The following is a 144,179-nucleotide window of genomic DNA, read 5'->3' as shown; positions in this document are numbered from 1 at the left end:
GAGAAAAAAAAATATATAGGAAACACATGTGTTTTCTGAGGTGGGGGGTGTCAAACAGAAGACGAACTGTAATGGCACAAAGAAAGGCAAAAATGTAAATAAATTTTGATAGCAAAATTGAAGCTGAAAAACAAATCCCAAGGTTAGAGAATGGAATTAAAAGTGATGTATTAATCCCTTGATATTCTGGACACTAGTCTGTCTAGGCAGACAACTACCCAGAATGCCTAAACAGCAAATGGCCAAAACTCAAAAGGAAATTTCGGTTTTACCTTTAAAATTAACTTCTTTTTTTTAAAATCTTGAGTTGTTGATATACTCTTATTTGCCATTTATTGAATAAGATAAAATTTGTCTAATAACACTCTCACTTCTGAGAGGCAAAAAACTTGCCTCTTATCTTCTTCTTCCTTCAAGACACAGAGGAATCAGGTTGTGAATACCCGCACTTCGGAAACAGAACAGGCCGGATATTCGGGGTTGAATAACCTTTGTTAACTAAACAATCACATCAAGAAACCAGGAAGTCATATTATACGCACATCCATAGAGAATTTCACTGTTCTACCCTAGTTAGGTTAGATATGTGGTAAAGGCCAGCATTATTACAAAAATCAATAGATTATAATACTTAATAATAATTTTAATAATATTTAATATTATTAATAATATTAATACTTAACGGCATTCAAGATCTATAATTTTCTAAATGTGTTACGTAGTTTAAAAGTATATAAGTTGTAGCTATCCAGAAGACAAAGTTTGATTGAGCAGTTACAGTAACGGCGTAGTATGATGTAACATCAGAATCCAATCAGCGTGCGTTATTTTAAGCACGCCCCAAATAGATTTTTACCTTAGCGCCCTCTGATACACAAATGGTGCAGCATTACAAATTAATTTAAAAAATGAATTTTTGATATTTTAATAAGATACGATTATCCGAAATGACACATTATTTTTGTTTTTAGATAAATAAGCAGTTTAATGAAATAACCCGTGGTTTATTTACTGGAAAATCCACACGTAACACATAAATTGCATGCACCATATTGCAGTGGCGCACGCAGGATTTAATCTTGGGGGGATGGGGGGCGAGCACTCATGATTTAATCTTGGGGGGAAAAGTTGAGTAGACGATTCGAGAATACACACTACGCATTGCATACGACCTATGACTGAGCATCTGCAGTGATCGCCAATACTTGATACCCGTGATCTCCTCTGGTTCGGCTCGGGCAAACGAAGTAGAGCTCGGTCCGCCCGAGCACTACTTCGTTCGCCTTGCGTTCACAGCGGCCATGATTCCTGAGAGCTATAGGATATTCCTGCCTTATGTGATCACTAATTCATAAGTAGTATAGAAATAGAAGACACGACACAACATAAATAAAAAAAAGGAATTTAATTAGAAAAGATTTCGAAATTTTTTTTTCGTTTTCTTTTGAGCGGGCCAGGGCCCCATGGATCCCCCCCCCTGGGTGGGCCCTATATTGTCACAAATCGTCACAAAACTTTTATTTTCTTCGTGTTGTAGTTGGTAGTCTTTAGTTAGTTCACTGTCTAACTCGTCTTTTATTGCAATTCCTTGGTAAAACTTCTTCATGTCTTAGATGGTATTCGAACCTAGGTCTTTCCGATCAAAAGACTTCATCGAAACTGACAGAGGTGCCATATTTGCTCAATATAGTAAAGTTAATATTCTGTTAGGTGTGCGTGTATTTCGTCAGTGTTAAACTTTCACATGAGTAAATAAATCAATTAATATTTACCCAGTAATTAAACTGCTGTACAAAAAAAAAGTATTGCTGTATGCTAGTGCTTCCCAAACTGTGGGCCGCGGCCCCCTTGGGAGGCGTAGGTTTTGTTGAGGGTGGGCTGTGAAATAATGAAAACAAATTTAAAATCTTTTAAGACTAAGTAGTTTTTTTTTATCTTAAAAGAAACGTACTTAATTTTTATTATTTATTTTTTTTCCTTTTTTTTTTATTTTAATGAAAAAAAAATCACACATTGGTGCTGGTTCACAAATTTTACTTCATGCGTATTTCGGCGCTTAATGAATATTAGTAAATATCTGCTTATTCGTATAAGTTTCATTTCAAAGCAGAAATCTAAGAATTGCAGTTTCAAATATTTCCCCTGATATTGACTTTTTGTGTAGCAGTGTTTAAACGCATCCATCACGTTAAATTGTTATTAAACGTATTTTATGTTTTTAATTCTTTCTTTATTACTAATCGTTTTACGTTTCATGCGCTTGTACTGCAAATGTACAATAACAATATATCTATCTATATAAAAATATAATGTGGCATGTCAAATGTGTATGTAAGATGCTAAAAATGAAATATTTGCATTTGATTTTTGCAATATTCGCTGTGTATGTTTTGTATTGAATATAAAAACAATAAATATTATAATAATATATGTCTATATTACGATTTTTTTTCGAGGGGGGCCCGTGAAGTATTTTAATTTTTCCAAAGGGGGCCCTGACATCCAGAAGTTTGGGATGCACTGCTGTATGCAATGTTCTGGATAGTAACGTCATTAATGATTTATTATGGTGGACAGGAAAGAATGTGTTAATTAGGTCACTTATTTGCAAACAGGAAAAAAGCCTTTTTTCCATATGCCGTGCTCATACTCCTAAGAAACTTCGGGGAGCATCTCTTACAGACAGGCCAGTTCTGTTTTTGATGCTGGTGGGTGTGAGCGTACCAGCCGAACATTATGGACTTTAAGTAGATCCCAAGAGAAGCCGACTGACCTACATCTGCAGGGGTTTTCATGATAGATAATCAGCTTCTTCCCGAGTATCCCACTGAGCCATCTTCTTCGAGCACATTCACCCAGGACAAGCCTTTCTTGACAGATTCCTTTACGATGTAATAAGAAGGTGACCTCTGGTAGCACATGTTTCCTGCGGGCACTCAAAGAATAAGGAAAACCGTAGTGTCTGTAGGATTTTAAATACAGTGCGATGTCCTTTACTACCGCCATTGGCAACGGACAAAATAAAATAAATAAATAAAAGAATTCAGGGTCAGTGGTGTAAGCAAACTTCGAAGGAAACCTTAACCCTATTTATTACATGCAAATGTTTTTTTTTTTTTTTTTTGTTATGCACAAAAGAACGGACTGTAGACCAATGAGATGAATGATTCAGGACATAAACACTAAAGAAAGAAATACGAACGAGTTATGCTTTACTAACACCCCCTGTCAGCGAAAGATGATATGTATTCACTTAACCAGAGTTTGTACGCAGAATAAATAATATTTCGTTTATCTCAGTTGCCTTGATAATGAATTTTAGATACTGGAAGAATAACAACCTGTAATTCAGTGTCAGTGTACGACTTTTTCTTTGTTTTAAGTATCTTGTTTCAATTTCAACACACAATACAAAGTTTGCACGCTTTTTTATAGTAAAATTAAGTTCATAACTTCTTCTTTTTACAACTGTTGGAACACTGAAGGTAACAACACATATAATCAATAGATGTTGAATTTACTGTCGTTGTAATAAAAAAAAAAAAAAACGTTGAAAGGATGTTCGTGGGTAAGACGAACAAATACGTAGCCAAGTTAGAAATTAAATACATTTATTCAGTTATGTAGAATACATAATTAGCATTACGAGTTGGGGGGGGGGCTTTTTTTTTTTTTTTTTTTTTTTTTTTTTTTTTTTTTGAGTGATGAAACCTCTTCGTATTAGAAATCATGCTTAGGAACTTCTATAACTCCGTTTTCAGCAAAATATGAGTTGTTGTTTTTTAATATGAATGCTATCAAGGAAGGCTATATATTAAGTACCTTTAAATTAAAAGTACGCGCAGACTACTAAACCCATGACGTCAGTGTACTATGCTTTTTAATTTGGGTGAGTTCGTCTGACCAGTGTGGCTGTTTTGAAGGATGAAAAATCCGAATTGACTGCAGAAAAATACCTCATAAAAGTTCTTTGCGTCTTAGACAGGATTCGAACCCAAGTATTTCTAGATAAAGGGCATTGTCCCTACTGACTAAGCTACGAGGGCACCACTGTAGTTGCACATAAGCAGGGAAAAAAAAATTCTCTTGGCTTATAGATTGGAATGTTTGCAATACGTAATTTCGACACATCCCCTTTATGACTCAAAGATGTACACCAGTTCTCTACCAATGTTAGTGTAGTCCCATTTGCTCCCAGCTGGATAATATTCCACCTTTTCATTGTGTAATAATATTAAAGACATAATCCACGCTATCCACATCTTCTTTATGCTAGCGTTTCAGAATAACTCCACAAGACTTAACAAAAGCTGAATTTTTGAAGGAAAAAAAAAAGTCATTTGGAACAGCGCAGCTTTTTTTTTTTTTTAAAGAACATGCGTAAACTATTCTATATTAAACCCGCTTTTACTTTGAAATCCCTAATAAATCTTGCAGTTATAACCAAAAGTGATTTCACAGTTATATATGTGTAAACAAATTTATTATTATTTTTTTTGACATATACACACTTCAAAAACTAAGAAGTAAAAAAAAAAAAACAACTTCTAATATTTAAAGATACGAGGGTGGTCTGAAAAGTTCTCGGCTTAACAATGTAAAAAAGCTAATTTATAATTTCAAAATTATTTTTTTATTTTTCGACGTAATCTCCCTTAAGACTAATACATTTATTCCGGCGATGCTCCAGCGCCATTATCCCGTTCCTGTAGTGGTTCTCAGTAAGATCTGCAAGATACCCCTGTACAGCTGCAATCACTGACTCTTGATTCGAAGAAAAACGCTGACCAGCGAGGAAGAGTTTTTGTTTTGGGAAGAGATAGAAGTCAGAGGGAGTCAAACCTGGGCAATAGGTGGATGTTCCAACAATTCATAGTGCAGATCCCTTAATTTTCCCATTGCCAAAACACCTTTGTGGGCAGGTGCATTGTCCTGATGAAAGATGTTTTTTTTTCTTCTGCAAACCGGGTCTTTTGTCACGAATTTTTTCGTCTAGTCCGGTTAAATGATCGGAATAATGTTCCCCGGTTATTGTTTTACCCTTTTCAACATAATTAATAAATAAAATGCCTTTAGCATCCCAAAACACCGATGCCATGACCTTTTCTTGCTGATGGAACCAACTTTGTCTTCTTTGGCGCTGAACAACCAGCTTCTGTCCACTGTTTTGATTTCTGCTGTTTTGTTGTTTGGATTCTGATGTGTGATGGTGAATCCAAGTCTCATCTCATCCATAGTAATAAATCAACGCACAAAATTAGTTTTATTGTTGTTAAAATGCTCCAAGCACTGTTCAGAGATTTTCATGCGAGTGCGTTTTTGATCTGCTGTGAGCAAGCACGGCACCCATCTTGCGCAAAGCTTTTTCATTTGCAATTTTTCATGCAAAATATATCCAACATGTTCTTTTGAAATGCCTATAGTCAGCAGTTTCACACACTTTGACTCGCCAGTCATCCAGTACCATATCGTGCATTGATCAATGATTTCTAGTGTTGTTACACTTTTTGGACGTCCTTCACGTTGATCATCTTCAAGGCTGGTACGGCCACGTTTGAACTCTGCAGCCCATTTCTTAATTGTCGAAAACGAAGGAGAAGAGTGCCCATAAACTTTTATGAACTTCGAATGAATTTCGTTTGGCGTAAAACCTTTTTTTACAAAGAATTTCATAACCGCACGATACTCAATTTTATCCATTTCAAGGAATACAGACAACACTTTTGCTTCAGACATCTGTATAAAACAAGCTACTTGATAGAATGATTTGCAATTTCACATGAATGCTTATGACAGATGTACCAACTTAGAAAAATAAATCTTGCCTAATAATGTCGCCATCTATGGTCTAGGCCGAGAACTTTTCAGATCACCCCCGTATGTTAGTGCTGCAATTTCAATGACAATCACTTGCTAGGTAGGGAAGAAATATACAACTATATTTATTTATTCACGAAATTCAACCCACGAAACGTTATAGTGGATGGGATGATGATTTTTTTTCCATTTTTTTATTTATTTTAACGTTCATAATTTTTATTCATTTTTACCTGTTCCGAAAACCGTGCTCTAAAAACCAAACATGAAACTTTTTCAAGCCACTTTCGGACTCCAATAAGCTGTATAGTGGTCTCACATCCGGAGACCAATCACATGTATCCATGCCCACGCAGCGGGATTCGAACTCGCAGTCTGTTTAAAATAAAAAAAATTAACATGCCAACCAGGTATGTTAAAATTTTTCTTATTTACCTTGAAATATCTACTCAACAATGAACTGTTGATAAATTTAAGACAGAAACTATTTAATAAAAATGCCATTTATATTAAATATTTAATTAAAGATGAACTGAAACTGGATTGTTCTAGATGAATAGATCGTTAGTGTTATTTGATCTGAAAACGGGAAATTAAAATAACTCTGTGTGTGTGTGTGTGTGTGTGCGTGTCAGATTTTTCTCTTATAAAGCGGTGTGTACCTGACTCCCTGGAGATCACTTGGATGATAATAATAATAATAATAATAATAATAATAATAACTGAACCGGTATCTTACTTACGACGAAATGGTCGTAATAATCCTACGTATAAATTAACACTAAATACGAGATGATTAAACAAAATGCACTTTTATAAGGACCTTTGCAATTAAAGATGAGTTGACCAATCTGTTACACAGTTGAGTCGTTCTATCCAGTATTCCAAACATAGATAGCCAACAGACGAACGAATGTCTGTGCTAAATAACCGAGGTTTCAGATAGTTTTCACTTGACACCAAATTATAATAGAATTAAAATGCCTTTTACTTCATTATTTAAAACTTTCAAGTTCTAGTGCGGGTTAGAAATCTTAAAAATAAGTACTGTATTTAAAAAATTCGGATAGCAGAATATCGTAGTTTTGATCAGAATTGTAAAGCCGTTCCATCTGAAGTGTTAAAAAAAAAATCGAAATATATCTCATATAAACGTAGCACACTTAGTATGTAAGTGTGCTGCTGTTTATCATATTTATCAGTAAATTTTGTGTGTAGGATAAAAAATCGGTTTTTCCGGAAGAAAAATTCTGCTACCGAAGGCTTTTTGTCAACTTAAAAAAAAATAATAATAAATAAATGAGAAAATCCACTAAAATCTAAAATGAAACTTTGAAATAATATTTATTATTAAGACTGGAGAAGTAATACAAAGTGCTAATATAAATATAATACACCGGTAATGCAATACAAGTATGACACTGGCCAACAAAAAAAAATTTTTTTTTTCTGCTGATTATGATCTGACACTTGTTTTTTTACTCATTTGGGTGCGCTGATTTCAAATATCAAACCCATTTTTCTCTATCACGTCAGGTTTTTCCTCTATGGCATTTTCATTTTGCTAATTTGTAAGTTTTTGATAGTTTTTAGAGGAAGCAGTACTATTTAGAGGATCAAAAAAATCGATTTTTTAATATTATTTTCTGAAAGTATGTACTTTAAAAATCTGTTCCTAACTTTTTATCAAGACAATCGAAGAATTCCCGAAGATATAGCCTATTATTCAAAGCGGTGCGCACATCTGAATCGGAGCGCTCACCGCTCTCGCTTGTGAGTAAACGAATAAATGCGTAAGAACCTGCAACGGCACGTACTGGCGCTTTGAATGCGAGAGAGGCCGATAACCGACCTAATACATTTAGGTGATGAAAAGTAGGCGATGACAACTGCCTAAAACAAATGAATGCTATATGCGTCATAGTGGAAAAAGAACGATCGAAATCAGTCAATCTTAATCGATCGTGAAAGTATGATGAGCGCTTATAACGTTTCAATAAAGTCTCTGGTTTTTTTTTGTCTTGTTAATTGCATGGTACGCATTTATTCGTTTACTAACAAGCGAGAGCGGTGAGCGCTCCGATTCTGATGTGCGCACCGCTTTGAATAATAGGCTATATCTTCGGGAATTCTTCGAATGTCTTGATAAAAAGTTAGGAACAGATTTTTAAAAGTACATACTTTCAGAAAATAATATTAAAAAATCGATTTTTTTGATGCTCTAAATAGTACTGCCTCCTTAAAAATATCAAAACTTACAAATTAGCAAAAAAGAAAATGCCATAGAGGAAAAACCTGACGTGATAGAGAAAAATGGGTTTGATATTTGAAATCAGCGCACCCAAATTAGTAAAAAACATGTCGCATATAAAAGTCAGCAAAAAGTGTGTTGGACTGTGTAATCTTCGTTATCATTATCAGTGGTTCTAGAACACGCTTAAGCGCCTGCGACCTTCGAAGTAACCTTGGATTTCATAACCGTAAGTCGAGGATGAAGTGATTCAGGGGCGAATGCTGGTCTTGAAATTCACGCTTGCTCTTGTTATCATTCAGGGAGTGAGAGGTCTGATTAGCGGAATAATGAATTACTGACCATTTAAAACTATATATTTAGAAATGTATGTACATTTAATCATACAAATACAACATTTATTTTACAAATGATATTCTATCTTTTTCAGTTTAGCTACTTGAATACAAATTCTACCCTACGGTTCTTCTTTATGAACTGGTCAATAACATCGTCATAAAAAGTTGGTTGTAACTTAATTTTCCCAAATAACACGCACACTTGTAAAGGCTGGCTGAAGCTCACTGGCTAGAGCTACGTTGACTGCGTATGGCCTTGTGTTTAAGACGACGTGAAGGGAGCGGAAATGGTTATGCGCGCGCATGAAATCACAGTGCTGAAGCGTGGACCTGGAAGTGCCTACAAAGCAAGCCAAGATAACTTTGACGAGACGAGCAAGCATCGGTCTTCGATACACAACGCAAAGCTCAATTATTGCCGCGCAAGCTTAAGACGTCTTCTGTCTACAAAAATAAAAGCCTAAATGGAATGCTTATAAATGCATGCTAATATTTATTAACAAATAAATATTACTTCTTTCTCAATTAATGAGCTTGCGCAGCAAGCATGAAGAATTCGCCACTGAAGTGGTTATCCCTATACCTATAAGTATTATTTTGTCTGTGAATTGCTTGTGTTATACAGGCCAGTTTGCGGATGGATAAACCTTGTCACTTACGTTTGCGACCAACTAACTGATCTTCACTCGAAAAGCCTTGATGAAGGTTATTGGCGTGCTGAGGATTTGAGTGCAAGTCTTTCCAAACAGAGGGCTTCTTCTATACCGACTGAGCTACGGAGGCTCCACAAATATTATAATAATTAGTAAGAATACAAGTGATGATAATAATAAGACACTGCAACAACTAATAACATAAAGAAAAGTGAGTATATAAACAAAATCAAATGACTGTATTTAGGATAATTTTTATATGACAGCATGTTATGTTGATGCATGCGCATGATGATGATTTATCCTTTCAGTCGTTTCCGACCGTAAGTGACTTTGTAGGCTTTGCCCACAAAACTTTCCTGGTGAGATTTTTACAGGGTAGTTCGCCATTGCTTTCCCTAACCCCTCCCCCCTAATTTTATCCGGTCTGGGACGTATTCATGACTGTAGTTCACGGGAACGGTTTGTCTGTTCTGAGGAACGAAAAAACCCCTACTCCGCATGAGACCGGCTAACTCACCTTTAGTCGAAAGAGACTACATAGAGGTTCCTCACGTCACTGACGGGAATCGAACCCAGGTCTTTCTAATCAAAGGGTTTGACTGAGCTACGGAGGCTCTGGTACCTGCATAGAATATAACATACAATGTTATACAATCGTTATACAATGTATAACGATTCTAGTAAAGTTTCGTGATGTATTTCAAGTAGAAATTAACATTAGTGTAGTTGATGAGTTTCTAAATGCAGATTACATTATTTCCTAATTATCGTTTTCCTCCATCAGTGTATTATCCAAATGATTATCTGAAACATTTTTTCATCACTCTTATCCATTTGAATTATTTGACTTCATCAAAAACAATTCTCGTGCAATGCATTTAAAAAATCCAAAAAATCTTCGTTTTTGTGGCGTCATTTCTAATTCGCTTGTCATCTTCTCAAATCCTATTATTGTTTGCTCAGTTGTACAATTTCAGATGGATGCTTATGAGAGATGTACCAACTTAGAAAAAAAAAATCTTGCCGATAGTGTTGCCAGATATTGTCGAGGCCGAGAACTTTTCAGATCACCTACGTATCAATCTTGGCATCTCAGGGTCTGGCTCCCACTGACGAGACTTCAATAAAGGTCAATATCGGTCTGAGTAGTGGCCCTTCCCTTAATGCATAGCATCATACACTTCCGCAAGGAGGTGTGTTTTGCATTATGGGAGATACTAAGGAAAGTGATCAGAGCTTAATCCACCTTTACCACGAGTTGCCTCAGACCTGAAAATACTTCAGGCGCAAACTTGACTTACTTGATTGTTTGCTTACTTGGGAAAAAAGGATTAAAACCAATTTTAAAAAATTGCTTGATATCTTTAACATATAGTATACCAATGGTAGAAAATTTTCTCTCTCTCTCTCTCTCTCTCTCTCTCTATATATATATATATATATATATATATATAAGATATTTTAAAAACTTTCAAATTTTAAATATATAATATAATATACAACTTTAATATTTGTTCTTCATTTTGCTTTACAATTAGATCTATTAGCCTGTTTCTTTAGGCCATTTTTTTTTCTTCATTTTTTTTTTTTTTAATATCTTATCCACACACGAAAGGCTTGAAGATTTATAACACATTAGTGGCAGGTGTGAGCAAGAGGAATAGAAGAAAGGAGAAGTCTATTCAGAATTTACTTGAACAGCTGAGGATTGTAATCTTTGGGGAAGGCACAGTTGGGAGAAACTGTTGCAAAGGACAGAAGTAGATGGAACGAAAGAGGAGGCAATGAAGTTATTTCGGTGAGTTTCTAGATCAGTGGTTCTTAACCGGTGTTCCCCGGAACACTTGTGTTTCGCGAACTGGTTACAAGTGTTCCCCCGGTGAAAGATGTCACATGACACTGTTCTGAGTGTAATTGGCTACTCTGAATAAAACTGTCGAGGGAATTATTCCGCTATAACAGAACATTAAACAATATTGGAAGAAAAGATTTCAAGTTACTTTCCTTCCTTAAATGCAAACAATTATTGCTGGATATGAAATCCATTTGGCAGAGTTAATACATCGAGTTGTGAATTTTCGTTACAAGAAGAACAGTTTGTTACGTTGTCAACGGATCGTACTCTAAAAATTCTCTGAAATAACTCTCGAGGAATTTTGGATTTTAGTCCAAGCCGAATGTCCAGCTCTCTCCAAAAGGGCACTGAAATTTTTGTTACGGTTTTCAACATCATATTTGTGTGAGCTCGGTTTCTCAATATTAGCCCATATAAAAACTACAAAGCCTTACTAATATAGACAAAGAGATGAAGGGTAGCTATATCGCATGTTAGACCTGATATTGCCGAAATCTGCAAACGCCGACAAGCTCAAGTATCGTATTAAAATAAGTTCCATTTTTATAAAAGGCAAATTCATGCATATTTTTATTGTTAGTTTTATGACCTTAATGCTTTTGGTGTTCCCCAAATTTTTCTTATAATCAAAAGTGTTCCGTGCCTTCGAAAAGCTTAAGAACTACTGTTCTAGATGGTTTGTAAAAGGGTGTTAGTTAGCAGTGGTTCTTGTTTTAGTGATTTTGGAGGAGAGTGGAAGAATAATAGTGGCCACAGCACTGGACTGCCTCCTCTTCTGAATAGAGTCCAGCAATCTTAGATAGGATTTTGCTACAACATTCCAAATATGGGAGGAACATCGCGTGACAGGGCAGATTTGGGCTTTGCATAGAGTTAGCGGCTGTGAAGATGTGGAGTAGTGTCTTGTGCGAAAAAGTTTTTTGGAAGCTGCAGAGGCTATGGCTGAAATGTGATGGTGCCAGGAAAGATCGAAGGTGCAGGTCAGTACAAGAAGAGAAATCTGATCATGTTTGGATATCACAGTATTACTGAAAGTAGGGAGGGAAATGAGCTCTTTCTTGCGAGAGATCAGACAGAACTGAGTTTGAGTGGCATGGCATTGAAGTTAACAAGAGTCCTTTCCCCATTGGGATATAGCTAGGAGGTTTGAATTCGGGTCCCTGTAGTGGTAGATATTGAGGATTCTAATACTTGAGCACGAGCCTGTGTAGCTCAGTGGATGTGGCGTTTGCACACAACTGCGCTTGACTGCACCAAGAAAGACTTGGCTTCGAGCCAACTATCTCTGATTGGCCACCAGTGGAGATTGAATTGCCCACTCAGTCTCCAAACGTTAGATAAGGCTGAAACGGCCTCGCTTACTCCCTATACGGAAATAAAAGGCATTAACTGATTTTTTTTTATACTTGAGCACTAACAGGTTTGTTGAAAGAAAACGAGGAATGGAGTGCAATGTCATTGGCAAAGCTGTGGATAGGACGGGAAGTCTGAGACAGCAGGTCATTTATATACAAGATGAAGAGAGTGGGTGAAAAAACAGAACACTGGGGTAGTCCTGCATTGGTGGGGGAAATCTGAGGCGAGTAAACCGTCCACAATGACACGTAATGAGAAAGTTGGCGATCCAGTTGCAGAGCAAGAAAGCAGACCAGAACATGGGAGTTTGTTAAGTAGACCCCCTGTGCCAAACCGGATCGAATGTCTTTGAAATGTCGAGGGCAATCATGTGAATTTCTCCATGGCTTGAGTCGTAGAGATGGGTGGTGAAAGCAACAAGATCGCGAGTGGCGGAATCCATACTGATTAGTTGGTCACTGATTAGTTAGTATGTCTGTAGGTGGTTCAAGAGTTGGTTGTTGATGATCTTATCCATACTTTTAGAGAAAACAGAAGGGAGAGCAATTGGACGGTAGTTCGTTGGTTGACTTTTATTCCTTAATTTGGGATGGGCTGGATGTGGAGCTGTTTCCATATTGTGGGGGTAGATGCCAGTTGAATAGGATAGACTGAAGAAGCGATACAGGATAGATATAAGTTCTGGGGCACAATTTTTAGCCCAATAGGTGGGATACCATCAGGATCAGATGCCTTGTTTGTATCCACGTTATTTAGCATTCCTCGGATTTCTTTTGTTGGAAGACTACGGGACACATGAAGGAAGCCATTCTTGTGGAGTGGAAGAAACTTTGCCCAGGTCATCAATGTGGGAATTGGAAGAAAAGAGTGATGCCAGTAAGTTGCCCTTGTCTTTAGGTGAGATAACTACAGTAACATCGGGATATGAGAGTGGTGGAAGCCTGCGTGGGCAGAAGTTGCGCCCAGTAGCTTGACAAGGGACCAGAAGGAGTGACTAACATTTGGGCAGGAGGCGAGTTTGCGACCATTTGGCCCTTCCAAAGAATATTGGCAAGCCGCTTTAAAGTTCATATTTCATTAGTGATTTATTAAAGCACATGCAATCATTCAAGTTATTCTGCAAAAATAATCTGAAAAAATTGCAACTTAAATGTAAAACCAAGGATATGTATTTATTCAGAAGGGGTTCCGTTAGACATCGCATCAAACCCATAAAATTATATAGTGTACTCTAGAAATTTTGAGACATAAAACTTGGTGACTACATCTTATTATACCATCGCGTTTGCGAAATTTTCTAAACGTCTATGATTCAGCGCCATTTTAGCTCTTCATGTAAATCTCACTGTAAATAAATAAAATAAATGATTTAATAAATAAATTTAAAAAAGATATCTAAACAAACCTGTAGGAGCAAAAATTCTTTTTCCTTGATCTTAGACTATGATGAAAAGTTTAAACTTGTTTTGTTGTGTGTGTGTGTGTGTGTGTGTGTGTATATCCTTAATAAAATCATTCTTAAAAGAGGCTTGTGTTATTCCGACTACTCCACAGTTGCAACAACAGCGGATGTGTTATATCTTTTTTTTTTTAATTGCTGTTATAAGAAAAATGAGAAATTTAAAACAAAAATTACTGCATAATTTATTAAATAATTTATCACTTTATTTAATTTATTATTTTTGTACTTTTCCTGAGTTTGAATATATTCTGTTCATGTCTTCTATTGGAATGTAGACGGAACAGGCTATTATTTTAACGAATTTTAATCTCGCTCTAATCTTCGAGGTTCTTTGAAGGTTACTCGATTCAATGACTTTGGTGTTTATAACGATCGCCTCGATCAAAGATGTAATGGGATTCGTTTGTTTCGAAAATTAATGCGAACATTACTATTCCAGCGACACCTGATTCTAATCCATTTTAAGGTTACTCTCCGTGACATGTGAACGAATTATGCGTTGAATATCCTGGGTCAATGATTTCAAGGTCGTAGTCGTGAAAGGAGCGACCTCTAACAGGTAATGATCACAAACCATACGATGAAAAAGCACCAAATATTGACAATGCAGACGAATCGTTTTTTAAGAGTATTATAGAAGGACATTAACTCTGTTTAGAATTATATTTTGGACAATTTATTGTGCTTATTTTTTATTTGTTCTCTATCCTCTCTTTGTATCTTGATTTCTGTAATTCCCAAGCAAAATAAATAAAATGTGTCATATGCGTTACTGTTCTATTTTCACTTATGGCTCTCTGATTGGCTGTTATATTGATTACGTCATCTAAATCTAGTTGGTTGCGTTTTGCCTTTGCTTTATAGGATATTTACATTTATTGAGAATCTCAAACATAAAACGTTGTTCATCTTATACTACAGAGACATATTCCTTTTATTATTATTATTATTAAAAAATATTATTATTATTATTAGCGGGGAGGAAATGATGCAATATATTTGCAAGACTTTTCCTCCAGAAGAACAATGAAGAAACAATAATATGGATTTGAATATTTTTACATGGACATTTTCGTTTATTATAAAAGTCATCAACTGATTTTTCCCCCACCTTAACAGCTGCTAATTTTTTCATATATCTGGTTTGCTAAATGTATATAATTAATAAATATAAAATTACGTTGATTGTGAAAAAATCCATGCAGATTTTTAAAATTATCAGATACACTCCTATATAAAAAAGGAAAAAAAATGAATAACTTCTTTACATCTCTTTAAAACATTTTAATTATTTTATAGAAGGTAGATCATGAGAAGGCCCCGTGTGGTGACCAGGGTTGTCGTAAAAGGCGACTAAAATGGGTACCCAGTACCCGGGGGTATAGCCGGGTTCCTTCTTGTAAGATTGGGCGCAGGGCTAACAACCCTGTCCTGTAAAAACTCATTTGTTAAGAAAGTCAAAAGGAAAATTAGCCAAACGGACTTCGAGGAACAACTTGGACAACAGAAAAAGGATTATGAATATTGGTTTGGAAGCCGGAATGTCTTGAGCCTGAACATACCAGGAACATTGAAGAGAGTGTGTGAGGAACTACAGAGATATAGAGTACAGATAACAGTACTGCAGAAGGTGAGATGGAAAGGAAGTGGCATATTTGATACCAGAACACATACTATTTTTTACAGTGGAGGAGATCAAAAGCCTTTGGCACCGCATTTTTGGTTAATAAAAAATGGAAACATTTGGTTCTTGATTTTAGACCAGTTAATGAACAACTTTGTGTACTGAGAATAAAGTTTAAGATTTTCAATATTTCACTTATATGTGCACACGCACCAACCGAGGACTCTTGCGAAGATGACAAGATGAATTTCTATGAATTATTGGAGAAGATATATGATCAGGCACCGAAACATGATATAAAAATGGCTCTAGGAGACATGAATGCCAAAATAGGAAAGGAAGAGACCTTCCGACCAACAATTGGAAGAGATAGGGCACACGAAGAAAGTAATCAAAATGGCATGAGACTAATTGATTTTGCAAGTAAAAATATGATCATATGTATAACCCGTTTTCCACATGAAAAAGTATATAAAGTTACCTGGAGATTGGCAGATGGAATAACGGAAAATCAGGTAGATCATGTGATGATTGATAGACGAAATGCGACAGATACCAATGATGTAAGAAGTTTTAGAGGAGCGGATTGTGATACGGATCATTACTTGTTAAGAATTAAATATAAATAAAGGATAAAAATTAATAAAGTAGGTAGAGGAAAGAGAACACCAAAATATGACATCCAAAAATTTAAAGATGGAAAAATCAGACAAAAATATATTGAAAGATTGAGAGAAGAAATAAATGAAGAAAATGAGGATGAACATACAAATAATTTGACTATAGATAAAAAATGGGAGGGGATCAAGAATAAAATTACTAAAGTGACTGAAGAAGTCCTGGGATTCAGAAACAATGTTAAAAGAAATGAATGGTATGATTTGGAATGCAGAAAATGTGTTGAAGACAGAAATACAGCTCGTCTAAAGATGCTTGAACGAAAAACTTGAGCAAATGAGAATGAATATAGAGAAAAACGAAAACAAGCCAAAAAGATGTGTAGAAGAAAGAAACGTGAATGGGAAAAGGCAAGGCTAAATGAAATTGAGATTTTGAAGAATACAGGACAAATTAAGAAAATGTATAATAAGATAAAGGAAATTAAAGGCGGATTTCAACCCAGAACAACTTTCTGCAGAGACCATGAAGGAAACTTGCTCAGTGGAAAGGAGGACATTTTGAGAAGGTGGGCAGAATATTTTGAAGATCTCCTTCAGGATAAAACAAACTTGGAAAATAACGTTCCAGAAGAAGACGAGTTGAACGAACCCCTGGTAAGTATGGGAAAAGCTGAGACAGAGGAAGCACCAGAATTAAACGAGGTGGAATTAGCTCTAAAGAGAATGAAAAATAATAAAGCACGTGGTGAAGATGGAATACCAGTTGAGCTATTAAAATATGGTGGGCAATCATTATTAATCAAAATACATAAGTGCTTGTCAGAGGTATGGGAAACTGAATCTATGCCTACTAAATGGGACACTGCTATTATCGTTCCTATAGATAAGAAAAATGACAAGTCTCTGTGCCAAAATTATAGAGGAATATCACTGTTAGCAGTAATTTACAAAATATTTGCAAGGGTACTGGCAACTAGATTGGAACCCCTTATAGAAAAAACGCTGGGCGACTACCAATGTGGCTTTAGGTATGATAGATCAACAACAGACCAGATTTTTACAGTACGAACTATAATGGAGAAATGCTACCAGTTCAATATCAATCTGCACCATTTGTTTGTGGACTTTAAACAAGACTATGATAACATCGATAGAGATAAGCTATTTAAAGTCATGAAGGAATTCCAAATTCAACCTAAACTGATATGATTAGTTAAAATGACACTCAGAAATACCATGGGTAGAGTGCAAATAGAGGGCGAACTCACACCTGAGTTCAGGAGTATCAAAGGATTACAACAAGGAGATCAACTATCAACAATGCTTTTCAACCTATGCCTTGAAAGGGTAATACGAAATGTAATTATAAACAGAGGTGGAACTATTATGAATAGAAGTCTACAGCGTTTAGCTTTTGCGGATGATGTGGACTGTATTGCAAGGACTGAGAGAAGTCTCAGAGAAGATTAAAGACAAATGAGAGAGGAGGCAAGGAAAATGGGACTACAAACAAACGAAACTAAAACAAAATACTTAATTGTTGCCAGATAAACAAAAATTGGGAAACAGCCAAAGTTTCACAGTAGATGAAGAAACCTTTGAACGAGTCCAGTTCAAATATTTGGGTTCAATAATAACAGAAAGTAATGATATGTCAGTTGAAATTACCTATAGAATAGCTGCTGCAAATAGAACTTATTGTAGTTCAGCCACCATTAAAATCGAATTTCATTTCGATAAAAATTAAAATCCACCTATATAAAGTAATCCTCAAACCTGTGATTTTGTACGGCTGCGAAACATGGACAATGATCCAGAGAGATCAAAACCAATTACAAATATGGGAACGAAAGGTATTAAGAAACATCTTTGGCCCAATCAATGAGATTCCTCACTTTGGAGAGTGAGGAATAACAAAGAAATAATGGAGAAATTCAATGAAGTGGATATTATTACTGAAATAAAGGTGAGAAGACTGAGATGGCTAGGACATGTTCAGCGAATGGGAGATGATAGAGCCGTAAAAAAGGTCTTCATATCTGGACCTGGTGGATCTAGGTCCAGAGGACCACCAAAAAGGAGATGGCTTGACGATGTGGAGGATGATTTAAAGAAAATGAGAGTAAAGAACTGGAGGAACAAGGCACAGAATCGTGAAGAATGGAAGGCTATCCTGAGACAGGCCCAGGTCCTAAATGGACTGTAATGCCAAGGAGTAGTAGTAGTAGATCATGAGAAGGATTCGAAGGAATGTGTAGAATATGTTTCGTAAAGGATTTTTTTTTTGAAAAATTTAATGATGGGTGGGATTTACTAAAGTTTTGGAGCATATTAGCGAGAGAATCTGTAATGACTGAAGTCTGATTTGGATGTGATTGTGATTGGTATCGATTCTGGTGCATTACCTTCATCTGGCGAGCCACATCGGCATAGGTCCTGTTCTGACAGTAGTTATTCACCCTCTTAAAAACCTTTGTCTGCGGTTGCAGAGGTTCTGCTTTCTTGTGTTGACCTTTGAGATTGGGGAACCGAATCCTCCGATACTTGAATGTGAGAAAGAGAGGTGGACTGATTATTTGCAACTATCTTCTTATTTTTGGACAGTAAATACATCCTCTATAATGGCTGGGTGAGGGCCACTGTAGTTGGCACCTTTGGCCGGGGGTGCTTTTGGATATGGTGCAGGTGTTAGTGGGATGGCCTTCATCACATTTTAGGTACCTTTAATCGGCTCTACAGAGCTTTTGCGCATGACCGTAATTCTGACATCTGTGGCACTGGCCTGGAGAAGCTTTTTTTCCTTAAAGGTTCGGAAGTTATCTTGAGCCCATAGATTGATGTTAGACTGTAAATATTTTTGAAAAAGTTTTGAATCTCCAAAAGGACTAGTGGCATCAGGCTCTTGTCAGCTCGTAATATTCTGCTGGTAGTCCGTGGTAGCAGAGATCTGCTGCTATCTCCTCAGTGTTGATATCTTCTGTTACTCCTCGGAGCACCACCTTCAAATTTCTCTCCGAGCTGAGGAAGAATGTATGATATTGGATATTCAGTCTGCCATAGTGGACAAAAATCCACTATGGCAGACTGATTTTAATGTCCTCATCAACATTCTTCGACGATGAGTATGTTATCTTTTCCTATCTCATGATTGCTACCAGAGTCGTCCACTTGTTCTTCTCTCGTATGACTATCGTTCCATCCTAACAGAACTCTCAAATGATCAGAAATAGACTTATCCCGGATTCAACACAGATTATAGCTTGTTCTTGAAAGAGTGTGGAGTTAGGCCGTTGGGATAACTAGTAAGATCTTAGAACTTCAAGAATTCTCAGAGAAATATCACCCAGATATTATTGTAATAAACGAAACCTATCTAAGGTTTGCAGATGTTCCTAAACTGGAAGGATACCAGTTGCATAGAAATAGACTAGACTAGAGGCAGTGGGGCTGCCATCTTTATCAAAAATTACATCAAACACCATTCATTAACCAATCATCCAGACATTAACCTAGAGATTACAGGCATTAAAGGCCTCCAACCACTAACCTAGAGATTATAGCACAGACCAACACAGCACATAAACTAAAAATCTATGCTGTGTACAACTCACAGGCTATTTTCTGATTTGGATAGCATCCTTAGCGTTAGGGAGTCCATTATCATCTTCATCGCTGGAGATCTGAATTCCAAACATCCATCTTAGAATAGCAAATCCACCAATAAGAACGGTCGCATCCTTTTCAATTACACAGGATTTAACTACGCTGTTTTGACAGGATCTACCGATCCAACTCATCATAGGCCTACTGACACAGCTGATAGCCTAGATATTGCCATTCTACAGAATATTAAATATCAGTACAGCCTCGGAACATTAAATGAATTATTGTGAGATCATTACCCCATTCTACTTCATCTAAGAAATCAAGAACAACTGTCAAAACACTCTTTCATAGCTTGGAAAAATTTGTCTAAAGTACTTCCTGAATATATTGGCCCTGTTCCCTGTATAAGCTCAAAGGAAGAAGTTGATATAGCAACAAAAAATCTCACAAATCAAATAAATAAAGCTATATCAGCAGTCACCAAAACTACAGCTGCCCCCAAGTCCAATCCTTTTCCAGAAGATATTATGAATTTAATGAGAGAAAAACAAAACAAGGAAAAGATACCATAACACATATCTTGAAGACAAAAAAAATCCATGTGTACTACGAATAAACTGAATATCTCAGTCGGAGATGCTCTCAAAAATCACAGAAATGAACAATGGGAAAATAAGTACCATCTATCACCCCTACTGATCTCTCCATCTAGAATCTCTAAAAAAATCTCAGAAACAAGAGGAAATCTTTTCCTCCTCTTTCCAATCAGATCTGGGCCTTGTACACATGGATGCTAAAAAAGCAGAAGCTACAGTATGGAATTTAGAAAAGGAGTGTAAACCAGATATGAAAACTTAAACATCAACCATATATACAGAATTTATCGCCATGTCAGATGCACACTAAAACAATCTGACAATAATTCCAGCCTGATCAAGCCTAATACTAATAAACAAATCATATCTCATCAAAAGAAAGACGCAGATCAAGATAAGTGGAACAGTCTCATCCGAACGTCGAATTTTGGAAGGGATTCCACAAGGATCCTTACTGGCCCCGATTCTATTTTCAATCTACGTGGTAGATATCCCACATAACCCCATGTCATCCATTATGGCCGCTTATGCAGATGACACGGCTGTATTAGCTAGATCACTTCATCCACATCTTGTAACCAAAAAACTTCAAGAAAATATTCTAAAACTAGAACAATTTCTCTAACCGGAGATTGCAAGTTAACCCTCAGAAATGTGTAGCTATACTTTTCACTGGAAGATTAGCATCTCCCAAAGGGGACGACTTTCTGTTTAATACCAAAATCCCATGGCAAATAGAAGCCAAATATTTCGGAATTCTTCTGGAGAAAAAGATTAAGCTTCAACAACCATATTAGGAACATATGTGCAAAGGTATCTAAAGCCATCCCCCAACTCTACCCTTTGATTAACAAACAGCAAATTAAACACAAGAAACAAACTGCTACTCTACCAGATGGTGAAAGTCCTATAATTACATACGCCTCTCCAGCTTGGAGCCACACCTCCAATGTTAATCTTCTTAAATTGCAACGAGTGCAAAACAAATGTTTATGAATGATACTAAATGCTCATGGTTCGTCAGAAACGTTAAGATTCATCCGGACACAAATATCCCATGTATTTACTCATTTTTACACTCTCTAACAACAAAGTTCTTCTTGAAAACGACTAAACACCCTAATCAACTGGTACAACAGGCTGCAAACTACAAGGAAAAAAGACCTCTACAAGCATAAAAGGCCTAAAAACCATTTATAATATCAAGTGAACATACGTGACGCTCATGCTCTCACAGGCGAGCTAAACTTTTTAGTTATATTAACAATTATAATCATTGTTGACACGGAAGTTGCCAGTCCACGCTTGCTTATTGATTTAGGCATACTTCACAGCTACTCATTTTCTGCAAATGTGTTTTGAAATGTTGAAAAACACTCAATTTATTCACCTCGAATTTCTTGTGATCCTTTTCTTCCCAGAATGAAATCTCATAGGTGTAACGATTTTTATGAACTGTTCAAAGAGAAAAATCATCTTAAAAATAAACTCAATAATACAAACTTTTATGGTAGATTTCTTTAAATGCGTGTCACTTTGGTAAGATAAGGATCATTATGTTGTTCACATCAAAAAAAAAAAAAGTAAACTGAACTTTTTAATAGTTTTTTTTAAAGAGTCGTTCCGGTATTGCACTATATATTTGTACTATTTAAATTCAAGAATATATATATATATATATATATTTCATTTATTTTACGTTTTTGTATTTTTATTTTGTATTTATTTTTACGTGTTTAAAAAAAGCTCCAAACATGAGCTTTTTTCAAGCCACTTCCAGGCCTCCAATAAGCGGGCCTTTGGGCTCACACCGTTAAGCATTAATAATTTTAGAAAAATAAAATTAAAATTAAAAAGAAAACAGGGCAGGGACATAAAAATTCGTCGAATACTGGAACTAATCCTGCTTTGATGTTGGGTTGTGAACACGTGGTTGCCAAAGGCTCGGAATAAATCAAAATGCCCAATCTTACCCATCTTGTATCCCCCCCCCTTCATTTCGATCTGATTTCACTTCAGTTTCAATGATTGTTGGATAAATTTCGTATCATGTTAAACCCTCACGGTTACAGAAAAATGCTCAAGGTGCTTTATTTATTTATATTAACGATTAGCATTTCTGGCTCTAAGGGTGAAGCAAAGCGCTTTTCATGTTCCCTGATATCTGGCATGGAAACCTTGAGTTGAGAAATTTGTGAGCTAATTGCTCGCCCTCGGCGGGCTTGGAGGTTAAATATCAGAGGGGGGGGATTTAGTATGGCTTTGGGTCTTTTGTATTTGAAGCAGTCTGTGGCGTCGTAATTCGTAGCTAGTTGAACCAGTTCGTTGGGGTGTGCCGATGCTTTTTTGAAGAACTTTGTTGCTGTAGTTTGCAGAAAAGTGTATATGTAGGGGACATCTGTGTTTCGATGGAGCTGCACAGTTCTAACGAACCATGGGGAGTTTAGGATCATACGAAGGCATTTATTCTGTACTCGTTGCAATTTGAGAATGTTAGTGTCAGCGGTATGACTCCAGGCTGGAGAAGCATAGGTGAGTATAGGACGGATCATCAGCTTGTAGATAAGTAGTTTGATTCTGGGGTTTAGTTTACTGGTCCTGTTGATCAGGGGATAGAGTTGAGCAATGGCTTTTGATGCCTTTGCACAGAGAGCCTTGATGTGAGAATTGAAAGTTAACCTTTTGTCTAGTATTACGCCAAGGTATTTGACTTCTGTTTTCCAGGGGATTTTTGTGTTGAAAAGGAGGATGTCCTCTTTGGGAAGCATCGGTCTTCTAGTGAATAGTATGGCTATGCTCTTCTGGGGGTTTACTTGTAGTCTCCATTTAGAGAACCACTTCTCAATCTGTAGTATGTTTTCTTGTAGTTTTTTGATGGCTGCGTGTGGTTTTAAAGATCTGGTTAATACCGCTGTATCATCCGCATACAGGGCCAGGATGGATGACAATGGATTGTGTGGGATATCAGCCATGTATATGGAAAACAGAATCGGAGCTAGTAATGATCCTTGTGGGACTCCAGCCATGAGACGTTTCTGGGCTGAGACTGTGCCGTTGATCTTGATTTGCATATGCCTGTCGGAAAGGTATGATTTTATTAGTTGTACCATTTCCTGTGGTATCCCAGCTGAGATCATTTTATGTAGCAGTCCATAATGCCAGATTTTATCGAATGCACTGGCTATGTCAAGGAAGACAGCACCTGTGCATTGGTGCCAGTTATATCCTGTGGAGATGTATTCTACTAATCTGTGTATCCGTTGGGTGGTGCTGTGGTACTGGCGGAATCCAAACTGTTCTTTAGGGAGAATGTTTAGGTTGTGTACAGAGGTTTGGAGTCTGGTGAGTATAACTTTTTCTGCGATCTTACCCAAGTTTGAGATGAGGCTGATGGGCCGATAATTTTGAGGTAAGCATGGATCTTTTCCTGGCTTATGGATTGGGATTATATCTGCCACTTTCCAGCTGGAAGGGAAATGTTTGAAACGGAGGATGGAGTTGATTATATTAGTAAGGTGCACAATGGCTATTCGAGGTAGCAACTTGATTATTTTGTTGGTGATGCCATCTGGACCAGGAGCCTTCTTGTTCTTTAATTTCTTGATTATGTCATATATTTCTGCTGGGGAAGTGGGTGTAATCTGTTTAGAGCAGCTTTCGGAGGGTTTTAATGAACACCGGATGTGTCGATGGATCTTGTAGATGTGATTGATGTCTAGATGTTCGTATGAGGGTTTACACTGCTTGTCTAAGTTTTTGGCAATTGCTTCTGCTTTATCTGCATCAGAGTGGATAAGACCCATGTCTGTCGAGAGTGGGGGGAGGGTTTTGCTTTTGTTTGTGATGTTTCTTATCAGTTTCCATATGGAGTGATTGTCAGGAGTGATAGAAGTCAATCTTTTTTCCCAGAGTTGACTCCTATGTGCTTTAAGGGCATCTCTCACCTCAGAGTTTAATCTGTTCAGGATTCGTTTGTCTTGTGGTGCACGGGTATTATGAAACATTTTTCTTGCTTTATTTTTCTCCTTGATTAGGTTCATGATGTCGTCTGGTAAGTGGTTGGGCCTGAGGATAGTTGCGGCTGCAGTGACTGTTATGAGGGCTGTATTAATTTGTTGGGTAAGATCCTTAACAGCTGTTTCAATATCTTCTTTAGATTGTACAAGTGGTACAGGACCTATGAATTTTGGAAGTATTTTGGATAATTTATCCCATGATATGAATGCGTGTGGGGGATGGGACAGGTTTTCTTGGTTTCCCAGCTGTAGCAGTATAGGATTATGGTCAGATGAAAGGTCATTTAGTGTCATCAAACTGTGCTGGAGTCTCACATTCTGTAATATGACTATGTCTAAGACATCAGCAGTGCCATGTGTGTTGTGATGAGTAGGTTCAGTGGGACCTTCCACGACTGCGTAGCTTGATCCAGTATAGTTGGCGAGTGTATGACCATTTTTGTTGGTGGTTCGACTGTTCCAGACAGGGTGTTTGGCATTCAAGTCGCCAGCAATGATGACAGGCTCTCCAATGCCAAGGATAGCATCCAAATCCGAAGGTAGTAAAGATTTTAATGGAGGATTGTATGCTGCGTAGATTTTTAGTCTACCAGCCGAGCTTGTGAGAACCTCCACGCCTGTAACCTCAAGATTGGTAGTAGTTGGGATGTTTACAGTGTGGTGACTAATGTAGTTCTTTATTAAGATTGCAGTGCCTCCACCTCTGTAGCCTAACCTGTCAGTTCTATAAATATCATATCCTCTGATTCTGGGGCAGTCAGCCGGTCTCAGATGTGTCTCACTTATCAAGATGATGTCTGGGTGATGTCTTTCGGTGAATTCTTGAATTTCTAATATTTTGTTTCTCAGGCCATTTGCATTCCATGCGACTATCTTTAGGGAATATGGGGTGATTTTGTGTCTATTCATTAGATAGTGCAGCTAAGATGGACTGAGATTCATGCAGAAATCTTTTTGTGGAGTCTAATGATGGGTTTGCCTTTACAAAATCCTGTAGCATAATTGTAAGAGATGCATTGATGGTAGCTGCCAGATTTGGAGTTGATGTCCGAAGGTTCTGGCCTTGCCTAGTTTTTGATGAGCGAGCCACATCAGCGTAGGATCTTGTCTGTTGTTGATGACAGGTTGTTTTAAGGGCCTCAGGCTGCGGAGTTGTAGTGGATGCTTGCGAACTGGTAGAGGAGTTATTCTGATTGCTAATTTCTGTCTGTCTGTTTTTTGGATGTTTAATACATCCTCTATAGTTGGCTGGGTGGGGTCCACCACAGTTGGCACACTTAGCCGGGGTGGATTTTGGCTTGGTGCAGGTGTTTGTGGGGTGGCTCTGCCCACATTTTAGACATTTGAAGTCTGCTCTGCACAGTTTCTGAGCATGGCCGAACTTCTGACAGCGGTGGCATTGTCCTGATGATGCCCTTTTTCTTAAGGGCTCTGGGCTAATCTTGAGGCCACAGACTGTTGTCAGGTTGTAAATATTTTTGTAGGCCTGGTGAATTTCTACCAATACCAATGGCATTGGAGTTTTATCAGCTCTGACCATTCTGCTAACTTTAACGGGTGGCAAGTCTTGGGAGCTGAGATCTTCGGCTATTTCGTCAGTGGATGTGTTTTCGGAAATACCTCTAAGTACCACCTTCAGGTTTTTCTCCGAGCTCAGGGAGAAAGTATGGTATTTTACACCTTTTGAGTTCATTTCATTCGTTAGCCTTCTGTAGTCCATTACCGTGGTGGGGTGGATTTTAATGCCATCGTCTGTGTTTTTGGCCATTTTGTAGGATATCTGTTGTTCCGCCATGGTTGCCCTAATAGTTGCCCACCTGTGCTTTTCACGAAGGATAATGGGGGGTACTTTTTCCTTGGTGGAGGCAGTCGAGTCTGAATCGGGACCGTCTTCTTCCATTTCGTTTTGTTTGGGTGGGTCTGTGGTTGTTCTGCGCTTCTTTCGCGTGCGGACCTCCTCGAATTCCGAGGAATTTAAGTTCGTCGGGCGCAACTGCTCCTCCATATTAGCAGTGTTATCATCTGTAACGACTGTGGGGGGAAACGTATCATAAAGTTTTATTTTCCCTGGCCAGTTGGTGCTGAGTACTTCACCTAGTCTGAGGAATTCGCGATACACTTGCTCGAATATCGTCTCATCTATTTGATTTTCCATGTCGATAAGTATATGTTAATTACAGTGAAGGGAAGAAAAAAAAAAAAATATCGCTTACCGTGCAGTTGTAATTCGGCTGGTATCTTCGCGATGCTCTGAATTTTCCGGGAATAATCACTAGCATAAATATCAGGATCACTGAAGTTCATCAGCGACAAGTGTCTTGTAAAATCCAGTTCAAGATCGCCTCCTTTTCGCAATCACAAAAACTAATCCCTGAGTGCAGCCTAAAAATCCAATCGATCACAATCATCAAGATAATCCTGAGTCCATCACAATCCCTCCAGATCTAAATGCCTCCACACTCAAGATCAAGATCAATCATCATCACTCGGACACACTAACCCAGATCAGAATGTCTTGTTTATATTATATTTATTATTTATTTATTATACGCTAGTCACTTGGTCTGGTTGGTGGAATGACTAGTGCATCGACTCCTCCATCCAACCAACCAATCAGTGGGTTCGAATTCCACCGTGCACGTCGATACTTGTGCATCTGTTTAGGTGCGAAAAAATTTTCATTGCCAGCCGCTAGACCATCGCCCTATTTATTGGATGCCTAAAGAGAAATAAACTCGGGATTGATTTTCGTCGAATAGCTTGTCATGTTTGCGCATGTTCGTTGGTAGAAGATTATTATTTACTAAAAACTACATCTAAGTGTGATGACAACGGTTGTGTTAGGGCGTGAGGATACCAAATGTTTTATTCATATTCTATACATTTTCGTATTGTCTATGACAGCTTTGCGTAAACAACTCTATTAACTATCAACTTAAAAATCGCGGCCGAAGGTGGGTCAGACTGTTTATTTCAGGTTTAGTTAAAAAGTTTGTGAAACTGACTCTGATAGGAACTAGTCGAGAAATTTATTTTTCTGTGTCAATCGAGCTAGTTGCTTACTTAACCAGTTTAATAACATCATACAATCTAAATTTCATCAAAATCCATTGAATGGTTTAACATCCTCATACCATATTGCAGATGAACACTAACCGATCTCAGAATAATGCGTGCTTTTCTTTTTTCTTAAAACTTCGTATTACTGTGCTATGTAGAGCAGCTAAAAATATCCTTAATGTAGCAGTCTAAAGAGATTCGTTAGATAAACATAAATATTCAAAATATAAAAACATTAAAAAACACATCGGAGACAAAAGGATGTTCTGAAGAGTTATTATTATAACAGAATCTGCATGGAGTCAGAAAACATTGCTGAAGGCTTGCACAAATCATTATTGTTATGAAGCTTCCACTTAAACTCATTCAGCGACAAAGCTCTCGCGACTGCTTCTGGCAACCCATTCACATTCTCAAATTTACTCCTCATGCCCTTGCTAGCCACTATTGAACACAAAAGTTGTCATTGTTGGAAATGAATTACATCACGCTTAGTCCTTATAAGGACTGACTTAAAGGGGCGAAGCAAGAATGCTTTTCATCTTCCCCGTTATCTGTAGAGGATAGTGTAAGGATAAGGTGTTATTGAGCTATTAAAGCTCTGATCATGGCAGGAGGGTAACAGCAATAGCCGAGCCTCAGTTAAAACTTCATTGGCTACAGCATTGCCATATTTAAAGGTAAAGCCGTCTCTAAAAATTCGGACGATCCCTAGGCCACTCAATCGTGGGCGAAAGACCGTCCATCTCAGCGTTGGCTCCACTCAGTGATGGCCTTCCACCCACACGCCACCACCGAGCAGAACCGCTCAAATTCCGAAGAAAAGCATTCACCGACAAAGCCCCTCAGCGGGCCGTGCCGGAGACCACTTTCCCCGGAGACTTAAATTGCTCCCTTAAGGCAAAAACCTCAAGATAGCGAACTCAAACTCCGCAATCTCTGCACCCCAGGGGGTAACAGCAACAGCCGAACATCAGTTAAACTTCATTGGCTACAGCATTGCCATCCATTGCTCTCCAAGGGTATTAATCACCGCATCCCTACATCACGCTTCTTATAGTCCTTATAAGGACTGGCTTAAAGGGGCGAAGCGAGAATGCTTTTCATATTCCCCGTTATCTGTAGCGGACAGTGTAGGGATAAGGTTATTGAGCTATTATTAAAGCTCTGATCATGGCAGGAGGGTAACAGCAATAGCCGAGCCTCAGTTAGAGCTTCATTAGCTACAGCATTGGATACAGCATTGGATACATTCATTAGATACAGCATCCCCTACATCACGCTGCAATCTTTCACATTATTATACACATACCTTGATGATAATCTTTTTGGTGTGCGAACAAAGAATACTTTTTAAATTTAATTATTTAAAAACTTAAATAATTACATTTAAAATTTAAATTTAAATAATAATTTAAATGAAATTATAAGCAAAGTTATCTTTAATAATGTATAAAACAGAATACAAAAGAAAATCTAAATGGAACAATTTACCTCAGGAAGTCTAAATTCAACATAATTTGCTGATTGGTTTCTGTATATATCGTAAACAACTTAAACCATTTATTTGGAAATATCTTGGCTTAAGATATATCTCTTTTTTTTTTGTAATTTTGTAATTTTGGTCTTTAATTTAATTCTGAATTAAATTCTATTCTTATCGGTAAGCAAATCCACGGCACACCAGCAATTCCAAAACTGAGAAGGAAACATCCAAGAAAGTATTTGAGTAAAATGCTTGTGGTGTGTTTTGATAGCAAAGCATTTCGTATGGATCGAACTATGCAAACGATATCGGAACACTTTAATATATAGGAAAACGAGACGCTACCCTCCTTGTGTGAGTCTAAGATGGAAAATCTTCCGCGATTTGTTTTTCCTAAGGCTTCCAAAAACTTAAATCGCATTTCTAGTTTTGTTAATGGACCTCTCAACGGCACCCAAATAGTCAGATATAAATTTTCTAAAGGTTTTTATTTTTTGATAATAAGACTGAACGATGCCTGAACTATTGCATTATGCAATAGAAAATATGTCAGAATATGACGGACCCAACAAGACGGAACACCAACAGCTCACATATCACACACTGGAGTCATAGTAACATTTCAACTTTCAACTTTAATGAGGAGTGAAGCAAAAGCTTTTCATATTCCTATCTTAAGAGAAACCATGAGTGGAGAAAGTTTATGAGCTAATTGCTCGCCCTAGTGTTGACGTTTAGGATGGCTTTAGGTCTTTTATGTTCGAAATAATCCATTTCGTCATAATCTGCAGTCAGTTGGATCAGTTTGTTAGGGTGCACAGATGCTTTTCAGAATTTGATTGCTATAGTCTGCATGAAAGTGTAAATATAGGGGACATTTGTGTCCCGATGTAGCTGGACAGTTCGGATGAACCACGGGGCGCCCAGGATCAATCTGAGACATTTAATCTGGATACGTTGTAATTTGAGAATATTAGTATTTGCAGTATGACTCCAGGCCAGTGAAGCTAGGTGAGTATTGGACGAACCATCAGTTTGTATATGAGAAGTTTGATTCTGGTGCTCAGCTTACTGTTTTTATTAATTAGCGGCTAAATCTGGGCTATTTTTTGATGTGTTTGCACACAGAATCTTGATATGGGAGCAGAAAGTCAGTTTTCTGTCTAATATTACTCGAAGATATTTGATCTCAGTTTTCCACGGGATTTTTGTGTTAAAAAGGAGGATATCTTCTTTAGGAAGCATAGATCTTCTAGAGAATAGGACGTCAACACTCTTCAGAGGATTCACTTGGAGTCGCCATTTGGCGAAGTATTGTTCAATTTGTGATAGGTTTTCTTGCAGTTTCTTGATGGCTAAGTACGGCTTTAAAGATTGCTGTATCGCCAATATCGCTGTATCATCAGCGTATAGGGCTTTGGTTGAAGACAATGGGTTGTGCGGGATATCACACAAGTATGAGGAAAATAAAATCGGTGCTAGTAAGGATCCTTGTGAAACTCCAGCCAAGATGCGTTTTTGTGTTGAAATTACCCCACTCATCCTGACTTTCATGCGCTTATCGTAGAGGTATGCCTTCATTAGATAAATGATTCCCACTGGTATACTGGCTGATATCAGTTTATTTAGCAAACAATAATGCCAAACCTTGTCAAATGCACTGGCTAAGTCTAGGAAAACAGCCCCAGTGCACTGACGCCAGTTAAAGCCCGTGGTGATGTGTTCCACTAATCTGTGTATTTGTTGCGTGGTGCTATGAGATTGTCGGAAGCGAATCTGCTCCTCAAGCAGAATGTTTAGTCGGAATACTGAATCTTGGAGTCTGGTAAGAATTACCTTCTCCGTAATTTTGCCGAGATTTGAGATGAGGCTGAGTGGTCTGTAATTTTGAGGCAGTCTGGGATCTTTTCCAGGTGTATGGATTGGCATTATGTCCGCCAGTTTCCAGTAGGAAGGGAAGTGTTTGTAGTGAAGGATGGAGTTAATTATATTTGTCAGATGCACAATAGCTCTGCGTGGTAGAAGCTTTATCACCTTGTTAGAGATCCCATCAGGGCCGGGAGCCTTTTTATTCTTAAACTTCTTAATTATATCATATATTTCAGCAGGTGAGGTGGGAGCAATTTGAATGGAATATGTGACAGAAGATTTGAATGACCATCTGACTTGTCGGTGGATCTTATAAATATGATTAAAATCGAGGTGATCGTATGCAGGTTTACATTGTTTTTCTAGATGATTTGCTATTGCTTCGGCTTTTATCAGCATCAGTGTGGATGAAACTTGAATCTCTTTGGAGGGGGGGGGGAAGAAGTTTATTTCTATTTTTAATCTTTCCGATGAGATTCCATATCGGATGAGATTCTTTGAACCTATTCATTGAATAGTTTCAAAGAGTTGAACTATTCAAGATCCGTTTGTCTTGCGGCGCCCTGGTGTTGTAGTCTTTTTCTTGCTGTATATATTTTTCTTTCTTTTTCTGTGATATCTTTTTCTTACTTTTTCTTGTTTTTTTCTCTGATCAGATTCATAATATCTTCTGGCAAGTGGTTGGATTTGCGTGGATAATAACTGCATGCCCAGGCTGCTTTAATCTGTTCTGTTAGATTTTTAAAGGCTGTTTCAGTTTCCTCTTTTGATTTTATGATGGGGAGGACCAATATATTTCGGAAGCACCTTGTAGAGCCTTTCCCAAGGTTTTCCTCAAGGTTTCCCAATTTTAACCATATTGGATTGTGATCTGATGATAGATCGTTAATCATCATTATACTATATTGGAGTCTGATGTGCTGCAGTATGGCTGTGTCCAAGACATCAGTCCGACCATAAGTGTTGTGATAGGTAGGATCGGCAGGACCTATCCCAAGCAAGTTGTTGAATCCAACATAGTTTTGTGGTATGCGTCCATTTTTGTTGGTGGAACGGCTATTCCAGACTGAATGCTTGGCGTTTAAGTCACCTGCCACAATGATGGGCTCTTCGGTATCGAATAAGGGGTTCAAATCAGAGGACAGTAATATATTTTTTTTTTGTGGAGGATTGCATGCTGCGAAGATTTTTAGTTTGCCAGCAGAACACGTGAGAATCTGAATGCCGGTGACCTCGAGGTTAGTGGTGGATGGAATATTTATAGAGTGATGTAAACAGCAGTGCTACCACCTCTGCAGGATAATCTCTCTGTTCTGTACAGCTGGTATCCACTAATTTTGGGATTATCTGATGGTCGCAGATGGGTTTCACTTAGCAAGAGTAGATCCGGCTGATGTCTTTGAGCAAATTTCTGGAGCTCCAAGACAATTAGGCCATTCGCATTCCATGCTATGATCTACAAAGAATCTGGTTTTAATTTGTTTTTATTCATTAGTGAGCGCTGAGATAATGGCTTGTGTATCCTTTAGAAATCTATTAGTAGAACTAGGTGAAGGGTTGGATCTGCTACAATCCAGCAGGATATTCGCGAGAGAGGAGGTAATGATAGCCGTCAGATTTGTATGTGGTGTTGGCTGTTCCTGGGATGACTGTTTGGGACGAGTTACATCCGCATATGACCTAGACTGTTGTTGCGGAGTTATTCGTTTGGGAACCTCTGGCTTCGGGAGATGGGCGTCTGACCTTTTGTGTTGTTCTTCAGAAGACTGTAAAGTAATCGCTGACGTAGGTATGCTGAGTGAGGAAGAGAATGTTTCTGCTTCCGTTTTTCTATTTCTTGGATTGTGAGCACATCCTTTGTAATTGGCAGTATGAGGACCGCCACAATTGGCACATTTAGCCGTGGTGTGTTTTGGCTTAGTGCATGTATTTGTTGGGTGGCTGTCCCCACATTTTAAACATTTAAATTCAGTCTTGCACATTTTTGGGCGTGGCCAAACTCCTGACATCTATGGTACTGGCTGTTGAAGCCCTTTTTCTTAATGGTTCTATAGTAATTTTCAGTCCACAGATGGATGACAGGTCATATATGTGCTTATAAGCTTGACTGATCTCTACTAGAACCGGTGGCATTAGATTCTCGTCTTTTTTGGTCATTCTGCTGACCTTAACGGGTGGTAGGTCTTGCTGGCGTAGATCCGCAGCTACTTCTTCTGTGGATCCGTCTTCCGAAACACCTCTAATCACTACCTTGAGGTTTTTCTCTGATCCTAGTAAAAAGGTGTGGTACTGTATACTTTTGGCGTCTAATTCACCAGCTAACCTTCGATAATCTATCACTGATCTAGGTTGGATTTTAATACCATCTGTGACATTCTTCACTTGAGTATATGAAATCTGTAACTTAGACATCATAGTCCTTAGGGACATCCATTTTTTCTTTTCTCGCAGAACAATCGGAGGTATCTTTTCCCTTGAGGAGGTAGGAGAGTCCAGGACAGGGCCGTCTTCTTCCATTCGATCCGCTTTGGGTGATTCAGAGGCTGCAGTTTTGCTTTTTTTTGCGAGCGCGAACCTCTTGATAATCACTGTGATCTGCGAGGGAATTATCATCAGCTGTTGTTTCTATCTCGCTGGTGCTGTCTTGAGGAATGCTAGGAAGAAGTTCCGAGAGTTGAGGGGCATCTGTATCAATCTATTTTATTTGATGAATCACGACTTTTCTTGGCCATTTTGTGTGCAGTAGATTGCTTACACGCTTGAAGATAGCCAGAAGTTCTTTAAAATTTAGTTCTTCATATGGTGCCTCCATGGTTTGCCCCAAACTTTGTTCTATGGGGCAGGACATGCCTTTCCCTTATCACAATAATAGATAGACAGTTGCTTACCAAGTACAGTATATGAAACAATGGCGATACTAGCGGCAGTAGGCCTAGAGTATCTCCCTTGCTGTAATATCAGTTGACTTACCTGGGTAACCCTCTGCGTAGCTGTGATGTTAATTTGCTGTTCTTGTATATAATTTAACACCAGAATCGTTTCACTGCTAGTTAATCTAGCAGCTACACTACAAGCCCAGAGTTTCATATATTTTATTAACAAGTACAATCCTTGCACAATAGTGGCAACATTGACGAGCTCTTCAATCTTCCATAGTAACACACAAGACGCAAGACGTTGCTGACTATAAGGGTGAAGCAAAATGCTGTTATAATCCCTGCTATCTGATAAGGTTGCTGTGTAAGGAAAAGTTTATGAGCTAAGGGCTCTGCCTGAGTGGGTGCGATTTAAAGATCTTCATTTAGAAGTAGGATAACCTTGGGTCTCCTATATTTGGAGAAGTCTGTTTCATCATAATTTGCTGCTTGTTGCACTAAATCATTTGGATGTGAAGAGGATGCTGAGAAGAACTTTACTGCTGAAGAACTGCAGGAAAGAGTAGATGTAGGGGATATTTGTATCCCGGTGGAGTTGGACATTTCTGATATACCATGGTGCGTTGAAGATCATGAGGAGACATTTGTTTTGCACTCTCTGTAGTTTGAGGATATTTGTACTTGAGGTGTGGCTTCAGGCTGGAGACGAATCATCAACTGATAAAGGAGCAGTTTTATTTTGGTATCCAGCTTTTTATTCCTATTGATAAGAGGGTAAAGCTGTGCAATTATTTTTGATGCTTTTGTACATGAAGCTTTTGTATGTGGACTGAAGGTTAGTTTTCTGTCCAGCAGTACACCAGATATTTGGCTTCTGCTTTCCAGGGAATCTTGATATTAAATAGGAAGATGTCATCTTTGGGAGATATTGAGTTTTTAGTGAAGAGCATGGCGATACTCTTATGAGGGTTTACTTGCAATCTCCATTCCGAGAACCAGCGCTCTAATCTCTGCAGGTTTTCTTGCAGTTTCTTGATGACAATCGGTGCGGTTTAATAGATCTGGTTAGTATAGCTGTGTCATCTGCGTATAGGGCAGTGATAGATGACATTGGATTGTGCGGAATGTCCGCCATGTAAACCGTGAAAAGTATCGGTGCCAGTAGGGACCCTTGAGGCACTCCTGCCAAGATGCGTCGCTGGGTAGATAATATATCATTTAGTTTGACTTGCATTCGTCTGCCACTAAGAAATGACTTTATAATTTGGACTAGATCTAATGGAATGCCAGCTAAAATCAACTTGTATAGTAGTCCAAAGTACCATAATTTGTCGAACGCAGTTTCTAAGTCAAGAAAAACTGCTCCGGTGTATTGGTGCCAATTGTAACTTGTGGTAATGAATTCGATTAGTCTATGAATTTGTTGGGTGGTACTATGAAACTGGCGAAAACCAAACTGTTCCGAAGGAAGGATTTTTAATTTTTTTACTGAAAGTTAAATTCTGGTAAGGATAGCTTTTTATGCTATTTTGCCCAAATTAGAAATCAGACTTATGAGACGATAACTTCGAGGCTGCTGAGGATCCTTGCCAGGCTTGTATATAGGAACTACGTCTGCCAACTTCCATGCAGAGGGAAAGTACTTAAACCTGAACATAGCATTTATTATTGTTGTAAAATGTACGATGACCTTTCGGGGTAGCAGTTTAAATAAGATTATTGGATATGCCGTCAGGCCCTGGAGCTTTTTTATTCTTGAAGTTCTTTATAATGTCATAAATTTCAGCGGGAGAAGTAGGTGTGAGTTGGCAGGTACAGGTATCAGGCCATATTAACACGTGTCTGACGTAGCGGTGGACTTTGAAAATATGATTGGAATTTAGATTATCGTACGAAGGGCTACACTGTGTTTCTAAATTTTTAGCTGTTGATTCGGCTTTTTCTGCAATGTAAACAATGTTCAAGTCAGATTTGAGAGGAGGAAGAGATTTGTTTTTGTTTTTGATGTTTCTCAGGAACTTCCAGACAGTTTGATCACCAGGTGATATGGAGGCTAATTTGTCTTCCCATAGTTTGTTTCTGTAGGCTTTAAGTGCATCTCTCATTGCACTGTTCATTTTGTTGAGATATTTTTTGTCTTGTGATGTTCTGGTGTTGTGGTATCTTTTTCTTGCTTTATTTTTTCCCTGATTAAGTTCATTATGTCATCTGGTAGTCGTTTAGGCATAAAAGCAATTGAATTTGAGGTGATTGATGCTATGGCTGTGTTGATCTGATCAGTAAGTTTATTGACTGTAGAATCAATTTCTTCCTTGGAATTAATATGAGGGACGGTATCAATGTAGTTAGGAAGTATTTTGGATAGTTTTTCCCAGGGAATGAAGGTGTGAGGCGAAGGGGGAAGTCCCCTCTGATAACCCAGTTGGAGCAGAATAGGATTGTGGTCTGATGATAATTCATTCAATGATTCCAGGGTGTACTGCAGGTTGACATTTTGAAGGACAGCTATATCCAAGACGTCGGATGAGCCAGTCGGACTGTGGTGAGTTGGCATTGAGGGGCCAGCCACAGCTGCGCAATTTGAGTTTGTATAGTTAAAGAGGATGTGGCCATTCCTATTTATAGACCTACTGCTTCAGGCTTGATATTTTGCGTTTAAATCTCCGGCGATAATAACCGGTAGTTTAACTCCGAGGATAGCATCCAGATCTGTGGTCAGCAATGTTTTTGATGGTGGGTTATAAGCAGCATAGATTTTTATGTTTCCGACAGAGTTTGTGATGACATTGATACCTGTGACTTCGAGATTAGTGGTTGTAGGAATAGCTACAGCATGATGGTTGGTGTGATTTTTGATGAGGATGGCTGTACCACCACCTGTATAATCCAGCCTATCATTCCTGTAAAATTGGTATCCTTTGAATTTGGGATTGTCAGCAGGTCTCAAATGAGTTTCGTTAATTATTAACACTTTCATTGCCAAGCTGAAAATTAGAATTTCGTGTGGTGGCCAAATTTTTTTTATTTTTTTATTTAGTTAGCGACGTCCACGCGATAATGCGTGATCGGCCGTTTAGTGAGAACTCGCATCGCGCGATATCGCGTGATTGGCAATGAACATGTTAATATATCCGGATTATATCTGTCATTGAATTCTTGTATTTCTAGTATGTTATTTTTGAGACCGTTAGCATTCCAAGCAATAATCATATAGAGAATCTGGAGTGAATTTTTACCTATGCATTGGAGAATGCAGATAAAATGGATGTTTGCTGCAAGAAACTTTTTGTAGTGCTTAGTGATGGATTTGCGTTATTGAAATCCTGTAACATATTTGCAAGAGAAGAGGTGTTGATGGCTGTTATATTTGAATGTGGGTTTGGCATATTCTGCTTCTGGACTGTCTTTTTGGGGCGGGCCACGTCGCCATATGTTCTTGTTTGGTGTTGAAGATTTATTTTCTTGGGGGGCTTAGTTGATGGTGGGTGAACACCTGTCATCTTGTTCAAACTAATAGGAGCCTGATGAACTTCAGCTTCTGGGGCTCTCGTTTCTGATAATAAGGTAGATTGACTGATTAACTCAGTTTGCCTGTTTTTTGGGTGGCAAATGCACCCTCTGTAATTTGCAGGGTGGGGGCCACCACAATTAGCGCACTTAGCCGGGTTGGTTTTTGGCTTGGAGCAGGTATGTGTGGGGTGGGTGTCATCACATTTTCAATATCTGTATTGAGCTTTGCACAACTTATGGGCATGACCAAATTTTTGGCATCTATGGCACTACTCAGAAGAGGCCCTCATCCTAAGTGGCTCCGGTGAGACCTTAAGCCCACAGATTAAACTTACTGCTCGAGTCATTCTCGCGATATAAGATTCAGTCGATAATGCCAGCCAAATAGCCGCTGCTTTTAAATTATAGCCAGCCTTCTGCCTCCTTAGTATTTCGTTCACTTTCTCGCATGTCAAATTTTTTTTTTTTTTTTTTTTAAAGAGATATTTTTAGACAAAATAGTCGACAAATAAGGAGTCGAAACCGGTAGCAGTTTTTATGACGTTTCTTTCTTTTTTTTTTCTCTCTCTCTGCTTTTCAAATTCTTCATCAAAATTTGTTTCAATTTTACTGAAATTGTTAGTGAACATTAACAACATAAAAAAAACAACTATACGAGAGAAGGTCGCTGAAAGTTTCGAGTTTTTCTCAGAGGATGATTGCGAATGATGTAGCAGCGTTGTAACAAGTGAATAACTTGTTACAAAGATATTGTGTATTTTATAAATACACAAATCTATAAAATATTTTTATAGATATTGTGTATTTCCACCAATACTAGAGGCATAGGGGTCTTGTTTGATCTGTACATTCTGCTTACATTTATGGGAGGCAGATCTTGCATGTTGAGGTCAGCAGCTATTTCAGTTGCTGACTTTTCAATTTTTCTCCGAGGTAAGTGTGAAGGTATGGTATTGTATACCTCTTACATCCAACTCCTTGGTCAAATTTCTATAGTCAGTCACTGTAGCGGGCTGAATTTTGATGCCCTCCTCTGTGTTCTTGGAAGTGGAGTAATTTATCTGCAGGTTGGCCATGGTGGTTCTTAAGGCTGTCCATCTCTGCTTTTCCCTAAGAATGACTGGAGGTACCTTTTCATTGGTGGAGGCAGAGGAATCTGTGTTGGGGGCGTCTTCATCCATGCCATTTTCGTTTGCTCGCGGCGACAGTTTTGCGCGCGTGCGTCTCTCCTTGATCTGAATGAGTAGAGTCCGAGATTACTAGATTTAATTTTTCCTCCATTTGAGGAGCGTCTGCATTTTGATCTTCATCAGTCTCGGGTAAAGAGTAAAAATTTAGGAATTTAGGAAGCCGGGCCATTCGAGCTCGAACTTCTTAAGGAGTTTCTTTATGAAGCTGAATGCCAGTCCTTTATCTAATGAGTCTATAATGATGTCAGGATCTATCATGTTTGATGGTCATTTGAGATTAAACTTCCTTTGAAGTTTATTTACAAGAATAAGCGCTGGCTCTTCATCCAGAGAATCTGTAATGGCGTCCAAATCTAACACATTCATCATTAACGATTTGCGTATAGACACAAGCAAATCCTGCAAATATATGGATCTGAAATAGATGTGCTAACAATGGCGATTCTAGCGGCTGTTAGGCGTAACTAATCACCCTCGTTGCAATTACAGTCCACTTACCTGTGCTGCTATTCTTAAATACAGTATATAATCCGCAATTTAATAACTTTAATCACGTCTCTGCTAGTTAATCTAGCAGCTACACTACAAAACTAGTTTCTCACATATTTGATTAACACGTTCTACCGAGAAGAAAATCCACATTTAACATATGAGTTGTTAGTATTTCATACTCCCATAGTAACATTTATTGAGCATTTAATAAAGCTCTGATCATGGCAGGAGGGTAACAGCAATAGCCGAGCCTCAGTTAGAACTTCATTGGCTAAGGCATTGCCATCCATTACCCTCCAAGGGTATTGGATTGAATGTATCCACCCTCCCATAGTAACATTGCATGCATGTAATTAAATAAATAATAATTATAATAATTTTTGTTTGGTGTATGAATTAAAAATTATAGTAATATTTTAAAAATCAGTATTTAATCTTTTATTAAATTTTATACTTTTAATAATTTATAATTACAAATGATACAATATATGATCTTTAGTAATACACTATAATGTTTATTATTATACGTTACTATTATTTTAAACACTAATATACATTACTGTGCATACGCGCTTTATTTTATACATATTTTTCCAGCGGACATATCGGTTGTTTTGCTGTTCCTTTTTGTAATCGCGTTTGTTTCCTTTAGCTTTCAGAAGACCCTTTTGTGTAACTGCTTGAAGCATTTGCTCAGAGCTATTGTTGATGTAACATTTTAAGAATTTCTTCTTCTTCCACAGTCTATCTCACTTGCAGCAGACCCCATCCACCTATTCTCCTTGGTAGGTACAACCGGTCAACATCACTTTGTGGATGTAATGCATGATGCATAGTCATTAGTTTTCTAATTTTGCGGTCCAATTTGTCCAGATCTTCTTTTGTCCAATCTATTACGCCGGCTGGAGGTCACTGGTACAGCTCAAGAGTTCATTGCTTTAATTGTGTTTAATCCATTTAGTTTTGTTTTCAAAATATTTCTAACTTCCTTTTGGTGTATTCTGCAGCTGCTTGTTGTTTAACTTTCGAGTGGAGAATGTCACTGGCTTCTAATATTCCTAGGTATTTATAGTGTTCGTCAGCTGAAATTAGTTTTATAAATTTTCTTGTTCAAAATTAAAATCGCTAGTATCATTAATTTTTCCTCGTTTAATAGATAAAATTGCGCATTTATCTAAACCAAATTCCATTTTGATGTCCTGACTGAAAATACGAACTGCGTTCAGTAAAGAGCCTGTTTGCTGCACCGATTTTCCAACTAACTTCAAGTCATTTCTTTGCAATTCATATACAATAGATGGGAAATTTTAATATTACATTTAGGAATTTCATATCCAAGTTTTGATTTGTTCAGAATTTTTCAGAAATTTATTATTATTATTACTCATCGTGGGAGTGCACACTGCTCCACTACAAAACACACCAAAATTGTATAGTAATCGGTTACTTAAATATACAATTCCTTATATATGCAATTCCTTATATTCTCTTGAACTGGAATAAGAAACATTTTTTTGCAATAAATAACTGCAACTGTCAGACTAAGTACAGGGTGTTCGGGATAAATTTGACATATTTATAATTAATTATATTTTTCCGTAAGTTACATGTATTAACACACACTTCTCTTCATTTAAAAGTTTGGACCCTTCTTCATTCATATACAAGATGTCAGAAAGGATGGATAGCTGGAACCCACCTGAATCATGGAAGAGAATAACTTGTATCATGATGATTCGTGCCCGCCATCAAAATAAGGATATTACGACTGCTGCCCAATGCTCCCTGAATACAGTAAAAACAATCAGGCATGAACTAGAGACTTGCAATGGTGACTACGAGGATGTAGCAAGAAGAAAGATCCCTAGCAGACGATCTGATTGCGTTCGTACAGCAGAATTCCTCGCAAATCTGCAGGAACAGGTGTTGAAGAACCCTGGCATTGGAATTCGGGCTTTGTTCGTGGAGTTGCTAACTGTAGGCAAGCCCTGGATAACAAGGGTAGCCAATGGTAGGCCGTATGTATGGCAGCAGGATTCGGCCCCTTGCCACACCTCTGGGAAAAGTCAAAAATGGTTGTCTGAAAATTTCTACGACTTCACCAGTCCAAATGTTTGGCCTCCAAACTCCCCAGACCTTAACCCCATGGATTATTTTGCATGGGGCGCAGTTGAAAAAGACACCAATCGCACTTCCAGTAATACAAAAGCCCAGTTAATGGATAAAATTAAAACAGTTTTTGCGGCCCTTCCCAGGGAGACAGTAGCATCAGCTTGTTCGAGGTTCCGAAGCAGAATTGAAGCTGTGATCGATGCTAATGGTGGTTATTTTGAGTAAATCTTGTCGATAGTATTGTAATTAACTCTGCCTGTAATGTTTTTTTGTCAATTCATTAAATTTAATAGATACAAAGAAGATTTTCTTTTTCCTTACGAAACTGTCAAATTTATCCCGAACACCCTGTATATCAATATATCAATTAATTCATAGGAATTTCTTATGATAAATAAAACGGGGGTAAATAGACAATGCAAAAGAATTGATAAAAATATAATAATAAACCGGGTTTGATCTTTCAATAATTGCAACTTATTTTTTAAGTAATTTTTGCATATTTTTTATTTTTATTCCTTTTTTACATAGTCCAGACACCCTTTAGAGACTAAACATGAACTTTTTAAGCCACATCAGGTCTCCGATATGCGAGGCGGTGGTCTCACATAGGGGGGAGGGGGATTCATCTCCCACTTACAGATAATCGCATACATCCATGTCCACTGCAGGATCTGAACCTACAGGCTATACTGGTTGGAGAGTGGATATACGCTAACGACTCGACCAACCAAGCCGGCATATGATAAGAAATTTATTTAATATGTAATTAATTTAATAATACCGACAAAACTATAATTAAAACTTATAACTAGTCAGTTGGTATTTAGTAGTTATCCAATGAGCGTAAGATTAAAAATATTCAATAAATATAAAAATTTTAAAAATAAAAATTAAAAACCATAAATAAATATTAAAAAAATTAATAATAAAAATTAAAACATAAAAATAAAAAATTTTAAAAAAATAAATTAAAATTAAAATGTTTTTAAAAAATTTTAAAAATAAATATTAAAAATAAAAAAATAAAGAAATTTCTATTTTCTGTAAATTAAGTTTATTTTTCTATAAATTAAGTTTGCGTAATTCAAAGAATTCCGCAATTTTCAAATACACCATTTATAAATTTAATTAATCACTGAAATAATCAAAAATGAAAATAAAAAACTTAAAAAATTAAAATTAAAAAAATAAATATTAAACATTTAAAAAAAAAATAAAACAAGTTTTTGTTTACTGTGAAGTTTGTGTAATTCTAAAAATTCTGCAATTTCCAAATACACCATTTGTAAATTTAATTAATGTAATCATTGAAATGTTTTATTAAAAATAAGAATAAAAATATGGGACTAAAGTTAGAGAAAATTCCAGTAACAGATGCAATGCATCTGTTACTGGAATTTTCTCTGTGGAAAAGCCAATGAAGTTTTGAACTGAGGCTTGGCTGTTTCAGCTACCTCGCCATGACCAGAGCTCATAGCTCAATAACACACTATCCATACATTGTCTTCTACAAATAAAGGGGAATATGAAAAGCATTCTTGTTTTACCCATCTAGCCAAAAAAAAAAGAATGAAAATTAAAAAAATTAAAATTAAAACTAATAATATTTAAAAAATTAAAAAATATATAATTTTTTTATAAAATAAATAATTTTATAGACTATTATTAGTGCGAATACTACTACTTGATCTTGATTTTTGTCAACCCATTCTTTTGTATACAGAAATGTATTTCAAATAAAAACCCTTCACATTCTAAATATGTAAAAATAAATAACTGTACCACAAGCAGACAGAAAAAATTGCCTACTGTGTGTGTGTGTGTGTGTGTGTGTGTGTGTGTGTGTGTGTGTGTGTGTGTGTGTGTGTGTGTGTGTCGGTGGGATAGCAGGGGAAAGAACCCATGCTTAAGACTGAAAATATTCCGATGATTAATTCCTAAGTCTAGACAACAGAATAAGGAGCAAAATTAGGTCTGACGTTTAGTTGTTCGTGGTCTGTTGGCTGTTCTAGAGAGCCCTTCACCGCCTCTTAATTCATCTGTCAGAGGATCTGGATCAACGAGTGATGGAGAAAGCTTTCGGGGACTATTGTCTCGTCCCTTGCGCGGTGCGTGGAGAGTAGGGCAAGTCGTGTTTACCTGGGGATATTGCTCCACTTTCTGCAGCACATCTCCACCACGAGGCCTGTCGCGTCAGCGTTTTAGCGTTTGTCTTCGTACGTACAGGTCACCGGGACATCGTCGGATTGTTTCACCTTTGGCACGTAATGTAGTCTGTTCAACGGGACACAAGTTCACGTCTACAACATTTTTTTTTCTTTCGTTAATCCAGTGGGTTGGTGAACTTGAACAATTTTTATTCGGTGTTTTACTGTCCTTGCTAATTGATTTTCCCATCCGTGAAATTAATCCTAATTATTATTCAGGACTTGTATGTGGGACTGGGATCACCCTAGTTTTACTGGCAGATGCAGTTCGTCTTGGCTGATGCAATTCTTTCACCGGATGTCGTCCTGCGTACGTTGATATCAAAGAATTTTTTTTTTTTAAACTATAGAGCCTTTAAACGAAATGGGTGGGTTTTATTTTCAGCCTTAGTGGAGTATTATTGATTTACTAGTTTCTGAAGATTCCAAGAAATAGTCATTGAAATGTTATTATTAATTTCATAACAATTTATTAATTTATCAACAGAATTGTTTGCTCGCCATTTAGCTGGCAAGCTTTGTGTGTGTGTGTGTGTGTGTGTGTGTGTGTGTGTGTGTGTGTGTGTGTGTGTGTGTGTGTGTGTGTGTGTGTGTGTGTGTGTGTGTGTGTGTGTGTGTGTGTGTGTGTGTGTACACTTTCCTAAACAGTACATCTATTCCAAAAGTGACTATCGAAACTTGGTATTCGCAGGAATTAAAACCTTGCAGAGGAAAATGTGCATATCAACACCACCGACGAATTGTGAATACTAACATTACTGCACTTCTTCAGTTACAAAAAATCAAGGACGTCATTTCACTTTTAATTATTGTCGATGGATCCACTACTGTATTTGTATCAGTTAATTGGTGCTAAAAATTCTATTATTTGTTAATGTCCGCATCAGCATGGTTTGGATAATAAATTCAATGGAACATTCTAATGAACATGTCCTCCAACCAAAAATCGAAACATCTGGATGGTCTTTTTAAAATTGTAATTGTTTTTAAATGATAAAACTCTAATTAGTTTAAAAGTCTCTAAACTTATAAAACATATTATATTATAAATAGATTATAAGTTTTTATATTCTATTATATTTGAATAATTCTAAGAAATTCTACAGTGTTCTGATAAACCATTTATAAATTTAATTAATTCAAGTATATAATTTATTAAATTCAAATGCATTTTTTGTTGAACAAATCGATTCACTTTTTGTGGATCAAGAATCCAATACTCTTGGAGGGTAATGGATGGCAATGCTGTAGCCAATGAAGTTCTAACTGAGGCTCGGCTATTGCTGTTACCCTCCTGCCATGATCAGAGCTTTAACAGCTCAATAACACCTTATTCCTACACTGTCCTCTACAGATAACGGGGAAGATGAAAAGCATTTTTGCTTCGCCCCTTTAAGCCAGTCCTTATAAGGATAAGGCATTTTTTGTTGGTAGGCTTTTTGATGGATACAATCCTTTGGAGGGTAATGGATGGCAATGCTGTAGCCAATGAAGTTCTAACTGAGGCTAGGCTATTGCTGTTACTCTCCTGCCATGATCAGAGCTTTAATTGCTCAATAACACCTTATCCCTATACTGTCCTCCACAGATAACGGGGAATATGAAAAGCATTCTTGCTTCGCCCCTTTAAGCCAGTCCTTATAAGGACTATAAGGCATTTTTTGTTGAATTTGTGCTAATGCTAATTCACTCTGGAAATGCTAAGTAAAGCCAATCTCTAAAAATGTTTTTGTTAGCTATGACAAAGTGTAGTATCTGTTCGAGATCCAGTGTTCGTGCGAACGAGTCTATAACCTAGTATGATATGATAAGATTGTAGTATCTGTTCGAGGTCCAGTTTTCCTCCAAAAGAGTCAACAGTTTGGTTTGGTAAAATTGTTTATGTTGCATTATCTTAGTATAACTGGTTCTAGTTCCGCTCCTTGTGCCCATTTGTCAGTCTTCCGTCTCTCATAGGAGATTTCTGCTGACGGGGAACACTTGGCGGTTTGAAGGTCGATTCATCTCGGATCTAAAATTTGCTGGCACTACCACTTAAGTAGTGCGGGATTTTTTCTGCTGGTAGACATTTAGTTTATGGGATTTGTTTAAATTTTCCCCGATTAAGGAAAAACGCCTAATTTTTCTGAAGTCTTTCATTACATTATCTTTTCAGTTTTTAATGTTTAATCATGGCGTCTCTTCAGCCAAGAGTTAGAACGCTCGGATTTGAAGTAGATACCAAGGTCGAAAAACGTTCGGTCGTGAAAGCTTTAGTAACAAGCGTAGGCTCTCAAAATATGAAATTGTGGTTAAAGATTTCCAAACCAGAGATAAACCTCTAGAAGAATTTGAATGTGGCGGTGGTGAAAATAATTTTCCCCTTATTATAGGCAGTATACTTAGGACAGTAAAAATTGACAGATTCCCACTTGAATATATTGAAAATAGTGACGAAGTTATTCACAAGGTATTTTTATTATTATAGTAATATTTACAATCGAAATGAAAACACCTGTCCCCAACTTCGTTTTTATAGGTTCTGCAAGAGTAATGGTTAATTATCCTGGAGTCAAAAGACAGTGCTTCAGATGCGGTTCATATGAACATCTAGGGGCAGATTGATCGAGAAAATAAATGCAGAAACTGCATGGCAACAGGGCATACACTGGAACAGTGTTAAACATCCTATCAAGTCTCTTATATCCACAGCAGGGGAAAATTGGGAGACAACAGAGCCACAAAAAAAGCAGGAAAAATTTCCAGTTCTTCAGGCACCACCATGCAAGGTGACAACAGCAGAAAGCCAAGCCACCTTCACGAAAACATCATTAGGAAAGATCAAGAAGAAGAAGCGTAACACAAACAAAGAAGCTCTTATCAACTGATGTCGCAGAAAAACTGTGGAAAATAGAATAGAAAAAGACGCGGAAACACAAGTTGACACTTGTGTCAACAAAGATGCCAAGGGACAATGAAAGAGAAGATAAAGAAATAGAAATCTGTGCTCTTCTCTGACAACAACAACAACAACATCCCAGAGCATGAAGAAGAAGAAAAAATTAATGCAACGTCATGAGAAGTTTCTGAAGAAGGAAAATGTAGCTCTACCAAGCATAGCGTTAAAGGAGGAGAAACGGCGAAGCTGAATCCCTTGTAGCGATCTCATCCGACAAATAGAGATAGAATTACAGGAAGAACCAGAGAAGGTTCGATGACCTCGATTTTCGAGCGAGACTTTTTCTGAGATACACAGAAACTCCTTCTGCTGCATTTTACAACCAACAGCGGGTGGTAGCATTTGAAGACCGAATAGTGTACCGGATCCAAGAGAATGGTGAATGTTGCAATCGTCTCAGGAAATCCTACAACATTTTCATCAACATTACCTTGGCGCTTTTTCTGATCAGCAAGGCGCGGATGACTTCAGCGAGTGGGACATCACATGTCTTCCCGATCATCTTAGCGCTTTGCATGACAGGCCGATATCCCTGGAAGAAATAAAAGCATCTTGCAAAACAATCAAGGCAAGGAAAACTCCTGGCTTAGACGGGTTATGGATTGAGTTCTATCGATCTATCTGGAAGTTTGTTTTACCCATTTCAGCGACCATATTTAACAATTTTCTCACTTCGGGAATTATTCCCGCTGATTTGGTGAAAAGCTGCACAGTTTTTATCCAAAAAATGACCGAGTACGGACTTAAGCAAATATGTAGAGACTAACCTCCCTAACCAACTCAGACTATAAAATTTTCACAAAAAGTATCTGCGCCCACATTAAAATAAACATCCAAAATGTCATTACCAATTTTCGCAGGTTTATAGCGTTCCGGGTAGATCGACGGAACTAAACCTCTTTTTCCTCCCGGACTCATCCGTCTCGCCAAAAACAATGAATATCCACTTGCACTTCTCTCAGTTGATCTGGAAAAAGCATTTGATAGTGTTAGGCACGGCTACTTGCATCACGTCCTTCAAAAAATGATGGTGGGACCTGGGCTTCTAAAAATAATCAAAAATATTTACTCAGCGGCCTCCACCCACGTAGCTATAAACTGATTTCTTTCGTAACTGATTCGTATGCAAAAAGGAGTAAGGCAAGGCCGCCCGCTAAGCCCTCTTCTTTTTTCACTAGTTTTAGAACCCTTCATCAAAAAATAGATTCCTCTCCCACAGTCAGAGGAATACCGTTACCCCCCTAGTCTCCAGACAGAGCAAGATTGTGGCATATGCTGATGATGTAGTTGCAACGCTCCGAGACTCTGATTTTATCTACTTCGGCATATTGCAGCAATTCAGCCTCATCAGTGGTCTACACGTAAATGCAGCAAAAACAAAAATGAAAATATTTGGAAATTTCCAGACAAGGTCTTAAGTATGGCCTAACTCCGCTAGTACATTCTTATAGTATTGAGAGTCCTGTTCTGTCCGTCCTAAAACTACAGGACTCCTGTAGTGACATTAAAGTCTTTAAGGCCAGTTATTTGTCATTTTACGGCAGAGCTAGAGTATCGAAAACGATAATTCATACGATTAACGTAACCGACATAAAACAGAAGTTCAAAAAAATCAACTTTAGAATCCACTAATAGATTTTTTTCTGGAATAATAGGAAGCATGAAAGTAGAAAAGAATACCTGAAACTTAAAACTAACCAAGAGGAATTTTCGCTTCCCAGTCTGAAAACCATACGGAAGGTCTTACGTTCGAACCACGCACCCGGAACTTTGATTAAGTACTTTCTGGGACATTTTCTTCCCTACTTTGTGGGACCACGGATCATGCTGGTCCTCGCGCAGAGGTTGTGCCCGAAGTAGTAGTATTATTATCCACTATGTAATTATATATATAAAAAAAGTTTACGCAGAGGGTATAAATGTTCTTCAATTAAAATCACAAAAGTGATACTGGGAATTTTTTCAGCTTTCTAGATATGACATTCCCCATCTCGGAACAAATGCGGAGACATTATTCAACAATATCAATAATAATAAGTCCTGGTAAAAAGGGTACAACCATTTCACTAGGACTTATCCTGGAGGATAGCCTATGGGCATCTTCCGGTGACGTGGGTAAAGTTAAGATACAGAACCAGACGGTGCGATCATTTCTGTGCCGTATTTCAGCACATTTCCTACTAAATGGGCTAAAATACCATATCTGAAAAGTGAGAAAAACATCCCAGATACAGGATGAAAATAGAATATACGCGAGAGTCCTCAATGGGTTTTACTTTTACTTGCCTGGGTTCTTGGCACTGGGGAGATACCTGCTGGGGGATGGAAGGTTCTTCAACAAATGGTGCAAGCCACCTATTATTCTGTTTCATGACACGGGGGAAAATTAAACCTTGTCTATTTTTATAATATAATTCTTTGGTTTTATAGTTCACAAATAGGAGGGGGGGGATTGACCTAATTAAACCCGAGCTGCGAAGGCCAACATGGTTTATCAGCTCCTTGAGGGCTGTATCACTCGGGCGAGGTTCGTCCCCCATTTTTCTGTTCATTTGGTTCTCTAATCAATGGCTCGTACATTATGTCTTTGTGATCATTTTCTCTTTTGTTTATTTATTTTTTGGATAATTCATGTTTTTTTTATATTTTTTATTATTTTTTTATTTTTTAGACAGATGTAATGAGAGTGATGTCTAAAGACCTTTACGCCACAACCTCACAGTTATATAGCTAAATTGGTGGACTGAGGTCGCTTTATAACCTCCTACTATCATACTCTACCTTTTGATCTCTTTCCCTCTCACTGCTTGTTCACCTTCAGCACTCTTTTATACTATAAAGGCCGATGATGAAAAACATAAACTCCTAAAATATCTTTTTGTGGTTTGAGCTTTCGAAGCTACAAAAATGTTAATACTTTGCATTAAAACTAATACTTACGAACCAATTTGTCAGGTTTGATCTTGTATCGGTTAATTAAATAATCGTTATTCTAAAAATATATTTTTCTGATCAGAAAATTTTCAATTTGTTGCTTCTTTCCCATACATAAACATAAATATGCTCGACCGAGTTATGAGAAACCATCTTCAGAAAATTAAAAAGTGTCCTATTAGTACTAAACGGTTTATGGTTCATATAAATTCTTACTACCAATGGCATCAATTCTTTGTCATTATAGAAAAAAAAAACGAACATCTTAATACCTAATTCCTGTTTAAATACTTCTTTATTATAAATGACAACGGTTTTAAACTTACGATAGAAATTAACTTTAATTTATTCTGAAACTGCAAGCATTTTTCCCCTATTTTAGACGTAATAAAATAAAAATAGGGACTTGATATTTAATTATATATGAATTACTTCAATAAAAAATGTTAAAGAAAATAGAGTGATTAAAAGAACACGCATAAGTTTTTCAGTTGAAATTTCTAATTATTACTTGAGTTTATTTATTTAATTATGTTTGTGTTAAGCAACCATCTATGATAACTACAATCAAATGTGCATATTTTGCCTAAAGGTCACGTGTTCACTTTTGACAGAATAATTCAATACCAGATTTCGTTTTCTATAAATGAAAAACGTTTAAGGAAACGAAATCGAAAAAATAACTTCGTACAGTTCATTACTTTTCAAGTATGTTTTATGTATGCGCATAACGAAAGGCAATTTATAAATTTCAGATCACTAACAGTATTCAACAAATAATAAATAAATCACTGAATCGTTTTATATAGATAATATAACTTTCTTTGTTTTATCTGTTATATAACTACATTTAAATAAATTAAATACATATATTATTTTGTAAAGTATAATATTCTATTTTATTCAATAAAAATATTTACAGAATAGATTAAATTATAAATTTTATTTAGAATACTCTAATGTACCTTTTTATTATTTTCTAAACAAAAGATAAATAACATGCCAATTTTTTTTTTTTATTCTTTTCAGAATCTTTTTAGATTATTAATATTTTCTGGGACGGTGCTTTGATTGAAATATTAGGCAAATCTTTAATGTAATTTCCAAAGAATTAGTTAAGTTAAAATGTGATAATGACCATCAGTTATTCGGACGATGCTTTGATTAGAATATTAAGCAAATCCTTTCGGTTCGAAATGTTCTGCATCAGATACGGACTGATACAAGAATTTTATATATTTATTATTTATATAAATATATAAACATTATTTACAAAGCTGCCAGTTTTGCGGAGGTTTATAAGTCAGATGAGCTCTTGAACTCTTGGATATTAGAGTTTAGCCACTCCAAGGTTTTTTGTGTATGCAATTATCATAAAGTTTTATAGATTTATCTGTCTATAACGTGCTGTTTGCTACTACATGAATAGTCGTATTTTTGCTACTACTACTTATTTGTATTCCTTAATATAATTAGATAGAAAAAATAACCAATGAAGATGTCGTAAAATCCATTGGAAAAGCCAAAGATCTCATATAAACAATGAAGAAACGAAAAGCATCAAGACGTGGACAGGAAAGAGCAGAGTACAACTGTTCCGATCAACGCAAGAACGTAGTTTGTTCGCTAAGATGGTCGCTGACCTACGATAGAAGATGGCACCATAAGAAGAAGAATGTATAATTCTCTTAGTAACCTATCAAGAAACAGGACAGTAACACAGGCCAAGTACTATATCGAGTCACTGGCTAATCCTGTTAAAAGAATCAGTCCGTTTTCGCCTATTTCTGCATTATATAAAAGTCATATTCCGTTACTTTAAGGGATAGAAACCCTTAGCACCACTAAGTATTTCCGCATTGCTTTATTCCCTTCAGTATCACATACGTTCATAAAATGCATCTATCACCCTTAGGCAACAGTTTAAACCAGACCACTTATAACATGATCATGAGCGATTCAGCTGTCTTGGTATAACAAACAACAGGTATTTTCACAAGCTAATACCTACAAGTTTCTACATCGTGATAAACTCTTCGTTGCTTTCAAAGACCTCTATCAGATAACCACTAAATCCATTTTTTAGGGCATTTGCATATAATCATAGATAAATGAAAAGTACGAAATTACAGTAGAACCAGTGACGCTACTATTGTCTTAATTCAAAAGAAAGATCATTTATTTTACAAGATAAATTAATTCTTGATCTATTTGCAACACGCTTTTATCCGTTTTCTTCTGCATCGAAGTCACAATGAGAACAAAGTGTGTTATTAGGGATATTAAAATCTTTCTTGTTAATATTAACAGAAGGTCAAGAAAGAAAAGACGGCGTTATCTCCCGGTTATTCTCCTCTTCTTAGCTTTTATATATGTTAATTAGGTAGTTATTCAGACCAGGAAATGGAATACCGAAGGAAATGTGAACAAAGATAAAGTTCGTCTAGCAAAAGAAGAAGAAAAAGTGCACGAAATGAGAGAGAAAGAATGTACAAATCCTATGTCGTTCTAATTAAGGTTAATATGACTGCATTCACTACTGGAAGGAAGTTTTATTATTAAAGGCTCAATCCCAAATTAGCGAACCGTAAGGTGCTGGATAGTTTCCTCATTCTTTGGCTCAAAAACTGTAGAAGAGGCGACTAGCTTATATTCGAATAATCATTTTAGTTTATTGCCTTAAAAAAGAGATATTTGAAACTTCCACTGCGCATGCTAGACAGTGACTATTAGATATTGATGACGTGGACCACTGGAAATGAAATAACGCACGAAAGTGTAAAAAAATACGATCCAATGAATATATTAAATGATTCATGCTGATGGAAAGAGCACTTAGTCCTTACAAGGACTGGCTTAAAGGGGCGAAGCAAGAATGCTTTTCATCTTCCCCGTTATCTGTAGAGGACAGTGTAAGGATAAGGTGTTATTGAGCTATTAAAGCTCTGATCATGGCAGGAGGGTAACAGCAATAGCTGAGCCTCAGCTAGAACTTCATTGGCTACAGCATTGCCATCCATTACCTTCCAAGGGTATTAATCCATCTCACGTCAGTTATTAAAGCTTTGATCATGGCAGGAGGGTAACAGCAACAGCCGAGCCTCAGTTAGAACTTCATTAGCTACAGCATTGCCATACAGTGGCGCACTCAGGATTTAATCTTAGAGGGGGGCCGAGCGCTCAGGATTTAACCTTTGGAGGGGCCGAGTTGAGTAGACGTTTTGCGAATACACACTACACATCGCATACGACCTATAACTGAGCATCTGCAGTGATCGCTAATTCATAAGTAGCACACAACATAAATAAAAAAAATGAATTTTAATTAGGAAAAGCTTTTTGGAAATTTTTCTAGTGTTTTTCCTTTTCTTTGGGGGTTGCCCGGGCCCCTAGCCCCCCCCTCCCTGGGTGCGCCACTGTTGCTATACATTACCCTATCTCACGTTAGTGAACATATGATATTTATATATACTATTATATTTTAAAAAATATAATAGTATGTAAGAAATAAAGCTATTTATTTTAATAATTTTTGGAAATTTTCTATTTATTTAAAATAATTTTTTTTTTTAATATTTGTATTTTTTTAATGTTTGTCAAAAAATAATTTGAAAATAAGGATCAAATCTATCTAGGAAGTATTATTAGCCATGCTATTTTAATCTTACTATGTCGTTTGGAATCTATAGAAGGATGCATACTTATCTGTGATAAATTGAAAGTAGAAGAGGTGTGGAATCTTAGAATGAGAGCGGATAGAAACTTGAATTTCAGGGCACATATTTCAAAGGTGGCAAAGACAAATCAGATAATTTCTGTAATGCTGAGACAAACGTTGATCAACAGAGGTGAAATAGCAGTGGTTCCATTGTATAAGACCCAAATCAAACCATATCTAGACTAGTCTGCTCTGATCTGGCATCAGGATTTCTAGGGGGATGCAGCGACTTTGGATAGAGCGAAAAAAATTATTTCAGGACTGTGGATGTTAGCTATGCGAATATTGAAGGAAGGCTTGCAATCAATAGAGTTTGGTAGATATAAGAGATATGATTGACATCATTGTATTGGCATTTGGATCCGAGATGAGATATTAGTCATAAGTTACTACTTTCTAGACGGGAACCGATGCAGGCTACCATTCCCGGAGATGTTCTATATTTATAGATGTGTGTGACCGCAGGGCCGGTTTGTCTGTTTTTGAGAAATTAAAAAAAAAAAAAAAAAAAAAAAAAAAAACAGTGTTCTAGAGAAAAAAAAAAATCCACCTCTCCCTGGTGGATTATAAACGCTGAGTAGACCCAATATACCGTTGAGTCTCTACTCAGCGTTTATACCGACTGAGCTACGGAGATTCACTGAGAGGTTTAAGCTGTTGGTGGGAGGGAGGGGTAGTATTTATTTACCGAATAAATATGAAAGAAATATTTCAACTCGTAGAATTATGGAATAAGATAAAGGGACAAGGACTTTTGGGGACCATCCCTGATTATGCGTTATTTTTTATTTATTTACGTGGTGGGTGGCGAGTGCGCGGGATTCATTTATCTAAATACGTTCTGAATACCAAAGGTGTGAATGAATTTAAAAATAATTGTGACCAGCATGTTACGATTAGAGTGGACCTTACATGGTGGAACCTTTCTTTTGTGGTAATGTTATATTTGATATGATGAGCTTTTGACTCCATAAGAATTGTACATAAGAATTTATTTATAATAATAATAAATTCATTTTCATGTACGCAAAAAATATGGCTTTCCCACTTCTGATAACTGGTGTTCTCTGGGACTTTAGAATACAAACTGCTCGTCATTTGGAATACAATAGACCTGACATCACAATTATCGAGCATCGACAGATTTGGATTATTGATATCGCAGTACCCAATGATAACAACATTAACAACAAAAAACTGGAAAAAATTACTAAATATCGAGATCTGGCAATCGAAGTTGGCCGACTGTGGCACCAAAGTCATTCCAATAGTTATCGGCGAACTTGGTACAATTTCAAAGAAGCTATCCAACTATTCAAAGCAATTAAACATCAACGAAACGAAACGAAATGACCCCTATGACCTTCAAAAAAAAAAAACCAACATTAATTTGAGTTTACAGTCCCTATTTTACGACGCTACCTGACGGACTATTCTTAGATTCTTGGGTGGAATCTGAATTGTTCTGTATCACCAGTCAAATTGTTGTTTAAATATCTTGTTTAGACTGTGTATCAATTATGTGAATAAAATAATAATAATAATAATAATTGATCTCTCAAATATTTACATATATGCAATGATCATCTTGAGTAACATTCAGTATATTATTTTACAAGGTTCAGCACGAAGTGTTACATATAATAATGATGATAACATTTTTTTTTTTTGCTATCTTTTAAAATAACAATGACAATAATAATTTACAATTCTATATGTAGTTTACTATTTTTTTTTCCCAAAGTTTGAGAAAGATTGATTATACAACAGTATTTACACGTGTGCAATTAAAATATTATATTTCCGATTTCTCACAAACATACAATATAAACTCATTATGCACATATTTTAATAATAATAATAATAATAATAATAATAATAATAATAATAATAATAATAATAATAATAATAATAATAATAATAATAATAATAATAATTATTATTATTATTATTATTATTATTATTATTATTATTATTATTATTATTATTATTATTATTATTATTATTATTATTATTATTATTATTATTATATTTACAAGAATTAAACATCAACAAAGTGACCACATCTGATCTACACTACTCAGTCTATATTTTACAACGGTATCTGACAGACTATTCTTAGATTCTTGGGTAGATGAATTGCGTTGCAGTCAAAGTTGTATTGACTATTTCAACTGTGTGAATAATAATACAACAGAGGGAACGACTTCTTTCTTTCAGGTAACCAGCGTCATCAATAATCTAGTTGTTCGATAAAAAAATTTAAATAAAATAAAATCGATTTCGTGTGAAGATACGTACATTTAGTGGAAAGTTGTGACTTATGTGTCACACATGACGTACAGCGATTAAGAAATTATTTAAAATGTATTCTTAACGCACGTGGAGAGGGTGTTTAAGGTGATTTCAAAATAAAAATGTTCAGTTTCAAATAAAATCAGTAAATGTTGACCAGCTGTGGAAAATGCATCTTAGAAATGGTGGTGAAGTATCTGATTTTTGTTTAGAGGTTAATCAAATTTCTTTCCTTGTAAAAGCATTCTTAGCGATTCCAGGCAAAAGCAATTTGGACAGTTTAACTTGAATGTCTGCATTTATAAGCATACGTAGCATTCTTAATGTTTCTCTTCAACGAGACATTTTTGTAACTTTTATGGTAAGTCCATGAACAAAATCAATGAGAGTTAAAACCTGCTCATTGACTTCACTGTCGAAGTTAATCTTATAAATATATTACACATTAGTGCAGTACGTGAATTACGTTGTTAGACATTCCACTCTATAGACCAAATATGGCTGACGTCTTGGGTCTTCTTCTCTAACTCTTGCACCGACAACAAAGAATAATCATCTCTGACTATGCCACAACTTGTGTATCTAATCTTTTGTCAGAAAGACATCCACAAATCCTCGGTAATCTAGATACAAATAAATCTCTTGATTCTGATGACATTTCTTTGAGTGTGCTCAGCGTTTGTGTTCCAGTATTAACACTCATACTGTATCGCTTGTACAAGGCATTATACTTGACTTGCATCCACCAACACCATGAACCCAATCCCTTTGTATCCTTCCTGTTCCTAAAAAAAGGATGATAAAAACCAGGAATCAGACTTAAAGATCATCTACGGTCAACTTCTTTACTATGGAAGCTTACCAATTAGTTATCGATCACCAATATGGAATTTCCCACTATCTTTCCACACACACACACACACACACACACACACACACACACACACACACACACACACACACACACACACACACACCAGAACCATAACTTTTGTTTTTCTTTCATGAAACTCCCACTGATGATAGGTTGTAACCCTGAAGTACTAGTGCCATTGGTGGGCTAAGGATTTTTTTTTGTTAATTTTATTTATTTATTTGTGTGTTTGAAGTTTTATTGTTTTTAATATATATATATATATATATATATATATATATATATATATATATATATATTATTTTATAAACTATAATATGTTATTAAATAGTTAAAAAATACATTAGTAATTTTCTAAAGTTCAAAAGTTAATTAAAATTTAATAAAACACCACTTATTATCCAGAAATATATGAAGTAATAATAATAATAATAATAAAATAATATTAAGCGTATCGACCGTGAGATGCGGTGATTGATTCATTCAATCCGATACCCTTGGAGGGTAATGGATGGCAATGCTGTAGCCAATGAAGTTCTAACTGAGGCTCGGCTATTGCTGTTACCCTCCTGCCATGATCAGAGCTTTAATAGCTCAATAACACCTTATCCCTACACTGTCCTCTACAGATAACGGGGAATATGAAAAGCATTCTTGCTTCGCCCCTTTAAGCCAGTCCTTATAAGGACTATAATATTAAGCTTATTATATTATCTTATAAGTCATCTTAGTGATCTTATATTTGTCAGGAAATTCTTATCTCTTTCATTTGCACCTGAAGAATTTTTTTACATAAAAGATCATTGTGGTTCTTGCACGGTGATGAGGAAAAATAAGTAGCTCAATGTAGTTTCTATTAAATTTCCAAGTAGAATTTCTATATTGCATAATTAAGTATACTTCTTCCCTTCACGTATTAGGTCTAGTGGCCCGCTACGGAGCTATCCTTAGCTCTTCTAAGCCCGTCCCGAGGATAAGATGGCCAGCCCTATGCCTCCCGGTGTGTCCTATGACTGTAGCCTGTGTGTTCACGGCCGGTTTGTCTGCTTGCGGAATGAAAAACCCCAGATAAACTGGGGAGTAAAACCTTGCAGTCCGCACTCAAGACCGGCTAACTTGGCTATGGCTGAGGAACGTCGTCGACGAGAATCGAACCTAGGACATTCCTTTCCCAGTCATATGGTTGCGAAGCGCATAGCCACTCGGCTAACCGCGCGGACGCATTAAACATAAATATTCCTAAATCATCATTCTTGATATATTATCCTGTTATGAACATTTCTGAATATTTTACCAGAAGACAAATCCTTGATGAGTTTTTCATCTGACAGAAAGAGATACTGTAGTGACCTTTACAGCATCCCACTCCCATTGATCAATTAAAATAGGAGTAAACGAAATGTTGTGGATTTTTTATAGCCTAAGAATGTTTGGCCAAGTGCATTTTATAAGCAGATGACTTCTGTGTACAGGAAGAAATATCTGTCATGCTTTGGTTGTGTTATGTCGAACTCTCTGGATAGTTGGAAGTACTGAGAAGATTACGAGGCCAATAGAATCATAAACTAAAACATTATGACTACCTACCCACGTAATAGTGTTGGGCCCTTTTTTTTTTTTTCTTCGCAGAGATAACCGCTTGCACTTTTCCTGGCATTAACGCCACTGGTGTGTGTTCTGGACCAAGTCGACTGAATAATATTCCTGAGGTCAGTGACCAAGCAAGGCACTGTTGTCTACCAACTGACGCCTCGTTCCACGTGATGCCATAAATGTTCGATGGGATTCAAATCAGGAGAATTAGGCACCCAGGGTTTGATTCGGTTTATTTGAATTTACGGTCGAAGCAACTCAAGCTCTGAAGCCATTGTATTGTCTGTTAATTGCGTGTGTTCCATGGCCTGTTTCCTTCTTTGCGGGATGAAAAATCTGAGTGTTTCGGAGGAAAAACACTTCTCAACACCGCATGAGACTTATGAGACTGGAAAACTCATCTTCAGTTGAAAAGCCTGAAAAAAAGTTCGTGTTCTAGACAGGATTCGAAGGCAGGTGTTTCCGACCAAAAGGCAGACTTCCAGGGGAGCATACGGAATGCTTACAGATGACTACGAACCATGCTTGCACAGTGCGAGCCTTATACAGTAATAAGAAGCGTTGTCTTACTGGAAGAGTCCACATCCATCGGACACATTGTTACGTATAAGGCAATACCTGGTTCGTAAACAATCACCTAGTAAGAATCAATGATATACGCGTGTTCAAGGGGGGGGGGGTTATAGGACCCAGTGAGGTCCATGAGAAAAAAGTATCACACAAGAATATTGACATTACTAGACTGTTTCGGGCCAACCGCGCAGTCTGGAGGCATGAAGTGGTTTGAGAAGGTTCCAAAACGTTTTGTCTCTAGGGTAGCGTTTCCGGACTATGTAAAATAAATAAAAATATAAATAAATACTATGATGTATTTGCATCATAAAAATTTGACATTTGTATGGCGTTATTCCTTTGATACGGAAAGTAAAATGTCACATTCAATCCCATAATTCTTTTTTTCCAAAGGTTCTCATTTGTTACGACTATAAATCGTTTTAATGGTGAGTTTTTGTGTACTTTAACTTTCACATGCAAATACTGACCTTTTTTTTCACTTTAAATGGTTCAGAACACACAAAAAAACTTTTGATAATCCGAATATTTTTTTCTTTATTCTGACTTTATTATTGATGACTTCATATGTATACGCATTAAAATTAAAACTAGATTTAAGGTATGTCTATTGTGAATGAATAAAAACTTAAATCAGAGCCTCTGTAAAGGTGAACTAATGTTGGACCAAATCACGAGTCCCTGGTAGCATTTCACGTCCGCTTAATAACTTCTTGCTCAATAGGAATGACGATTGTTCCTTATGTGGGAATAATAATAAAAAAATCTTTTTCCGCTGTGCTAATGGACAGTGCCATTAATAGTTGGGGTTACGAGGTTATGGAATCATAACCCAGGCACGAACAGACCTCCTCCACTATTTAGGACACTCTAAGAATGTAAAAAGTCAAATTAAATACTTATAAACGTAGCGACCAGCTGTGCGAACCTGACTCTAAAAGCTTGAAACGTTTTGCGAGTACATTCTGTCAGGACAAAATATTTCACTGAAGATAAATTGGTTTACTCATAAAGGAAGCCATTGATTTAATAATTACAAACATTTATTCGAATGGTGTCTAAAGTTCCGTTCAGGAAAATAGTAAATTTTTTAATTATTTTTCATTTTTTAATAATTATTTATTTTTTATTTATTTATCTTAATTATTTATAATTAATAATTATAAATAATTATTTATAAGTATATTATTAATATAAATCAAAGCAAAGGCATATTTAACAAACACGGAGCATGACTCAGTTTATGAATCAAAAGATTCCTGAATATCGATTCGAGAGAGGTTTATTTATTTTATTTACTTATTGCATGATGTCAGAAAATCAAATTACGTACTATTTAAATTTACTGAGGCCTATAGAAACGGAAGTAAATATAATAATAATAATAATAATAATAATAATAATAATAATAATAATAAAATAAGTCATTTTGTGAATTTTTTTTTTTAATTTTCCCAGGTAGTAGATTTCTTACAAATGTATTTTAGTTTATTATTTTTATTATGTTTTGTGGAAAATTTGTCTGCTTTGTCGAAAGTTAAAAACTGATTTTTTTTTTGGTAGAATTCCTCCTACGTCCATAGGAGACCAGCTAACTTACTTTAACATGTAAATTCCGTAAATAATTCCTCTCATACTTTGTCTTGTCGTGTTTCCAACTGTACTATGGGGGGGGGGGTATGTATGTATATATATATATATATATATATATATATATATATATATATATATATATATATATATATATATATATAGTACATATAATATATGTACTATATAATACACTTGATATTAATAAGTTTTAACGAATATTAATAAAAACTTAATATTTTAATCATAATAACTATAATAAGAAATAAAGATTATCTTGATTACTTTTTTATAAATTCATTATTTTGAGTTTGATTATTATTTTTTATTTATATTTATTAGTTGGGAATGTTAACCTGTTTTTTTTTAATCTACCCTATATATATAAAATGATAAGCCTTTTTATGTAACGTTTTTGTATCACGCTTTTTTTCAAGTTATTTGAAACGTTTGGAAACTCAGGGGCTACCCTGAGTGTCGAGTCTTCTTCAAAATTCGAGTCATCAGAATTCAAGGAGAACCGGCCTACCGGTCCGGAACTCGGGGAGGGGTTAGGCGCCAGGGGGAGGAATCCCCCCTTTCGAGTTTTCAAAATTCGAGTCATCAGAATTCAAGGAGAACCGGCCTACCAGTCCAGAACTCGAAGGGGTTGGGCGCTGTAGGCACCAGGGGGAGATTCACCCTTTCGAGTTTTCAAAATTCGAGTCATCAGAATTCAAGGAGAACTAGCCTACCAGTCCGGAACTCGGGGAATTGGGCGCAGTAGGTGCCAGGGGACAGAGACCCCCCCCCTTTTGAAGACTCGACACTCAGGGGCTACTCTGAGTGTCGAGTCATCAGAATTCAAAGAGAACTGGCCTACCAGTCCGGAATACGGGGGGACGCCGTAGGCGTCAGGGCCCCTCCTAGTACTTAAATAAAATCTTCGGTAATCGTACTAGGGATAAAGTCTCATTTTACTTCTTCCTTTATTCAATTCAGAATAATTAAAATAAAATACTTATTTCAACTTGAATATGATTGGGAACCGGGAACTTCTTTGGGAGATGGACCGAGTCCTTGACTCTTTATCCCTTCATCTGATTTTAGCTTGTGTATGAGAGGATTATTGTGGGTAAATTACCCGCTCATTGTGAGTATTGTAAGCTATAGTAGCTTTATCTTACGATGAAGGATGTTGGTTTTTTATGTTTGAAATGATCTGAGGGTTTGTAGTCTGTTGCCTGTTGAATTAGCTGATTTGGGTGATTATAATCACCCGATAATCACACAGATAATTATCTGTGTCTGTGAAGAATTTTTCTGCAATGCCTGTCATATCATATAGATCTTGATATCTGGAAGGTTGGCTTCCTGGTGTAACTGGAGTTTTCTCATGAACCAAGGGGCATTAAAAGCCATTCTTAGGCATTTGTTCTGGATTGAATATAATTAAAATATAATTAAAATACTTATTTCAACTTAGATATGCTATATTATAAAAAATGGTGTATTTTTTGTTTCATCATTATTATAATTAATTAGAAATTTTGTCATAAATGAATAATTGAATCTTTTTTTAGGTTTTTACTAACGTGTATGTTACTAACGCTGGGAGAATGCATTGTGTTTTCTTACGATCATCCAAGTCCTCTAAATCTCGACTATTCTCCTGATTGTGCTCTGGTATTGAAATCTAAGAGACAATACAAGCGAGCAGTGAGCAGTGGTATTCGCTATCTCACTGCTTTTATCCCTGGGTAAGTATAAGATTTGTAAAATTTTCCTTTAAATGGTTAGCTAATTTCTGATAGTTTTCAATGATCTTTGCTTTACTGGATCCAAAATAGGCGTAGTACTTAAATGATAATCAATACTATGATGAGTTTGCATAATTCTAAACATGGTAAACAACGAGGCGATGATCTGGAGTCCCGAGATGTCACGGGACTGCTGGCGACTTGATGATGAGCGTTCATCTACAGTATAATTATCGGTAGAACTGGTTAAGAAAACAAGGGACGTAGGGTATAAATATTCTAGTGAGCTGATGGACAACGAAAGATTGTTGTTGACAAAAAATATGTGGGGATCTCTTCCAACTTGCTCAGTGGAACTTGAAAATCGATAAAAGCTGCACTGAGGTGTGAACATTAAATCTCCAAGGAAGAGGACCTGACTGTTTGGGTATTTGGATGGAAAAACAAAAATCAGTGTTCAAAGACAAAGAATTAGAATTTTATGGAGTCCTATATTAACTTATGATCTAACAATATAATAATATTATTGTGCGAAATTATTAAGATGATCCTTTGTATTACGGTTATAATATTTTATTGTTAGGATTACATAATTTTTAAATTATTTGTATTGTGTGTGTGATTTTCATTACATATGACATTATAATGTATAACGGATAATAATTAAAACAGCATGATTTAAGAAAACAACCGTAATAGATCATATACGTAGTTTAGCCATAAATACTGTTACAACTTGAACAGCATCAGTAAATCATTTACAGCTTTCAACACATCCAAACCACATGTATAACGTACATATATTTCGAACAGCACTCTGTTCGAAATATCCTCCTTTTTCCTTCACGCACTCCCGAAGTCTGAGACCACATATCAATGGCGGCACGCACACCATTCAAATGCTGCCACTGCTCGCTCCAAATTCACTTTCAGGCTGGCGCTGCTGGGATGTCGTTTCTTGCAGGTTACTCTCTCTCTCTCTCTCTCTCTCAAACTCCAACCACAATTTGAAGTCCAATAGATTCAGATCAGGACTTCCAGACGGCCAATCAGATGGTGATATGTGGTTGGGCACATTCACCTTAGAAGTTGCACTACCTACCGTGAAACAAGGTGTTGTTCGGGGACCATATCACAAGTTCCAGCATGGTGGCTTGGTACTTTGGCGGAGGTTTTGACCATTTTTTTTTTTTTTTTTTTTTTGCAGAAATGCAACTTGGTCGCACCGGAGACGAATTGTTCCGTCAGTTAAACGACTTTTTAATGGTGAAAATCTTGCTGTATGAATTGTCGGGTTTGGAAGTGTCCAGAAAACGATGATAGACTCTCACCCCCCCCCCCCCCATCTCATTAATGAGTACACATGACATCGTTCTCCGCTAGACGTTCATTTCTCTCGCGACATCACTTTCTACGTTCTCACAGGATTATGGCAGAGGTGTCTTCACAGCCCTCACAAGCTGTTGCGTCCTAACGTAGCGTGGTCGACCTCTTTCTTGCCGGTCATCTACGTCTTCTGTATCGCTGTAACAGTTAACAGTCCCATATACAAACATTCTACTGATTCCAAGTGTTTTTAGCGTGTTGAAAATAACAGGTGGCTACATGCTAACCTATTACAGCTACACGGTTCTCATAATCTCCCCACTAAGGCTGTGTTAACCCGTATTCAGTGCTTCCCAAACTTATGGATGTAAAGCCCCCCCCCCTTGGAAAAATTAAAATATTTCACGGCCCCCATCGAAAAAAAAATCGCAGACAAACATATATTATTATAATATTTATATTCAGTACAAAACATGCACACTGAATATTGCAAAAATCCAATGCAAATATTATATTTTAGCATCTTACACATTTGACATGGCACCATTAGTCTTAAAACATTTTAAATTTGTTTTCATTATTTCACGGCCCCTTCAAAAAAACTAACGACCCCCAGTTTGGGAGGCGCAGAACTAGACCACTCTCTGTCTACTGATAAACACGCCAATGTTGGATGTTCACAGCACCACTAACGGAACAGGTCTTGCACAATTTTTTCTTTGGGCAGCACAGGGATATGGGGAAGTTGTATGTATAAACAGTAAGCAATTTTTGGTAAGGCTGCGTAAATTATGTGAAAATATTAAAAACATGTTGAAACCACTCAGTTTGAACATCACATAAATTTTTTTCGTAAATTTAATAGACGATGAGGATAAAATAAAGTAGGTGTATAAAATAAAAAGTAATTTATTAGAAAAATATTAAAAGATTTTTGAAATAATTTCAAATATTTAAATTCTAATTATTATAGAAGAGTTTCTATAAATATATTATGAAATAGTAAAGAGTGGTGAAATCAAATAACAACGTATCTGATAGAAATACAATGCAAGCATGGTTCTTGAAATACACAACAGAAGCAGTTTAATATCTAAAACTAAAATTGACATTTTGGTTGAAATATCTATAAGAAATAATAGAATAATTTACATTTCGTAAAACATATTCAGATTTTATGGCTTAGAAGATAGCAATGGAATGTATAGAAAATTCTGACATAATTTGTTCTGGCGCATATTTAGAAGTTTTCGAAGTCGATTTTTGTGTCTCCAGACAGGCGTTAAGAACGTCTTAATTTCCATCTCTGTACGTACGTACACTCTTGAACGTAACGATTCCGTAACGTTTTTTCATAACGAAAATATCCAGATAACGCCGGTAAAGACCAATTTATCATCAAAACCAGTAAATAATCAACATAATCTAATCTGCGTAAATTGATTATTATTTTCTATTAATGCAAAAGAGAAATGTACTGAAAAACATCACCTGTTGGTGAAGTGGTTAGTTATATTGCTTACTGTTACCCTTAGATTTGTTTGCTATATAAATACAATAAAGAAACAGCCAAAAAAAAAAAAAAAATTGATGCCCTGGACATGTTGTGCCATCTGTTAAACAACCAACAAACTAAATTCCCTGCTTGATTTGTTTCCTACATTATACGATTAAAAATATTGGGCTGTTTTCAGGGTTCAAGCTGAATCAGATTTCTAGACAATTCTGCCTTTCCAGCATTATGGGAGCATTGTGAATACCCTTTCCTGTATCAACATGACAATGCTCAACTGCAAAGCGAGGTCTGTATAGAATTGTCCGACATCAGTGACAAATTCATTAATGTTCTACTGGAAGAATAGAAGGAATTATCGCAGCAACGTTCCAAAATCTAGTGTAAATATAATATAATAGCCTTTAATCCACTAGATTGAAAGCTATTATATATATATATATATATATATATATATATTATATTATATTATTTCCAAAATCTAGTATATATTATATTATATATTATATTATTATGCCTTTCGTATTAGAATAATAGTTCAGGTGAGCAGAAGTTCGTTACTTTAGCATCAAAGTGATAGCAGATTTAGCAGAATATATATATATATATATATATATATATATATATATATTATATTATTTCCAAAATCTAGTATATATTATATTATATATTATATTATTATGCCTTTCGTATTAGAATAATAGTTCAGGTGAGCAGAAGTTCGTTACTTTAGCATCAAAGTGATAGCAGATTTAGCAGAATTCTCCATAATTAAGCATATGAAGTACCAACCGCAAATTGTAAAACTGAAATTATATAAAATATTTATAGATAAATTATAAAACGGTGTCTAGAAGTTTAACTAAAAAAAGATTACGTTTTTTCAAAAATTTCAAATTTATTAAATTTTTTTAAAGTTATTTAAGTTTATCTTTTTTTATTATGAAAGAATTTGATATTTTTTATCTGAATAACTTCAAAGAAGTTATGAAAACCTGTTTAGTAAATAACATTTGTTTTAACATTGCCGAAGAAACTGCAAAGGGATACAAATTGAATATTTCAACTCGAAGACATGTTAATTAGTATAGTAATGACAATCACTTATACTAGTTTTAAAACTTTATGAATTAATTACTTTATGAATTAATTACCATTTTTGTGAATTAGGAATTTGACTATTTTAATTTTGATGTCCGAATGTTTTTACATTGTTGCCGTATTAGAGTACTGTACTTCCGGTTGAAAGAACCGGAAATACCAGGAACTACACGGTTCTTCCGGTTGAAAGGCAGGCATTGATTACATTACGAAAAAATTAAGAACAGGATGTTTGAGTATTATGTTCTGTTGCTTTAATGTGAACATTTATGAAAATGGTGAGTATGATATAGATTGTCAGAACGTGTATACAATGCGATTATCTTAATGGGATTGGCATGAAGCATCTTAGGTTACGAGGGAAATATGTCTGTTAACTGCATGTGGTCTTTAGTTACGTTGGTCTGTTTTGAGGAGTAAAAAACTCTACTATCCAATAGAAAAATCTTGTCATCTTCATAAGAGATTGAATAACTCACCTTATTTATCTAAGACAACATCTGCAACCACTTTTTAAACTTCTTACGATGACAAATTCATTGCTGTTTTCCTTCTATAATCAATTACGTACTCTAATTTATCCAGTAATTTACAATGGAATACATAATAGAAAGATTTATTCACTTTTTTTCTCTGTAAACAGGATTTAATAATATGTTTATTATTTTATTATTCAGAATTATCAAATAAATAGCTCCAATGTCAGTGTATTTTAATTGTCAACGCTATTCGCGTTGTATTTATTTTATTTATTTATTTTATTTTTTGACATAGATTTATGTCCTTTTTGGATATCATCTTCAATACATTTCTGGCTTTCTATGTATAATTTATGGCCTTTTATTAATTATTTTTTTCCACTGAATAGATGCTTTTTAATTTATTGCCTGAGAAAAATGTACCACTTGCCATTCTTACTGTCGATGGCCAAATTGCTAACTGAAATTGATAACCATTAGTTAGCGATATTGGTATAGGCCTTAATGGCGTCTGTAAATGTCTATCTTCACAACAATGCACGAAGTTAACATTACCCTTGTTAACAGGGTAATGACCTGAAAGCTTATTGCTGGTGTGAGCTATTTCGAGTAATCACATTAGAAAATAAAATAAAAAAAAATTCAATCGGGTGCATCAGGAATGTGACTTATTTATAAACTTTTATCGAAATATAGATTAGGTTGGAGTGAGCGTTGTTTAGAACTACTGAATGAATAACTAACATGTGGCGCCATCTTCAGGTCTCTCATTTGGATGAATTTTCTCTAACTTAAAATACAAATCTTTTATAATTCTGCTGGTTAATAATTTTCATTATTTTTTTTTAATAATGACAAAAATTACTGATAAAATTACTGAATTGAATGACAATAGATGTTTTATATTTTGTATTACAGGTGGAGAGGATCGGGAAATGAAGATCACGACCACACCTGCATCACTTATGAAGACGTGAATCAAGCTCTTCATGAAGCAAGGGAAAAGTTTGGTAAGTTTCGATGTTGGAGTATGAAGTAATCCCACACCTGCTAAGTGACCGTCCAGAAGCCGTAGAACGAATGATTCGAGCTCAGTCGCAAATAATCGACTTACCTAGGAAGTCCGATAGCAAATCTTCTTTAAGATTGTCAATTAAGATGTTGTAAAATTATAATTACGGCTAATGCATTATCGTCTTTAATTGCGCGAGTATTCTACGGCCAGTTTGTCTCTTTTAACGGGAAAAAAAAATTCAGTTTTCAGAAGAAAAACGATGTCACTCCCCATATGAGTTCGGATAGCTGACTTTTAGTTGAAAAGTCTATATAACTTCTTAGATAGAGAAGAAATGTTACACCATTCTCAATCAGTCTCTTTGACTACCTTGTGTCTGTAATGATCTCAAAAATAGTTCAGTAGAAGTCTATGAAATATTTGTTCTATCCGCCTATTAACGTGTTACATTTATGATAATTGTTCTGGACAAATGTAAAATGACTAATAGTTCGTTGGTCTAATGCAATTTTTGTTTACAGTGCCATTGCAAAGATCATTTAGGCATCGCATACCCAGAGGATTCAGGATGGTCCTTTCGGAGAAGTTCCACCCCATTATAAAAAGAGAACAGAAACTCCCAATCATGTTGGATTCTGAAGTTTTCTCAATTAACCCAGAGGCAAGAACAGATGCTAAAAACTTGTTCAGAAGAACAATTGTTTTTACAGAACTAGAGGAAATCGTTGTGGTCACATATTTGGTGCTTTAGTATGATACTTAAGTGACCTGGAGAGCCCTGTTATTCGAGAAGACATAAATTAGCCTAAATGATTTTTTACGATCAAATTACAGATAACATTAAGTATTTTCACAGACGAATATTTTTGATCACAATATTCTGGCGATTCATAATCAGTTGGAGGGCTTTCTACACACCTAACCTAGCACCACTTACCGTAAAGCGGAATACACTCTACACATAAATTAATAATAATAATAACAACAACAACGTTACTGGCATGACGGGTGAAGCAAACTTTTTTTCATTATTATTATTATTATTATTATTATTATTTGACACCTCCAAGGAGTCCAAAGACTCATCGAGGGAGAGTGTGCTAACAGTATCGAACGATTGAAGCCCCTTCCAACTACTAATCGCGCTCAAACTTGCTTAACTTTGTGCGTGAGCCATTAGTCGCAGAGGCTCTACCAATCGACCAATTTCATATTCCCCTTTGTGAGGAAACCTGGGGGTAGGGGGGATTTGTGAGGTTTAATCTCGCCTTTGGGGGGGGCTATGGGGTTACCAGTTGGGCCTAGAATTGTCTTGGATCGTCTGTGTGTGTGCAGTGTTTGGATTCATTGTAATTGGCAGCTTGTCTGACCAGTGGGTTTTGTGCGTGTTTGCCTTTGAGAAGAACTTTTCAGCTAATTCATGAAGGAGAGAAAGGATATATGGGATTCTGGTCTCTCGATGGATCTGAGATGTTTCTAATGAAGCATGGAGCGTCCCATATCATCCACAGGCACTTTTATGTGCTTTTATGGGGGTTTACTTGGATTCTGCAGTCTGAGTACCATTTCTCCAGCGTGCAGATACTGTCATGGAGTCGTCGGGTTGCCAGGTGGAGACGGAGAGATCTTGCTAGTATTGCCATGTCGTGTGCGTATAGAGTTGTGATGGTTGTCCTTGGGTTTTGTGGGATGCCTGCGACGTATATTGCGAATAGTGGGGAGGGGGACAGCCGGGAGCCCTATGGAGCTCCTGCTAGGATTTTACGCCTGGTTGAGACTGTTCCATTGATTTTTACCTGCATGGTTCTTTCGCTGAGGTTAGTTGGCAAGTTTGCTTTTATGAGTTTGTAGAGAAGGCTTTGGTGCCAGATCTTGTCAAAGGCCTTTGCGAATACCGCATCGGTGTGCTGTTTTCAATTTTATCCTATTGTAATATATTCTACTAGTCTGTGGATTTGTTGGACTGTGCTGTGCACGCATCGGAGGCCAAATTGTTCATTTGGTATGATATTTACTTTGTTAATAACAAATTTGGTTTTATCCTTTATCCGAGTGTGAGCAAACAAAGTTTCTGGCTGAAAATATCTTCAGGACTGGGGTAAGGTAGTACAACACCGGGAAACTCGTAGCAAAGGTGGACCAAGCTAACATCTCAGTTTCTCCCATAATGCAAAATACATCTCCTTGCGGATATGTATAATGTTATGCATTAAGGGAAGGGCCACTATCCAGACTAGTTTCGACCTTTGGGAGCCAGGCCTAGAAGTAGAGATACCAAGCAGAAGCAAATGCGAGGTCATTTTTACCTATAGGAGTCGCCAACAGGTGTGCCACCTTTTTATTAAATTACTCTGGATTTAAAGAAAGGTGTTGAAAGTTTATCTTTCACTTGGTTAGACTATAAGAATAATAAATTTAGTTTAATCCTTTATAAAAGTGTGAGCAAACAAAGTTTGCGCCTGAAAATATCTTCAGGACTGGGGTAAGGTGGTACAAGGTCGAAACTAGTCTGGGTAGTGGCCCTTCCCTTAATGCATAACATTATACATATCCACAAGGAGATGTGTTTTGCATTATGGGAGATACTGAGATAGGAGTGATGTTAGCTTGGTCCACCTTTTCTACGAGTTTCCCGGTGTTGTACTACCTTACCCCAGTCCTGAAGATATTTTCAGGCGCAAACTTGGTTTGCTCACACTTGGATAAAGGATTAAACTAAATTTATTATTCTTATAGTCTAACCAAGTGAAAAATAAACTTTCAACATTTTTACTTTGTCTTTTGATTCTTGTAATCTTGCGAGGATGATTTTTTCGCGACTTTTCCTAGGTTGAATGGTGGGCTGATGGGACAGTAATTTTGGGGAAGCTGGGGATCTTTGTTTGGTTTCTTTATGGGTGTGATGTGGGCGATTTTCCATGTTGTGGGAAAGTACTGCAACCTGATGATGGCGTTTGTTATGTTGACGAGGTGAACTATAAGCCTTTCGTGGGAGTAGCTTTATGATTTTGTTGCTGATGCCGCCTGGACCTGGTGCTTTTTTTTGCTGTTTAAGATGCTTTATGATGTTCAGTACCGTCGACAGGGTGTAGCATAGAGGTATCCTGCCTCACGGCGCTGCTTATTAAGGGCACTCGTTCAGCCATATTGCGGTAGGCGCCGTCGCTACACTAACAATTCCTGTTAGCGTAGCAAATGCGGAAAGAAGTTCTTCCAAGCTTAAACTGATTAAAAATTATTTGCGAACAGCAATGACCCAAGAAAGATCGGCTGATCTAGCAACTCTATCGATAGAGGCGGACAAAGCTTATAATATAATATAATATATAATATAATATAATATAATATAATATAATTTAATTTAAATTTAGAAGAGCTTATATAAACAGTTCCCGTATAGCAAACTCTGCTATCCTTCAGTGGTTTTTTTTCCTTGATGGGTTTTGTGCTATCCAAAGAGAAAAATCAATTGAGATGGGGGTTTTATTTTAGCCCATAAAATTAGTCCTTATAGTCCTTATAAGGACTGGCTTAAAGGGGCGAAGCAAGAATGCTTTTCATATTCCCCGTTATCTGTAGAGGACAGTGTATGGATAAGGTGTTATTGAGCAATTAAAGCTCTGATCATGGCAGGAGGGTAACAGCAATAGCTGAGCCTCAGTTAGAACTTCATTGGCTACAGTATTGCCATCCATTACCCTCCAAGGATATTGGATTGAAAAAATCAATCCTCGCTCTTATCCCCATAAAATTAAATCTTCCCTCTTACTCATATATTAAAAGTGCTGATATTTAAAATGGTGTATGTTAATAATTATTTAAATTAGCAAGAATATGAAATTAATTCCTTATTTTCATGTTATTTTGAGTATTATTTAAAATTTTCTATAGTATATTATAATTTTTATATTAATTAAAGATAAAGAACAATTTTAATAAAAAAGCAATGCTAATGGCCACCAAATTTTCTTTCTTATCATCAAGCATTTCTATTCAAAATAGAATTTCGTCAAGTAAATTTAAGTCTTCTATTATTGCTGATAATTCTAAACTGGACCTATTCAAATTTTCATTGGCAGCAAAATCATTCTAAATAATACAAAATAAAAGAGTGATTTAATTTTATACAAAAATTTAGATCATTCTAAGGCAGAAACGGGCCATAATAGGCCTAAATCCTTGAATATCGTTATGATGATAAAATATTATAATTTTAAACTTATCAATTTATCTTGTTATTACAGGAGAAGAAATTCCATGGGAAATTCATGAGTTGTCATCAGTTCAGCCCAAAACCGATCATATAGCAATACCAGCAGAAATACTTCTATTAACTACAAAGATTTTGGCCCAACGGTAAGAGCTTATTGTCAATAATTCAATTAAATCAGACAAATATTTTTTATTTTATTTTATTATTTTTCAAATATTCTTCACAGCTTAGCAATTTGGAATAATTATTATCATTGACTATGCATCTCAGTAGGTAGCGCTGCTGCTTATTTTAGAGATTTTTATGGAGTGAAATATAATTTGTCCAGTAACGGAACACTGAATTTTCCGGAAGGATATGTCAGTTTTTACTAATTTGCTAATTTTCCGTTTCTACTAAGCACTGTACGATTGTAATCATTTAACGTTTAGGAATAGGTAAATTTCACATAATTCGGCACTATCATTAAATCTTACATTTTTAATTTTTTTTTTTTTACAATATTTAGTGTGGTTGATTTTTGTATTTATTATCAACATAATGAAACTATATTTTCCCCATGCCACACATTTCAAGATATTCTAGTGTACATTATCTTAAAGTTGTTTATTTATTTCAAGAAGATAAAATATTTTATTTATAATTTCACTATTCTTATATAATTAAAGTATTAATGAATGTGTTTAAGAATAAAGAAATCTTGTATAATAAATAAAGCTACTTTTTATTTAATAAAATAATAATACACCATTTATTATTTAGAATATGGTTCTTACGTAAGTCAGAAATTCAAGTTAATGAGTAAGTTTTCTTGAATAAGTCATCATCTGAAATCCTTTGAAAGGTTTTGGTCTAACTGTAGACAATTACGAGGCACTGTGGGTGTGTTAATTTATATTTTATAATTTATTTATATTTATATTTATTTATTATTTATTTATTATATTATTTATATTTATTTATTTATATTATATTATATTATATATTTATTATAATTATTATTTATATTTATTTATTTATATTATATTATATTATATATTTATTATAATTATTATTTATATTTATTTATTTATATTATATTATATTATATATTTATTATAATTACAGCTATTTTGCCTGCTTCAGTTTAGGAGTACCCCTGTTGAAATGTCATTGGCTATTTACTCATGGATTCTTAGGGCATTATGAGTGTAGATGTACTAAAAAGTATATTTAGCCTAAGGAATAGAAAATTGCACATACCTTTTTCTGGGTGTGTTTCCTTAGGCTACATATACTTTTTAGTACATCTACACTCATAATGCCCTAAGAATCCATGAGTAAATAGCCAATGACATTTAAACAGGGGTACTCCTAAACTGAAGCAGGCAAAATAGCTGTAATTATAATAGTTTATAAAGAGGAGTAACATGGGAGTTTTCCCAGAAATCATATATATTATATATTTATTTATTTATATATAATTTATTTTTTATATTATATTATATTTATTTATTTATATAATTTATACAAATAAGACGGTAAGTATAAGAAATATATCAGCTCTATATTGACTTAAGTTTGGCATCATCCTGTGTCCAGCTCCCACTGAGATCTCATTAACGATCGAAACTGGTCTGGATAGCTGGATAGATCATGGGACACTGAAGCAATTGAAGTGAAGTCATTCGCCTCTATATACTGTACGTACAAGTAGCCTAGTCGTGAAGATACAAATTTTGTTTGCTTATACCTGGGTCAAGGATTAAGACAAAAATATAATTATAATTTAGTAAGATTGTAAACAATGCAAAGTATTTTGACAACTTCGTCAATAAATTGACTGCTGGGAAAATTCCCAATAATTACAAAAAAAAAAAAAAAGAAGAAGAAGCTCACTAAGAGAGATTCGCTTCAAAATCATTTTAAGTCACAGGAACTTTCCCTCAAACTACTGTAAGAATATTAGCAAATCAAAATTGATTTTTCACGGAAGAAGTAGATTTTTACTATCTGACACACCTTTCTCTAAACAGAAAACAAAAATGTATTAAAGCAGTCCCTTAGAAAAGAGTTAGTTGGGTTGATGGGTTGTTTATATTACTGCTAACCATCTAACTTAAGTTGTTATTTGCCTGTTTGTATACTCTGAATAAATAAAAACCGGAATCCCTTAGGTTCAAAAGATGTGGGTTCAAATCCCGTCTAATATTATTCATCCGATGATGAATTAGTATGATACTAAGGTGGCAGAGTGTTTTTCCTGTTCGAAACTTTTCGTCCTGCTAAACAGACAAAGTGGCTAGCAGAACACATGCATATAATTAACTGACAATAATACACTGGGGAGCTTGTCGACTTTAGATGCTTTGACCACATTTTTTCTAAACGTTTCGAACCAGTAAGTAATACGAATTATAATAAGAATTTTTTTAAAAAATTTAGAAACAATAAACATTAAAGTGATTAAAAGAGCGTAAGGGCAAATTATTATTCATAGTTGGTGAGAAATCTCTTGGTACGTGCGTGTAGCGAGTCCAACAGATCACAGTGTTAATAACAGTTAGAAACTAAACTAATATGGCGTGGCTTCTCCCACCGAAAAACCCGGCACAGAACCGGGATCAAATAGATTTTTTTTTAACTACAGTTAAGTTTATTTCCATATATATATATCAGAAAGGGGATAATTTACAGAGTTCATGCAGTTATTTAATGCCTTGGATGGAATTATAAATTCTGACGAAAACATTTTGATATAAAATCAAGTGAGGAAGTGATTGCATACAATCAAAAAAGGTCCATCAAAACTTATAACACGTTTATGACATACCCGGTTTAAGATTTTATACTATAAGCATGTAATTTTGTTTTATCTGATTTTGGCACCACCGATGGTCTCAATGAAATGAAAATTGGAACGATTCGACAACTTTTAGTAATGATTCAAAATACGATATTTTAATAAATTTCATTCAACACTGCGAAATGATTAGTATTATCTGTAATAACCAACCTTTTTGCCAAATTTTCTCCGTAAACAATGTTCGTATTGGAACGGAAATGGAATCTCATAGATTTATTCTGGTCTCATCATCATCAAATTTCTGCCATGTACCCTCAAGGGGTGTACAGGATATGATAGTACTACGTAAAAAATTTACATCATTACTGACTTCCTATCTACAATTTTCCTCCAAATCAGTCTGGTACTTGTCAAGAATCCAACATTATCAGATCTTATATTTCTATTGTCTAAGGCACTTTGTACCGTATCAATCCACCTATATCTTGGTCTTCCTCGGGGTCATTTTCCTGCCAACCTGGCAGAGAATGCTTGTTTTGCTAATCTTTCCTCGCCCATTCTGTTTAGGTGACCATACCACCTGAGATTAGCTCTGCTAACGCATTCCTGGATGCTGACAATGTCAAGTTCTTTCCTAATATCCTCATTTTTAATATGATATTGCCATTGATGCCATCTGTTCACGCCTATAATCTTTCTCTGGACTCTCATATCAGAGGTCTCCAGTCTTTGATGAAGTGTTTTTTTTTTCTAACCCACCTCTCGAATCCATAAATTAAGATCGGTTTGAATACTGTCTTATATATTCTGATGCGTAACCTAATTCCAATTTTTTCCTAGAAGAATGATTCAATTAAAGCAAAAAAATTTAAACTTTCGTATGTATCTTGTTTAATTTAAATAAAAACTAGAATGAATCGACAAATTTTTGTAACGATTTCAAGTGTCGCGTTTCAACACAATCTGTCATGTTAGATCTCCTTTAAAAAAAAAAAAAAACCTCCTTTTTTTTTTTTTTTTTTTTTTTTTTTTTTACTTATAGATGGTAGTTTGAGGTTCTATGTTTGTAATAAATTAATGTGGATCCAAAGTCCCCAAATTTGCCTTAGTATAATATCCCAGGTCAATCATTAGCTCCATTTCAATCTGCATTTAGCTCGAAACAATAAAAAAATAATAATCGTATTAAGGTGGATGACGTCAACCATTTTTAATTGGGAAAACCAACTCTTATCCTTACAGTAAAGTCTTGTCTTTTTATCATACGAATGATTTTACATTAAAGAAACGTTAATTACAAAAAAATGACCAATTCGGTCATTTTTTTGTAATTAACGTTTACATGTACAGAACCTCATGAACTCACAGGTGTGGCAAATGATGTAAATTGTTATAAAACGTCAAGGTAAACATCAAACAAAGGCCAACTATCAAGAAACAATTCTTAATTAACTGTGGAGCAAACCTGAAAAATAATAATTGAAGTGTGAGTTAAGATGACTTCTTTATAAGACAAGTCTCTGCCTGAGGATGAGAGGCTGTTAGCTGCAACAATTTAGGTTAACACTGATGGTGTCAACCTGCTTCGCATACCTTGCAGGAACCATTCTCTGTGTATGTAGAAATACCAAAACACAAAAAACAAAGCTGATAGAACATCAACTGGTGAGGTGGGCTACAAACAAAAGTAATAATAGGACAAAACGGGGATAGACATTATTATTGTCTTCTCTTAATTAAAATCGCTCCCGGCTAAATAGTGGTGTGTTTATTAATCCTGTAGGACGACAGTACAACGTGTAATTTCAAGATAACATCATTAGAATGTGGGTCACAGTGGGTGTTCTCATTGATTGGCGTTAAAATTCCTCTACCCTAGTAAATCATCTCGTTAGTGACACTTTTGATCACGTGATGTTTTATAACCTCATCTCTTGCTGTGTCCACTTATCTTGATACTTTTTATCTCACTTGAACACTAATAAATGCCCACCTTAAAGAGGAACCAGGTCATCCCCACTCATAATCACTTTTAAGATGGTTGAATTTAAGAAGAGGTGCTAATGAAGACATCACAAAAGAGTTCCGTGAGGGGGGGAAGCGGTCCATATGTCAAATCAAAGCTTAGCAGGAAAAAAACTGTCTAAAACTCCATAATAAACAACAATTCAAACTGCATTAGGAAGATATCACGGATTGGTATTTTAATGTTATTAATTATTTCTAGTATGGAGAACGAATCGTAAGTATCAAAGGATGAAATGCCATTGGTTCCGTAACCTTTATAGTAAGAAGTTGGAGGGTTTTTTTTTTTTAGAGCAATAATAATAATGAAATCGTGTGGAGCTTACTGCACCTTTGCCGATACTTATGTATTAGCATTAGCACTGCACAAGCGATTCCCATCAAGTATTTTTGGTTTTTATCTGATCACGAATAACTAAATAGTTCGAAACAGCTATCAAGTCAGTAAAATCCTAAAATCGCAGGCATTTTGAAAGGGATTGCATTTTTAGGATGCACAGACGACTCGTGGCTAAATTACTGAGTTCTGTAATTCTACCAATAATACACATGATCTTTCAGAACTTTGTTGGTTGATTAGAAATTATGGCATTTTTATTTGTCTTCATTATTATTATTATTCTATCTCTTTCCATCAATTAATAAGTGAATATTAGAGGTTTATTATTATTTTTTTAATAATAATAATTAATAATAAGCCCCTAATAATAATAAACTTTCTACAGAGTAATTATTATTTTTAGCTGCGTTGCTTCAAGGACCAATTTACTCAAAACAGTATCAGTCAAAAAAAAAAAAACGTAAATAAAATAATTTTATCAAATATTATCAAAATATTTAATAAATTATCAAATAATAATAATAATAAATCTATTTAATTTGCACACAAATTATAGTATGCATTTATTTATTCAACGTAAATATACACAATTAATAATTATTTATTTATTCATTTAATATATTTATTCAATATATCTTCTGTTTTACTCTTACTCATAGAACCACAATAATATTTTTTCATATACACACACAACTTTATCATTCATACCTACTATTTACATTATATACATGTGTACATATATAGGAATATAAAACACAAAGTTAAGCGCATCTATATTGTAATCTTGTATATATAAACAACGAAACTTAAACTAAAATTCTACTGTTTACAACTTCTGTGCGAACATGATTATATACATTATGTATTTACAACATATATTTTTCAAGGTATAATGTTATAATTAATGTTATAGTATTATATATAGTATTGAAAATTAACGCAAATATTTGCTTCTTTTAATGTTTGTTTGATAACTATGATTCGCATTGGTTAAATGTAGCCTCTATAGATTTATATTTTTAAAATTTTGTAATAATTATCTAAGGAAAATAGTTTAAAGTAATATTTTATTGGATTATACCTAATCAAATAAATTCGATAAATTAGTTTTTTAGAATAACCTTTAATTCATTATAACATCTTTTATATTTTCTTATAGTCTTTTTACTTAATAAAGGAGATTAAAACTTCATAATCATTTTCCTTCAATAGTTGTTGAAGGAAAATGGTTATGAAGATAACAAAAGATAACTGAGACAGCTGAAGAAATCCTTGGATACAAAAGGAAAATAAATAAACCATGGATAACCAAAAATATTTTGGACCTATGCGACGAAAGAAGATATTTGAAATCTCATATTAATAGTGGTGATAATAAAGAACAGTATAAAAATATTACTAAGATTATTAAGAAAGAAATCAAACATGCTAGAAACTTATGGATATTGGATGAATGCAAAAATATAGAAGAGGACTTAAATAAAAATAATTCTAAAAGTGCTTTCAAATTATCAATAAGTTAACCATATTTTTACCGCAATTAATTGGAGCATACAAGATGAAGATGGAACTCCTATCACGGATAACCAGAAAATAGTTGATAGATGGAAATGTTACGCAACCAAACTTTTTCAAGAAGACCCTCAACTGACTGATGATATTTTGGACGGAATTTTGCCAAGAGGTTCGGAGGAAGGAGATTACCCGATATTAAAACAAGTTATTGCAGCAGTTAGTTCCTCAAAAATAGGAAAATCACCGCGAAGTGATGGTGTCACAGTGGAACTGATACGCGAAGGAGATGACATTATCATAGACACCTTGCTAAATTTATTCCAGGACGTATGGAACACAAAGACTTGGCCTTCTAATTGGCGGACTTCTGTCCTTTTACCTATTCCTGAAAATAGAAACATCAATAAATGTAGCAACTATAGAACAATAAGCCTTATTAGTCATCCAAGCAAAATCCTGTTAAAAATACTATTGTCAAGAATCGAAAAGAAAATAGAAAGCAGACAGTCAGATGAACAAGCAGGTTTCCAGAAGTACAATTGACCATATTTTTACAATACACATACCAGGCGAAAAATACATAGAACATAACAAAATAATCTGTCACAGCTTTTTAGACCTTCAAAAAGCTTTTGACTCAATATGGCACGAGGCATTATGGAAAATTTTAGAACATTATGGTATTGACAACAAAATCATTAGGATTATTAAATCTCTTTATTCCTCATCTGATATGAGAATTGAAATTAAAAATTACAGCAGTGAACCGTTCCCTGCAGAACGGGGGGTAAAACAGGGATGCATCTTGTCTCCTCTTCTTTTTAATTGTTTTCTGGAATATGTCATAGATGAAGCTCTTTATGAATATGACACTGGAATAGTAGTAGGCAGACTAAGAATAAATAACTTACGTTTCGCTGACGATATCGATCTTCTGGCAGAAAGTGAAGAAGAATTACAAGAGATAACCAGCTGTGTTTTCGGAACATTAAAACAATATGGATTATACATAAACCTACAAAAAACAAAAACAATGATAACCTCAAAATCAGATATTGAATTCTTAAAGATTCAAATTGGCAATAAGCAAATTGAGAATGTAAAGAAGTTCACTTATCTAGGTAGCACGTTGAGTTAAGATGGTCGTTCAAAAACCGACATTAAATACCGAATTGCTAAGGAAACCGTGGCCCTACAGAAGTTAAAACCATTGTTTAAAACCAATTAAAACCAATCACAACCAGACTAAGACTAATTGACACCTTGGTGAATTCTGTCCTCTTGTATGGTTGTGAGGCCTGGACTTTATTGAAGGAAGATGAGAGGAGACACCTGTCTTTCAAAATGAAAACTTACAGAAGACTTTTGAGAATTCCCTATGCCGCTCACGAAACCAATGAAAATGTCCGAAAACTGATTGATTCAATAGACGGGAGAAAAAGGGAAAATATTCTGACAGTCATCAGAAGAAGGCAGGCGAAATGGTTCTTACATGTGGAGAGGGCTAATGGCATTCCAAAGCAAGCACTAGAAGGAATCATTCTGGGATCAAGGGGTAGGGGAAGACCTCGATTAAAATGGACTGATAACATCAAAAAAATGGACAAATTCCTCCCTTTCTCAGCTGACATCAAGAACAAGAGACCGAGACGACTGGAGGAGGCTAGCAAAGACTATCACCTACCATCTCCATGAATGACCCAACGGTTCATTTAGGACTACGGGAGAAGTTGTTACTAGTAATTATTACAGTAATTTACTTTTATTACAATATTTCATTGGATTATACATAATCAAATAAATTCAATAAATTATTTTTTTTAGAATAATAACCATTAATTCATTGTATAATCAAATAAATTCAATAAATAATTTTTTATAATAACCATTAATTCATTATAACACATTTTATATTTAAATTAAGGGGATATTAAATCCCACATTGTTTTAAAACCGAATAAGAAACTCTAAGATTGGAATCAGAGAGTTTCATGCCGAATATAGTAAACTATAAAAGTATCGGCGATCACTAGCGTGAGCTAATGCAAGTGACTCAAGTACGTAGTACAAACTCGGGCAACTCGCAGCAAAGGTGGTAAAGTTCTGATCGCTATTCTTGGTATTTTCCATAATGTAAAACACATTTCCTAGGAAATGTTTGCTGTTATAGTGGGAGGTTGTTGTGGTGGGAGGTCACTACCCAGACCGGATTCAGCCTTTATTGCGGCTTCATCAGCGAGTAGCTAGACCAAATTAATACCAAAGGGTATAGCTAAAAGAACTTATACTCTGCTATACGAGTTGTCAAACAGGTGCAGCTATTAAGTTACTTATATATAATTACTTAAATTAAACTCTCGGATTCCAATCTTAGAGTTTCTTATTCGGTTTTAAAACAATGTGGGATTTAATATCCCCTTAATTTAAATAATGTTTATATCGCCGAAATGAGCCTATTATGAGCCTATTAGCTCTTTATATTTAAGTATACACCTTTTATATTTTCTTATAGTCTTTTTATTTAATAAAGGAGATTAAGAGAAACGAGGAGTCACGAGGAGTCAGGGTATAGATAGAATGAATCAATCGACCGTGAGATGTGGTGATTGATTCATTCAATCCAATACCCTTGGAGGGTAATGGATGGCAATGCTGTAGCCAATGAAGTTCTAACTGAGGTTCGGCTATTGCTGTTACCCTCCTGCCATGATCAGAGCTTTAATTGCTCAATAACACCTTATCCCTACACTGTCCTCTACAGATAACGGGGAATATGAAAAGCATTCTTGCTTCGCCCCTTTAAGCCAGTCCTTATAAGAAAAAAAAAAAACGAGGAGTCATTTAACCTAGCTTCATCTTCTTGCAATAGCATCATTTTCAAGGATTAACAGAAAACTTCCATGGAAATATACGTTAATTTATCATCGGGAAAAAAATTCTTTCAGCAGTTCTGCTATCATAAAATATAAGTTTTTTTTATATAATATATATAATATATAATATCACATAATAAAGGCGAGTAAATAAAAAAGGGCGACATCAAAATATTTTTTTTCCTCCCCAAAGAATAAATAACAGAATCGAATACTGCAAAGCTTCAAAAATAGACGTTAAAGTATATATTGATATTATGTGCACTGCAAATTCAGATTCTTTCTCCCCCAGCTTTACTTACTCAAATTGATATACTTAACCTAATTATCTGAATAACATAGTAGTTCGTCAACTGTTCCATAGATGGCTATAGTGTCAGGTTTTTATGTTTTTTTTTTCATTAAAAAATAAATATTTTATTCTGTTTTTATGATAAATAATGTTCCCCAAAACCCAATTTAATACAGACCAAGATTTTATACAGAAATAAAATTGATGCATAAAAATCCGTATAATATACGCTTACAATGACAAATAATGTTTTGATTGAAACATGGGTGTTTTTCAGCAGAAAATTTAGTGATATATCCTCGTGAATTAATTATTATAACTAGTAATTTAATCAAACAATGCTTACACAAGAAATTTAATGTTTTTATTTTATTTTAGTGATGTATTACAGTTGTAATATCCACCTGCATTTATGTGTTAGTAATAAATTAATAAAACAGAATTAACTTGCACTGTTGTTTGGTAATAATAACGATTGCTTTAGGAGTAAGAACCTTCCATAGAAATCTGTCGCATCTAATTTACACGATCATCGTTTAAAAATTAAAATTCGGAGACTCGGCAGGTAAAGTTTCATGTAATAAAAATTGTCAAGTTACTATCTGCTTATTAATGAATAAATAACAGACACAAAATTATTAAGTTGTATGGTAATGAATTATACACAGTTGGACGAATTACATGCAGTTTTCCTTGGAGTTGTTTATTGTGTGTCAAATTAAAAATAAATAAATAAATCCCCTAACACTTTTTCATTTGCACCTAGAATTGTTAACATGTACACTAAAGATACATCATAAATATTTTCCTTTTTAAAAAAAAGTAGACGCTATATCTTTATCAGACAGAAATTGAAATTAGACTGCCATGAACAAAATAGCAGACATCGGAAAGTGGGGGGACGAAATATGCAATAAAAAAATTTTTTTAAAATTCTGATTTCCACTTGATTGAGTTTAGTACATCAAAACACCGATAGGAAGCACTTTAATCATCATTGAGCTAAGTACGTATGATACAGTAAAATAACTTTTCGAAACCAAAATCTGTGAATTGCAGATCTTATTAAGTTAAAACAAATTAATTTCAAAATATTTTTTGTAACACATATTGCTTCTTTTTTGAAACACTACTCCAGGCAGCATATAGTCGGCATCTGTAGTGAATATTAAAGAGAAGTATACGTGCGAGCCATCAGCCAATCAGCGCAAGTTTTTACAATCGTTTGGCAAGTGACATTTTGCATTTCAACTCTTCTCAATTGTCTATGCTTTGATCATAATTGTAACTTATCGCATTTACTAGTTACAGTTATGACTATTTAATTATGAGGTCAAACTATTTAAACAGCACATCTCTTTCTCTGTAATATTAGAGTCGTTAACAAGATTGTGTGTCAGCTATCCTTTCATGTTTCTTTTACATAAACAAAGTTCAATACTGCTAACGTGATCGGACTAAATAGTTAGCACGATCTATTTGTTTGTTTTGTTTTTTGTTGTTGTTGTTGTTGTTGTTTCGATAGTGAAAGTCAGGATGTTTTATAGGTCAGCGTAATCAATGAATCACGCAATGGCTTATATTGAATGTATAAGAGATCGTGAATAAACTTGACGTTTCGCCTACTTTTTTTTTTTTTTTCACTAAATTTTATTTTGCAAATCACGATTAGGAATTTAATGAATAGAGCGCATATAAGGCCTGTTTTATAGCGGGGAGAATTAGAGATCGAATTCTTGCTTGAAATAATTTTTTAATAAGATAAAATCGACTGGATCAAATAATACTCTCACGGAAAATTCTATTTTTTTTAAATAAAATAATCTATGCTGGCCTGTTTGGTCGAGTGATTAGCATCTACGCTCATTTGCGAAAAAAAGTTTGAAGTTTCTTTAAATGAACACATGAGGACGCTCGCTGATTGTGTGATTTTGAAATAATCTCATTTTAATTATGAAAGTATTCTCTCGAAAGAAAACGACTGTTTCACCATTAAAACGTGTACGAAGCATTTAATATATCACATATAAAATGAAACTACTTCATCTTTTTTTATTTCTTTAGGTTTGACCTATCGTATGATGCAATCGCTCATGGTTTACCCCAAATAGACACAACTAAAACGGCCATTAAAGAAATCTGCCCAACTTTCCTTCAACCCGTAAAATGCGAGATCAGTCGCTACAGAACTCTTACTGGAATGTGTAACAATCTTGATAACCCTTCATGGGGAAGTTCAAGATCAGCAATGATTAGATTTATTCCTCCAGAATATGCAGATGGTAAGTTTGTTCATATAAAGACTTTTTGTTTTAATATTTTTCTTCTTTTTCCTTTGAGTAAAATTTGTTTTCCCCTTCGTATTATACACCCGGAAGATGAAATAATAAAAAAGATTTATTATTCATAACGTTTTTCTAGCAATATTAGTATATATTGTTTATTGACAATGAATATCGGAATATTCTCATTTGCAATTAAAAATCCATACCACCGTAATAAGAATATTAGAAATTAATCAAATTAACATTAAATTAGAATAAAAGATTCATATTTAAACACCATTTTGTTTTACCATAAAACACCACTTGATCCGCTATCTATTTGAATTTTCAGTTTATTACACTTAAAAATTCACACATCAAGTAAAAAATACTTCATGTTTTATTTGGCCTGCTTCCTTATAGTCCTTAACTGGTATAAAGGGGCGAAGCAAGAATGCTTTTCATCTTCCCCGTTATCTGTAGAGGACAGTGTAGGGATAAGGTGTTATTGAGCTATTAAAGCTCAGATCATGGCAGGAGGGTAACAGCAACAGCTGAGCCTCAGTTAGAACTTCATTGTCTACAGCATTGCCATCCATTACCCTCCAAGGGTATTATTAATCACCGCATCTCATGGTCGATTAATCTTCTCACAACCGCCTGCTTAAGTTCTTAAAAGAACTGGGTGATGGACTGAGTCCTTGACTATTTATCCCGTCATCTGAATGAATAGAATCTTTGTGGATTGGATGTTATTGAGCTAAAAGCTCTAGTCATGGCTGGGTAACCTCAGTTAAAACTTCACTGGCATTGCCATCAGCTACCCTGGAGGTCCTGAAAAGGACTTCCCCTGGTAGACCGTCCATAACCGCCTGCTTATATAGTTCTTATAAGAACTGGCTTAAAGGGGCGAAGCAAGAATGCTTTTCATCTTCCCCGTTATCTGTAGAGGACAGTGTAGGGATAGGGTGTTGTTGAGCTATTAAAGCTCTGATCTATGACATGAGGGTAACAGCAATAGACGAGCCTCAGTTAGAACTATTGGCTACAGCATTGCCATCCATCACCCTCCAAGGGTTGGATTGAATGAATCAATCCCCTGTTTCACAACCGCCTGCTTATATAGTTCTTATAAGGACTGGCTTAAAGGGGCGAAGCAAGAATGCTTTTTATATTCCCGTTATCTGTAGAGGACAATGTATGGATAAGGTATTATTGAGCAATTAAAGCTCTGATCATGGCAGGAGAGTAAGAGCAATAGCCGAGCCTCAGAACTTCATTAGCTACAGCATTGCCATCCATTACCCTCCAAGGTCAAATAAATTATTTATTCCCATCACCAACCGCCTGCTAGTTCTTAAGTTCTTAAAAGAACTGGGCGATGGACTGAGTCCTTGCCTCTTTATCCCGTCATCTGAATGAAGAGCATCTGTGTGGATGGAGTGTTATTGAGCTAAAAAGCTCTAGTCATGGCTGGGTAATGGCAATAGCCGAGCCTCAGTTAAAACTTCATTGGCTACAGCATTGCCATTTGTTACCCTGGAAGTCCTAAAAAGGACTTTTTCTTCACTTGCTATAGTCTAATACTAAAAAAACTAATCAATACATCGATCAAATAAAATGGTGTGCGAGAGTTTATTTTGAAAAAAAGCTAAATTTTTCATAAAGTATTAAAATTTTAATTAAAATTATGAGGGAATATTAGATTAACAAGATTTATTTAAAAATTAGAGAGTATTATAGAACAAATCGAAAATTACATTCTTGTATTTATCCATATTTAAAAGCAAATGCGAAAAATAAGGATGGGTTTATCTCGTAGTGTGATTAGATAAGAATTTTTGTTATATTGTCATATAATTTAAAAGTGTAAGTATATTTTATTGCTCATAAAAGTAATCTTATATTCTGTGTAAACAAAAATTAAGAGCAGTTCAGTAAGTTATAATTACATTTTTGCCACTGCATTTATCAAAAGTTTGTTTCTATTGAGGACATGAAAAAAGATCCCCAATATAATTTCTTATACGCAGGCATTTCTGCTCCTCGCTCTTCGTACGATGGGTCGCGATTGCCGAGTCCACGAGTCTGCAGTCTTGTGCTTCATCACGATGAGAGTGAACATGATTTCGGCGTTTGCAACATGGTAGCTGCATGGGGTCAAATGTTGGATCATGATATGACTCGAGCTGCACCTTCTTTAGGTAAGTTCTTCACAATTGATAGTCTTGGAGTGAAATGATTTCTTAAGCTACAAAAAATGAAATAAATGAAAAAAAAAAAGAAATATAATAATAATAATAATAATAATAATAATAATTATTATTATTATTATTATTATTATTATTATTATTATTATTAATTTCTAATTATTTAGAATTAATTACGATTAATAAAGTAACATTGCTGAATGGTTATTACAATCTTCTGCAATATCTCCCCCCAGATGCCTATTTAAAATCACTAATAGCCTTGGGTCAGCTATCAGCGACCCAACCATGAAATGCAACCATGAACTAATATTAGTTCATGATTGGCGTTTCGGTTACAACCGACTTGATTAATCGTATTAATCCGTTCACACATCTATTTAAATTCTTTTATAGTCACTAATTAAATGAAATTTATAAATCTCATTTTATCTTCCTCTCAATGTCAAGGCCAACCAAATAACGCAACAAAAGATCTTTATTCACACACACACACACACACACACACACACACACACACACACACACACACACACACACACACACACACACACACACACACACACACACACACACACACACACACACACACACACACACACACACAATGCTGGTCAGTGTTTACACGAATAACAAAGCAGAATTTCTATATAACTTTATACAAGGACAGAAAATATAAAACTATGCATTCACGTTTATTTAAATATTTATTTTTAAATTGCAAACCATACTTGGGAAGAGAAAATGGTTTCGGAAAAATATTATAATTTATTGTAAAAAAAATTATCATTGGTTTATATATCACATAAATGTATTTATATATTATCATATACATTATTACAAAAACATTTTCAAAAATAGTACATTTTATAATTTTATATTAATATATTCATAATTATTAAATGATTAATAATTAATAACATCTATACAATTTTATATTTTATGTTAATAAAATATAATTTTATAAATTCACCTTGCAACAATTTGAATAAAAGTTTCCATAAGAAATTTTTCGAATTGCAGTCTGGGTTATAATTCTTGCCTTAGTTTAGAGGCAAAGACAGCACAGTCGTACTATACTATAAGGCATTAGGTGCTAGGAGTAGATTAGTTTAAAAACCTGTCGTGAAGCGTCACCTTTGGGCAGCGTGACGATGTAGTAATTCGGTGGAGAAACTTCACGGTAATTACGAAGAAAGTATCATCTGTGAAATACAATGTCCTTGCCTGTAGTTGGTACAGGTTATCTGCAGTTTAATCATTTACATATCTGGAAGAGTTCCTATTCCTCTGTCCTAATGACACATTTCATGTACTGTCGAGAGAGATATTTTGAAAAGGTAATTAAATAAAGAAAAAATGACTAATTGCGATTGCATGTGCAGCAGAATACATCCTAGTAATAATGGGCCAGCCGCCCTGTATTTGATCATATAAGAAATTATTTTAAATGAAACTAAACATATTTAAATTTTAAGAATCTAAATTTAAAATAAGAATAATTTATAATAACTATGAAAAATAATTATAACTTAAAAAATAATTAAAATTATTTAAAAGTTTTAAATAAAAAGAAAGAAAAATAAATGATATAATAATTTTTAATTATCAACCTATTAAATTTTTAAATAAATTTACTATTATAATAAATAATATTACATAAAAGTAATATAATATAATAAAAATAATATTATATTATTTGACACTTATATTTTGTTTTGTGCGAAATTAGACAACGTTGATGTTTTCAGCATTGAAGTCTACAGTTTTCCTATAAAATGATCGAAGTACGCTGCATTAAACTCTTACTCCAATATTTTCCTGTACAAAAACATAATAGTTTTGTGTAATTCTGGGAATAATACACAGTGTTTATGTTTATTTAAAATATAAAATAAATGAATAAATTATATATATATATATATATATATATATATAAATTAAAGTGTCACTGTTGGGTATAAGTAATATCGTTGACAAAGTCACCAGTGACAGCGAAAGGTTAATATTTCTGACCCTCATTATTTTATTGACAGTTTTTGGAAAAATTTTATTTTTGATAGAATTATTCTGTTCTGACAACTAGCGATCTGATTTAGAAATAATACCGTAGTCAATTTTTACTCAGATGTTTTTATGGTGTCATAAGAATTCTATGCCATATAAATGTTTATTTATCAGACATAGTGAAGTTTTAAAATCAAATACGGTGACAAACAGATTAAAGAGACGACAAATGCTTGATTTCAAAAAGTTATAGAATTTCAAGCCATTTGAGTACCTTGTCTTTAATACAAGGCATTGACGTTATTTTATTTTTTAATTTCCTTTTTTTTAAATTATTATTTAAAAACAAAAAAAAAGCTAAAAAGATATTAAGATTTTAATTTTTATAATTTATTTTCGATTTGTAAAATAATAATTCGAATATTCTAAAAATCGCATTTGCACACTTTGCGATAAGAATAGCCCCAATGTAGCTCATGCATGTCGTACGAGGCGACTAAAATGGGTATCCAGGGAGGGTAATAAATGGCAATGTTATGCCAATGAAGTTCTAACTGAGGCTCGGCTATTGCTGCTACCCTCTTGCCATGATCAGAGCTTTATATAGCTCAATAACACCCTATCCTTACACTGTTCTCTACAGATAACGGGGAATATGAAAAGCATTCTTGCTTCGCCCATCTAGCCAGTCCTTTTAAATTATTAGTTTAAATGCAAATTTTGTATTACTTGTTTAAATTCAATTTAATATTATATTATATTATTTAAATTTAATATTAAACGATGTCATCTTTTTCTTCCTTTTATTTCATACGTTAGCTATTTACTGCTATTTATAACACAATATAAAAAAGTCAAGTATCACATTTATCGATTTCAAATGTACCTGCTTTGGTTGGAAAAATGGTGGTGATCAATACCAAGCTTTTTTTTTTTAGAGGCCGAAGAGGTTATGGATGTGATGTGTTCGTACACAGACGATATAGGCTAGGTGTGAAAGTCAACTCAAGAGGAGAAAGCGGTCCTAGTTGGCAATCAAAATATCGAAATTGAAGTAGAGTGAAATAAGACAGGATTGTGTATTAATAACATTGAGATTCACTAAAACCTCCGTAGCTCAGTCAGTATAGACGGAGCCCTTTGGTCGGAAACACCTGGGTTCGATTCCCGTCAGTGACGTGAGGATCCTTTATCTGGTCTCTTTCGACTAAAGGTGAGTTAGCCGGTCTCATATGGAGGTAGGGTTTTTTTTCACCCGGAAACTAGGATAGGAGGAACAGTTTGTATGCAATCACAGAGCCCTGGGGTACTGAAGCATTGATGAAAAAATCTGAAGAGCGATCAGAGTGAAAGTTGGCAGTCCACTCACAAAGGGCAGGAAGGAAACCGTAAGATATAGCTTGACAAGAAATCCGACATGCCAGACTCAAAGAAATGGATTGGAAATATCAAAATATGATTTTCTTCAAACATTATCATCGCTTATTTTGGTTAGCAAGGAGATTTGCTGCAGTCTGAGAGTCGTGGAATCCATGTCGGCAATTACTAAGCAATTGTTGAGACTCCAAGTGGCGATGATGAGCTTTGCCATTATTTTTGAGAGTTCTGAAGCGAAAGAAATGTACTGCAATAGTTTCATGGATGACTTGGATTTTTCTTTTTAGGAATAGGCTATCTTATCACCTACAAAGTGAAAATAAAGTGGGTGAAAGTAAGTGGTGTGTATGTAAGGGATAACCCTAGGATTAATAGTATTATTTTTGTCAAACAGGAGAAATGGTGACAACAGCTGTGTGGATGGGAAAATAGTTCAGAAATCAAGTCAGCTACTTATTTCAATGGATCAGGTTGTAAGAGTTGCTTGAATTTTCATCAAGGATGTTCACTCTTGACTAACCGTGTTACTGATTTCAGAAAAATCAACAATAAACAGGGATTTCTTAGCATGCCATTACTGAGACTTGGTTGCCAGAGGATGATAGAATCCAATCCGATGGTCGTATTGTTTCCAGCGAAGACATGCAGAATAATAGGGGGATAAATATTAAATAAAACAAAAATTATATATTTTCATTAATTTTTAGTATTAAGAAAGTGCAATTGAAAGAAAAAATATATAAGCCTCACAATTTACCCGGTTATGGCATGTCAAGTCTTAGCAGTTTCTGTTTTTTTTTTTTTTTTTTTTTTTGAATTTTGCAGTGTTTGTTATGCAGTCAGCGTATTCCTGTCGCTTTTATACTTGTCAGAAAAATGTATTTTTATTAATTTTTTATATGTGCAAACTCTTGGAAATCATCCCACTCGATTTCTTTGAAAGAGATTTTTATGTTACCACTGATTATCTTCTTGCTCAAAAATAAATTCACTAAAGAAAAAAAACTCTTTATATTAAAGCGTGATCAAGAAATACCGAACCCAGAATGATGGGAAAACTTCCTGTCATACACAAAGAAACAAAATCCTTATAGTCCTTATAAGGACTGGCTTAAAGGGGCGAAGCAAGAATGCTTTTCATCTTCCTCGTTATCTGTAGAGGACAGTGTAGGGATAAAGTTATTGAGCTATTAAAGCTCTGATCATGGCAGGAGGGTAACAGCAACAGCCGAGCCTCAGTTAGAATTTCATTGGCTACAGCATTGCCATCCATTACCCTCCAAGGGTATTGGATTGAATGAATCATCACCGCATCTCACGGTCGATTGATTCAATTTCTCCGACAGAAAATCACTTGTATGTCAGAGGGTTGTATTTTTTATAAATGAACTTCTATTTGGTGTATATTATAATTATCAACAAAGAGTTTAAAAACCTCATATTCCCATAAAAATTTAAACAAGAAGATGAAATATTATAAATCTAATCTTATTTTATAATTGAATTAATAAAAACTTAAAAGAAAGTTTCGAATAACTGTCAGAGAACTTATGAGAAATCAATCCTGCCCATGATTTCAATAATCATCAATGCACCTTCGATGAGTTCCTGATTTCTGTATAATAATAATAATAAATTTTAAAACATGAACAGAAAATGGTTGCATGATATGACAACAGCGATCACAGCTCTTTATTCTGTTATCTACGATTGCAGTTTACGAAACTTGGAAGTGATTCAGTCTTTCGTAGGTGAGATTCTCTCACACGCATACAAAGTGCGTGCAGTACACATTTTAAAGGCTGAAATATACAGGTATCCCTTGATAAAATTGGTAGCGAGGAAAAACACCATAGTCTTGGAGGGTAATGGATGGTAATGCTGTAGCCAATGAAGTTCTAACTGAGGCTCGGCTATTGCTGGTACCCTCCTGACATGATCAGAGCTTAAATAGCTCAATAACACCTTATCCCTACACTGTCCTCTACAGATACAGATAACGGGGAAGATGAAAAGCATTCTTGCTTCGCCCCTTTAAGCCAGTCCTTATGAGGATAAAAGAGGAGGAAGAGAAGTCCTTTTTAGAACTTCCAGAGTAACAAATAGCAATGCTGTAGCCAATGAAGTTTTAACTGAGGCTCGGCTATTGCCGTTACCCAGCTATGACCAGAGCTTATAGCTAAATAACACCCCGTCCACACATTTTCTTACATGATTTACAGATAATGGGAACATGAAAAGCATTTTTGCTTTTCATGTTCAAGCCAAAAAAAATAAAAAAATTTAAATAACTATATGACGATTTTTCTTTAGAACAGACAGATGTTTCCAATTCAATTTGTGACAAAATAGACATTACTACGCTCAACACTTATTCAGAATCACAGGAAAGAGAAATTCAGCTTGGGTGGAACTAACATTTGTTATCTGGTACTTGATTTTTGGAGCGCAACATAAAGATTTGTCTGATAAGAAGCAGGATTAGGAGTTTATTGCTGATGTAGAGTTTGTAATCAGTCTTTTTGATAGAGATAGGTGAATTTTTTTCTACTTTAGTACAGCTGGGAAATGCAGGATGCTTATTTCTCATATTCCTAGGCTACTTCACCAATGTGCTATTGAGATTCCAGCAAACAGGATTTTACTAATATTTTCCTCCATTTAATACTGATATTTATTTTAATGAAAAAGCCAGTTAATTAATAATCTTATATTATTAAATATATTTTACGAAAAGTACCAGTAGGGTGAAAACTTTTACCATACAGTGTATCCTTGGATATATTTAAATATTATAATTTCATCCCTAACTGGGAAAAAAAAAAAAAAAACTACACGTGATTGATAAGAAATGTTCAGCACGCCATTAGGAAAGTACAGGTAACAAAACCAGAATTTATTTATTTCGTGATGGAAGCGACGTCATTTCTAATGTCGAGTGCAATCTGTGGACACGTGCACCATCACTTGACCGGGACCTATATCTATAGTGTAGTCCTGTTTTATAAGGACCCTAACGTGCGTCCATGATCACGCTCCGTCACGCTATAACATCTGTTGTGCATTTTAATCACGGTAATAACGCATATTTTGTTCCACCGACAACCTTTTCGCTATTAATTTTATTACGGTTTCCCAGGCTCCTCGTGTAGGTCAAAGACCATCTTGTAAAATGGAGCTCTATTTTGTTCTTTCTTTGGGTCTTCTCTGTTTCGTTTTTGTTGTCAGAGAAAACAGGTCTTCGACCTTAGTTTGTGTGTGTGTGTGTGTGTGTGTGTGTGTGTGTGTGTGTGTGTGTGTGTGTGTGTGTGTGTGTGTGTGTGTGTGTGTGTGTGTGTGTGTGTGTGTGTGTGTGTGTGTGTGTGTGTGTTAAAGACGTTAGTCCATAAACTGTTTGTAGTACTCTGTGCTGTCTGTTCTTATATTTTTCCATGCATGTCCAGTGGCAAAAAACAAATAAGCAACTGAATATATATATATACAGTATATATTCTTGGTACACTGCAAGAGAAACTGAGCGATGCGTTTATTGATTTGCTGTTTTTTTTTTTTTTGCCATCAGATACACATGGTTTTTTTTTTTTTTTTTTTTTGTAATACAAAAAATTCAAAAACCCAAAATCATTACCATTTCAATAACTTTAAAACCTTTTTTTCCTCCTCCGAATTTCGTCAAATAGATTTACATTAATTCTACGAAATTATCAGATATCAATAAACATATTGCATATTCCAGCACACTATAGTTTATTGTAAATAAAAAAATACAATAAATAAATAAACATTTCAAACCTTACACTTAGAGTACTAACATTTCTATGAGAAGTAATTGTTTGTCATTGATTGGTGCATATAAGTATTAAAGTCAACCTTGTCTGAAAGTGAGACGGACTGCAAGGTTTAATCTTTCATAATTATGTAAAGTTTAAAAAAAATTAAAATTATTTTTATAAAATGAAATGACAAATAAATTAGAGGATTTTTTCAAATTATTTATTTATTACCTAATTAATTGATTAAATATTTAGTTAATAATTAATAATAACTAATTGATTAATTAATCTAATAATTTAAAGTTAACTATCCACCTTTTCTGATCATACCAAATAACTGTCTGAAAGATTAATTATAGTCTATTATGGTCGACCGTGAGATGCGGTGATCAATATCCTTGGGGGGTAATGGATGGCAATGCTGTAGCCAATGAAGTTCTAACTGAGGCTCGGCTATTGCTGTTACCCTCCTGCCATGATGAGAGTTTTAATAACTTAATAACACGTTATCCCTACACTGTCCTCTACAGATAACGGGGAAGATGAAAAGCATTCTTGCTTCTCCCCTTTAAACCAGTCCTTATAAAGATTGCTAATCAGGAGCTGAATCGACCTTGAGATGTGGTAATTAATGCCCTTGGAGGGTAATGGATGGTAATGCTGTAGCCAACGAAATTCTAACTGAGGCTCAGATATTGCTGTTACCCTCTTGCCATGATCAGAGCTTTAATAGGTCAATAACACCTTATCCCTACACTGTTCTCTACAGATAATGGGGAAGATGAAAAGCATTCTTGCTTCGCCCCTTTAAGCCATATAAGGATTATAAGGATTGCTAATCAGAACCATTAATAGAAAGTGGCAACCAAAACAGACCACAATTAAAGATGAAAAAGGCAAAGTATTGATGAATAAAGAAAAAATTGTTCAGCGGTGGACAAGATACTGTAGTGAGTTATATGAAGAAAAACTAGATTCAAATAGCATTGGGAAACTGACTGAAGAATTAAAGCAGATATCACCACCAGGTAATGGGCATGATATGGACATTTTAAGAGGAGAAGTAGAAAAAGCAATAGGACGGCTAAAACACAACAAGAGTCCTGGTAACGATAACATTACTGGAGAAATGATTAAATATGGTGATGAAAGTATGGTTACAGAATTGCACCAACTATGTAATATGGTATGGAAAGAAGGGAAAATGCCAGAGGAGTGGGTGAAATCAATATTAGTAACATTATACAAGAAAGGAAATAAGCTAGTATGTAAAAATTATAGAACAGTTGCCTTGATAAGTCACCTTGGTAAAGTGATGATGATCATATTGACAGAAAGATTGAGAACACAATTGGAAGCATACCTTGCAGACGAGCAAGCAGGATTTAGGAAGGATAGAACCAATTCAACAGATTTTGACAATGAGGTTAATGGCAGAGAAAGCTAAGAGAAAAAACAAAAACTTATATACTTACTTTGTTGATTTTCAGAAAGCATTTGACAGTATTGACCAGAACGTGACATTAGCAGTTCTGGAATCCTATGGAATTGATAAAAAAAACTAATAATCAGAATGCAGTTGCAGCAGTTAGAATAGGTGATGATTTGGGGAAATGGTTTAAAACAAGCAGAGGTAATACATAGGGTGACCCAATATCACCAAGCATTTTCATCGCACATTTAGAAAGAGCAATGGACAAATTGAAGGAAGATGCCAAAGGAATTAACAATCTGAGATTTGCAGATGACATTGTTATTGTTGAAGAAAACGAAAGAGAACTACAAAAAACACTGAAACTTTTAAATGAGGAAGGGTAGAGATTTGGACTTGTTATGAACTTGGAAAAAACAAAGACAATGGTATTTGGTGAGAAGAACATGAAACAAAAGATACAAGTGGATGGAACTGATGTAGAAAATGTAAAACAATTTACATATTTGGGAAGTAAACTGATATATGACTTAGACTGTAAAAAAGAAATAAAGATCAGGATTGCAAAGGGAAGAAGAAATCTGAAGGCCATGGATAGCATCTGGAAAAGTAAAGTGATCAGTCTGCAAACAAAACTAAGAGTATTGGAAACATGCATCTTCAGCGGTGTACTGTACGGATCTGAAACGTGGGTAATAAATAAGGAATCAAGAAAAAGAATTTTCGCATTTGAAAGAACTTGTTACAGGGAGATTCTAAGAGTAGGATGGGTACAGAAAATCACAAATGAAGAGCTCTATCGGAAGATACAACCAAAAGAGAATCTGATGCAGACGATCATAAAACGGAAGCTGCAATTATTTGGACACATCTGTAGAATGAGTGAGGATCGGAAGATAAAGACATTTATGTTTGGTATTTTGGACGGCTTAAACAGAAGAGGTAGACCATACAGGGAATGGATAGACGATATAAAAGACTGGTTTGGAATGGGCATACAAAACCTGTGACACTATGCACTGGACAAAGAAAGGTGGAAGAAGATAGTGAAACAGGCATCAGACATCAACAGGCAGTGAGCCCATGGTTCGTGATGATGATGATGATGATTGCTAATACGAATATCTCCCATGAGGTTTCGATATTTCCGTTTTCTTATAGATTTCCCTTTTGGTTGAAGAACTCCGAGAAGAGAAAGCTTCCCAAGCTGCAAGTATTGAAAAAGAAATAAAAAATGGCTGAAAAGCGTCGGTTTTTTTTTTCTTTTTCATTTTTTTCCTCTGCGTGTGGCATTGTGCAACCATTTTCGACCAAATTATATAATATAATATATATATAATATAGTTGTTTCTCAGTTTTCTTGAGAAACGACTAAACAGAATGAGAATTATACGGAGGAAATTCAGCTCCTCTGCAGTCACCTCTACCAACTGAATCCTTCAATTGATTTCGATGATGGAATGGAATCGTTTCATAGGTGCCTTATGATGCTCTGAGAATTTCGGTGTAAAGGAAAAAAAATTCCTCCGACATCGTTACATAACACGTCGTTCAACTCAACGGAACCAGCTATTCGCCGACGAGTTTATCCACCGTCTTCGCCTAAAAAATAAGTACTTTTAAAAATATCTAATATGTACAAAACGTGAGCTAGATACTGAGAAAGAAATCAGGAAGTTGGATGCCTTTTGATTGGAAAGCCTTGGGTTCGAATCCAGGCTAAGACTCAAATATTTTCTCTTAAGGATTTTTCACCTGAAATACAGTTGACCAACTTCTTAAGTTTTTCATCAAGAAACCGGCCGGAACACGTGCAGTTAACAGACACAATGCATTCCTCATAATTGCTTCAGCAGTAATCCAAACCGTCAATCAACCTGGTTGGTTGCATTTTAAAAACGGCTTTTTGTTCTTCTTCATTTTCTTCTTCTTATCATGGATTTTAAGCCAGATGGCCTCTTCCGGTGTCATGTCATCTCTTTCTTGGTCTCCCAATTCTTCTTTTCCCACTTATTTTATATCCGTGTAGTATTTTTAGTAGTTTGCTATTGTCCATTCGATTTAGATGTGCTAACCATTTTTGTTTATATTTACTTATATAGTAGTTGCTTGGTTTTATATTCAGGGATTAAAATCTTTTCATTTGTTTTATGGTCCCACTTGGTATACCAAGCTGTTTTTCTGAGAAATTTCATTTCTGCTGTTTTGAATTCGTTTTTCCTTCCCCTTTTTTTATGGTTCATGTTTCACCTCTATGTAATTAAGATGCTTTAGATCAGGGGTCGACAAAGTGGTCGATGTGGCTATCCAAGGGTCAAAAGGGGGTCAATAAACACCTAAAACGATTTTGAGTAACACCTGGTAAACATGCAACTGGCTGAGCCAACGAGGGAGAAGCGCACGCTCTTCACGATGGAGACATCTGGAACAGTGAGAATCAGGGCTAGTGCGCATTCATCGCCCATAGCTATCAGAGTGAAGTTCGGTGAGCTGATAACGTAGAATTTACTGTGTAATTTTTTTAAAGTTATAGTGCCCATAATGACTGCCCCTGATAGTAAGAAGTGACGATAGTATTCGCAAGAGTAATTAAAATTTGGGTTCATACCATCATTTAACAATGAAAAGGGTGAAGGAATGATTATTTTTAAATTGAGATTTATTATTGATAACATTTATTCAGGAGATGGTCTAAAAAGTTTGCCGACCCCTGGTTTAGACAGAAGGTTGCATAATATGATTCTGATGTGTTTCTGTACCGGAGATGATTGAAATATATTATTTATTATGTCTTTTGCTTTAATTAAATTTGAAATGTTAATGTCTATTTTTTTTATCTTCATGTAATAAGTCAGTCCTCGCGGTTAGCCTAGTGGCTTTGTGCTTCGCAACCACATGCTTAGGGAAGGAGTGTCCTGGGTTCGATTCCCGTTGACGACGTGAGGAGCTTAAGGATCTTCCTCAGCCATAGCCAAGTTAGCCGGTCTTAGGCGTGGACAGCAGGATTTTTCCCCACAGTTTATCTGGGGTTTTCCTCCGCATACAGGCAAACCAGCCCCGTGAACACACACACACACTGTGTACAGTCATAGGATATAGTACGGCAAGGAAGGCAACGCGGGAAACCACTTGCTCATAGTCATTCCCCCTAGATAGTGGCGTATATATATAGCTTCCCCTAAACAGCCGAAAGGCTATAACCACAACAACATAATAAGTCGCATCCCAGGTATGTGAGAGTGTTTACTTTTTCTAATATTTTATTATCTATCATTATTTTCCTTCTTATTGGATTTCTCCTTTGAAAGACATTATATATCCAATATATATAAAATTATATATAAAATTACTTGGTATCTTATATTCAAGATACCAAGTAATTTTATATAAACTTGGTTTATAATCCTATTTCCCAAGTGAGCAAACAGACAAATAAGTCAAGTTTGCGCTTGCACGTATTGCAAGTCTGAGGCAACTCGCGGTAAAGGTGGATTAAGCTCTAATCACTTTCTTTAGTATTTCCCCCTTAATGTAAAGCACATTCCCTTGAGGAGATGTATGATGCTATGCATTAAAGGCAATGGTCACTACCCATACCGGTTTCCCTTTGTTTAAGTGCGGGGATACCTTTCCAAAAACTCGTAAAATCCCACGGATCACCCAATAATGAGCTACCCGCAGGATCAGAACGCTCTACACCATGGCAGGCTTTCCCCACCACCAGCAGAGCCGCTCATTTGGAATGGTAACAGCAACAGCCGTGCCTCAGTTAAAAACTTCACTGGCTACAGCATTGCCATTCATCACCCAAGCTTCGAACCCGTTTCGACCTTTTGTATAGGTGAAGCAGGCTTTAAAAATTAGGCGATCCCGAAAGATCGCCCATCTCAGCGTTGTTCCACTCAGTGACAGGCTCACCCGTCACTGAGAAGAAGAACTTCTCAGCATTGGCTCTACCCAGAGCCATAATCTCAGCGGTGGTCCCACTCAGAGACAGACAAAAACCTATTCCCAAGCGGAGCCTCTCAAGGCCAACTCCGCACCGGTTTCGACCTTTATTGAGGTCTCGTCAGTGGGAGCCAGATCAGACAATGCCAAAGTTGAAGTAATGCAGAGCTCATATGAATTTCACCTAAACAAGTTGCCACAAGGTGCTTTGACCCTATTAAATAAAATCTCAGGATGAGAGATAGATGTAGAAAGTTTTTTAACTTGGGTATATTATGTATTCAAGATACCAAGTAATTTTATATAAACTTGGTTTTTAATCCTATTTCCCAAGTGAGCAAACAGACAAGTAAGTCAAGTTTGCTCCTGCACGTAGTGCAAATCTCCCATGAGTTGCCTCAGACTTGCACTACGTGCAGGCGCAAACTTGACTTACTTGTCTGTTTGCTCATATATATATATATATATATATATATATGAAACCCCTACCACATGAAAGGTGCATCCTTGCTGTACTCATCTTGATGTGTCTTTCTATTCTGATGTTTGTTCTAATTTGACTGCTATTTTATATCCTGTATATATTTTGCAAATAGTCTGTAAGAGCTGGTTTGGTATATTTAGATCGGTAAATATTTTAAATAACTTTTGTCTATTAACTTTATCAAAGGTATTTTCATAATCAATGATGAACGTCATGTGTGTTTCTCTTTGAAATTCTCTTTTCTTTCCAATTAATAATTTTAGAGTGAACATTTAGTCTATGCAAGAACATCCTTTTAAGTCCATTCTGTTCTTGCAGTAGTTTGTCCTCTGCAATACTGTTTAGTTTCTCTTTCCAATATAGTTCCAACACTAATTCCAATATAGTTATTGCAGTCATCTTTATTTCTTTTTTTTATATAAATTGGAATAACCGGTGCTTTTTTCTAAGAGTTTAGAGTTTTTCCAGAAATCCAGACCATGTTAAAGAATTTCAGAAGTCTTTCTGCATTTCTGTATGGTTCATGTTTATATTGTCTTCTCCTGGTGTTTTCCTATTTTTCATCATATTTATTGTATTTTTTAGTTCTGACATCGTAATATTTTCTGTTAGGTCATTCTTTATTTCATAAAATATTATTTCATTGTTCTCATCTGTCCAGAGATTTTGAGAACAAGTTGCCCATTTTTCTAAATCAATTGTTTGTATTTTTTCCTTTTCGTTTATTTCTCTGTTCATGTATTTTATTATTTTATAGGTTTCTGGTAGTGGTTTAGATATATCATTTTCTAGTTCTGTTACAAAATTGTCCCATCTCTCTCTCTCTCTCTCTCTCTCTCTCTCTCTATGTTTGTTTTTTCTTACTTCTCATTTTGTAATTGAACTGTTTCTTTTGTACTCTCTCTTTTTATTATCTTTTCTGTTTCTTTGTCCCAGTTTCGTAGCTTCTTTTTCTCTTCCATCGACTGGTTATTCCTAAGCTTTCTGTTTCTGCCTTTGCCAGGCTTTGTTTCAGGTTTTTCCCATTCCTCTTCTATGCCATTTGTCTTGACTTACGTTATTTTTATAAGGGTTATTGCTGTTGCTTCTGTCTTTTTTTTTTGTTTTTCTGAAATTGCAGAGGAGAATTTACATTCTTAATAGTTAAAGTAATAATGCCAGCCAAAACTAAATCGAAGCCGATTCCCAGTTTTCTCAGTATTGGCATTAGATCAGCATTAGCCTCCAATATTTTCAGTATTTCCCACCTTTCACCTTTAATTAACTTTACGGGATTTTATTTTCATTTTGTTTTATTTATTTATTTATTTTATTTTTTTATTTGAAGAGTGTAGTAATCGGATTAAAAAAAGGGAAAAAAAGTGGGATGTGACAACATAAATGTTAAAAAGCTAAAGATTATCATTAGGCATAAATTACAATTCTTTACAAATATCGTTAATAAATCCTCTGAACATGGTAAATTTATAGAATACCTAAAGACTGCTTCAGTTGTACCGTTATTTAAAGGAGGAAATAGAAATGAAATAAAAAATTACAGACCAATATCTATACTATCCACAATCTCAAAAGTCATTGTAATTCTGATAAAAAAAAAACTTAAATAGCTGTTAAAATACAATATCCTTTTACGCAATTAATCAATATGGGTTCAGATCCGGATGCAATACTGAAAAAGCGCTATTGGAGTTTCATGAAAAGGTCTATAGTGGAATAAATGAAGGAATGCATACAGCAGCTGTTTTTTTTTTTTTTTTTTGATATATCTAAAGCGTTCGACTGTGTTCATCATGATCTATTGCTACTGAAAATGTCCGAATACGGCATTAGGGGAATTACTAATGACTGGTTCAGATCCTTTCTGAATAATAGAAAACAATATACCAGCTATGATATATTTAAAAGCACAACAAACATAATAAAATACGGAGTCCCACAAGGGTCGGTATTAGGACCCATCCTATTCATAATATATGTTAATGATCTATGTAAATGCAAACTTTTTGGCAAAATGATATCCTTTGCTGACGATCCGGCTTTAGTATATACCGAAACAACCCTTGAAGATCTAAAAAATCGGATTAATAGCGATCTGTTAAAACTAAGTATATGGTTTAGCAACAACGGATTTAACATTAATACCGACAAAACGAGATATATGTACTTCACATTAACAGACAAATTAGATCACAGTACAATTATAAAATGGCATGTAAGGAAATGTAGGGACACTCTAAATTGTAAATGTAGCTTAATCAAAAAAACAAAAACCGTCAAGTATTTGGGCCTCCATATCGATAGCAATTTGAAGTGGAACTCCCACACCACTTTCTTAACAAATAAGTTTAGGTTCATAATTAACAGATTATATTATGTTAAAAAATTTGTAAATGCAGCATTCTTAAGATGTTTATATTCTTGGGTAAATTCCTCACTGCAATATGGCATTACCTGTTGGGGAGGAGACTATTATAACAATCTGCTTCCATTAATAAGAATACAAAACAGAATAAGAGCCATAACTACTACCGACTTCGCACATTCAACCAATGATCTGTATATCGTTCATAATATTCTACCATTTCAGAAACTATATCTCTATGGGTGTCTGTTTATGTAAAAAGAAACACTGAAAGTTTCTTGATATATAATGTAGACTATGGATTGCGCTGCGGTCGAAACACGCTGGAAGTACCTAAGGCTAACAAAGAAATTTTTCATAAATCTTTCGAGTACATTGCGAAGAGCAGCTATAATAAACTTCCGAATGAAATTAAATCTATAACCTCAGAATATATATTCAGAAAAAGATTGAGAAACCTACCTCATGGGATTAAACAATGTTGACAATTACTTTAAACGTATAGTATAAGAGATCATTATAACTCATATATCATAACCAATTAAGGTATTGATTTACAAATTGGTTCATTCAATTAGGAATTAAAATATCAACATGTACATGTATTGTGAAATATTGTCATAATTATACAAGTTGAATAGTATAATATGTATAATTTGTATACGTCATGTGATGATTTTTAAACTAATTGTTGCGTGTTGTAAGGAGGATGTATCATCTAAGTAAAAATTAGTGAAAATTACATGAAAAAAGAATAGATTTTTCCAACAAAGTAGAATAAGATTTTTTTAGGATGGAGTGGGATTTTTTGGGGGAGAGAAAAAAAAGCCAAACCAACCCACCAGCAGCCATGTTTGAACATTACATTTTAAAAAAATCTTTAAAATTTTATGTTCAAATAAATAAATGAAATACAGGTATCCCTGGATTAACACGGTTAATTAATCCCTCGATGTTACCGCGTATATCAAAATCGCGTTAATCAAATCTAATAATCAATGGTAAAATTACAATCCGTCCATGATCGATTACTGTATTAATAATTCGTAGGAGGAATGACGTCATGATGCTCATGCCACGAGGCTTGCATGTTTTTGCGTGGTAAATACTCGCGTTGAATACACCGGTTCTCGTCCGATCACCGAAGTTAAGCAGCGTTGAAGTACTTGGGAGGGTGGCCACCTGGGAACACCGAGTACCTTTGGCGTAAGATTTTTGCCAGCTTGGTTGGCCGAGTGGTTAGCGTATCCGCTCTCCCGCTAAAGGGCTGAGGGTTCGAATCCCGCCGTGGGCATGGATGATGTTTGTGATTGTCTGTGGAAATAATAATAAAAGAAAAAAACACTATAAATATAATACATGATGGTACATATTAAGTGGATATTGAATCCAACATTATTTCATAGCCGAATATAGAAACTACAAGAATTTCGTGCCGAATATACAGAAACTAAACGTTTCGGCGGATGCAAGCATAAGCAACCTTATGGGCAACTCGTAGTAAAGGTGGAGTAAGATCCAGATCACTTTCCTCAGTATTTTTAATAAAGTAAAGCACATCTCCAAGAGGACATGTATGATAAATAAGCCTTTGGCTCTCTATTTCAGTAATACAAGATGGTTTATTTATTTTCAGTTACAATCTAGAAATTATTAAACAAAGAATAAAAAACAAAAAAAAACATATTATACTGACATCGGAGGTCGCCGTATCTCTAAGATACAATTTACTGTCAAATATCACAAACCTTTACATAACATGTGTTAAATCAAACTGACAGCAAAAAAACAGTGCGGAATAACATATGAATGCACAGCTACTCATGACCTCCAAGCTGCACACTGAATTGTGTATGAATATTTATATTAAACATTTTGCATGTATCTATCAGACCAGCTGCGAGCTCCGCAGCGTTAAAGACACGTTAATCAAGACTCTTGCCGCGTATATCAAGGGATTGCCGCAATTCATTTCGCTGCGTTAATTAAATCCCGCATTAAGCAAAACTCCGTTAAGCAAGGGATCCCTCTGTATTTACTTTAGTTTAAAATCGAAGTAAAATTTGAAAAAAAAAAGAAAGAAAAAATCTGTACCTATATTACATAATTTAAGGAATTTATAATCTAAATGGTGTGTTTAAAATATCTATATTTTTATAAAATTTTCTAAGTTATTCAATATTTTAATAGGTGTATTACAAATAATTAATTAAAATACTTAAAATGAATTAAACTTTTTCATATTTTTTATTTTTAATAAGTATAACATGCATATTTAATCGAAACAGTAAAATAGAGGCAAATATCAAAAAAAGCAATTTTCGAAGTCAATTAATTCAGTATTCTGATTCATAGTGAAATTATCAATTGTTTTATATACTGCTAAATTCTGATAGTTATATAGTATATAATTAAAATTATTATCTTAAAATAATTTACTTATATAAAATATTAAGAAAACAAATTGTACAAATTTGTTAGTGAAAATGTAATTAATTATCTTTAAACAACCCTAAAACACCATTCAAAATCCTAAGTTAATAACTTGAAATGATTGTAATTAGGGAGCAATGAAATAGATCACAGGGTAACAGAAGCCAATGAAGTTTTAACTGATGCTTGGCATGACCAGAGCCGATAGCTCTGTAACATCCTATCCATACATTTTCATCTACAGATAACGGTGAATATTAAAAGCATTCTTGCTTCACCCATTTAGCATAAAATAAAAAAAATAAATATGATATTGCATTAACCCTAAATTGTGCTAACAATGAAGCATTTGAACTTCCTGTGTACTATATTCATATCAGAAATTTCCGTTTAGAATTTCCATGAATATTGCGTCCTGATGAGTTTGTGTAACTTTTTCTGCTATTAATATACAAACAGAATAAACAGCTGTTCGTCATCGGTGTAAAAGACTTCCGTGATTTACTTTCTTACAGATATAATTGCTTCCTTAAACGTGATGTAGAAAACTGAATGAACCTTTCATCTACTCGAAATTCAAGACAGTGAAAAAAGATTAACCTTAACGATTAGTTAGAGAATCGGAAGGAGCGGAGGCGCTGAGTGTTACGGTGCCGTTATTTCACTGGTGTTGATGTAGTTCGTTCGTTTACGGTGTCATTAACGCCCATAAAACTGGCCGTACGACGAAACCGAGCAAGGAAACTTGTCATTAAATTTTTGAAGACGGAATCTCGAAAGCCGTAGAGAAACATTCTCATTTATAAAAGCCACCCTCCGTGCAGCGAATTGAGGTCGCGTTTGAAAAGTTTGAACGCTGCTATCTTCATGCGGAATTATAAGTTACCTTTTTTTTTTTTGTAGGAAAATTTTCTTTTTCAGAAAAGAATATTCGCCAGACAAATATTTAGGGATCAGTAATCACAGACGTCTGCGAAACCCCCCGTTGCTTTTACAATCATCGACGCGATAGTGAAAGTCAGATATGGACAATAAACAAAGCTAATTACATCTTCTGCGAGATGACAATAGAGAAAGGGCCCTGTGGGCTGCATCATTGCCCAGTAGCCATTGTTGTAATCAGGGCATGACGTTCACTCCATCATTGTATTCGGCGAGATAGATGACAACTGTCTTTTACTCCAACTGCCGCAAATATCGGCTGTTTTTCTGGTGTGATATCCCAGGTCAGCAGGAACTATTCGTAAACCACCATGGGAAACACTGGCTTTATGGAATAGAGCATTTCATACTCTCTCTCTCTCTCTCTCTCTCTCTCTCTCTCTGTCTGTCTGTTTGTCTTTCTCTTGAAGATAGATGGGACATGTGCTCTTCAGTGAAAGAAAGATTTTTTTTCTCTTTCTCATTAGGACTGAAATAAATGACACCTGACGAAACATATCTTTAATCTAGTTTTTTTAGAAATTAAACTACATAATATGAAAATCTTGTCTGTGTACGGCATAAGCTAGCCAATATGAAAAGCGTACACACACACACACACACACACACACACACACACACACACACACACACACACACACACACACACACACACACACACACACACACACACACACACACACACACACACACACACACACACACAGGGAGAGCTGAAATAATGGATTACGTTGTTTAGAATTACGGCCTAATCAACTAAGGCTGTGAAGCTCGTATGGGTTAATTGGATGCCTCTGACTATTTGGCTTGTTGTATGGCATGAAAATTTCGTGTCTCCGAGAGGAGAAAGATACTTCAGTCAGTACAGACGAAGCCCTTTGGTCGGAAATACCCCGAGTTCGATTTCCGTCCAAGAATTTTCCTGTAAAATTCTCACCAGGAAAACTTTGTACAAAGTCACCTATGGTCGGAAAGGATTGAAGGGATAAATCATCAGAGAGGAATCCCTTCCACCTCGGTAGGATCAAAAATGACAGAAGGAGGGGGGAAGAGAGAAAGACAGGGAGAGAGAGAGAGAGAGAAGAAAGAAAGAAAGGAAAGAAAATAAAGAGACAGAAAAAATAAAAAATTAACAGCAGAGTGTTAAATAAAAAAGACAACAATACGATGATAATATAGAAAGAGAGGTAGGAGAGAAATGGACTCCTGAAAAAAAATAAATGAAAAGAGGTAGTTCGAATACGTGAAACTTGTCATTGTTTTCATTTTAATAGAATATGGAGAGAGAGAGAGAGAGAGAGAATAAAAGAGAATAAAACAGTATAGCAACACAGCTAATACCAGACAGAGAGACAAATGAGAAAATGGACAGAATAAAAGAATTCACGAACAAGATAGAGAGAGAGAGAGAGAGAATAAAAGAAAATACAAAAACAGATAGCGCAAAAGAGTACATGGACAAGATAGAAAGAGAATATGAAAAGTACAGAAAGAGTTAGTTAGTTTCCTATGATGGAACAACGGCCGCGAGTCCCTTTAACGGAAAGGTACGGCACCATCTTAATCTCCCAGAATTTATTCTGGCTCGGGACCGGCATAGCTGATGAATCAGGCCTATGGCTGGGTCAGTATTCCTGACTGTAATCCGTGAGTGTGTTCACGGGACCGGTTTGCCTGCTTGCGGGATGAAAAACAGTCGATAAACTGGGGGGAACCCTGCTGTCCATACCCAAGACCAGCTAACTTGGCTATGGCTGAAGAAGATCCTTAAGTTCCTCACGTCGTCGACGGGAATCGAACCTAGGACATTCCTTCCCTAAGCATATGGTTGCGAAGCGCAAAGCCACTCGGCTAACCGCGCTGACGGACAGAAAGAGAGAGATAGAGATGGAGAATAAAATAGAAAAGAATACAGAAACAGATTAAAAGCGAGAATATGAGAAAAAATACAGAGTTACATGAAAATCTTTTTTGTACTCTGTTAACTGGGCGGACAACTCGAATAAATATATGATGTATGCATCATCAAGAATTAATTTCTTTTTTTTTTCGCAAATGTTATATATTTATGAGTATGTAATAATGATGATTTACATAATTTTATTATTATTTTTTTTTTCGCAGATCAGAGGAAAAGAAGTATCGAATGCTGCAAAAATCCTCCAGATCGTCGGCACTACAATTGCTACCCTGTCGAAATCCCTACGGATGATCCATTTTACAAGTTTTTTGACCGCAGATGCATGAACTTTGCTAGATCACTTGCCGGCTTGCAACCTGGCTGTAAACTCGGTAAGTAAGGCCATTATTCAAGCACTTTTACACACACAGGTGCATTTCTTTAACCTCGTACCCAATTGCCATTTCTGTTTTATCAATGTGCATTAAACACAAAATCTGTTTCGTATTTCCTGTCTAACACGATTACACCAATCTAATAACTATGATTACACGAAGAATTCTTAATAGACTTCATTTACATCCTTGCAGCATGTATCGAAATGTAATGGAAACTTTCATTTTTGCACTTTTATTCTTCGCTCATCACCAATTCAAATTCGCCATTTTCTTTATTTTGTTTTTGTTGTCTGAAGTAAAATCGTTTCAGTACAAACACAAAACTTACACGAACGTGAAAGCAAGCATATAAATGCATGACTTAACCTCATTTATAAAGATCGGGAGCACCCAAAGAGGAAAGAACATTACGTAATGATCAGTGCAATTTGTTTTTTCTGGTTCCAGCAACTATATTGATCCACACAAGAAAAAAAAGAGAAAAAAAATTAATTAATTAACTCGCGAAGTATTAGTGAATTTTAGCACTAAAATAATCTAACACATAACAAATTAAACTGAAAAAGTACAGGTAATATTTATACCTGCCAAAAAAAAAAAAAAGAAGAAAAAAAAATTTGCTTTTGTGTAATTCCAATCAATACATATTTAATTTTTTCTAGAAATATGACATGCAATTTATTTATTCATGTCTGCATTCTGTGTATGTAACTTCGATTGGTCTGGTTTTGCGTAGGTCCAAGATGGCAAATCAACGCCATTTCTGCGTATATGGATGGCAATTTCATTTATGGAAGCAACGAAGAGGTCGCTAGTAGGCTTCGAGAATTCCGAGGAGGTCAGTGTTTAATTCAATCAAATTTATTGAATTTATATTAAATAAAATTTAATATATATAGTTCCAGAATAACTTACATATACATACGGACAAACAGACAAACAAAATTAAACCAATAGTTGCATAAGTGTTTTGCAAAATGCATTTCAAGTATCTAATGGGATAACAGAGAGCCATGACGAAGCGTTACCATGGCTTGCTGGGGGTCTAGAAAATACTTTTAATACGTGCAATTTATAAAACGTAAATTGCACGTTTCAGAACATAATAAATAAAAATATCCTGAAAAGGTCGTCATAAAACAACGGTAACTATATTAAGGTAAACGTTTATTTGGAGTGATTTAATTTCCTGCATATCGCTATTCTATTTTGATGTTTGTTTTCAACTCACTTCTGAAATTGGACACACAATGTATAAACGATATCTTTCTAAAATATTTTTAAAAAATTTTTGTATTTTGCTTAAAATTATTATTTAAATTTATTTATGAGCTACTCAAAAACTAAAAACTTATCAAATTATACAAATATTTACTAATAAAAGTCAAAAATATAAAAACACCTTTTATTTTGTAAAATACTTTTTATCTAAATAAATATTATTAGGAAACTATTTAGTGAGGGATGAATCAATCGACCGTGAGATGCGGTGATTGATTCATTCAATCCAATACCCTTGGAGGGTAATGGATGACAATGCTGTAGCCAATGAAGTTCTAACTGAGGCTCGGCTATTGCTGTTACCCTCCTGCCATGATCAGAGCTTTAATAATAGCTCAATAACCTTATCCCTACACTGTCCGCTACAGATAACGGGGAATATGAAAAGCATTCTTGCTTCGCCCCTTTAAGCCAGTCCTTATAAGGACTAAGGACTATTTAGTGAGGATTCGGATGGAATCAATCGACCGTGAGATGCGGTGATTGATTCATTCAATCCAATACCCTTGGAGGGTAATGGATAGCAATGCTGTAGCTAATGAAGCTCTAACTGAGGCTCGGCTATTGCTGTTACCCTCCTGCCATGATCAGAGCTTTAATAATAGCTCAATAACCTTATCCCTACACTGTCCGCTACAGATAACGGGGAATATGAAAAGCATTCTTGCTTCGCCCCTTTAAGCCAGTCCTTATAAGGACTATTTAGTGAGAAAAAGTCCTTTTTAGGACTTCCAGGGTAACAAAGATCATACTTCACAGGATCATTTCTGTAGTGTGGTTAGCGTGTAGTTCATTTTTTGTGAACTTTCCCCATAAGTGATTAGCAAATTGTTTAGCTAAGCGCAAATTATATATTATAGTATATGTTAGCTCAGTTATTATCGGCAAAGCGTCTCATAGAGACACTTGATAATAAACTACAGCAGCAAATACAGAATAAACCCCAGACTGGGGCAACAATAACACACTCGGTGGTGGGAATAGCTTAGGCCTCACCAGCATGGCTTTGCCGCGTACGCGGACCCTTGGAATCGAAGTGAAAGCTGATGTACGACCTCGATGTTTGGCCAAAGCCCTCATCGAAAGCGTCGGTGCTGAGCAGATTTTTGGGTTTACTCCCTTTGGTGGTGGCCGCTTCCAAGTAGTAGTAAGGAGTGAGAAAACAAGAGACAAACTACTTGCAGGATTCGAATGTAATGGAAAAACGATAGTTCCATTTTTGGTAGGGAGTATTACCAAATTACTTAGAATCCCCAGATTCCCTTTAGAATATATTGAAACGGATGTAAAGATCATCCACGAAATATTCGGGAAATTCGGCGTTATACACAAGGTGGAAGTCCTAAATGACGCCGAAAACCCCAAATGGAAGTCGGGTGAAGTCCACATCTCCCTCGAGATGAAAACGCCCGTTCCCAACTTCATTTTTATTGGATCCGCCAGAGTAATGATAAATTACCCTGGTGTTAAAAAACAATGTTTCAGATGTGGTGCTTTCACTCACCTTGGGGCGGACTGTCCTAGAGTGAAATGTAAAAACTGCCTCAAAGCAGGCCACAACCAAGACAACTGTGAGTCAGCTTGCCTGAAATGTGGGGTAATTGACCACAAAGTGGACACATGCCCATCCAGAACCCTTGCTGAGAGGATGGGCGGTGCAATCACGCCAGCAACTCTACCAAGCAATGAAAATGACACACCACAGGAAGCTTCTCCTCCTTTCGAGGCTGATCCTGATATAACAGAAATCCATACCTCCACTTCTAAGAAATACCGAAAGGGGAAAAAAACTTCCACAAGCAGTAAAATCCAACAAGAAGAAACAGTGGCTATTGAAACCATCAATACCGATATAGATACTAATACAGATGAAATAGATACAGAAGAAGGAAAGATGGAGGTGAACATCAACACCTCCAAACGGCCATTAAGCCCACAGGAAGAACAGTTGGTAACGCCAAAAACAGCAAAAGTATTGGAGACCGCTCACCCAGAAGTTCCTCATGCAAAAGCAGGGGAGACTCTAAGCCATCTTATTAGAGGTATCCCTGGGGTGGCGGATAAATTCAAAGAAGCGATGGCAAAATTAGGAGAACCTGAACTCCTCCTTACAGGGAAGCATGGACCTGATGTTGTCAGTGCAAAATGGGGTGACCTTTTCGTGGATGACATCAGCAAAATCAGCCCTGATCAAGTAGAGGTAGCTATGGATTTAGAAGAGGAGGCAGTTTCGGCGTTTTTTATAGCTCTCTGCAAACTGGACATGGTCAAGGGAAGTGAAGTAGCCAAGAGAATATTAACAGCCCACAACAAAAGAAAGACACAGTAACCACTTTGTGGGTTTACTCTACTCAGCTTCACTGGTTTTTAGCTCCCACAGGTAGGGGAGGACCTGAGAACCCGAGCGGCGAAGGCTTACAGCGAGGCGGTGCAGTTCCTTGTGAGCTGCATCACTCGGGCCAGATCCTTCCTCCACCTCTAAGTTTAGCTTTCAATTTTTGCTTTTCTGTGTACTTTTTTGTTTTTTTTTTTTTTGCATGTTTCCTTTTTAGGATTTTTCCTTTTTTTGTAAAGTGAAAAATCAACGACCGTTTTAGAAACGCCCCTGGGGGGCAAACAGCTAAAACAGGTCAACTGAGGCCTCTTTCACCTACTCTACCACTATGCACTCTATCTTTACTTCCTCTCCTACTATCTGCTGACTCTCAGCCTATCTTACTCTACAGGCCGATGATGAAGATTTGTTGAACTCACAAATTATTATTAATGGCAATGCTGTAGCCAATGAAGTTATAGCTGAGGCTCGGCTATTGCCATTACCCAGCCATGACCAGAGCTTTTTAGCTCAATAACACCCCACACACAGATTTTCTTCATTCAGATGACGGGATAAAGAGTCAAGGACTCAGTCCATCGCCCAGTTCTTTTAAGAACTATTTAGTGATGTTGATTACCGATGTCATATCCCAATAGAGTGAAGTCGGTTAATTTAAATTAAATATGTTGCTTAAATTAAATTTCAATATTAAAAGCGAAAGATGCATAAAAGTAAATGAAAAGAATAAGCGACTGAAGAAAATTTTCAATATTTGCTGTCCTAGGTTATTTCTAGTGAGATATTTCTCTTGAATAGTGTAGTTTGTTTTTTTGATGCTATTCAAGTAAGACTGAAATTCCAAACAAAATTGAAATAGGAGAAAACATCTATCCCGATCAGCGAATTACTAAAGTCTTTTAAAGAGACCAGAAAGAATTGCTGAAAGAGGAGCAAGAAACTGTATTATGGATGTATTATCATTTATAAAAAAAAATTCATAGGCAGAATTTTCTTGCCTGAGGGAAAAATCTGGAATTATTGCAGAAAAACCACCTTTTGCTAACGAATGAGACTGACTAACTCATTCTCACTTGAAAAAATGTTGTTCTTAGCTCTGAGTGAAATATTTTAATAAATATACGAAATTCCAACCAGAGTATTTGTAACTAATTTGGAAAGAAACTCCATGGTGAACCCTAACTAAATTATATATGGAAATGTGAATAATAACCCTCGCATTGGCAAAACATTTCCATTAATTATTGTTATTTATAATTCAGGTCGGTTGAAGACGTCTCCAATTTATAGAGACCTCGGATTGAAAGATCTTCTTCCCATGAGAACTGTGGACCCGGATTTGGGATGCATCGCTAGACCGAGAAACATGTACTGTTTTGATGCAGGTAAGTTAACGACTAATTTCGTCCTGTATACTACATTCTGGACGTTGATTTTACAATATTTTAAGTTGACTTGCACATGTAGCAATCTGACACTTCGACCATCATTAAATTTATAATAACCTGTAATAATTCCCTAGTAAAAGTAGCATTGCTACTCCACCAACAATTAGATTAAAGAAATAGACACACGTTTTGATATTATGAAATATCATTAATTGACGAATACAAACACTATTGCTAAATAAAGCTTCCTAACGAAACTTTATTTAAAATCCATGGAAAATATCAGTATCATACAGGATATTTTTTTGCATAAATTACCTAGTTATCACATTCTTGAATCACGGAAACTTTTATTTGTTCGCAAGCAGTCTTTCATTTTAAGCCTAATATGAGTATCATACAAACATTGAACTTTTCCACACAATATGCTACCAATGTTTTAACATCTGAATAGTTTCATGTGCAAATTTAATCAACTTTTTTTATATAAATAACAATGAATAACTTACTATCTTTTCAAAAATTGTATTATTTAAATCGAATTAATGTGGATTTATTCTTTTATTTATAGATTATTCTAACACCATTTTATAGTTTGAACATTTTATATATAAATATATGATGATGAAATCCTTAACTTCCGTGAAAAAAGTCCTTTTTAGGACTTCCAGGGTAACAAATGGCAATGCTGAACCAAGGAAGTTAACTGAGGTTCGGCTGTTGCTGTTATCCTGGGTGATGAGTTTTTGAGTTCGCTCTCTTAAGGCTTTTGCCTTAAGAGAGCACTTTGAGTCTCCGGGGAAGGTGTTCTCCGGCACGGCCCGCTGAGGGGTTCTTGCCGGTGAATTATTTACCTCGGAATTTGAGCGGTTCTGCTCAGTGGTCGGGGAGCCCGTCACTGAGTGGAACCAACGCTGAGATATGGACGGTCTTTCGCCCACTATGGAGTGGCCTAGAGATCGTCCGATTTTTTGAGATTTTACCCTTTACTTACTAATCAGGGTAACAAATGGCAATGCTGTAGCCAATGAAGTTTAACTGAGGTTCGGCTGTTGCTGTTATCCTGGGTAAATGAGTTCGCTCTCTTATGTTTTGCCCTAAGGGAGCATTTGAGTCACCGGGGAAAGTGTTCTCCGACACGGCCCGCTGAGGGGTACTTGCCGGTGGATTATTTTCTTCGGAATGAGCGGTTCTGCTGGGTGGTCGAGTATCACTGAGTAGAACCAATGCGGAATTTGGACGGTCTTTCGCCCACGAATGAGTGGCCTAGAGATCGTCCGATATTTTTGAGATATCACCTTTACTTAAACATACGGTGATTGATTCATTCAACCCTTGGAGGGTAACAGATGGCAATGCTGTAGCCAATGAAGTTCTAACTGAGGCTCGGCTATTGCTGTTACCCTCCTGCCATGATCAGAGCTTTAATAACTCAATAACACCTTATCCCTACACTGTCCTCTACAGATAACGGGGAAGATGAAAAGCATTCTTGCTTCGCCCCTTTAAGCCAGTCCTTATAAGGACTTCGGCAATGCTGATATTAAATTGTTTCTCCTCAAGATGGAAACAAGCTGATGGTGATATATTCCTTATTCTCAAACCTGGTAAGGCACCTTAAATGCCACAGAGTTATAGACCTATCAGTCTTTTATCATGTCTGGGAAAAATCGCAGAAAGAGTCATTCTCAATGAGGTGAATAAAAACAACATAATTCCGAAAGAACAGTTCGGTTTGCGTACCGGACATAGCACCACACAGCAAATTCACAGACTGACTGAATTCATCACTACAGGCTTTAACTGGAAACAACAGACAGGAGCTGTCTTTTTTTAGATGTTGCAAAAGCTTTCGATAAGGTTTGGCACAAAGGTCTCATCTGTAAATTAATTTCAGCCAACATCCTACTTTACCTTACTAAAATTATTGACTCCTTTCTAAAGGACCGTAAAATCCAGGTCAAGTTGCGCGGAATTCGATCCTCACTGAAAAAAAATCACTGCTGGTGTCCCTGAAGGCTCGCTGCTCTCACCGCTGCTTTTTAACATCTTTGTTTCTGATGTTCCTAGCACATCACTAACCACTATACCTAGTTATGCGGATGATATGGCAATTCTTAGCAGATCTCTCAGGCCGAACACAGCTACACAGCGCTTACGAACTGCAGCAACAAATTTGGAGGACTGGTTCAGAAAATGGAGAATATCTGTAAATGCTGATAAAAGCACTGCCATTCTCTTCACAAGAAGACAAGCATTTCACTTTGAAGAAGTTATACTTTTTAACACAGTTATCCCATGGAGAACTAGCACCAAATATCTAGGCATTCAACTTGATAACCATTTAAACTTTAACTATCACATAGTTTATGCATGCAAAAAAGCAAACTGTGAAATTGTGCAACTCTATTCTCTCCTCAATCGAAGAAGTTAAGTCAGCACTGAAAACAAACTACGGATCTACAAAACAATTATCAGACCATCTTATCAGACCATCTTATCAGACTTACGGATCGCCGACCTGGGGTCACACTTTCCCCACCAACATCAAAAAGCTACAGGTTATTCAAAACAAGTGCCTCCGTATGATTTTCAACGCTCTGTGGTTTGTCAGAAATGCTTTCTTACATCGTGACTCCGATATTGCAGATATTCCCACATTTCTCCATAATAGTGCCACTGCTTATTATACCAAAGCAGCTGTCCACCCCAATCAACTCATTCAAGAGTCATCTAACTATGACGAACACGATAGGTGGAAACATAAGCGCCCGAAAGCAGCTCTGCTTATCGGTTCAGGTGCCTCCGTACAGCCCTAAATAGGGTGAGCCAGGTGCTCGCTAACCTTTAATACAAGACTATTTCATAGCGACGAAGGGATCGGAGTCCATGGGACTGATATCCATCAAGCCACATAAGTTATCAGTTATCATTTCTTAACTTCGGATTTTCTCGAATGTAGGAAATATATATAAATGGCTCTGGAGGAATTTTGAGAAGAAGATAGCTAATAATAATGCTGCAGTAATGTTGTTGGCCGGTGGGCCCAGTTGTTGATAAGGATCTGTATTTATGTTTCATAGATCAGGAAAAGGCGACGAGATATCAAGAGAAAAACTGTTCATAACTCTACAGTTATGTGGTGTAAATTGGACATTATATCGAGTAATACACTGTCTGTATGTGAGTTACGCGCTATCTGATCAAAAATATTCGGATGCTTGCTTATCCTCTCTCTCACTATAATCTGAAAGGCCTTAATATGGAGTTGGTACACCTTTTGCTGCTATAACATCTTTCAATCTTCTCGGGAGGCTTTCCATTAGATTTTATCACGTTGCTACTGTAATTCCCTTCTTCCAGAAGACGATAGCGAGGTAGGTCACTGATGTCACATGATTCGTCCTGGCTAGTAATCGGCGTTCCGGTTTTATCGTACACATTCGGTGGGGGCTATGACTAGGGCTCTACGCAGGTCAGTCAAGTGCTTCAACACCCATTTCGTCAAACCATTCCTATACCGACCTCTCTTTGCAGTAGGACATTGATGTCTTGATACAAGAACGGACTCTTGTCATGAAGTTGGGAGCACAGAATTGTCTAGGATATCATTACAGCAGCATTAACATTCCCCTTCCCTGGAAGTAGGAGACTCAGCCCAAACCACAATGCCTCCTCCGTCAAACTTCATAGTTGGCACAATGCATTCAGTAAGTAGCGTCCTTCTGGCATCCACCAAACCTAGACTCATCCATCGCATTGCTAGATGGTGAGGCGTGATTCATCACTCCAGTGACGCGTTTCCACTGCTTCAGAGTCCAACGCCAGCGAGCTTTACACCACTCCACCCAACGCTTTGCGTTGCACTTGCTGAGCCCTGTATGCGGCCATTAGGCCATGGAAACCCATGTTCTTCAGCTTTTGACGAACGGATGTGGTACTAGCATTTCTTGTAGAGTATTTCTGAACTCGGTAGCAAGTGTTTCAACAGAGAAGGGAAAATTTTTCGCTAATATTTCCGCTATTTAGGCATAATTTTTAGTGAAGATAGTAAATTAAACATGTAAATAGACAATAATCTTGTATTCTAGGGAACCAGTTGAATAAATTTATATCGAATAAACAAAAAATTAAAACGCTAAACTAGCAGTTTATAAGACAGCATTCAAATCAATTTTAATTTATGGATCTGAGAGCTGGGTTAAAAATAACACTTTATCAAATACTAGGGACCACACATATGAGAGTCCTGACAAAGATTAGGGGCATGAACAGATGGCATCGATGTCATATTAAAAATTAGGATATGTAGTATCATCACAGTATCGTGTATATACTAGTACCTTGAGGATGAATATCAGGAATTCGATAATGATCATGATGAAACATTGCAGTAAAGGCTGCCAACATTACTTTTCAACCATATCAACTGCCATTTCTAAATAAAATAAACAAAACAAATGATATTGTGTCCACTACTTAATTTGCCAGTTTTTGTGATTGAATCTATTGGTTTACCATTCCTGAAGTTCTCTTTCAAACTCGTGTGATTTCAATCCTTTTTTTAGCATTTGAGAGATAAATCAGAAAAGATGCATTCCGTATTTATAGTATACTGGAGTACACTATAAATGACAATAAATTATATTGTTACCTTTACCCAAGAGTATTAAACTTGTAAAAAGTTTAAAACAGGTTTAAAAATTAAAATAAGTATTATAATTTCTAATAATTTATAATACATATTAAAATTTAAAATTTTTTTTAAACAACTATTACTTATTCAGAGTGTTTCATAATATGCCAATAAACCATTTAATATTCTATATAAAACAAATATATGAATTATACATTAAGTTAGTTCATACGTGAGCTGGGATCGAATTAACCCTTGGAGGGTAATGGATGGCAGTGCTGTAGCCAATGAAGTTCTAACTGAGGCTCCGCTATTGCTGTTACCCTCCTGCCATGATCAGAGCTTTAATAGCTCAATAACACTTTATCCCTACACTGTCCTCTACAGATAACGGGGAAGATGAAAAGCATTCTTGCTTCGCCCCTTTAAGCCAGTCCTTATAAGGACTATAAGTTCATACGTTCCTGGGTTTGATTTCAACCGGTCTGGGCAACCTTTCCTTTGAAATAGATGTTTGGATGAAGGTTTAAAATAGATGTTTGGATAAAGATTTAAAACAAGAATTTCTTGTCATTTAAAATATTCATGTGAGAACTTGATTGATGGTAATATGTCTGGATACACCTTTCAATAGGTGTAAACTACTACATGAAGTCCCAGTCGTAACAGGTCAAACACACACCAAACTCCTTATTAATCATAATCAAAATAAGAGTAATTATTCGTCAATGCAAGATAAAGATCACCATTTATTTATTTTTATTACTTTTTCATCATTTACATTTCAAAAAGAGCAGTAAAAATCCTGCAATTTTACTTCATTCGGGTAGTTGATGATCACTCACACCAGTAAGGTGTTACACCAATTACCCTTTCTACCAAGTAGATATGTTAAGGTTGTCTGTGTTTACCATAATAACAACAAAATGATAAAAATCATCTTTTACAAGCAATGATTTCTTTTAATTAGGTGATGACAGAGTAAACGAACAGCTACAATTAGCAGTAATGCATATTATTATGATGAGGGAACACAATCGTCTTGCAGAAGCCCTTAGTCAGATTAACCCTCATTGGGATGATGAAACTCTCTTTCAGGAAGCCCGTCACATACTTTCTGCCGAGATTCAACACATCACTTATAATGAATTCCTCCCTATGGTCCTTGGAAGGGATATTATGCAGAAATACGACCTCGTGCCGTTAACTGAGGTAAGACTTGCTAACAATGATGTAATTTCTCCCACTCCGTAAGTATTTAACACACGCATGCAAGAGCACTTATCCCTTTAGTGTTTAGAAATAGGTGTATGCTAATGAAGGCAATCAAAGCTCCAAATAGCTGTTGATGTAACTATAAAAGAATGGAGCATGCGCAATGAATCCACGATTGTGGATTCATTGCGCATGCTCCATTTTGTGACATTGTTTAATTAAATTATGCGAATTTAAATATAAATTGGCACGATTTAATATAAAAATAATTTAGAATTTATATAGTGTCATTTAGTATCTAAACTCGCATGTATAGTAATATTCATTGAGTTACTTTATTTTTAGGGTTATTATCATGGCTATAGCCCTAAAGTTAATGCTGGTATTCGAGCTGCTTTTCAATCTGCTGTGTTCAGGTTTGGTCACAGTATCTTACCGGATGTCACAGAGAGGTATAACAAGTTCCATGAAAGAATAGGTAAGTTTTTCCTAATATATATATATATATTTTTTTTTTTTTTTTTTAAATTAGAAATCAAAATTATTAGATTTACTCCATATTAAGTGTAGGTTTTTTTTTTTTTTTTTTTTTTTTTTTTAGAACAGAGTTTTGTCTAATTCTTACTTATCAGGATTTAGTAAATCATATTATCAGTGAAGTACTTGGGATTTAGCAATAATCATATCGGCAAAGTATGAATTGGTTCGTCATATTACGTCGTTGACATAGAGGAAAAAATGTGTTGCTTATTTGCAATTAATTTTTTCAGAAAGTGTTTAAAATAAAATAAAAGCTGTCGCTTTTGTGTAATTCCGCGCCATCTCTTATGATGTGATTTTCAAAGAAATTTCCAGAATTAAAAAAAAATATACAACCGACGGCATGACCCTATTGCCTCTTCTACTCTTCTGCAAATTTTCCTGCTTCTCTCTTCATCAGGGTCAGCCTCGAAGCATTGCTGCTTAAAAACTTCAATTGTACGAAAAATATTTTCAAATTGTTTCTGTGAAATCTCTTTTGGCTGACTATCAGTGGTTAAACTTTCTTCATATTCTTCGGGATCTTCCCTCTGTGCATCTAAATTTAGCAGGTCGGAATCACTCAATTCTTCAGAATGAGATTTAATTAACGCTTGGACGTTATCATTGAAGGGGAGAAAGAAATGAAGGACGTGCGAATTGGTCGCAAACACGCGAAATCACGTGCTTTATACATAAAATTTCCCAACTGTTATACAAGCAAAATAGTTGCCACTTTTAAAACTACGATGATCATAGATGAGAAGTTAATTTTCCGACGTGTAATAATAAACAACTCATCCCTGAAGACGGATTGAATACTCTATTATCGGAATCGATTTTCCTTTTCATGACATGCGCAGAGGTGTCTTGAATCTGTGGGCGTACTATAACAGATGACATAAATTTTGGCAGTAAAAATTTGGATCATAGTGTGTGTACATGGAAGTAGTGTAGTATGCCATTAAAAATAACTTTGTAAAATGTTTTAAATAGGTAACTAAATTATTTCATTCTGGTGAGTGATTTTTAAAATAGTTAGCCATAAAAATGTATAGACAGAAAATTTTTAAAATCTGTAACATTTATTTTTAATATGTATATAGGCGTACTAATCGAATTTTAGAGGCGCACTAATCGAATTTGGGTATCGAAAAAAAAAATGACGCACTAATTGAAAACGGACTAATCGAGGGATTACTGTACGTGTTTTATGGCAGTTAAGCTTGTTTTTTTATATTTCACCTTATTATTATTGATTTAATTATAAGATCATTAAATATAATGGAAATATAAAATCCTCGACGTCTATTTCTCTCCTTAGAGGCCATAAGACTATCAAAGCAGCTGCTACAGCCCTACGATCTGTACAAACCTGGCATTGTTGACACATTCATCCTTGGTCTAGTCAATCAGGAAGCCTATCGCATGGACACAGACATCACCACAGAGGTAAGACTATTTAATTACTTCCTTCCATCTTGTATATAGTTTTTTATGGAAGTTTCATGAATAACACATTAGTACAATGGTAAATAAACTTGGAAACCTACTGATGTTTCTTCATACTATATTAAAATTCGCTTCCATAGTTTCGCCTATAAAACTTTCAGCCAGCAACATAAAATTTGCTTTATCGATTGTATTAAGATAAAAATTCTCGCTGAATACCCCATGACTATTTTTGGATAACTATAGCACTTCTGAGTGCAAATCGTCTGCGTTTTCTGTTAGGTGTTGTAACGTCATCAACATTCAGTCATTTTCTGGTAAAATTGTAAAACACTCCTGGCTTAGTGGAAAGCGAATTATTAAAAATGATATATTCCTTCCTCCTGTCTTATATTTAAAAAAAAATGGTTTTAAACAAAGCTCCCGAATGATCTTTGTAACTTATTTATGATTTCTGTATACTACGAAAAATAATAAAACGACATTATAAATAAATGCCAATTGAAAATACTTTCGTTGTGACAAATAAACCGAACTGCAGTAGGTTTACGAATCATTAGAACCACTAAATCGCCTAAAAACCTATAATAACAAGTATAAGATAAGAACCTATATATATAATATAAGAACCTATAACAGGTATTATAACAGATATTAAAAACGTGTAAACGCGTTAATATTGGAAATCAATTTATTTCATTAACTTTTTAATTTACAAAAGGTGTTCGAAAATAGTTTTTATTTTTTCAATAATATTTTATTTAAAAAAATAATCAAAGAGGATATTAAAATTTTAATTTTATATAATATTTTATTATTATCATAATTTTAGTTTGCATTATATTACTCTTTATAATATATTTTTAGTGTGTCCATTAAGTCAAAGCTACCAAAATAAAAAAAGAAAGTATTGGAGGGGCCTTAGCAGGTTTTATTCGTTTCCATATCTCGCTAACTTTTCTTCCCCATATCATTTCTTTAGCGATGCATTTCGTAAAAAAAAAAAATAATAAATAAAAATAATATAATATAAAATAAAACAAGATTAATAAAATAAAGCCGCAATAAATTTTACAGCATAATATTACGTAACAATGTTACCGTAATATTTTCGCGATATTAGTATGCTGTATTTACAATAAGTGAAATCTTTTTCATTTTAATAATAATGGTTCTGGATCTGGATTAGGTCTAATGTAATTGCATGCGTCCTCAAAGAGTGTGTTAAGCGTATCGGAAGATGTCAAGTTATAGCCCAATAGAACTAATGGGTTATAACACACACACACACACACACACACACACACACACACACACACACACACACACACACACACACACACACACACACACACACACACACACACACACACACACGCACGCACGCACGCACGCACGCGCGCGCGCGCGCAACCCAGAAATTTGACGAGGATGATAGTGCATCACTCAACTAGATAGTCTGAGCTTGACCAGTGCTTTGCATTAGGTCTGTAAGTCATCACCTTCATCATCAGGCGATATTTCATGTCCGATGAAGTTTGTAATTTAGATGTGAGGTTTTTTTTTTAATAATTTAAATATAAATTCTCTTAAAAGCTCAAAAACGGAAATAAGCGAGCGATAATCTTTGTTTTAATTGTTGATTTAATATCTTTTTTTAAAACAAAATGATCCTGTTCAAGGAATGTACCTATATGGTTATGCAATTTATATTTTACTAATAAATTCTTATTTTTAGGATTCCAAATAATAAATCTATTAACATTATGTTTAATACGAGAAAATTTAATAATAAACGTATCTTTACAATTGAAGTTTTAACTTGATGGGCAAAATAATTTGGATGAGAAGCTTGTCTTTGTTTTGGTCTCTCCTTCCCCCCCCCCCCCCAATATTCGCAGATTTTTAAGACGCATCTCCTCCAGTCTTTCATCATCAAGTCACCTTCTGGATTTACTGTCTATAAACTTCATCTTTGAAATAGACTGAAATGTATTTTTGAACATGGAATAGTCTGTCATTTACTAACTGAGAAGTTAGCGTAATATATAAACTATAAATAATAACTATTTATGCCTCTTCAACCCCTCTTTGCAGTAGTAATAAACGCTTAAATCCCACATGTTACAATTAGTCAGTCCAATACCTTTCGAACACAGGATGTATTATAATACACTAATTGCATCTGATTTAATGCATTTTAGGTAACAAATCATTTGTTTGAAAAACCTGGTGATCGATTCGGAATGGATTTGGCATCCCTAAATGTACAAAGGGCACGCGAACATGGAATCCCAGGATATAACAAGTATCGCGAATACTGCGGTCTCCCTAAAGTCCACGGTCTTCAAGAACTAGCAGGAATAGTACCAAACAAAACCATCAGCCGATATGGAAGGCTTTACTCGTAAGTAAATTATTATTATTATTATTATTATTATTATTATTATTATTATTATTATTATTATTATTATTATTATTATTATTATTATTATCATCATTATTTTTATTATTAATGAGTTACGGAAATCTTATATAGTCTAAGAAAAAAATGATCAGCACATTAGGAATATAATATATATATATATATATATATATATTATGAAGAATTAAATGACTAGAACCGAGATTTAAGTAAAAACGTTTTAATATAAACACACTACTAGTTTCGGCCTGTAACAGCCTTCTTCAGGTGACATTATAAAAGAAAAAACACTAAACATTGAGGGTTAAAAGACTATGAACAACACAGACAGTCTTTATACATAATTAGCATGAAAACGTTGTAGTTGTATTTGAAGCTGTTCTTTCGTTTGTTGCATTGTTGGGAGAGTGCGTGCTTGCAACATCACGTGAACGCCAGTACATGATTACAGCTGAATGACTATCTGGGAGGTTGTAGCTTAAGTTGTTATTTAGATGAACAGGATTGAAGATGATTTCTCTAGATTCCACAATTTTTCTCTCTATAGTCTTTTAACCCTCAATGTTTAGTGTTTTTTCTTTTATAATGTCACCTGAAGAAGGCTGTTACAGGCCGAAACTAGTAGTGTGCTTATATTAAAACCTTTTTATTTAAATCTCGGTTCCAGTCATTTAATTCTTCATAAAACTACGTATGTTAACCGAGTCAATGATCATTCTGTCATATATATATATATATATATATATATATATATATATATATATATATATATATATATATATATATATATATATATATATATATATATATATATATAGAAACTTTATAATATTTATAATAAAAACTTATATATTCAATTTATTATTAAAATTGTTTGCATTTTGGTATAAATACTGTAGATAGAAAACACTTAGAAACGTAAATATTAAATAATACACCTTATAGTTTATTAGATACTCATCCTTAAAATTTGCAACAAACATTTTAACGATAGTTGGATTTCTGGAGTTGAATTCGATTTTGAACATTGAACAAATGTGAATAATTCGGGGATGCAATTTGATTGATATATAGAAGTAAGACTTTGATTTAGTTGCAATTTAGGAATTGTAGTGATTTATGAAAAAGGAAATACGTCATTGGATTTTAACAGTAGCTATCGCAGAAAGCGAACTTGTGGAAAACTTTTCCTGTTGCATTCGATACAAATGAGTGCATTTTGATTGAGATTCACTCAGCGAAAAGTAAGTTTTCGCTATTAATTCTCAGTTTTAGTAATTGACCAACCCCTAATCAAAACCTAGTAGACGTAATGATGACTGACATAGACACCGACGCCCTGATAGAAACACTAGACAAAGGTCTGGCTCTAAGCCTACTCAAAAAATTACTAAAAAAATTTGAAGTAGAATAGCCAGGTTATTTGAACCTGTACTCCACAACGAGAGATGATGAGGAAAGCGAGGATTCTGCTAATACCGTGGAAAAATTGGATTTGGTGGTCTCCAATCTCCCCCCCCCCCACTGGATCAAGGGGAGTCCCACCCGCGGAAAAAAAGCAAAACACAGTCGACAGAACCACACACAGATGAAGGTATGGAGGAAGATGAACACAACTCTGACCCTCTTACCTCCACTAAAAAGAAATTGCCTCCAATTATCTTAAGAGAAAAGAATAGGTGAACAGAACTCAGAACTACGGGCCACTATGACTAGTCTACAGATAGCATACACTACAGCAAAGAATTTAGACGATGGCATCAAAATCCAACCCGCCACTATAATGGACTACCGCAGGCTCACAAAGGAGCTAGACAATAAAGGTATACAATACCAGACCTTCACCCTCGACTCCGAGAGGAGCCTGAAGGTGGTTCTCTGTGGAGTAATAGAGCACATACATACAGAAGACATAGTCTCCGATCTCTGCTACCAAGACCTACCACCCATCAAGGTAAGCAGAATGACCAGAGCAGAAAAAAGTCCAATGCCACTCGTCTTAGTAGAGATCCACCAGGCATAGAAAAACATATATGACATAACTTCAATTGGTGGGATAAAAATCAGCCCAGAACCACTAAGAAAAAGAACCTCATCAGGACAGTGCCACAGGTGCCAACAGTATGGTCATGCCCAGAGATTATGTAAAGCAGAATACAAGTGCTTAAAATGCGGAGAGAGCCACCCCACATATACCTGCACCAAGCCAAAATCCACCCGGCTAAATGTGCAAACTGCGGGGGCCCGCATCCAGAAAACTACAAATGATGCATACAACACCCAAAAAATAAACTATCTGCTCCCTCTACTAATCTACAAAAACCAGCAGCAGTAACTCCAACTTCTCAACCCACCAGAGGTCGACAAAACACGATACAAAACCAACTGCCGCAACCAGAAGCCCCGATCGAAGCAAACCTCAAACGGCAGACGAAGTCCTACGCAGATGTAGTCCGCTCAATAAATGCCACTCTGGAGCCATATAACTCAAATTTAGCAGCCGTCATCACAAACTCCCTTGCAAATATGCTGCAAGACCTCAGCAAATCTAACCCCACATCACTCCAGAAAAAGATTTCTACAAGAAACCCAATCCATCCTAGCAGCTCTCATAAATGCATAAAAATAAAAGCACTCCAGTTTCCCTACAGATCATCGCTTGGAACGCGAACGGACTTAGAAACAAGATTCTGTAACTCCAAGAATTTGCAGTGAGATATAATCCTGACATAATCCTAATAAACGAATCCCACTTAAGACCAGCAGTCAACCCCAAAGTTAGAGGATACCTCCTCCACAGAAATGACAGAATAAACTACAGAGGAGGTGGCACTGCCATTTTCATAAAAACCACATCGATCACCACTCTGTAACCAGCCCCTCTACCAGAAATCTAGAGCTCACAGGAATAGTAGTATCCACTACCTCAGCTGGAAAACTAACACTTTATGCAGTTTATAACCCTCCATCAAAGAATCTACTAAATTCAGATCTAGATGCCGTCCTGGGCAAAAAAGATCAAGTTATCATTGCCGGTGACCTAAACGCGAAACACCCGGCATGGAATAGTAAAACCACAAACAGAAACGGCTACTCACTCTTCAGCTACTCTAGTTCAAATTATGCAGTGGTGGCAGGCCCTGCAGAACCAACACATCATAGTACGTATGGCACAGCCGACATACTCGACATTGCTATATTACAAAATATTAAGCTACAGTATAGCCTTGAATCTTTAAACGAGCTGACATCCGATCACAATCCAATCCTGCTCCAGCTGGGAAAGAAAGAACAACTGCTGCCCCCTTCCCACTCCTTCATCTCATGGAAAAAACTACCAGAAGTACTATCGGAACACATTGGACCTGTCCCTCACATCAGATCCATAAATGAGGTTGAAAGTGCTGTCAGAAGCCTGACCCAGCGGATCAACACAGCCATAAAGGTTGTCACCTCTACCAAAGCCACTTTTAAGTCAAACCGATACCCGAAGACATCATAGATGTAATTAGGGACAAAAACAAAGTAAGGAAAAGGTACCACAACACCCGTGCCCCTCATAACAAAAAGATCCTCAACAAACTGAACAATGAAGTTAGAGAAGCACTTAAAGCTCACAGAAACGAAACATGGGAAGCCAAACTAGCCTCTGTATCACCTGGCGATCACTCCATCTGGAACATATTAAGAAGTCTCAGAAACAAAAACAAATCTCTTCCCCCACTCAAGTCAGACATTGGACTAGTACACACGGATGCAGAAAAAACTGAAGAAATAGCAAAGAACCTAGAAAAACAGTGTAGCCCTACATACAACAACTTGGACATCAAACATGTCTATAAAATCCACCTCCATGTCAGACATGCGCTGAAAGTCACAGATACCTGCAACAACATACCTCCAAACACCTCACCAGCGGAAATCTATGAAGGTCTAAAGAAGCTAAAGAATAAAAAAGCCCTTGGCCCGGATAGCATATCAAATAGAATAATTAAACTGCTGCCCCGAAGAGCTGTTGTACATCTCACCACTATAATCAACGCCATGTTCCGAATTAACTATTTCCCCAGCTATTGGAAAATCGCAGATGTGGTCCCAGTGAATAAACCGGGTAAAGATCCTATCTGCCTGAAAGCTATCGACCCATCAGCCTAATCTCAAACTTAGGCAAAATTGCCGAAAAAATCATCCTCTCTAAACTCCAAGCCTCAGTAAATGAGTTAAATATCCTTCCTAAGGAACAATTTGGCTTTATACAACATCACAGTACTACTCAACAGATTCATAGGATAATTGAGTACATCACCACCGGCTACAGTTGGCACCAGCGCACTGGAGCAGTCTTCCTTGATATAGCGAAAGCTTTTGATAAGATATGGCACTTGGGATTATTACACAAACTCATTTCAGCAGGCATACCATTAAGAATTGTCCACCTAATTAAATCTTACCTCCAGGACAGACACATACAAGTCAAAATAAATGGAACAATCTCAAGTCAGCGACGGATCTCTGCGGGAGTTCCCCAAGGTTCCCTACTGGCACCGATCTTGTTCTCGATATATATGGCGGACATCCCACACAACCCAATGTCATCCATCTGAGCAATTTATGCAGATGACCCAGCAGTACTTGCCAGATCTCTACGACCACATCTCGTCACTAAAAAACTGCAAGAAAACCTTCTAAAACTAGAACAGTGGTTCTCCAAATGGAGATTACAAGTGAATCCCCAAAAGAGTATAGAGATACTTTTCACCAGAAGATTGGCAACTCCCAAGGGGGACCTTTATCTATTCAACACCAAAATCCCCTGGCAAATAGAAACAAAATATCTTGGGGCAATTCTAGACAAAAGATTAACGTTCAACCCAAACATCAAAGTCTTATGCGCGAAAGCATCTAAAACCATTGCACAACTTTACCCTCTAATAAATAGAAAAAAGCAAATTGAATACCAGAATCAAAGTACTCCTGTACCTGATGACAATCCGCCCCATAGTGATATATGCATCTCCAGCCTGGAGCCACACATCCAACACCAACATTCTCAGGCTACAGAAAGTGCAAAATAAGTGTCTGCGCATGATATTGGATGCTCCGTGGTTTGTAAGGAATGTCCAACTGCATGGAGATACAAACATCCCTTACATCTACTCCTTCCTACTAACTACAGCGAAAAAATTCTTCTCAAAGATCTCTACACACCCCAACGATCTAGTTAAACAGGCAGCAAACTATGATGAAACTGACCTCTTCAAGTACAAGAGGCCAACAGCCATCCTGAATACTTGCAACAATGACTAATCTCCGTACCCCCCCCCCCAGGGCGAGCTCTCAGCTCATACATCTTTCCTTCAATTCATCCTCCCTATCAGACAACGGGGAATAAAAGCATCTTGCTTCACCCTTCTGGCCAATGATGTTATGTTAACGCTAGTTTGCTGTTACTCAGCTATGGCCACAGCTTTTGCAGTTTTATCGAAAAATATGAAATTGAAATTAATTCAGAGCACTTGGAAAGTAGTAATCTTTTAAAGAGTGCATCTCTTTTCTTCCTCGACAGACACGTTGTTCAAAAAATTTTCACCAAATTCGATATACGAGGGTGTGCTGAAAAGTTGTGATAATCATCATGAAGGAATTGAGGTAGAACCAGGTAACATATACATTATTCTACATATTCCACACGAAGTGTTATTCACTTATTACAACGCTGCTACATCATTTGAAATCATCCTCTGAGAAAAACTCGGAACTTTCAGCCCCCCCCCCCTTCTCTCGTATAGTTGTTTTTTTTTGTTGTTGTTCACTAACAATTTCAGTAAAATTGAAACACATTTTGATCAAGAATTTGAAAAGTAGGGAGAAAAAAAAAAAAAAGAAAGAAACGTCATAAAAACTATTACCGGTTTCGACTCCTTATTTGTCAACTATTTTGTCTAAAAATATCTCTTTAAAAAAAAAACAAAAAAAAACATTGACATGCGAAAAAGTGAACGAAATACTTAGGAGACAGAAGGCTAGCTATAATTTAAAAGCAGCGGCTATTTGGCTGGCATTATCGACTGAATCTTATACCGCTGGAAGAACGCGAGCGGTAAGTTTAATGGAGAGGAAAGATTCCAGACTAAGTACTATCCAAGAATGCTTCAGCGACTAAAGAAAATATTCTAAGTTCTTCAGCTATTCAAGCGGATATACTTCTGCAACATCTTTCTTCTATCTGATGGCAGATGAACGAGAATCCATAATCTGTTTGGGCTCTGTGTCATCTAACAGCATGAAATGAATTTCCATGCTGTTAGATATTGTGTGCCTATTTTACTGCATTAACATTCCCACGTGCAAGCAACGCATCGAATTAATTTTCTCTGTCCGAACTCATCAGTAATCATATTTTGGAAGACAAGCATACTCGATCGTGTCCTTGAATTTCCCTTGAAATTATTTAAAAGAATTTTTTTTTCCCTGTCTCTCTCTTGTCTTTCTTTGCGTAGCATTCCATTTTTAGTTGCATCCAAAAGAACTATAGACTGATTTTCTTTTCTCGTGTTAATTTTCATTATTACATCATTTTATCTTTCATCTATTATTCCTGATTTCAATTTTCATATCACGTATATACAGAGCTGATGATAAACTCCCCGGTCTTAAAGTTTTCAAATCAATTAGGATAGGTTAAAGAAAAATTATTGTCGTTGCGAAGTGAACAGTGAGATGCTGGCACTCTTCATAAATATGGAAAAGAACTGCCTTATTATAAAAGGCTGGAACAGAACACTGAAGCGAAAGAAATGAAAGGTGCGAGTTTGATAGATTCTTTTCTTTTGTACTGTGGGTTAAGAAGTTGGGGACGATTTCAAAAGAAAAAGGTCATGGGAACATGCGACATCGGTCGCTATCGTGATAGCATAAAATTTCATCATCTAGTTATCGGCGATGATAGGTTACCAATGGAGACAATTACTGAGACCATAAACTGTTTATATCTCCATGGATATTGTAATCAATAAAGACGCGTATTGAAAGAATGAATAAATCGAGTGCCAGCGGGATGAGAATAGAAAATGTGGTCTGAAAGGCCTACGTGAGAACAAAGTAAGATTCATTGCAACTTTTAAGGAAAAGTCGAACAAATTTCTTTCTGGATATACGACTAAGAAGAGCAAGACTTGCATTTTAATCACGCAATTAAATTTCAAAAAACAAACAATGAAAAAAAAACATATCTTATTCATCTTGCCTGTGAAACTAGAATATAATGGCTTTCGTAAAAGTTGTTGTTCTATGTTATGGGATGTCAATGGCCTCTCTAAAAACCTCGAAGAGACTGATTTTTGTCTTCGTTCCTGCGTTGTTAAAATGGCAAATGTTCAAATGCGTAGACACGTACAAACTTTGAGTTAGAAGTGAGAAATCGCTCACGGGAAGCTCCAGATCAGCGTTTCCCAAATTTTTCCTACCACGGAACACTTCACAAATCGTGAAAATGTTTAACGGAACACCTTGGTTACAGTCGCAGCATTTAAAACCATTCCAGGCTCATAAATGAACACGTATTCACTTTCACGGCAGATAATAATACCCTTATAGAGATAAATCCAGATATCATTTCTGTGTTTTGAATCATGATTTAAACATTTTGAAATTTCACATCACCGTACTGGACTCGGAAGAGTTGACTTCCTTTAAAAAAAAAAAAAGATCTGAAAGTGCCTCCGTAGCGTAGTCGGTACACACGACACCCTTTGGGCAGAAAATCTGAGTTCGATTCCCCTCTAGAAAACGCGAAATATTTCTAGGGGGTTTTGCAATTAATGATGATCGACCCGGTTTTGTATAGAGATGATGATGCATTTTTTTTCTTGGCATCTTCGGTTTTCTATCCTATCAAAGTATGTACGCACTTTTCATGTTTCAGTTTACAAGTATAATCTAGAAATTATGCCTGTAAACTGAAACCAACCAGTCTTTAAAGAAAACCAGACAATGTGCATGCAAAAGATGGGTTTTCAAAGAATCATCTGACCTAATAGCTTAATAAAGCAATATTCAGTCCAATAATTGCCAGATAGTATCAGACAAAGGATATTTGTAAACCTGTAGTTCATTAGGTTTACATTGGGTTGAGAGGTATTTGCTGTTGGAGATATAATTGTGCAAAGCGCTCTCTTCGAATTAGAAGATAAAATAAATAACAAATATAATCAACGATATAAATATGACATAAATATAGCATAAATAACATCATGAATACAACATAAGTAACAAAACATAACATACAACAATAATTCCAAACAAAATAAAAATATATATAAACTGATACAACAAAATAACTTGTGTTTATCTTAAACCTTGTTCCTAAATACTATATATTATTTTTTTTATTTTGTTTTCTGCATTTATATTTTTTTCCAACGTGTTTTAAAAAAGTGTTGTAAGGTAAACTAGGCAAATAATTGCAAGAATCGATGCAAACACAAAGTAACTTTATGGTATGAGAAACAAAAGTAAAAACATATTGACTTAAAGATGTACCTTACATAAGAGATATCGAATAAATACGTAAAAAAAATAAAATAAAATAAAAAATAGTGGAATAAATTTTCCATTTAGGGAACTAGAAATATTATGACCTCTGGAAAAAGATGTCACGACTTTTTCGTAATAAGCACACAGTCAGAATAATAATAAAATTAAATTAACAGTGTAGTAGATCACTAGTAAGTTCTGGGTAATGACGTTCGTTGACCTGGTTGGCCAGTGGTTACCGTATTCGCTCCCGACTAACAGGTTGTGAATTCAAATCCCACGATTGGTATGGAAGTTTGTGGATGTCTTTAGGTGGGAGAGGAATTTTATTGTTTGTTGTACGCATTACTAGAGACTGTCCATTTTAAGGATAATTGTGATCTTAAATTTGCCTGTTTGATAAGACAATGGGCGCATATACAGACTGAAGTGTTGTTTGGGTATAGATAATCAAAAAGTCCATCTTCACTTTCTTTTATACCAGAATAACACTTTTATGTCTTCATATTGAATTCATTCCTTTATGTTTTCATGCACAAATTATATCTCGTCAAAGGAATTGTATCCCTAACGCAATGAGAGAAATGATGCCAAACTGTTTAGAAAAACCTAAACTTGAATCCGTTTAGAATTCAAGGAACATATCTAAAGGCTTTTTAAACCGAGGTTAGTAGTTGGCCAGTCTCATATGAAAATTGTAGGAATCTAGGTTCCCACCTGACCCTACTAACGTAAGAAAATCAGCCAGTAAACATATATATTAATATTAAAGTTTATTTTTCTCTTGGTTAGACTCTAATAAATTTAGTTTAATCCTTTATCGAAGTGTGAACAAACAAAGTTTGCACCTGAAAATATCTTCAGGACTGGGGTAAGGTAGTCTTCATTTAGGGAAGTCTGCATTAAGGGAAGGGCCACTACCTAGACTAGTTTCGACCTTTATTGAGGTATCTATCTTCAGTGGGAACCATGTCCAGAGGTGGAGATACCAGTCCTTATAGTCCTTATAAGGACTGGCTTAAAGGAGCGAAGCAAGAATGCTTTTCATCTTCCCCGTTATTTGTAGAGGACAGTGTATGGATAAGGTGTGAGCAATTAAAGCTCTGATCATGGCAGGAGGGTAACAGCAATAGCTGAGCCTCGGTTAGAACTTCATTGGCTACAACATTGCCATCCATTACCCTCCAAGGGTATTTTCTTCTCAGTATCACTCTCTGGAGATACCAGTCCTTATAAGGACTGGCTTAAAGGGGGCGAAGCAAGAATGCTTTTCATCTTCCCCGTTATCTGTAGAGGACAGTGTAGGGATAAGGTGTTATTGAGCTATTAAAGCTCTGATCATGGCAGGAGGGTAACAGCAATAGCCGAGCCTCAGTTAGAACTTCATTGGCTACAGCATTGCCATCCATTACCCTCCAAGGGTATTGGGTTGAATGAATCAATCACCGCATCTCACGGTCTGGAGATACCAGGCAGAAGCAATAGCAAGGTCATCTTTACCTATAGGAGTTGCCAAAAGGTGTGCCACCTTTTTATTAAAAAATTACTCTGGATTTAGAGAAAGAAGTTAAAGTTTATTTTTCACATATCCGCAAGGAGATGTGTTTTGAATTATAGGAGATACTGGATAGGATTGATGGTATCTTGCTCCACCTTTGCTACGAGTTGCCCGGTGTTGTAGTACCTTACTCCAGTCCTGAAGATATTTTTAGGGGCAAACTTTCTTTGCTCACACTTGGATAAAGGATTAAACTAAATTTATTATACATATTGATAGATACGATAGACTATGCAGATAGGCTTAACCCCACCATCATACCTATATATTGTCAAAATAAGGTTTATGTAAGCCAACTTATTTGTCTATAAAGTCATTGGACCTATTGCTAAATGCAAAACGTACCAAACCCATACTTAACCTATTAAAAAAAAAGTAGGATACCACTGTACAGTTGGTCGTTCCAAAGTTCGCTTTTGGATATCTGTCGTATAAAAACAATATATAAAAATAAATAAATAAAGGATAATATTTACTAAGAAATATCCATGTGCAGATCTCTCTTGTGAGAATCTTTGTTTTCATGTGATAGTAGCATAATTTCAGAGTGTAGGCAGGCCAAAAAAAAAAAAAAGTAGTCTTATTACTGTGCACTTTGTTCTTAAATTCTACGCCTAACTCATATATTTATCAAGTATCTAGGTTACAAGGAACCCTTCATGTTTATCAGCATTCCTAAATGAACAGTTCTTTGTAGGTTAGATACTTGATAAAACAGGCGACAGAGTTAGAATTTCGATTACGTAAAAAGAAAAAAAAATCTAATGTAACGAAACTTGATCATGGAATGATCTTTTCTGTTGATATGAACGTTTAAGTTTTAACATACAACCACTAAATAGATTGTACATTTATTCTTGAACAGAAATATAGACGACTACGATCTATGGAGCATTGGAATAGCAGAATATCCCTTGCCAGGAGCAATCGTGGGCCCTACTTTTGCATGCCTCATAGCAGAACAATTTGCAAATTTCAGGAGAGGCGACAGGTTTTGGTATGAAAACCACGGATGGCCATCTTCATTTACACCAGGTAAGTTTGTATTTCTTTCTGAATTTTTTTTTCTTTATAAATTTTATAAATAATGCAGTTCTCTAATACATGTACAAGTTTAACAACCAATCAAATATAAATTCAAGTTACCAGAAGTAGATGATCGATTTCTAACATTTATCGAAATTCTCCAACATTTGTTTATAAATGGTGTGTGCTAATTTTGCTTAAATAATGTAATATACACCGTTGACAGAAGTATTGGATAATTTATGTGCCATGCAAATTTCCGATCCTACCACATGCAGATATTCAAAGAGTGTCTGCGTAAGTCTGGTAATAAAAGGTGCTGCGTTCAGCTGAACTGATAGGCTTCCAACGTGGGATGATAGTTGGGTGTCGTGTCACATCGTAGTTTTTCTCTCCATGACATTACTGCCCGTCTCAGTATACCGAAACTCACCATTGCTTATGTCATTTGTAGATGGAAAGTTGATGGTGCTACCACAGCAGGAAAACGCCCTGGGAGGCCACCGATGCTCACTGACACAGATCGACGAGTTCTATCTCGGAAGGTTCGTACATCCTGCACATAATCAGCTCTGAACCTCGCAGTCAACCTGAAAAATGCTGTCAGCACTAGAACTGTCCGCAGAGAGGCGCATGCTTTAGGCTACCACAGCTGCTGCGAAAGAGCTACACGTCACCTCATCCCCCTCAACGACAAACGACGTTTGGACTGGCCAAACGACGTTCCTGGACCGTAGATGATTGGAAAAGAATTCTGTGGAGCGAACCATCAGACATTAAAACCATGATGTCTGATGGCTACCTGGACATACTGGACAACTTTATGCTTCCGACGTGGAAGTACTTTGCCAGTGACCCTTGCGTGTTTCAGCACAACAGTATACCATACTATACTGCATTGAATGTCCGAGACTGGTTTCCACAAAACAGCGTTGAACTAACTGGATCAGAGTCCATACCCATCGAACATTTTGGGACGGATTAGAACGCAGAATTAGCTTCAGAGCACAGCGGAATCAGCAATAGGGGTAGCTTTACCCGATGAACGGAACAATATTCCTGTTGCGACGTATCAGATATTGTTTTAAATCATGCTCCGAAGGGCAGTTGCCGTCATGCACCCAAAGATGGTCCCACTCGTTACTAGAAATATAATTAAAACGCATTTTGTACCACATCTGTGTCCAAATACTTTTTTCAAGATAGTGTATATTAACGGAGAACTAAATTAATAGATAATAACCAATTTTTCCAGATTGCTCAATGCTCAGTTTTGAAACATCAGGACTGTTTTCAAGTCTAACTATCATTGAATTTTTTTTTATTTCATCTCTCAGATATCTTAATCTCTCATCTCACTTCATATCTAAAATATTACTATACCAACGGTGACTCTTTCTATGCATAAGTACAGAGATTTTACATTTCTAAGCACTTTTTTAATGCATTTAAAAAGAGAGCCAAACTGCAGCCAGTCCTTCAGTTTACAAGCAAGCTTATTTGACTAACTTTATTGTATTAATTATCGAGACTGCATATTTCACTCATAACAGGCAATAACATCCACGAAATATTAAAAACAATGTCAGTAAAGGAAGCTGCTTCGAACTGTATCCAATTTGCAGTACTTGCTTACTTTTTAAGATGCGAGATGTTCTTTACGAGATATTATTAATATAATTATACCTGTTTCATTTCTTATGCATAGTCCGACTTGCATTTTACTATCGACTAACTACAAATTAATTTTTTTTTGTATATGTATCCCAGTAGTACTTTTAATACTTTTAACCCTGCTCTAGAAATCAAGCACAGAACAATTTTAAATCACTTCAGGCCTCCAGTAAGTGGAGCGGTAGTCTCACATCGGACGATAAATTCGTATTCTACGTGTAAGGCATTCAGAATTATCCTTACCCACAGTGGGATTTTAACCTACAATCTATGGGTCAAAAAACGGATAATCTATTCACTAGCAGGACAACCGGGCTACCAACTACCTCAGCAGTACATTGCAGCACCCCCAATTTTTCTTTTCGATATATAAATTTTCGATATATTTAAATTTTTCTTTTTTCGATATATAAATATATTTATTTATATTTGCTTGTAATATTTAATTTTATCATCAGCAATCCTATACAATTCTCTTATTTCGTACAAAAATAATAAAAATCCATCTTGTAGCACTTAGGATAGAATATAGAACTTTAAAGTAGAATAAAGAAAATTAAACAAACACCACTTGTCTTCACAGTTCATCACATGATACTAATCAAAGTTCAGTCTTCCGAAAAAAAGAGAAGAAATCAGAAGTATTTATTAATAGAAACTTTCCATTATGATAATTCAACCGAAAACTCATGGAAGAAGTTGTGAATTGTAGAGAACGTTTATGCTGAGTATTTAAAACAAGGCTAACAAAATAGGAAGTCGCGTAAAAGAATAGAGAAAAAGAAGTAGACGTGGAAAACTTACTATTACTCAAACAGGACTAACAAACAAGTAAAAACAAAAATGAATTTAGAAAAAAATACACCGCCGGGAAATAGAAAACACGTGGCTACAGGCACACTTAATTAAAAGCTGTAGGAAATTACGAAAAGCGAAATATCTACGGCCAGGCTTTGCGAAACAACAACGAAGGAAGAATCTAAGGTGAATGCTATCAGTTGACATCAAAGCCATGCTGAATTTTATAAGCTTTCGACACCATGAGCCACCCATGCGTATTTGAAGTAATAAAAGAAAGTGCTTTCTTTATGATCTTTTCTTATGAGTTCTAGACCAATGATTAGAGCAGTTAATAAACAATAAATAATATAATTCAATGAACCAATCAATATTCATGGCAAAAGCGAAGGAAGACTGCTAACAAATGCTGATGACGTCACTCTCACACTAATATTTGATAATTGAACAAAATTTCGTCAGCACCTGTAGGATTCAATACGGAACTCCGTTTAAAAAAAAAAAAGTGGAAGAATAGGTTATTTCATTGTTCCCTTTTTAATTGAAGGTATAAAGCTATGACAAGCTATGACAATAGTAGAACCTCTTGGGATGAAATTGGGATTTTCATCCCAAGAGGTTCTACTATTTAGAGACTTTAAATCCATTCTTTAAAGAAAATAAATGGTGTATAATATTTAAATTATTTCATTTCTTTTTGTTTCAAAATCTAAAATAAAAACTTTTAATTAATATAATTTTTTATTTATATTATTATATAAAATACTTAATCATAATTGTTTTTTGGAGCAAATGCTCATTACTATAAAATTCCGAACCTCTTAAACCAGCTTACACGGATTTTTTTTTCAGAGCAATTACAAGAAATTAGGAAGTTGAGATTAAGTCGAATTCTGTGTGATAATGCTGACGAAATGATAAGCATTCAGTTTAGTGCGATGGCAATGGCAGATCCTCACACGTAAGTATCGTGGATTTCAATTTCAATTCACCAAATTTATGCTAAAATTAAAAATGAGACAAAAATGGCTTTTTGATTAAATATGCACATGCGCTATGTACGCTACAGCTGATGCTATTAGTGTGGGAGGAAGCATATTGGATAAAATTTTATGATACTAGTTGTTAGCCATTAATTACTTCATAAATAAAAGTAATATGTTTGAAATTAATATGCATTAACTGTAAAGAAGAGTATCTAAGTCTTATTCGGCTTTTAAAGATTTTTTTTTTTAAATATAAAAAATACCAATTTATTTCAAATATAACTGGATTACAAGTAATATTTATTTTTTTTTAAGAGGTCGTTGTTGTGATTATAGGATTCTGTGATTGATTCATTCAATCCAATACCCTTGGAGGGTAACGGATGGCAATGCTGTAGCCAATGAAGTTCTAACTGAGGCTCGGCTATTGCTGTTACCCTCCTGCCATGATCAGAGCTTTAATTGCTCAATAACACCTTATCCCTACACTGTCCTCTACAGATAACGGGGAAGATGAAAAGCATTCTTGCTTCGCCCCTTTAAGCCAGTCCTTATTATAAGGACTATAAGGTCGTTGTTGTGGAGATGCGGTGATTGATTCATTCAATCCAATACCCTTGGAGGGTAATGGATGGCAATGCTGTAGCTAATGAAGTTTTAACTGAGGTTCGGCTATTGCTGTTACCCTCCTGCCATGATCACAGCTTTAATAGCTCAATAACACCTTATCTCTACATTGTCCTCTACAGATAACGGGGAAGATGAAAAGCATTCTTGCTTCGCCCCTTTAAGCCAGTCCTTATAAGGACTAAGGTCGTTGTTGTGATGGCAATGCTGTAGTCAATGAAGTTTTAACTGAGGCTCGGCTATTGCCGTTACTCAGCCATGACTGGAGCTTTTTAGTTCAATGACACCCCATCCACACAGATTTTCTTCATTCAGATGATGGGATAAAGAGTCAAGGACTCAGTCCATCGCCCAGTTCTTACAGTTCTTATAAGAACTATAAGAAGGTCGTTGTTGTTAAGCAAAAACTGTTTATTTGAGACTGTTTTTTGTAAGAGGGGTCAATATGCATTCTACCACATTACTCGTAGATCTAGGAGAGGGGAAGCATTGGATTTAAGTCGAATGATCTTGATGGGACTTCGTATTTTAAATGGTGGTTTAGAATGTGTCTCGACATTTTTTACCACTTGAAAAACGGAACAGTGAACTATTCCTTGCAAGAAAAAAAATATTTTTGGTTCCTCGTTGGTTCTCTGCCACCATGATGTTGTGGGTGTTCGAGAAGGGCTGGGTGAGAGAGAGTCCATTTCGCAACCAACATGTGGCTTTCAATCTCGCTTGGCATGTTGGTGCAAATCTAGATGACAGATAATTTCCATCGCTCAGTGAGAGTTTATTGAAGGCTAAAGAGACATAAAAGCACCATGTCTGGTTTCAAGACTCCACTTCTCGGTTTATCCAGCCCTCGCTCCCTCCCCCAAAGCGCTAAAGTGATACAGATTGCAATCCTCCGAGGGTGAAAAAAAAAACGTAATAAATTTTCACTGGATTTGAAAGTTCTAAAGTGAATATATTTGCATTCAAACGATTAGTGATATTTTCCTTATGAAACTTGTCACCAGTTATCCATACTCGAACTGATGCTACCAATTTTGAAGAATCAAAATTAAAATTGAGTGCGTGTGTGTGTGTGTGTATGTGTGGGAACATCGAGCGATCGAAAAGCTTCTATCATTTGTTCAGTACCTTTACACAGTTAAGCTCGATTTACTGAATATGTACGATATATTTTATCGTACATTGTCTTGGTTCTTATGCGAACCCTAACCATGAAATATTATAAATTGTACATTAGTACGCGAACCGATTAAGAGTTTGATAATTCGGGTGCTTGCTCTAAACACAAAATTACGCTACTTTTTCAAGGTAATAATGAACACAGCGATGATCTCATTTCAGGTGCCAAAAAAAAAAAAAAAAAAAAAAAAAAACGTTAAAAGGCAAAAGTTGAACAAACAAACAAAAAACAGGAAAAATCTGACGACTTTTACAAAATGAACAGAAATTTCAAGTTTAAAAATAAAATTCATTTTTATTAAATTTCATTAAATCAAATATCTTGAAAATACTTTCTGTAATTTGTCATTAATTTTTCTTAAAAATCGGCACCTTCAACTTTATTGACTTCCAAGGGTGAAGCAAGATGCTTTTCATATTCCCCGCTGTCTGAATGGATACAGTGAAGAAAAAAGTTTATGAGCAATATGCTCGCCCTAAGAGAGCAAGAGGATTATAGATCATTTCTTGAAATGGCTTTAGGTCTTTTGTGTTTGTACAGATCCATTTCATCTCATCATAGTTAGCAGCTTGTTGCACCAGTCGATTGGGATGTGTAGACGTTTTTCAGGAAATACTTTGCTGCAAGAAACTGGAGAAAATAGTATATATAGGGAATGTCTCTGTCCCGATGAAGTCGAACAACTCTGACAAACCATGGGGGCGTTCAGAATCATACGAAGGCACTTGTTTTGCACTCGTTGCATTCTTTTAATTCACTTTTTTCATAAGTGAACCACAGAATTCTTTGGTTCACACACAAAATATAATTATACACGCAAAGTAAATAACCACCTTATCTTGGAATCATGGTTGAGAAATCGGACGATACCCTGGACAGTTATGGTTGCTTAAAGGTCCTTTAAGAACCGTAGAAGAAGAAGAAGACAAGTTGCAAGACTTACAACTTCGTTATTACCAGGTAGCATATTTGGTGAAAGATTGTCCTTCGTCCCATTGTCATATTGTAGCAATTGTCAAATTTGACAATGTCATATTGCCATATTGTAGAATAATATCTGCGATGGGCCTCATCCTGCCATTTACAGAAGATGTAGTTTTTATCCAAAAAATCGATTTAATGTGAAAAATACACAGACTCCCTCCCAAATTTCCACTTTCGTCGAACAAGCCGATAATACACCAACCCAAATAAGTCCTGATAATCAGGAGAGAAAGCTACAATCAAATAAAACGTATGCTGATGTGGTACCATCTAAGAAATGATCATTCCTTGGACAAACAAATTACAACTTAACCGTAGCCATAACCGCTTCACTATAGCTACCATGTTACAGGACTTCAGTAAATCCAGCCCGAATCTGATGTTTACAAAAAGATTTCTCCAAGAGATCCACTCCATTCTAATAGCACTTAGCAATGCATAGGTACAAAATCCACCAAACTGTCTGCTGATCGCTGCTTGGAATGCCAACGGCCTCATCAACAAAATTCTTGGACTACAAGAATTCACAGTCAGATGCAATCCAGAAGGAATTCTCATCAGCGAGAAGCATTTTCGGCCAGCAAACAATCCAAAATTAAGAGGATACACTAATTATAGAAACGACAGACTTGATTCCAGAGGTAGTGACACTGCCATTTATATTAAAATTACCATAAACATAATGCCACAACCAACTCCCAAACCAAAAACCTAGAGGTCACAGGCATTGAAGTTTACACTAATAATTCTGGAAAAGTCAAAATCTATGCAGCAGCCTACAACTCACCGAGTAAACCTCTACTGATGTCGGATCTAGACGCCGCTCTAGGTACCAAAGATCCCATCATCGTTGCAGGGGATTTAAATGCCAAACATCTGACATGAAATAGCAAAAGGACCAATAGAATGGTCGTATACTAAACAATTATATGAGTTTCAGTTATGTTTCAGTAGCCAGTGCTACCGAACGCACTCATCATGGTCCTTTTGGCAGCCTGGATGTTCTGGATATTGCTATCCTACGTAATATCAGTATCAGCTACAAACGACTAATGAGCTGTCGTCAGACCACAACCCTATCTTACTCAAATTAGGCACTCAAGAACAATTTTCCCCACCACATGTCTTCATACTTTGGGGAAAATTATCCAAAGTAATTCCAGCACACATCGGTCCAGTGCCATCATACAAGAAAGGAGATAAACGAAGCAATAACCAACAATGAAATTAAGAAAGCATTAGCAGCAGCCACCAAGACTATAACTCCTAACAAATCCAACTGTCTCCGGGATGGCATTATGAATTTAATCAGAGAAAAGAATAAATCCAGGAAAATATATCACAATACCCGTGCACCATAGGATCGAAAAATCCTTAACAAAGCAAGTTCGAGAAAGTCTAAGAAAGCTACAGAAATCAAGGATGGGAAAATAAGTTAACATCCCTTAGTCCTGAAGACCACTCAGTATGGATATTTTTGAAAACCCTTCATAACAAACAAAAATCTCTTCCCCTAAAGTCGAACACGGTATTATACATACAGATGCAGAGAAAGCCGAAGCTCTTGTCAGCAATCTGGAAAAGCATTGCAGTGCAGCATATGAAAACATAAATACCAACCTCGTTTAGAAGGTTCGTCAACATCTGAGAGCCCTACTTCTCAAGCAGAAATAACTAACGTCATCAGACATCTCAAAAACAACGAAAAAAAGCACCAAGTCCGGACGGCGTCACAAACAAAATCATCAAACTGCTCCCACGCAAAGCTGTAGTGCATCTTGTCAACATCATAAACGCAACACTAAGATTACAGTACTGTATTTTCCTCCAACATGGAAAATTTGACGACATTATTCCGATACATAAGCCAGGAAAAGACCCGCAGTTTTCTCAGAACTACCGACCCATCAATTTACTATCTAGTTTAGGGAAAATTGCAGAAATAATCATCCTATCTAAGATTCCAAGAAACAACAGATAAATTAAACATCACTCCAAATGAACATTTCGGAATTCCGACGAAACCATGGTAGAGTACAGCAAATCCATCCACTTTTTGAGTGTATCACTAGAGAATTCAATTGGGAACAACACACACTTGTGCTGAATTCCTGGACATCGCAAGTGCTTTTGATAAAATCTGACACGAAGGTCTCCTATACAAACTCATTAAGAGCAAACATATCAATGAAGATGATATTCTAATCAAATCATACCTTACCGACAGAAACATGCAGGTCGAGATTAGTGACACAAATTCTAATCAAAGCAAACTTCTAGATGCGGTTCCACAATCCTCCTTATTGGTTCAGCTTTTAATTCTCGATATACCTGGCAGATATCCCACAAAACCCTGCGTGGAACATCTTAACTGTATATGCAGATGATACTGCAATATTAACGAGATCTCTCCGTCCTTGTCTGGTAACCAAAATATTCCAAGATAGTATCTCCATATTGGAAAAATGGTTTTCTCTGACTGAAGACTTCAAGTAAACCCTCAAAAAAAGGTGCAGCCATACTCTTCGCCAGAAGATTAGCGTTCCACAAAGGAGATCTTCAACTGTTTAATAATAAAATCCCATGGAAAACAGAAACTAAATATCTTGGGATACATTTAGACAAAGGACTACGATTCAATAGTCGCATCAAACTCATCTGTACAAAAGTATCCAAAGCAATCGCTCAACTTTATCCCACGATTAACCGTCGTAATAAACCATACTTCAAAATCTAACATACTAAGACTAAAACGAATTCAAAACAAATGCTTAAGGATGATACTAGATGCCCCATGGTTCGTCAGAAATAATCAGATTGCCGTCATACCAATATTCCATCTATCTCCTCATTACTTCACTCTCCAGCAGTAAAATTCTTTACAAATGCTGTCCTCGTACCCAAATCAGCTGATCAAACAAGCCGTAGCACATTATAATTATAACCTTGACGCCCACAAAGTATTCCTACCGTCATAATTTCTTTCACAGATGAAGGGGAGTGTGAAAAGCGATCGCTTCACCCATCATATCAGTAGCGTCGTCGTTGTTGTTGTTGTTGTTCTGTATGCGTGGTGTAAAGATTATGGTGATTAAAGAAAAACAACCCCGGATGATTAAGGTGACATTACAAATAAAACTCTTTCTCTCATTCTCCTGACCTCCTCGCATTTCCACCCTTGATCTCCTTGTATCAGCTAACCACGTCTGGGCCTTTAATCCCTCCATTCACCCATCTCAACTTAGCCCTCATGTCTTTTCTACACATTATAATTCTTATATATAGTATAAACTTGCCAGACGGGACTGTCCCGTATTTTTCGTCGAATTTTGCTGTCCCGTATTTTAATGAAAAGATAAAATTTTAAATATTATGTTAAGCAATTAGAATTGTCAATATTCGTTTCGAATAATCCAACTTAAATTTATTTGTTAGCCATAAAAAACTGACAATTCGAGGAAATGGTGTTTACAGTTTGCGGCGACAGCCCCTTTCATTGGTCGCTTTTTATTTAGTATAAACATTTTATTTATAATTCTGTACAGATATATTGCATTTGCTTATTTTCAAGCAATCTGTACATTGTGCGATGCGGTATCGGTACAGTATGTGGATGTTATTTCAATAATCATTAAAAATAATAATATCTCCCCATTTTCGAATGTGCGATATTTGGTTAATACGTAAACTATATAATTAAAGGTAAATTAATTTTCTTTATTAATTATACAAAGATAAATTCAATTTTGTTTCTTACCTTAAGCCCTTAACAATGCCAAAACGAAAGTGCCTTTTTAACGATGATTATTCGAAAGAATGGAATTTTATTGCAAAAGCAAAACATAACGACGAAGTTGAATGCAAAATTTGTAGACGAACGTTTAGTATTCCACATGGGGGGGACGATCGGATATTACACAACACATTAACAATCAGAAACACGAATTGAGCATTTCGAGTTCTAGTTGCAAAAGTACTGATACTTATTTTGTAAAACCAAATACCAGCAATAAAAGAAAAGAAATTGCTGGAAATAATTATGGCATTTCATGGCATAAAGCATTCTTTTAATTCTGATTGCAGAAGCAAACCTGTTTCTATAATATTTCGAACACACCAAAATTTTTCCCGTATTCGGAAAACCAAATACAGAACATGGGTGACCCATGTCCCTATGTTTAGCCTACATATCTGTTTTTCTTCACCGAGAAATGTAAAGAATGCGTTGGATAGATTCAAAATATTACTGATAATTACACAACTCATATTTATTCCACAAAATAAAGGGTAAAAATGTATAACATGTTCATACGCCTCGTAGATTGATTTTGTTTGTTTGATTTCGTTTCAGCAATCCCCGATTGGACTGTGAAGGACCTGATATTCCACGGATGGATTTGACTAAATGGAGAGATACGAGCTACAAGAAATAGACAAAAGGAAAAACGGGTACACCTCCTGTAAAACAACCCCCCCCCCCCGAAATCAAATTCCAGAGCATGTACATTAGCATATTTAAGCTCGTAACTGTCTAGTTAACTGTGCTGTGGAGGTTGGTTGAGGATTGACTGTTAAGTTGTCTGGCTGTTGTAAATATTTGTGCATCGCTATTTATGTTTGAGGGTGTTTGTACGCAAGTAGTGTCCACAGAAAATAATTTTTGTTCATGTTTAATACATCAATTACATCGTATTATCGATGATTAGAACCGCTATACCACATAATGTTGTGTCCTGCTCATAATTTGTTGTCTTGTGACATTTGGTACAAACGTTGCGCATGCCCTTTGAACAACGCGGAGATTAGGGTGCGCCGACCTCCGGCGCAGTCAAAAATCGGCGTATGTTTTTGTATGACAAAAAACCGTAACTACTAATAGCCTACTGTTGATCGGAAGCCTTACCGATAGCATAAACAATCGATTAACACATATTTTTTATGGTATGTATGCATTATATACTGTATTCTTCCAATAAAGTCAGCTAGAGAAAAGAAAATGTTATTGAAGAAATCATAAGGAAGTGAAAATACATATGTATTTACCATAAACACATATATAAGTGGACCAGCGCAGTTCAAATCCATGTTGTTCAAGGGTCAATTGTATTTACTATAAATACAACGTTCAACTTATATTATCATAGTACAAATAAGATTTATAATTTCCTATTCTATTCTAATTGCGTGTAAAATCATAGTTCAATTATCATTACTGTAGTAATATTCAATTTATACAAATTTATCTTATTCAAATATTAAAATGGTGTTCTTTAGCGACCACAACACTATTAGTAATT

General features: G+C 35.7%; 1 protein-coding gene across 1 annotated transcript; it reads left to right on the top strand.

The window, feature by feature from the left end:
* The first annotated feature begins 45,173 nt into the window (after positions 1–45,173).
* Positions 45,174–143,315, top strand: LOC150106893 (peroxidase-like). The gene is made up of 16 exons (XM_090393498.1): positions 45,174–45,292; positions 61,080–61,256; positions 66,594–66,685; positions 70,935–71,046; positions 82,798–83,015; positions 85,031–85,201; positions 106,090–106,257; positions 107,000–107,101; positions 111,142–111,264; positions 116,874–117,115; positions 117,464–117,596; positions 118,962–119,089; positions 121,294–121,496; positions 132,473–132,642; positions 135,958–136,066; positions 143,234–143,315. The coding sequence occupies exons 1-16, from the start codon at positions 45,174–45,176 to the stop codon at positions 143,313–143,315; spliced, it is 2,349 nt and encodes a 782-aa protein (XP_090249624.1).
* The last annotated feature ends 864 nt before the right edge of the window (positions 143,316–144,179 follow it).

The sequence above is a fragment of the Typopeltis vanoorti genome, chromosome 5, assembly GCF_054136105.1.
Source record: "Typopeltis vanoorti isolate ZY-2024b chromosome 5, IOZ_Tvanoo_1.0, whole genome shotgun sequence".
In the NCBI taxonomy this organism is placed as follows: Eukaryota; Metazoa; Arthropoda; class Arachnida; order Uropygi; family Thelyphonidae; genus Typopeltis; species Typopeltis vanoorti.
This window is presented reverse-complemented; position numbering and strand designations above follow the sequence as displayed.

Excerpts from the sequence above, each read along its gene's own strand:
- LOC150106893 (XM_090393498.1), top strand. The coding sequence starts at position 45,174 with ATGGCGTCTCTTCAGCCAAGAGTTAGAACGCTCGGATTTGAAGTAGAT. Across the intron at positions 119,090-121,293 it reads ACACAGACATCACCACAGAG|GTAACAAATCATTTGTTTGA; the intron begins GTAAGACTATTT and ends AATGCATTTTAG. Across the intron at positions 136,067-143,233 it reads GCAATGGCAGATCCTCACAC|CAATCCCCGATTGGACTGTG; the intron begins GTAAGTATCGTG and ends ATTTCGTTTCAG.